Source organism: Cavia porcellus, unplaced genomic scaffold (assembly GCF_034190915.1).
Source record: "Cavia porcellus strain 051 isolate PalLab524CR breed Dunkin Hartley unplaced genomic scaffold, mCavPor4.1 scaffold_17, whole genome shotgun sequence".
NCBI classification, from domain to species: domain Eukaryota; kingdom Metazoa; phylum Chordata; class Mammalia; order Rodentia; family Caviidae; genus Cavia; species Cavia porcellus.
In genome coordinates, this window is record NW_026947500.1 from 50,841,792 (window position 1) to 50,979,730 (window position 137,939).

At 54.9% G+C, this 137,939-nt stretch overlaps 7 protein-coding genes across 13 annotated transcripts; 1 reads left to right on the forward strand and 6 right to left on the reverse strand.

Moving 5' to 3' along the window:
* Positions 1-2,871: 2,871 nt before the first annotated feature.
* Positions 2,872-5,956, reverse strand: Aplnr (apelin receptor). Its single transcript, XM_005001146.4, has one exon. The coding sequence runs from the start codon at positions 5,610-5,612 to the stop codon at positions 4,410-4,412; it is 1,203 nt and encodes a 400-aa protein (XP_005001203.1). The 5' UTR covers positions 5,613-5,956; the 3' UTR covers positions 2,872-4,409.
* Positions 5,957-49,638: 43,682 nt separating this feature from the next.
* Tnks1bp1 (tankyrase 1 binding protein 1) lies at positions 49,639-67,034 on the reverse strand. 6 transcript variants are annotated; one of them, XM_013146487.3, is made up of 12 exons: positions 66,910-67,034; positions 64,679-64,785; positions 63,385-63,952; positions 62,104-62,173; positions 58,925-60,100; positions 54,838-57,257; positions 51,429-51,789; positions 51,196-51,346; positions 50,933-51,069; positions 50,425-50,582; positions 50,170-50,239; positions 49,639-50,002 (listed from the first exon to the last, which is right to left on the reverse strand). In XM_013146487.3, exons 2-11 carry the CDS (start codon positions 64,770-64,772, stop codon positions 50,179-50,181), a joined length of 5,196 nt encoding a protein of 1,731 aa, XP_013001941.2. In that variant the 5' UTR covers positions 64,773-64,785; positions 66,910-67,034; the 3' UTR covers positions 49,639-50,002; positions 50,170-50,178. The 6 variants fall into 6 exon arrangements, with proteins under 6 accessions (XP_013001941.2, XP_013001940.2, XP_003464370.3 ...); XM_013146486.3 differs by having other exon boundaries at positions 51,429-51,786; positions 63,385-63,955; XM_003464322.5 differs by having other exon boundaries at positions 63,385-63,955.
* Positions 67,035-67,885: 851 nt separating this feature from the next.
* Positions 67,886-76,421, reverse strand: Ssrp1 (structure specific recognition protein 1). Its single transcript, XM_003464225.5, has 16 exons — positions 76,291-76,421; positions 75,656-75,841; positions 74,704-74,809; positions 74,266-74,456; positions 73,954-74,184; positions 73,733-73,836; positions 73,526-73,654; positions 73,219-73,440; positions 72,285-72,357; positions 71,777-71,915; positions 71,625-71,670; positions 70,445-70,574; positions 69,497-69,667; positions 69,325-69,413; positions 68,496-68,682; positions 67,886-68,315 (listed from the first exon to the last, which is right to left on the reverse strand). Exons 1-16 carry the CDS (start codon positions 76,342-76,344, stop codon positions 68,244-68,246), a joined length of 2,130 nt encoding a protein of 709 aa, XP_003464273.1. The 5' UTR covers positions 76,345-76,421; the 3' UTR covers positions 67,886-68,243.
* Positions 76,422-78,061: 1,640 nt separating this feature from the next.
* Positions 78,062-102,337, forward strand: P2rx3 (purinergic receptor P2X 3). Its single transcript, XM_063228127.1, has 12 exons — positions 78,062-78,770; positions 85,563-85,698; positions 85,955-86,026; positions 86,145-86,208; positions 86,557-86,650; positions 86,756-86,833; positions 87,043-87,184; positions 87,302-87,438; positions 100,631-100,724; positions 100,878-100,943; positions 101,372-101,449; positions 101,718-102,337. The coding sequence occupies exons 1-12, from the start codon at positions 78,652-78,654 to the stop codon at positions 101,811-101,813; spliced, it is 1,176 nt and encodes a 391-aa protein (XP_063084197.1). The 5' UTR covers positions 78,062-78,651; the 3' UTR covers positions 101,814-102,337.
* A 2,890-nt stretch (positions 102,338-105,227) lies between these two features.
* Prg3 (proteoglycan 3, pro eosinophil major basic protein 2) lies at positions 105,228-109,332 on the reverse strand. The gene is made up of 6 exons (XM_003464321.2): positions 109,240-109,332; positions 108,881-109,041; positions 108,292-108,548; positions 106,883-107,014; positions 105,854-105,965; positions 105,228-105,359 (listed from the first exon to the last, which is right to left on the reverse strand). The coding sequence occupies exons 2-6, from the start codon at positions 108,951-108,953 to the stop codon at positions 105,301-105,303; spliced, it is 633 nt and encodes a 210-aa protein (XP_003464369.2). The 5' UTR covers positions 108,954-109,041; positions 109,240-109,332; the 3' UTR covers positions 105,228-105,300.
* Positions 109,333-112,454: 3,122 nt separating this feature from the next.
* Large (like-glycosyltransferase) lies at positions 112,455-114,327 on the reverse strand. The gene is given in 6 exon segments (NM_001173067.1): positions 112,455-112,622; positions 112,741-112,858; positions 113,021-113,152; positions 113,370-113,704; positions 113,849-113,918; positions 114,266-114,327. Coding segments are annotated over 5 exon segments (702 nt in total). The 5' UTR covers positions 113,907-113,918; positions 114,266-114,327; the 3' UTR covers positions 112,455-112,563.
* Positions 114,328-117,131: 2,804 nt separating this feature from the next.
* Mbp2 (eosinophil granule major basic protein 2) lies at positions 117,132-118,987 on the reverse strand. 2 transcript variants are annotated; one of them, NM_001172879.1, is given in 6 exon segments: positions 117,132-117,296; positions 117,411-117,528; positions 117,662-117,793; positions 118,027-118,364; positions 118,509-118,578; positions 118,912-118,987. In NM_001172879.1, coding segments are annotated over 5 exon segments (705 nt in total). In that variant the 5' UTR covers positions 118,567-118,578; positions 118,912-118,987; the 3' UTR covers positions 117,132-117,237.
* Between the last annotated feature and the right edge of the window lie 18,952 nt (positions 118,988-137,939).

The window sequence follows — 137,939 nt, forward strand, 5'->3', positions numbered from 1 at the left end:
TACCAGCTGCCTTTCCAATGGGTGAGGCTCGGCAGCGCATCCACTGTATTTTTTCTTATCTCATCAAGACAGTCACGAAAGAAGACTCCAGAATGGCTGCAGGAAGAAGTCAGGGGCAGATGGACAGTATGGCTTGGCGGAGAGACAGCCTGACATCGGAGTGGGTGGATGCCTGCTTTCTGCCGGCGCACTCTTTGGTCTCGATCCCTCTGTGGGGTGGACCGGTGACCATGTGTGCCTCCCTTGCACCTTATACCCTTGCTGCAACAACCCTCAACGTACTTTCTTACTGACTGGTAAACTCCAGAGAAGCAGGAGTCACTGGTATGTGATTTATTCCTTCCCTCTCTGTCCTCATCAGCTAGCATGTGCCCACTACATGTTAACAAACAATATTTATTTTTTTTTAAAAAAATGCATTTGGCTTCTGGCAAGTGCAAGATCATGAGTTCAACTGCCAGTAACTAAAACAAATTTTTAAATGAAAAAAAAAATACAAAGGACAAAACACCCAACTGGAAGTTCTCAAAACCAGCAAGGTCATCAAACAGGGACTGAGAAGCTGCCAGGGTCATGAGAAGCCAAGAGATGGGAGGACCTGGGGTCATGTGGGATCTGGAACTGACAAAGAATGTGAAGTTTTAAAAAAAAAAACCCAAAGTAAAGAGACCTGGACACAGTGGGCACTGGCTGCCAGCAGTCTCCCATCTGGCTTATTAACGGCGACAGGAGGGCCACTCTGATGTAAGAAGCTAACTAGAAAGGTAGCTGGGTGTGGGACCTGGGGAACACTCCGTACTGCACAGCAGCTCTATAAAGCTAAAAGTTTTTGGAAATAAAGAGCATGAGAGAAAAGCACCCAGTGGCAGCACTCTGGTCCTCCCCGCTGTGGCCCAACCTAGACTGGGTTCCAACCACAACCTGTGGGTCTCAGTAAAGCCCTCACCGACCTCTGAGCGAACAAACGCTCTTGCCCCACAGCGAGAAACCTGAGTCCTCCTTCCACGATGCTGCCCACGCCGTGTTGCCACGTGTAAACTGTCTCTCTTCCCTCCGCGGGCCTCAGTTTACCCCTCTGGAGCTGAAGAGCTCCCCAAGTTGCTGCATGAAGACAGAGAAAGTATCTGGTAGTACTTCCAGCTCGTCAGTCAGCCCAGGCATGGAGCAGACTCCGAATCTCTGGGTTTGTTGAATGAATACACTATGCTACAGCTTGGATGTGTGTGGCCAGTGCAAGCCAACTCAGGTTAATTCCTCAACATGGCAGCCTCGAGAGGCAGAGCCCAGAGGGTGATCAGATCCTGGGATGCTTGTGACTGGGCTGATGGCTTTCTCAGGAGCCTGGGTGAAAGTCTGGTTGGAAGGAGTTAGGTCTCAGAAGACTGGGATTGCATGGAGCAGGTCATTATGGGGCAACGCCTCAGCCCCTCCCTTCTTCTCTCCCCTGGGAGCCTTTGCCACACTCAGCCCTCATGAGGCTCAGTGGGTGCTGGCACCGAGCTCATGGTCTCCAGACCTGTGAGCTACATAAAGCACTGGAAAATGCACTTAGACCACCAGAGAAGCAGTGCTCTGATGCTTTAACCGTAAGAGTTCCCCATCCCAAAATCTACTTTGAAGAGCTGTTTCCTCCAGGTCCTGTCCCGCAAACTGCCCACTCCCTGCAGCTGAGACCTCCATCCTGCCGTGCTGAGGGCCACCTTGGCTTCTGTGGGCTGGACACTGGATCTTCCAAGGGACTTGTGTGTCTCCTCACGGCATCTCCTGCCACTCAGCTCAGAGGGAGAGAGGGTCCAGAATGCCCACCTCCTGACTGGGGATCCCCTGGCAGAAGACTTAAAGGAAGACAGCTCCAGCTCAAGGGTGGCAGAAGCTGGAAGTCAGCAAAATCAAAACAACCCCCACCTCCACCCCACCCCCGCTCAGATATGGTGGCACATGCCTGCAACCACAGCTACTTGGGAAGCTGAGATAGGAGGATCCCAAGTTCAAGGCCAGCATGAGCAATTAGCCAGCTCCAGGCCCCAAATGACATTTAACCGGGCTGAGGGTGCAGCTCAGGGGTGCAGAGTTTGCCTGGCATGTGTGAGGCCCTGGGTCTAGTCTCCAGCACAGGGTGGTGGGGGGAGAGCATGGGGTGGCAGCTTCTGGGTGTCCGACCCACCAGACTTGTGGACTTTAGAGAGCATTTCAGCCCCTCATCCCCCAGGCAGACAACCCAAATCCAGCTCTCAGGCTCCACCTCCTTGGTCTTTGGCACCCACTTTATCCAGGCCTCACCCAGAAGCTATTTGGGACACCCAGATGGCCCTGATGACTGGGTGTCAGGGTGACACCCAGTGACCTGAACAGCTGTTCACTGCACAGCTGTTCACTGACCCCACCAGGACCAGTCCTCAGTCACCACCCCTGCACCCACCCAGCCTGCAGAAACTTCCGTGTGGCTCTGGCCTGATCTGTGTGGGACCCTCAAGTGAGAAGGACTGCAGGAAGGAGGGATCCCCAGGAGATGGCAAACTGATGGGCGATGGATGGATGGATGCATGGATGGACAGAAGGATGGACGGATGGACAGAAGGAAGGGTGGGCGGGCGTTCAGTCTGCCTCTGCGGGAGGCAGCACTGTAGTTTCTCCCCACCCGTCCTCTACCCTTGTGTGTCTCTGAGCTGAGCAGCCGCTGACTCTCAGCTTCCTTTCCCTCCCTATGCTTCCCTTCCCCGTGTCCACTTCCCCTGCTGCCCCCACTCTTCCTCTGCCGCCCACTCCCTCCTTGGGCTCCCACTGCCCCTGTCCCCTCCTCTGGAAGCTTCTGGAACTGAGCTTCAGGTTCTTCTCCTCCTCCTGGGACCTCCCCCGAGAAGAGGCTGTACACAGTGACACAACACACTTTATTGGATGAGACACAGGAACTGATGGGGTCGGGAAGCAGCAGGGACATCCTGAAGAGGTGAGGGGAGAAAGCCCAACTGCAGTCTCCTGGGTGCCCTGAGGGTGACCTGGTCACTGCGGGCATGGGGAAGGTTCTGGTCCCAAGGCAGGAGACCAAGTGAAGAGACCCTCCTGCCTCTGCTTCTGTAAGGGCTCCATCCCAGGTGGCCACACTGTCCTCGCTCATGGTGCCGGGGTCTTCCAGTTCCCACCACACTTGTCTTGTCCTCTGTTCCAGAGAGCTGGGACAAGTGCAGGATGTTCATGCCCTCCACCACTCTCCATGGCCCTGGCAGCACTGTCCTAAGGCCTCTCTGGTGGTGGGCACATCTCACCATCAGCCGTCACCGCTGTCCTGTCGTCACCACTGTCCTGTCACCGCTGCCCAGAGGCAGGAGGGGAACCCAGACCGCACCTCCTACCCCCTGACAAGCAGGGGATGGTGACCTTAGAAGCAGGAGTGGGGGAGGGGAACGCTCGCAAGGTCAGGGCTGGGGAGGGTGCTAAGCAGCACCCCCAGTAGGACCCAAGACTGGGGCTCCCTGCAGAGGACACAGCCTAACAGGGCACAGGCGCAGACCACGGACCAGCCGTCAGCCCCCACCCAATGGGGTGCGCTCACTGTGCCCTTCCTGCCCCCCCAACCCTTCTCTCCCAACCAACCGACTGGGAGGGAACTCATCCAAGCTCATTTCTGCTCGGCCTATGGTGCAGCTTTGCACAATTCCCAGGGTCCCAGCCCTGCTGGGCTCTGGCACCCAGAGCCCCCTGCCCCAGGAGGGGCGCTGAATAGGCGGACAGGAAGAGGCTCTTCCACCTGGCCTTGCTTCTCCCCGCCCAACCCCCACCCTACCCCTACCGCGGGGCAGCGGAACCGGGACGTCCAGCGGGCCGCAGCTTCCTCTGCTCCGGACGGCAGAGGCGGGAGGGGGCTGGGGCTGGGGCTGGGGCAGGGGAACTCCAGCCGAAAGCGCATCACCCCTGGGGTCCTCTGCCTCAGTGCCCTCAGCCAAGCTGGTCTCCAGAGCTCTGCGACTGCAGACACAGGGTCGGGGCTGATTCTCCGCTCACACAGCCCTGCCCCATCGCCGCCCCTCCAGCCATGCCCAGAGTCGCAGCAGACCCTCGGGAGCCCCGGGATCCTAGGCAAAGGTGGGGGGAGGGAGGGAGGGCCTGCGGGGTGCAGGGGCCAGGGAGAAGGGGCCAGCGCTGAGCGGCGCGAGGATCTCAGTGGGAAGCAAACACACCTGGCGGGGCAGGACTCACGCGTCCCCGAAGGAGGGGCTGCAGGACCCTCCCCCACTTCATACAAACGGGGAAACTGAGGCTCTGGAGGAGGAGGGGCGTTGCGAGATTTTGTACATAGGTGGGCTCTCGCCACTCAATCGCACACCTGTCCGCGGCCGCAGGGCGAGCCGGGGAGCCGGGACTGCTTGGCCGGACTAACCGGGTCCCAGGGGCCAGAGCCGGCCCCGGGCCACCTAGTCCACCACGAGGGTCTCCTGGCTGTAGGGGACAGACTTCTCCTGCATTGGCTCCCCGCCCTTGCCCGAGCCGGCGCCCAGGCCCTGGCTGTGCCCCGACGAGTAGCTGGCGGACCTGTCCCCGCTGCCGCTGCTGTGAGCGGGGACCCCGCACCTGTGGCGGCCCCAGCAGAGAACCGAGGCACAGGCCTGGCGGAAGCGCGGGTCGAAGAAGGCGTAGAGGAAGGGGTTGAGGCAGCTGTTGACATAGCTGATGCAGGTGCAGTAGGGGAAGATGTTCATGAGGAAGAGATCGAAGGCGCAGGGCCAGTGCAGCAGGCCGCCCAGCATGTAGAGCGTCTTGACCAGGTGGTAGGGCAGCCAGCAGAGCGCGAAGGTCACCACCAGCACCACGATGATGCTGAGCAGCCGGCGGCGCTTGCGCAGCCCCTCCACGCGCTCCTTGCGAAAGTGGCCGGCGATGGTCCGGGCGATGAAGAAGTAACAGGTGAGCATGACCGAGAAGGGCACCACGAAGCCCACGGCGGTGGACGAGATGCCCAGCCCCACCTCCCAGGCCCACTCAGACTCCACCGAGGTGGCCACCAAGGAGTAGTTCATGTAGCACTGCACGCTGGTGCCGTTGTCGGGGTTCCCGGTGGTGCGCAGCACCATGACCGGCACGGCCAGCAGCGCGGCCAGCACCCACAGCCCCACGGTGGTCACGGCCCCGCTGACCCGCAGCCGCATCCGGGCGCTGGCCACCGGCCTCACGATGGCCAGGTAGCGGTCGAAGCTGAGGCCAGTGAGGCAGAAGACGCTGGCGTACATGTTGACGAAGACCAGGTAGCTGCTGAGGCGGCAGGAGAAGGTCCCAAAGGGCCAGTCGTAGTCCCGGTACGTGTAGGTGGCCCACAGCGGCAGCGTCACCACGAAGGTCAGGTCGGCCACCGCCAGGCTGGCGATGAAGACGTCGGCCGAGCGCCGCTTCTCCCGGCCGCTCCGGAACACGGTCCACAGCACCAGGCCGTTGCCCGTGGTGCCCAGGAAAAAGACCAGCAGGTAGATGGCGGGGATGAGCTCGCCCGACGACTGCCAATCTGCGTACTCGCACTCCGACTGGTTGTCGGTCCCTAAGTAATAGTTGTCAAAATCGCCCTCTTCCTCCGAGCCGGGGACAGGCGTGGTGGCGGCCAGGGCTCCCGGGGTGGCCAGCGCCATGGCACCGGTGTCTCGGGCTGGCGGGTTGCAGCGGGAGCTTCAGGAGCTCGACGCCTTCCCGGCTCAGCTTGCAGGAGGAGCCCCGACGCCTTCCCGGCTCAGCTTGCAGGAGGAGCCCCGGGTGTCCCCGTCCCGCCGCTGTGCCTCACCCTCTCCGGGACGCGTCCTCGGCCCTCCAGAGTCCTCCCCGGCCACCTCCTCACGCCGAGCCACAGCCCGCTTTTTTGTTGTCCTCCGCCTTCTCCTGCCCACCGGACGAGGAGACCGCACTGACCCCCGCGGCGGGCGGGGTACAGAAGTTATCTGCGCCCAGAGCCCGCGACGGCTCCCGGCCCCGCCCCCTCCTCGGCCGCCACCTCCTTCTTCCGCCGGACCCCACCCCTCCTGCCTGCCCTTTGGGGAGCTCCCTACTCCTCCTCTCAGTCCCTCCCAGCCCCTTGCAAGGGGACAAATTATGCAGATTGAAATCCAGCCTGGCCTGCAGCAGTGGCGGGGGTAGGGGCAGGGGCAGGGGCGGGGCGGGGCAGGAAGGGTGTGAGATTCCGCAGCACCGGCGGGGCATCTGGCCGGCCCTCCTGGGGGCCCTGCTGGGGCCTCCTGCCCCCCCACCAGCCCAGACCGACTTCACACTAGGGCTCCCTTCCTGCCCCTCCTGGCCTCCTGTGTCCTTTTCCTCCCCTTGGCTTCGGCCTTCTGTCCTGGCTCACAGGCTGGAGAAGCGAACCGTCCCCATCCTCAGCTGCCCGCAGATGGCTGGGCCAGTTGGCAGTGACGCAGAAGCTTTCACAAGGTGGGGACCCAGTCACCAGAAGAGAGACTCTTGACAAATGATCCTTAGCAAAATCTCTGGGGAAACTGAGGCTCCACAAGGCAACTGTGGAGCCTTGCCTGAGCCAAGGAGGGGGTCTGCCATGGTGGGCTCTTTGGTTTTCTACTCTACCCCAAGCACACACGGACCTGGGTGCAGCTGGCGAGCACTGAATGATTGCTGAGTGAATAAACTGCTGGATGAATTGAGGAGGAAGGGTCAGGTCCACAGAGAGAGAAACTAGCTTGCTGATGACTGTGTGCTGGGAACAGGGACACATTTCAGTCTGGGGGCTTCTATGGTCTCTGTGGAACTGGAGAGGAGGGACAGGGCGTTGTGGCAGAGGAAGAGGCAGCCACTAGGTGGGTGCTGTGGTCCCCAGACTCACACTGCCACTCACCTCTGGGCAGGAAGGAGGGGAGGGAACCAGGGACAAGGTTCAAATAAGCGCCTCTCCAGCACCCAGCGGGGCAGGCAGCTAGAGTTAAACTGCACAGAAAAGAAGAGAAGAGATGGACAGAAGTGAGGACCCGAGAATGATATGGGGAGAGAAGCTCTCGGCCTACTAGATGTCCAGGGTGAGTTCATGTTCTCTAAAACTGAAGAATGAATTTTAGGAACAATGGCGGTTAAGAGCAGAAATATTTATTGAAAGAAAGAAAGCTTCTGTCTGAGATAGAGACAGAAGGGGTCCTGAGGACCTTACCTTTTTTAGGATTTTTATAGAGCAAAACCCCAAGGTGAGGCGGGTCTTGAAAGGATTTTGCCCCAGATGGGACACTGTAGCCAGTGGGAGGCTGGGAGGCGGAACCAAGGGGCTCTATCTTGAGGTCACCTTTCCCGCCCCTAGGCAATTTACCTGTGGTCCGAAATGAGTTCCAATGGGCTACCTGTGCCTCAGTAATGCCCCTTAGGCTCCACCCCAAACCTAAGCTACGCGGATGCCCCCACACCACATGTGGGGCGGAGAGATTGCCAGACCCCGGAGGGTCATGCAGTCTCTCTCCACATTCTTAAACTAAAGGCCACTTTTATTTCATACTTTTTATCCTTTTAGCTGCACTGAAAATTCTATCAGGTCCAAAGTGAGGAAAAATGGGAACTTGGAAAGAGGGCATGAGCTGGGATAGAACTGTGCTCAACCAATAAGATCGTGAGTATAATTGCACAGGTAAAATTGATTAAATCAGAAACAAATGGGGCAGCCAGTCATGTAGCAAGCGGGTATAAACATAGAACAGGGATCCTTCCACAGGAGATTGGGTTAGCAGCTCCTTCTGGCTTCCTCAAGGTGACAGAGACCTATTTAGAATATCAGTCCCTGATGTTTATCCTTAGGGTGTGTGTATTTGTTTTATCTTTTGTTTTGAGGTCTGGCTTCCCTCACAATTGCAGGGAATCTGGGCTTCTGCACTGGCTCCTTTGAGGATCCAGCCCTGTCTGACTGCCTGTGATATTTCCGTCTAACTCAGCTGCCTGTAACATTCCCCCCTCTGAAGAAACACCCTGCACTGCCGTGAGGGAGGAATGGGTGATGACTGATCTGGCTTCTTCGGACTGAAGAGGGTTGTAGGTCTCCTTTGGCAGGCAGGGATACTCTGCAGAAGGTCTATCGAAAGGCCCTCGATAGACACCAGACATTTTCATCTTGGGTAGGAACACAGCTTTAAGTTTGGAGGCGACAAAGGCAGAGAAACAACTAAGTATGCATGGGCCAAATAGTAGAAATAATAGGATAATTTTGAGTACAACTAACAAAGATTTCCACCAAGAGGAGCTAGTCATGGCTTCCTAGAAGGAGGATAAGGATAAGGGCCAAGCAATTTTAGAGTCTTACATGTCACTGATTTGTCATCTAATATCTTTAACAGCTACTGAGATATTAACAGAAGGATCAGGAATGTACACACAGCATTTAGTTTTTACAGTGGCACCAGTGCCCTCTGTGCAGCTGTTAGCATGTCTAATGGCTTCCAGTTTTGGAGGATGACTTGTCTGATTACTTTTACTTTTTTATTTAGGAGCGAGGCCAGCTGAGGTGTCATTTAGGACCCACTGAGTATAGTTCATTAAGGCCTCAGTATGTGTCGTATAACCTTTTATCGGGACAAGATCTGGTGGATCCCAGTAAAAGCATATTTGTTATTGGCTTTACTTTTATGGTTATTTAAGGTTTGGCATCTTCTACGCAAGAACAAATTTTCTGAAAAATTAGAGCATGTAAGATCAAAGCATGAGCAGTAGAGCTGATGAGTAAGTTTAGAACCTGTTTTTAAGGGATAGCAATTGTAATCCACTGGCTCTGAGGCCTCTTTATTGATGGGGTTTGCCACTTTGTCATAAATCCCTGGAGCCTTGGTAACAATTATCTCTAAATTTTTGATAACATATAAAAGCCAGAATAATGCATTATTTTGACCAATGAGAAACTATCTTGTTATTTTTTTACACAAATAATATGTGAAAAACCAGTCTCAGTATCACGTTGATTAGTTGGAAAGCTGGCTGTATGTTACAGTATTTAGTCAGGATAAAATCTCTCCAGGATGGGCTTTGAGGCATAGCTACAAGGAATGGGTGAAGAGAAAGTTACCCTGGTTACAGCCTAAGCAAGATGTTTTTTGGTGACTGTTTTTATTGAAGTACAATGCCTAGAAGGCTAGAGTTGGAGAAGGACAAAGAGATACTTGCCAGTGTCTAGTAATACACTGGTTTTTCCTCTAGTCTACATTACTCAAGGCTCCTCCATAGAGTTGCGGTCTGGCCAGAGGAAGGAGATGAGTGTCTCCCACCACTATCATGGGTGCCCCGAGGCCTTTCAGTCCTGCTGGACCACCTGGGAAGAAGAATCTGCACTCCAGGGCCTCTGCCTGAGTGCAGTTTTTAAGATAGCCTGGCTTCCTAGTGTAAGAAATGGTAAGAGTACCTAAGAGTTTATAGTAACTATGATTCCCCATTACATTGCTCTGAAGCTTTATAATGTCTGCATTCATTGGTTGGAATGGTTTTATCCTGGTTTGTTTGATTTTATCATCTGTGATAGCATAAGCAGCTATTTTAAAGAAAAAAAGCATTAGAATAGCCAGTGCTGATTTAGTTTCATCTTACTCTGAAGTCCTACTATGCTTTTGTTTTTTCTGTTTCCTTTGGTTCTATCTTGTTGTATCTTATTGGATATTATTATGTGTGATAGTATAAACAAATTTTCTATGGAAAGTGAGATAATATAGTAGCCATTATTCGTTCTCTGCTATTTGGTTCTGAAAGTCCTGTAATGCTTTCATTCTCTGGAATGCTTTTATACTGTTTTGTTATGTTTGATACTATTGTATATGAATACAACTATTTCAACTATGTCAAAGAAAGAGACACTATGGTGGTTACTGTTAATTATGGGTTGTCTTGTGGTAAAATGCTGTGTTACTTGCATTGCTCTGATGATCTGCTTTGTTATATCCTCTTTTAATCTTTTTAAAATTAAAAAAAGTCAAAAACAATAACAAAAAAAAGATGGCCTGGCTTTCCACAGTAGCAGCCGCTGGGTCTCAGCACTGAGCTCTTCTTGGAGCCCTGAGAATCAGACTTTAGATCTGTTTCTTTCAAGGCTGCTAACAGGGCAGCTACTTTTTGGTCTCTTTCCCAGTCTCGATTATAGAATACTAAGAACGCAGTTTTTACTAAAGTATGAAGTGAACTATCTGGAGCAAAAGTTACCTTTTGTAACTTTTTTTCTAATATCTGTGGTTGACGGGGTAATAAACATGTCTTTAAGCAAAATCTTTCCGATTATTGAATCAGGATCTAGGGAAGTATGTTTTACTAGTGCCTCTAGTAAATGATCTAAAAAGGCAGAGGGGTTTTTCTCTTGGAAAACAGATGACAATCTAAAATAATTAGAGGGCTTGGGTTGTGTTCTGCTTAGACCTTCAAGAATATGCACTTGAAAATGTCTGCTGCTCCAATCTCCTGTCTTGCTGTCAGGCCAGCACGGGTGTTGGTCAAGAACTGCTTGTGCCCCGGTGGGAGCTGGTGGTTCCCCTGCTGTCTATCTTCTGGCCTTCTAAAATTAGCGATACTTATCTCCAAATGTAATGGCAGCCTGTAATGCTGCCTGTCTCTCACTACAAGTCAATGTTTGGTTTAAGATTAATATTACATCTTTCCAGCCTAGCTTGGAGGGCTGAGTAAACCCTCTACAGACATTGATGTACTTATCAGGCTCATCTGAGAATTTTCCTAGTTCTCACTTGATTTGCTTTAAGTCACTGAGAGAAAGAGACCTATGAATGGCAGTAGGATCATACAGATTGCAATTATACCTTGAGCATAAATAAGAATTATTTCTTAATGTAAAAGAAGTTTGAACGTAAAGCAATTTTGACCATTCTTCCTCTTTCATCCAGTGTGACTTCAGTTATAAAAGAACATCATAATTAATACTTCCCTCTGTATTCCATTTTGGCTCTAGGGGATAGGTAGGCCATGCACTCGTGCAGAAAAATATTAAATGGCTCTTTTTCAACATGGAAGGGTTGACCATCTTTCAGTGCTTAAGAATGCATTCCAGAGAAGTGAAAGACTTTGACATTGAGCCACTTATCTATGCAAAAAGAAATAATTAGACATCCCTTTCTTATTTCTACTGGATAATGTCCTCAAGATGTCCTTAAGGTTGATTCCACTCCAAGGCAGGTGGATGCCATCTAGAGAGAAGAGAAGACAAAATTCAATCAGCCTATCCACATTCAAAATGGTGCGTAATTTTATCTTCCCTGGTAGCTCTTGAAATTTGTTTCCATTATAACATTTATGTTATTGTGACAGGTCTATTTAAAGAAGGAAGCATAACTTTGTTAGGTACCGGGGGTCGAACTCACAACTGCCTGCTTGCAAGGCAAGTGCTTATGCTGCTGAGCCAAATCCCCAGCCCTAAACTATTGCCTTTTGTTCATTGGAAGAGGGCAGACATAACAAGGTGAGTAGGAACTACTTAAGGCACTTCTCTGCATGTGCTACTAAGGAGATCCCCTCCGGAGATAGATAAAGCAACTCACTGGGGCATTCTATCCTGGGCCCTAGGGCAAAGAGGCCTCCAAGGCATTTATGTTATCTATCTAACTACCTAGGCGATCTTTCCCAGCAGCAGGACATGGCTATGCTTATTTAAATTTTTATATCTTTGAAGCTCACAGGTTAAACATGTTTATCATTTTACATGGTTAGTAAAGGCACATCAGTCTTCTATGCACACATAGAAGGAAAGGCTGACTAAAATCCCTTTCTCTCTTTTTTCTCTTGGTTAACATATGTAAAGCACAAATGCAAATCATTCCCTACTGGTCGCTATAAAATGTAAACAGTTGTTGCAAGCTGCCACAGCCTAATTTCTGAAGGGAGGGGTAGTCTAAGTGGTTTTAAAATTGCCTGAGGAGCTTAGGGTATGTTTTTAGTTTACTAAAAACAGAGCAATAAGCACAATAGATAAGTGGAGATTTTACTATGGTCGGGAGCCAATTTCCACTGAGGATCCTTTGGGTATTCGCCAGAGTAGCCCTGGCCATGACCCCTCAGTTGTTCTCAGTTTCTATTGGCCCACACAACCAGAGGTCAGTCTCCAGAAAGGAATCCAGCTGTCTGTCTGGTCAACATTCCATTCCACTCCATTCCAAGTGGACAACATTCTGTCCGTCTGACTTGAATGGGGATTCACCAAAGAGATGCTGGGGAAACCTGTGATCTGCTTTTAAGAGTGCAGCTGTTTTAGGTGCATTTAATTCGCTGGCAGAGTAACCACTGTGTGTCAGAGTTGTTTAGGGATAGTTAAAAGCCTGAGCAAGATCAGTACCTAGAGCTTTAGAAGTTTGCAATAAAGATTGTAAAGTCCAAAACTTATTATTGAAATATTTTATATACACATAAATGAAAGATTGGAGAGCCTCCCTCAGGCTAAATGTGTTTTGGTCCATAAGTGTGGTGCTTTTGGAAACAACTCTTTCTGGCTTCACCCAGAAGTCAGTTGTTTCCACTGTGTTTCAGACTCAGTCTCCCAAGGGCGACCTGCCAAGAACACTAAGCCAGAACATGACTTCTATGTGTATTCTCTTAGATGGGCACAATTCTGATACCTCTGACCCAGAGATGGAATATGTGTCCCTCAGCTAAGATGACTTCCTTGTCTTTGGTGTTAGCAAACACTCATCTCCTATGGGCCTATCTTAGTGGGAGGAAAATGTTGACACAGTCTAGAACTCTTTTCTTTCTGATTTTACATGTCTCTAAAAAGGAAAGTACAGAGTGGCAGGAGAAGGTTAGAAGGCCAGAGAAAGGAAACTGAAGCAGAACAGGCTTGACATGTCCTCTAGTGTAGGGGAAGATGAGAGCCAGTCTGCCCAGTGAAACCAGTCCTCTAAGGCTTAAAAACAGCCACGGACCTAGTGGCTCTTAACTGGTGGAAGGAGACCGTGTTTCATTAAAGACATACATTCTGAATCTGAGCTGATTTCATTTAAGGAGAGATGTTTTACAGAAATTTATACTAAATTTATACTAAATAGCATTCTCATGTTATTCTCTCTAGCATCACTGTCTAAATCAAGTCAAGCAAGGCGTACCAGTAAATTTAGTAACTAGTTCAAACACAACATGTACAAGAACAAAACAGGAATAAAAAGTCCCTTTGACGAAGTATCGTTACCTTATAGCCTTCCCATATTTTAATCAGATTTATCATCATTTTAACAAAACTATGTAAGAGTCAAAGCACAAGCAATTATAAGCAATGGGAAAAGATCAAACTTTGAAACACAAAAATGTGTTACCTAAATGAGTCTCAGTCCAGAGCCTATGAAACAAAGGCAAACTCTTACCTCCACCCAATGATCTCAGCAGAAGACCACCAAATGGTATACGGAAAAGAAACTCCCAACCTACCAGATGTCCAGCACAAGTCCATGTTCTCTAAAATGGAAGAATGAAGTTTAGGAACAATGGAGGTTAAGAGTAGAATGTATTTATTGAAAGAATGAAAACTTCTGTCTGAAAGAGAAACAGAAGGGGTCCCGAGTGGGTTGCCAAAGACTCCTGTCTTTTGTAGGAATTTTAACAGGGCAAAACCCCAACCAAGGTGAGGTGGGTACAAGGTGGGAGAAAATGGGAACTTGCAAGGTGGGCAGGAGGTGGGACAGAACTATGATCAACCAATAAGATTACAAGTATAATTGCTCGGGTAAAATTGATTAAATCAGGGACAAATGGGGAAGTGAGTCACATAACAAGCAGATATGCATTTAGAGCAGGGGCTTTCCTGTAGAGGGTTAGGTTAGTGGCTTCCTCAAGGTGATAGAGACCTATTTGGAATATCAATCCCTGATGTTTATTCTTAGGATGTGGGTGCATTTGTTTTATTGTTTATCTTATAGTCTGGCCCACAGCAGGAGGTGTCTGTCTCCCCTATAGTCACAGGTACATGGGCTTCTACACTGGTTCCTTTGAGAGTCCATCCCTGTCTGACTGCCTGTAATATTTCTATCTAACTCAGCTGTCTCTAACACCGTCTCACTCTGCCCCCCACCTCTAGACAAGAAGGAGAGGAGGGCACAGGGGATAATGTTAAAATATGCACCTCCCCACCACCCCACCAGGTGTATAAGAATAGGCAACTTAGGGAAACCCTGGCTATAAGAAAAAAATACCAAAAAAAAGAGGTCTCTTTAGCACAAGTCTTGTTGTCCACTAGAAATATGGACCCAGTGTTCCCATGCCTTAGTTTCTGTCAAGGTAACTGCTGATTCTGGATTTTTATGAGAAATTCCCAAAGTTATAGATTTAGGGAGTTAATTCCATATATTTTTACAAAGAGGAGGTATAGACAAGGAGGGAGGGACAGAAATACAAAGGAAGAGAAACGAAATCAAGCACATGTCACACATCAAAATCCACGTGCCAGCACCAGGGAGGCTGAAGCAGGAAGATCCCTGCAAGTTCAAGGTCAGCCTGCACAACATAGCAAGACTGTGTCTCAGAAAAACAGAAAAAGAGCCCAGGCCCCCATGCACACAAAGGCTGCCATCAGGACTCTCCCACAAGTAACCAGCATGGGCAGGGAGAGGCAGCCAGCCCAGCCCTCACATGCATGCAGGGCACCATGGGACTCTCCCAAAGGCAGACAGCCAGTTCTTCACGCCTTGGAGAACCCTGCCTCGCACCCCACAGCCTTCTGGGGAACCTGTAGGGAGAAACCCAGGCGCCTGACCTATTCCTCTACACTGTGGATGGGTAGCCAAGGTGGGAAGCTCCCAGAACCCCACAACCTACTCATCTGGAGGAACCCAGGAAAATGTCAAGACAAAGGAGCAAAAGGCAAGCTCTGGCCTCCAGCCTAAGCAGAACAAGCCCAGGAGACATGGACACGGATGAAAGCAGAAGTCACACAGCTGAAATTTCTGGGATGATGGCAACTGTAGTGAGAAACTTCTTCATGAGGCTACAAAAGAAATCAGATCAGAAACAATGTCTCAGGTAAAAGAAGAAGTGACAAACATAATATCACTGAGCGTATCTAAAGAAGACATAGATTTTTTAAAAAGGAGCATAAAGAAGAGGGAAACCTTGAATGAGTAATATAGAGAAGTGGAATGCATTAAATAGACTCAAAGAGATATCCAAGAAATTAAAAACTCCATTGAAAACTGGCAAAACCACTTGAAAGAAACTAAAGATACACTTTTAGGCCTTGAAGACAGGATCACAGTTAGTAATCACAAAAGAAAAGATCTCTTAAAAATAACAAGGAACCAGGAAATAACACTCAATGGCTGCAAGACACAAAGAAAAATAACTTACGACGGATAGGTGTCAGTGTAAAAGCAGGACTCAACACAAATGACACAAAGAGATTACTTACAGAAGTAATAGCAGAGGACTTTCCAAGCAGGGGGAAAGGACCTGACATACAGATAACTGAAGCATATAACACTCCAAATAGCCATAACCAAAATAAACCTCCACCCAGACATATAATAATCAAGATCCCAGAAATTCAGCACAAGAACAGAATATTAAAGGCTGTTAAGAGTAAAGAGACAGATCACTTACCATGGAAAACCCATCAGAATCACAGCAGACTTCTCAACACAAACCATCAAGTCAAGAAGAGGTTGGAGTGAAGTACTTCAAGTCCTGAAAGAAAACAATTTCCAACTCAGATTAATGTACCCTGCAAAACTGTCTTTCAGAACTGATGGAGAAGTAAGATACTTCCATGACAAAGGACAGCCCTACAAAGAGAACTGAAGGACATTCTAGATAGAAAGAAAAATGACCACAGGCCCAGGAACATCAGCAGAATGGGATCACACTCAGTGGGGAAGACAGTTGAACGGAGGGGAAAGTAGGCATCCAATGGCAGGAAACAAGCAAGGCAAAGATGAGCCAGTACATGTTGGCCATAACCATTAATGTAGATGGCCTCAATCCACCATAAAAAGAAACACAGGCAGAGTGGCTCGAGAAACAAGATCCATCAATATGTAGTAGGCTGGAGGTATAAGTGCCTGCCTGGCAGCATGAGGTCATTGGTTTGATCCCCAGTACCAAAACAAACAAACAAAAATATGCAGTATACAAGAAACACATTAACTCAAAAGGAAATTCATAGACTAAAAGTCAAAGGAGAGAAATAATGCTCCATGAACAGGGAAACGGAAAAAGCAGGGATAGCTGGCCCATCATCTACAGAATGGATAAGAAAGATACGGCACTTTTATACAATGGGAAGCTACTCAGCTGTAAAAAAGGCCAATCACAAGGCTCTCGTAGGTAAATGGATACAACTTGAGATCTTGCTTATGGATAAAATGGTTCAGACCCACATGGGTGAACATCAAGTGGTCTCTCTAGTATAAAAAATGGAAGGAGTTAGTGGGAACCAAAATGCACAATAGATATTGTGAAAGTGAAAGAGGAGGAAAGAGAAGGTGGTGGCCATTGTTAATTCCCTTTTTTTTTTTTTTTTTCCAGTGCCAGGGATCAAACTCACAACCTGTGTTTGCCAAGCAGGCACTTACGCCACTGAGCTAAACCCCTGACCCTTATTATTTTGTTTTAAAGTTCTGTATCAATTGTATTGTTTTGTCCTGACTGGCTTTATTCTGTTTTGTTTGGTTTGATTTTATTATGATGGCACGGGCAGCTGTTTCGAAGATAATAAGCTATACTATGATAGCCACTGTTGACTTCCTACTGTTCTGTTTTGAAGTCCTGTAATTGCTTTCACCGGTTTGTTTTGATTAGTTTTATTCTGTTTTATTTTGTTTGGTTTTATTCTCTTTTTTTTTTTTTTTTTTTTTTTTTTTTTTTTTTGTCTTTTTAGTTTTTTATCGGTACCAGGGATCGAACTCACGACTGCCTGCTTTCAAGGCAGGCGCTTATGCCGCTGAGCTAAATCCCCAGCCCCAGGTTTTATTCTCTTAAAAATAAAATTTAAGAAAGGACCATGCCCTGGTCACTTACTGTGTGAAGGGGAGAGATACCTGGAAGGTCAGGAAGGGTGGCTCACTGGGTCACCTAGAGCCAGTACCAAGAAGACCCCACAGGGGCTTTGCCACTGCCACCATGGGCAGACATCAAAATGCTGCATACCAGCACCCAGTGCTTAGTACTTGGTGCTCCGTGCTTGGGGTTCAATGCTCAGTGCTCTGTGCTCTGTTCTCTGTGCTTGGCATTCTGTGTTTGGTGCTTGGTGCTGGTCAGTGTTCCATGTGCTGTGCTCAGTCCTCCATACTTGGTGCTTGGTGCTGGGTGCTTAGTGTTCCATACTTAATGCTCAGTGCTCAATCCCCCATGATTGGTGGTGGGTGCTGGAATCTCAGTGCTCAGCCCACCTGCTCAGCTCCTCATCTTGCAGAGCTACTTCAAAGTCACTCTGAGTCTGGGAGGCTGCAACTGTGTCCCTAAGAGCTGGCATAAGGGGAGGGCATACACACACACACACATCACCCTCCTCAGCTTGTCTGACCACAAACAAATGGTCAGCTGCCCCGGGCAGATGACCACAGCCCACGCCCATTAGCATTTGGTGCCTTGGGGGCTAGCAAAGCCCAAAAAACCCTGGCCTGAATCCTGGGCCCCATCCTGGCTGCTCAGGGCCCACCCCACCGATCCCTATGGAGCAGCTGCTGTGGTCCAGCTCTGTGGAGGCCCCAGCACAGAGCAAAGCCCCACAGACCTCAACCCAGAGCCCCTGCCCTCTCCTGCTAGAGGTGAGGAGGAAATGAAACCCCCAGCACTCAGAGGAAGCTCACAGAGACCACAGGCAGAGGAGGTGTGGAAGCTGGTGCTTTGCAGAGAATGCTTGGGAATCCCTGACTTTCTGGCTAGTGTGTAAATGACTACCTTGCTTCAGGCCCCAACTGTGTCTGTCACTGCTGTCTGGGAAGCTACTTCCCCATCTGCCCAGGAGGACACCAGACTGGCAGGTCTCATGTCTGCATCCTGGGGTCACAGGGGTCACAGGACCCTGACAGCATGGGAGAACAGGCCAGGCCCCTGGGACTCCCACTCCCCTGGAAGACATGGTGGGCAGCAAAGTGGCACCTCCCAGACCTAGAGGAAGTGATGGGCCGAGTCCTCACCCCTCAGTGGCAGCTGGAACAGGGACACAGGGCACAGCTGCCCCCCGAGAGGCCACATGAGGAAGGGCTCTGTCCAGCTGTCCCTGGGCCACCCACCCATCCGCCTGTCCCCCAAGGTCTCCGCCCCATGCCTCCCTCATCCTCCCGCCGTGGCCTCTGACCAGCGACAATGTGGCCCAGGCAGGCAGGCCAGGAGGTAGCCAGGCCAGCTCACATGCAGAGCACATGATGCTGCCAAGACTCACCCGAACCCAAACGGTCAGGGCCTGGACAGCGATGGCCTGGACCACACGGCCATCCAGAGGCTCAGGGCCAGGGCAGCCTGGAGACCACCACTGCCACCAGCCAGCCCTTCCTGCAATGGGAGCAACCCAGACAGTGGGGGGCTGCAAAAAAAACTTCAAGCTGCCTCCTTGATCCAATTAGAGATCTCTGTTGCACTTGAGAGGCTAAGGAAAGAGGACCACTGCAAGCTCAAGGCCAGCCTGGGCTGCTTGATAAATTCAAGGCCAGCCAGAAATGTACATCAAGACTCTGTCTCAAAACCCTGTTGCTCCTTACTGAGCAAGTCCTCTGTCACAGACGGTCCCAAGGCAGGTCAGCGACAGAAGGAGTAAACTCTGGAGTTTACTCCAGAGTCAGAGGCCAATTTCAAGTCTTGGCTCTGCTGCCGGCCCTCTGCAAGCCTCAGTTTCTCCCCTAGGACGAGGGCAGGGCAGAGCTGACATTTAAGTTCCCTGGGGTAGAGACAGGCAGGAAGACGCTCGGGCGTGGCCTGGGCCTCTCTGCTGGGCCTCTTGGCGGGACTCAGTTGGCTGTGGGCCACTCCAGGTCTGCGTGCAGGTAGCGCTCTGTGTCTTCACCATTTTGTTGAGGTGTGGGGGACTGATCCCTGGCTCTCCACATGCAGCGCCATCCCCGGCCCTTGTGTCAAATGGATTTTTTGTTTCGAGACAGGGTCTCTCCAAGTCACCAGGTTGCCCAGGTTCAACTTGAAACTGTCCTGCCTCAGCCTCCCAGAGCGAGTGCAGAGTGGCGGCTGTCCCATGGTGTGCCCGAGGACCCCAGGACACATGCTGCTGCTTCAGTACCCCGGGCCTGAGCTGCTCTTGGTCTCCTGGGAGCTGAGGAGGCGGTGACTCCGGCTCCCGCCTGTGCCTGGACTGCGGGCTCCTACACCAACCTCACAGCCCAGGCTGGCAGGCTGAGTCCCAGGCAGTCAGCCCAGCTCTGCGCTCCTCTCCGTCGGAGAGGGGTGACACTGCACTGTCTCCCCGGGGACCGCGGCGGGGGCAGGAGCGGGCTGGGCTTGGCTTGGCTTTCTCCGCGGGTGATGCAGGGCGCGAGGCCGGAAGGGAGGCACCGGGCCGTCTCAGCAGCACCCGCGACACGCACCGCGGCGAGGGAGGCGCGAACAAGGACGCGCTGGAAACCCAGAGCCAACCACAACCAACCGCGCCAGCCACAACCGCACCGCCGGGCGCCTGCTGCCACCCGGCGGCCGCTTGCGGGACAGCGCCTGCCTGCGCCCCGCACTCCGGGACTCGGGCGGAACCCGGACCGGGAGGGGCGGAAGGTGAGGAGCGAGAGGTGGACAGTGCCGCGTGCAGACGCGGGGCCCAAAAGATGAGTGTGGTGGGGTAAACCGCGAGCGGTAGGGGAGAGGGACGATAGATAGATGGATAGTAGGTAGATGGTAGATAATAGGTAGTAGGTAATAGGTGATAGGTGACAAGTGACAGATAAATGAAAAATAATAGGTAATAAATGATAGGTGATAGTTGCTAGATTGATAGATGATTAATAGATAACAAATAGATGATAAGAAGATAGATAAATGGGTGATAGATGATAGATGATCGATGGTGACGATAGGTGATAGGTAGATGATTGGGTAGATGGACAGATTGATTTTGATTAACACAGGTCTTCTTTTCATTTAGTCTTAACTACCAAAGAAGCAGAGGGTAAGTTCCAGGACAGAACAATCAAATGACAATTTGGGGTGTGGCGTCGCTGATATCTGGATCCTCCCCCCCCCCCAGCCTCCTGTGCTCCTTGGTGGTATTTGGGTAGGTGACAGGATGATGGGCCGAAATACTCATCAGAAGGGGGAGGCAGATATTTGACTTTATTCTCTTCCAAAAAAAAAAAAAAAAGTAGTAAGAACTAAGGAGTAATAAAAACAAAATGTGTAAATTTTGTTGGGAAAAAGGAGAGGAAAAAAGTGCTCTAAAGTATACAACTGCAAGTGTGTTTAGGGGTGTTAAATAGAGGCCCATATTAATGTTTTTGGTTGGATCATTGAACACAACTGTTTGCAGTCTCACTGTTTGAATGTCCACTTTGTATGCTTTGATACTGTGACTTGAGCAACTGTTTCTAGGATGATAACTGTAATCTATTAACTGGTGATTTCTTACTGGGTTTTTTTTTTTTTTTGTAGTTCTGTATTAATTGTACCCTTACACTGCTTTGTTTTGTTTTGTTTTTTCTCTTTCTCCTTTTAAATAAAATTTTTTTTTTGTCTTTTTCATTTTTATCGGTACCAGGGATTGAACTCACGACTGCCTGCTTGAAGGCAGGCGCTTATGCCGCTGAGCTAAATCCCCAGCCTAAATAAAATTTTTTTTAAAAGGGGGGGGGAGGCAGAGCCGAGCAGAGGTGGATGGGGCGTGGCCCGGGAGGGCGTGGCCAAGGGGGGCGTGTCCCGGGGCGTGGCCCGGGAGGGGCCTCTCCCTCCTCCCTTGATCTCTCCGCTTCCTGCTGCCCAGCCCTGAGCTATTTCTCCTCCTTCACTGCCACACGGCCCTGCCCTGACTACAAACTGTGAGCCGAAGTAAACCTCCCTTCCCTGGAGCTGTAGGCATCAGACACTGACTCAGACGGAGCGATACTGCACTTCCTTTTGGGGGTGAAACTGCCAGACTCGAAGTTTAGCAAAGGGATGGGCGAGCTCCCCTCGGCCCTCTCCGTGGGGTGACCTCCAGTGTCCCCAGGCCCACGGCGGGAGGGACAGCAGAGGCCCTGGTGAAGTAGGGCGGCCCCTCAACAGATCATCACACACCCAACCACAGACGGGACAGCAGAGGGAGGAGGGGGCGGCCTCCGGGCTCCCCGAGACCTTCCGCCCAGTGTCCGGATTTCAGCGCAGAATCGCAGGCCGAAAAGCAGCAGGAAGTCGGGCGGCGCGAAGCAGACACTGCCCACGAGAGGGCGCTGGCCGCAGGGCCGCGCAGGGGCAGACAGGCAGGCCCTGCCGCATCGGCGTCCAAGCGAGGCAGCCCCAGAGAGACGCGGAATATTTTCTAAACGGCCAAGTGGAAATTCTGGAGATAAACGTGCGCAATCGATATGAAAATTCACCAAAGCGCTTCAAAAGCAGATGTGAGCCGACAGGAAAAAGAATTTTGTGGGTTTGAAGATGTCAGTCAACACAATACAGGGAAGAGAGAGAATCAGGGGTGCCAGTGCACACCTGCAACCCCAGCACTGGGAAGCTCTGAGCTCAAGGACAGCCTGAGCTACATAGACCCTGCTCAAAACACACACACACACACACACAAAAGTCGACCCAAGCAGCGGGTCCTGTCTGTCACAGCCCAAGCCATCCACTCTGTCGGAAGCTGAGATCTGTGGCCCCAACCAGAAGCATAATTTACCACTGAAAAGCACAGTCCAGCCCCCAGATTTTCAGGCTTATTGTGGCTTTTAGAGCTTCAGGAATTTTTTTAATGAACTTCCCGGAAGGGAAAAGGCTGCAGTAACTTCCGGATCCAGAAGGGCCTTTAAGTCCGATTTTAAAATCTCAATTTCCGTGTCTCCTTTTACCTGGCTCCATTTCTGCTGCCCCGCTAGCCCTCGGTGGGCGGTGATGCGACAGCGAGGGTACCGGAGTCCTGCCCTTCCCTCACGTGGCGCCCGGCCTCGCACAGCGCGGCTGCATGACTTTATGACATGAAACCCCCGCAGGGGGCAAAGCTGTGGACCCCATGCAGCCTGCAGGCTGCCCGGGGCGGAGGGGGTAAAAGTTGAGCAAGGCAGTGATGGCAAATGACCGTGTTTCAGGAGACTGGCTTTTGCTTGGGGGATTTTGTTTTGTTGTGTGAGCTGGCATTTTTTGTATGGTTTGGCTTTTTTACGGAATGAGATTATTATAGGCACAGTTGCAGCGTTCTGAGTATACTGAAGTCCACCATTGTTGCACAGTAGGTGAGTTATACAGCCAGGTGTGGTGGCGCAGGCCTGTTATCCTAACACTTGGGAGGCTGAAGCAGGAGGATCACCAGGAGTTTCAGGTCAGTCTGGGCTACATAGTGAGTTCCAGGGCAACCTGGCAAGGCCTTGTCTCAAAGCAAACAAACGGGGCAAAGTTGTATGATATATGACTTTGTGGTTTAAATAAAGCTGTCTTTTGTTTTATTTTTTAAGTCAAGGGAAAAAATGCAGTCAAAAGGAGTAAAAAAGATAAAGACAAAAAGAGATGTCAATAGGCCCTGTGGGCAGGGGAATAGTGGCCCTTGAAAGGCTTTTGGCCCAGGCCGGACACTGTAACCGGAAGCAGGAAGCCCCATCTCCCCTACCCCTAGGAATTTACCTGTGACACCATCTTCCTGCCCCTGGGAATTTATCTATGGCGCCAAACCTAGGACCAATGGGCTACCTGTGCATCCCTAATGCCCCTTAGGTTCCACCCCAAACTGAGGCTACTTATGTGCCTCACTCCACGTGTTCCACGGAGAGATCGCCGACCCAGGGTGGAGATACCATGCCCCGGGGGATCGGGATGTCTCTCCCCCCATTCTCAAAATAAAGGTCATTTATATTTCATACTTCTTATCTTTCAGCCACCGCCCGTCCTCCCCCACAGTTCTATCAGCCTTGGGTGCCAGGCGTGCAGGTGAAGGGAGCAGGGAGGTAACATTCTGGGCAGTGACATGTGACCCCTGCAGCTGTCCCATGCTCCTGCCCTGGGCCCATGCCCTGGGCCCATGCCCTGTGCTCCCTGGACGCAGGGCAGTGGCCAGGCCAGCTGAGTCCCTCACCCTTCCATGAGGGGCAAAGCCCTGGTGACTTGACTGCTGGGAGGAATTTACTGCCGGTTCCTGGGGAGGGGCTGCAGGGTATACATGCCGACACCTGCCGGCTGCCACCTGCCAGCGTGATTTGCCTTGGAAAGGAAATGAACACCTGGATTCCCAGTGGAGGCTGGGAGGGAGACCTGTTCACCGTGTCCAGGTTTATTTCCCTCTGGTTCAGGAGCAGAGATGCCCCGGGTGCAGGCCAGGCCCAGATCCTGCCAGCCGGGACCCAGTGGAGCATGACAAGGGATGGCTCCGGGGACCTCTAGGTAGGTAAGAGCATCCCTGGAGGTCACATGTTTAACCCAACCTGCATATCAGCCTCCTTCCCCAGGGCCACAAAAAGCCAAAATCTGCAAAGCAGTAGACCCCAGGACCCTTCTCCGGCCTCCCCAGCGGGACCTTGTATGTGAGCTGCACTTCCCAAGCCTGCAGCTGGGACTTCGGTTTCCTCCAGGCTGTGTGCAGACCCGTACCTGCCTCTCCACCACCTCCCCAGCACCTGCAAGTGGACTGCTTATTCAGGCCACCTGCCTTCTGTGTGTGTGTGTGTGTGTTGTGATGGTGATAGTGATGGTGGTTTTTTCACATGTTCTTGCTGTGTGGTCCAGGCTGGCTTCAATCAAACTTTCTGTATAACCTGAGATGCTGGCTTAAACTCTGAACCTTCCCTCCTCAGCCTTCACAAAATCCCAAGCCACTTTCTTTCTGTCTCTTTTTTTTTATTTATTTAAGAGGAAAAAGAGAAAAACACAAAACAAAACAAAGCAGTGTAAGGTTACACATAATACAGAACTACAAAAAAAAAACATAACAGTAAGAAATCACCTGTTAATAGATTACATATTATCATCTTGGAAATAGTTGCTCAAATCACAGTATCAAAGAATACAAAGTAGACATTCAAACAGAGAGACTGCAAACAGCTGTGTTCAATGTCCAAAAACATTAATATAGTCAGCTATTTAACAGCCCTATACACACTTGCTGTTATATCCGTTAGAGCTCTTTTTTTTTTTCCTCCCTCTCTTTTTTACAACAAAATTTACACATTTTGGATTTTATTACTCCTTAGTTCTTATTACTTTTTTGGTGGGGGGAGAGAATAAAGTCAAATATGGCAAAACAAACCTGTCAGTCAAAACCAAGGATAGACATAGCACATGATGTAGAACAGAGTACAAGGTTATCAACAATGGTTATCAACGTTGTCTCTTGTTTCCTTAAAAAGATTTGTCTATCTCATTAGATATTATAAAGTTGGACAAAACAGTAGAGAACAAGACCAATAAAACTTAGGCATTGTAAACATTACAGGACTTCCAAAGGAGACAATAGTCAAACCAGAATGGGCATCTTTGTGAATCTTATTGCCTTCAAAGTAGTTGCCTATACCCTCAGACTTGATACTATCGCACAGAATGGAACAGAGTCTAATCAGTCAAAACAAGATCGTGGGAGTATTACAGGACTTCAAAACAAGTTAATAGGAAATTGAAAAGAGTTACTATTATATATCCTAATTTTTAAAATTTTTCCCTTAATTAAAATAAACATAAGAAATAACTAAATAATTGTTTTAAAGAATAGTAGTTACCATAGTGTCTGTCTTTTTCCTTGAAATATTTGGATAAAACTTCATATACTATAGCTTCAAATATTTCCATATCAAGAAGCCCAGAATAAAGCCTTTCTAATTAATAAGTGAAAATTTTATAAGGCTTCAAGGCCACATAATGGGGAATCATGATTGCCACATATTTTTATATATTTGAATCATTACTTACATTAGGGAAACTATTCGGTATTCATACATGCGAGATTGATTTATTTCACTTATGAGTATGGTCTCAAGCTGCGCCCATTTATTGATAAATATCTCAATGTGATCCTTCTTTATAGCTGAATAATACTCCATCGTATAGAAATACCACAACTTTTTTATCCATTCCTCAGTTGATGGACACTTGGGTTGTTTCCAAGATCTGGCGATTACAAATTGTGCTGCTATAAACATAGGTGCACATAAATCACTGTGGTATGATGCTTTCAGTTCTTCTGGGAATATGCCTAGAAGTGGAATAGCTGGAATAAATGGGATTTCCAATCCCAACTTTTTGAGAAACCTCCAGACAGACCTCCACAAAGGCTGTACCAGTCTACACTCCCACCAACAGTGCAGGAGAGTTCCTTTTTCCCCACAGCCTCTCCAGCATTTGTTGTTGTTGGTTTTCTTGATCCTGGCCATTCTTTCAGGAGTGAGATGGTATCTCAGTGTGGTTTTAATTTGCATTTCTCTAATGACCAATGATGATGAGCATTTTTTCATGTATTTATTTGCCATTTGCATTTCTTCATCTGAGAATTGCGTATTCATCTCAGATGCCCATTTTTGGATTGGATCTTTGAATTTTGGAGGTCTGAGTTTTTTAAATTCTTTATATGTTTTAGACAAGAGTCCCTTGTCTGAGAGAGAGTTCACTAAAATCTTTTCCCAGTTTGTGGGTTTTCTTTTCACTATGCTGGAGATTTCTTTTGACGTGCAGAAACTTTTTAATAAGAAGTGGTCCCAGTTATTGATTCTGGGAAGTATTTCCCGTGCGGTTTGAGTCCTGTTCATGAATTCTCTACCTACTCCTATGTCTCCAAGGTTTCTACCCCAATTTGTCTTCCAATAGATTTAGTGTTTCTGTTTTAATATTCAGATCTTTGACCCATTTAGATTTTAATTTAGTACATGGTGATAGACATGGGTCTAGCTTTAGTTTTCGGCAAATGGAGAGCCAGTTTTTCCAGCACCATTTATTAAAGAGACTGTCGTTCTTCCAGTGAACCTGCTTGGCTCCTTTATCAAAGATAAGGTGTTTGAGTGTGTTTGTAGTTGTGGTTGTATCTTCTAATCTATTCCATTGATCTTCGCCTCTGTTTTGATTCCAATACCATGTTGATTTTACTACTGTTGCTTTGTAGTATAATTTCAAGTCAGGGATTGTGATGCCTCCTGCTTTGCCTTTGCTGCTTAGAATTGCCTTTGTGATTCTAGGTCTCTTCTGGTTCCAGATGAAATTTAGGAGTGATTTCTCTAGATCTATAAGGTATGTTGATGGTATTTCTATTGGGATTGCATTGAATCTGTATAAGAGTTTTGGGAGAATGGCCATCTTCACAATGTTTGTTCTTCCTATCCATGAGCAAGGGATGTCTTTCCATTTTCTGAGATCATCTTCAATTTCCTTTTTCAGTGTATTATAGTTTTCACTGTATAAGTCTTTCACTTCTTTCGTAAGAGTAATTCCTAAATATTTCATTTTTTTGGTTGCTAATATGAATAGTCCAGTTTCTCTTATTTCCCTCTCTGTGATTTTGTTGTTTGAGTATAGGAATGCTATTGATTTCTGAGTATTGATTTTGTATCCAGCCACATTACTGAATTTATTTATTGTATCTAAGAGTCTTTCAATGGAGCTTAGGGGGTCTTCTATGTAGAGTATCATGTCATCTGCAAACAATGATAACTTAACTTCTTCTTTTCCTATCTTTACCCCTTTTATTTCTCTTTCTTGCCTAATTGCTCTGGTTAGTACTTACAGTACTATATTAAATAGGAGTGGTGATAAAGGACATCCTTGTCTTGTGCCTGATTTTAAAGTAAAGGCTTTCAATTTTTGGCCATTTAGTATGATGCTGGCTGTTGGTTTGTCATAAATGGCCTTTATTATATTGAGGTAAAGACCATCTATTCCAATTTTCTGTAGAGTTTTTATCATGAATAAATGTTGGACCTTATCGAAGGCTTTTTCTGCATCTATAGAAATGATCATGTGATTCTTATTTTTGGCTTTATTGATATGGTGGATTACATTTATTGATTTGCGTATGTTGAACCATCCTTGCATTCCTGGGATGAATCCCACTTGGTCATGGTGTATAATCTTCTTGATGATTTGCTGGATCCTATTTGCCAATATTTTATTGAGGATTTTTGCATCTGTGTTCATTAGGGAGATTGGTCTATAGTTCTCTTTTTTAGTTGGGTCTTTCTCAGGTTTTGGTACTAGAGTAATATTTGCTTCCAGGAATGACTTAGGAAGGATTGCTTCCCTTTCAATTTCATTGAATAGTTTGAGGAGTGTCGGCATTAGGTCTTCTTTGTATTTCTTGTAGAATTCTGCAGTGAATCCATCTGGGCCTGGGCTCTTCTTGGTGGGTAAGGACTTAATTACATTTTCAATTTCAGTAACAGAGATTGGGTTATTCAACAGTTTTACATCCTCTTGATCTAGCTTTGGCACTTCATATGCTTCTAAGAATCTGTCTATTTCTTCTGTGTTATCAAACTTTTGAGAGTAGAGGTTTTCGAAATAGGTGTTGATGATCTTCTGTATTTCTATCGGGTCTGTAGTGATTTCTCCTTTTTCATTTCTTATTGCATGAATTTGAGCTTTTTCTTCCCTTTTTTAAAATAAGGTTGGCTAGGGGCTTATCGATTTTATTTATTCTTTCAAAGAACCAACTCTTTGATTTGTTGATTCTTTGGATTGGTTTCTTAGTCTCTATTGCATTGATTTCTGCTCTGATTTTTATAATTTCCTCTCTTCTTTTGGCTTTGGGCTTGACTTGCTCTTCTTTTTCTAGCTGTTTGAGGTGTAGCATCAAGTTATTTATTTGTATTCATTCTGTTTTCCTGATGTGGGAACTCAGTGCAATAAATTTTCCTCTCAGGACGGCTTTCATTGCATCCCACAGATTCCGGTAAGTTGTATCTGTATTTTCATTTTCTTTTAGGTATTGTTTGATTTCTTCTTTAATTTCTTCTGTGACCCACTGATTACTCAAGAGTGTGTTATTCAGTTTCCATGTGTTTGCGGGATTTTTGCAGTATCTTTTATCATTAATTTCTAATTTCAGAGCGCTATGATCTGATAACATGCAAGGGATGATTTCAGCTCTTTTGCACTTGTTTAAATATATTCTGTGAGCTAATATATGGTCTATTTTAGAAAATGATCCATGTACTGCTGAGAAGAATGTGTATTCTGATGTTGTTGGGTGGAACATTCTGTATATGTCTATCAAACCCATTTGTTCACATGTGTGATTCAGTTCTGTTATTTCTTTGCTCATTTTCTGTCTGGTTGATCTGTCCCTTGGTGTCAGTGGCATATTAAGGTTTCCAGTTACAATTGTGTTACTGATAATTTGAGTTTTCATTTCTGTTAATAATTGTTTTATATAACTGGGTGCTCTGGAGTTTGGTGCGTATATATTTAAGATAGTTATCTCTTCCTCTTGGAGTTTTCCCCTTACAAGTATGTAGTGACCTTCTTTGTCCTTTATGGTCATTGTTGGTTTAAAGTTCACGTTGTCTGCAAACAGAATGGCTACTCCTGCCTTTTTCTGGATTCCTGCTGCATGAAGAATTGTTTTCCATCCTTTGACTTTCAGTCTGTGAGTATCCTTCTGGGTTAGATGGGTTTCCTGTAAACAGCATATGGTTGGATTTTGTTTCTTGATCCATTCTGCTAGTCTGTTTCTTTTGATTGGTGCATTGAGACCATTTACATTAATGGTTATTACTGTTAAATGCTGGTTAATTGTAGGAATGTTATCTCTCTGCTGTTGCATCTTTATCTTTCTGTTCTGTTTAATTATTTGCTTTGCTTAGTGGTTTTTTCCTTTGTGTATCTAAACTGTCTTTCAATATTTTTGCAGGGTCGGTTTGGTGTTCATGAAGTTCTTCAGCTGTTCTTTGTCATGGAAGAATCGTATTGCACCATCTATTTTGAATGATAGTTTTGCAGGATATATCAGTCTTGGTTGGAAATCATTTTGCTTTAGGATCTGGAATACTTCACTCCATGCTCTTCTTGACTTTATCGTTTGTTCTGAGAAGTCTGCTGTGATTCTGATAGGTTTTCCTTTATAAGTGATCTATCTTTTCTCTCTGACAGCTTTTAATAATCTATTCTTATGTTGGATTTCTGGGATGGTGATTATTATATGTCTGGGTGTAGTTTTATTTTGGTTATGACTGTTTGGAGTTCTATATGCTTCACTGATCCTGATGTCAGTTTCTGATCTCATGCTTGGGAAATTTTCAGCTATTATTTCTCTAAATATCCTCTTGACATCCTTTATGTTGTCTCCCTCTCTTTCATTAATCCCTATCATTCTTATGTTATTCTTCTTTGCATCGTCTTGCAGTTGTTGAATTGTTGTTTCCTGATTCCTTGTTATTTTCAAAAGATCTTTCCTTTCCTGTTCACTAGCTGCAATCCTGTCTTCAAGGTCTGAAATTCTATCTTCACTTTCATTAAGGCAGTTTTTACAACTTTCAGTGGAGTTTTTTATTTCCTGTATATTTCTGTGCATCTGCATTATGTATTCTGTTTGTTTCTTATATTGCTCGTCTAGGGATTCTATCTTTTTGTTTAGTTCCTCCAATTTTTTATCTGTGTTTTCTTTAGATATATTTAGAATCTCTTTCATTTCTTTTATCATTTCTTCTTTTATCTGGGAGATTATTTCGAGTTTGAATTTCTTTAAAGCTTCCTGGAGTTGCTTGTCAACTTCAGTAGCTATTATGTCCGATATATGAGGTGGATGGGATATATTTTCTTCTATATACATCGCTCCTAGGGTTTCCTGAGATGGGCTGGAGGTTTGAGGTTGTAATTTGGTCTTTCGTTTTGTCATTTTCTATATTTCTGTGTTTCAAGTGTTATTTGAAAGCTTCCTCCGGATCTGTTGAAAATCCCCTTCTATGTTTGGAGCTACTGAGACTCTGGCACCTCGCTACCCCAAGCCATTGGGCCTACAGAACCAGTGGCCCTCCTCTGCCTGCTCAGAACTCCGCAGTTCCAGACAAGCTGGGCCTCAGGGACACTGTGCGCCCACCTGCCCCTTGGAAGATCCACAGCTCTTCAATCGCAGCCGGGTTAGGGTGCTCACCACAGGCCGCAGTACCTCAGGAGCCTGTGATCCCTCCCTGCTTGCAGAGATATCCACAGTCCTCCAGACAAAGGAAGGGACTTCTGCAGGCACTCCAGATCCGCCCAGCTCCTCCTCTGCACGCAGATGGCTAGGCTCAGCTGGGCTCGGGGGATAGTGTAGGCCCGCCCATCTGTCAGGAGTTCAGCAGACTTCCAAGTGTAGCCGGGAGGGATGGGGAGGCGGCTGTAGTGGCCTCTAACCCACTGCTCCACTTCACTGCACCCGGAAGCCTGGGGGGTCCGGAACAGTCTGAGATTTGGGCAGACTGTGCTGGGCACTCACCACAGGCTGAGGTGCCTCAGGAACCTGCGATCCCTCCCTGCTTGCAGAAATATTCAGTCCTTCAGACAAAGGAAGGGGCTTCTGCAGGCACTCCAGATCCGCCCAGCTCCTCAGTCTCTGATCTTAAAGTTAGAACAAGTAGCTGAGTCCTCCAGTGGGATTTGGGGCTCTGACAAGGATACCTTAATGGAGGGCTATGGACCCTGAGCTCCATCAGTCTTCAGCAGCAAGTCTGAGTAGATCAGTCAGTGATGAATGTGGTGGTAATAAGATCTCCTGTGTGGAGTGAAGAAGGTCGCTGTTGCATGTGGATCAGCAGCAGCAGGTAACAATCCTCTATCCAGTGATCTTCTCAATGGAAGACTTCCAAATGATATAGGGGAATGAAATGTCCAACCTACTATGTCCCTGAGTTCGTGTCCTCTAAAATTGAAGAATGAATTTTAGGAACAATGGAGGTTAATAGTAGAATATATTTATTGAGAGAAAGGGAACTTCTGTCTGAAGAGAGACAGAAGGGATCCCGATCTGGTTGCCAAGGACTCTGCCTTTTTCCAGGGACTTTTATAGAGTAAAACCACGGGTTCAAGGTTAGGAAAAACTTTCTTTCTGTCTCTTTTCTCTCTCTCTCTCTCTGTCTCTTTCTGTCTGTCTCTCTCTGTCTCTGTCTCTCTGTCTCTGTGTCTCTGTCTCTCTCTCCCCCTCCCTGTCTCTCTCTCTCTCTCTCTCTCTCTCTCTCTCTCTCTCTCTCTCTCTCTCTCTTTCTTTCTTTTTTCAAGACACAGAGAAGGTCTCACTAATTTACCAAACTGCCCAGGATGGGTTCAAACTTTGGATCCACCTGCCTCAGCCTCAAAGTGTGCTGAGATTACAGCCAGGCACTGCCATGCCTACTATTAACCATTCTTTATCCAGCATCAGGCACAGATTGTGCCAATGTGGAACTATTTTACAGCCAGGATCTGTTGCCCTGGTGAATCTCGAGCCTCACCTCTCTCAGTGTCCTCTCCGCAGCCACACCGTCCTGATCCCTGGTCCCACTGGACACTTAGGTGTTCACTCCAGCTCCTTCCGGTACTCACTGGCTTGGTTACTTTTCTCTCATTGATGAGACAAAATACCCAATACCCAGAATTAAGGAGGAAAGGTGTGTTTAGCTCACAGTGTGTGGAGGTTTCATTCTATCATCAGCTGGCTCCAAGCAGGGTGGCATGGCACAGGGGCAACACTTCAAGGCAGTAGGAGACAACAAAGTCAACAAGGGCAAAAATGCATTGTAAGCAGTCTGTCCACTCACACCCTCTGGGTGTCTCCTCTTGCCCAGGCCGAGGACATTACAAAGTAAGGACCCTGGCCCCCTCCTGAGGCAGGCTGTTAACCTTCTAAGCTTCTTAAGTTGACACTAAGGAACAACATCCTAGAGAGGTAAGGTCAGGTACACTAAGGTCTATACACTGGGATGTGTAACTTTGTTAAACTTCTAGATTTCTCACTGTGTGTGACACAGTGTATCAACCTTAACACTCATCCACCGTGCTGAGTGCCCTGGCAGAGGCCCGGCCTCCCAGCTCCTGGTGGATCCATTATTCCACGCGGCTGGCTTGCCAGTGAGGTGCCACAGCGCCTGCCGGCCTCTCTCTGCAGAAGTCTCAAGGGCTACTTAACCCTCATTACTAAAACATTGACTTCTAAGCCAGGTGAAGTGGTATCCGCCTGTCATCCCAGCACGTGGGAGGCTGGGGCAGAAGGATCATCTGGACTACTTAGTGTGACCATGACTCGAAAAATACCTTAATAAATACTGACTTTGCTCTTTAGTCATTAAATAGGCCCATCAAAGAAGCTTATTCCTGAATGCAAATTGAACCAGTTAATTAAAGGCAAACACACCAGCCTTGTTTATGTTACTCATCCCGTTTGCATTTGACCAAGTTGACCTAGGAAAATTGCCCCTTCTCATGCTCTCCCTCCACCCCCTGCCCATGCTTCTACTGTAGGGGAAACTCAGCTGCTGTGTTTGGGGCCATAAAAGTGAGTGTTTGCCAGGGACACAGTTCAGCGGCACAGCACCTGCCTGGCAAGCACCAAGTCATGAGCTCGATGACCAATGCCAAAAAAAAGTGAATGTTCTGTGTTTTCCATGAGGTGTGAGGCCTGTGCTCAGGGTCCCCCACAGCAAGGGTGAGGTTACTCTATCTGCACCATCCACAGGCCCTGAGTCCCTGCATTACTGCTGCCACCTGGATGCTGTGCTGGGCAGCCACGGCCCCCTCACTGATGGGCAGAGCCACTGGCAGGGCTGTTCTTTCCAGGCACTCCTCATGAGGCTGGTTCTGGGCGGTTGTCTCTGCTCATTACATTTGGAGCAGCAGCCAGCCTGGCTTCTAGCTCGGAGCCAAAGTGCAGCACTGGTCTGGGCTCAGGATGCCTGGGGCGCCTCCTCAGCCAGAGTGGGGGACTGGCTGGCCCTGTCTCTTCACATGAGAGGGTCCTCGAGCCTGCTTCCCTCAGGGACCAGGGCTAGGGTGCTGCCCAATGACAAAGTGTGTGTTTAGCATACTCAAAGCCTTGGGTTCAATGTCCCCCAGCACTAAAAGGAAAACAAAATTAAGTTTTAATTTATCAAAATTAAATTAGAGCCAAAGAGGTGACATATGTAGTACTGAGGCATAGTCCCAGCACTCTGGAAGGCTGAGGCAGGAGGATCACAGGGTTAATCTCAGCTAGGCAGTTCAGTGATTTAGTGGGGTTCTGTCTCAAAATAAAAAAATAAATGTAACTGTGTGTTCAGTCTGGGGCTGCACCAGGGACCCTGCCCTGCTGCCCCTCGTGGTTCCGGGCTCACTATGGGGACTGCAGGACCCTGCCCTCGAACAAAGGCGCCGCAACCCTCCCTGCAGCTCTAAGGTTGTCCTTGGGCACAGCCACAAAGTCCCCGGCCTCCTCCCCTTCCCCCTGGGGGACCGGAGGCTGCAGCTCCCTGGGCCCCAGAACCCTGGCTGGTGGCTCCCACCTCACTCCTCATGCAGGGCTCAGGTGTGGTACCAAATCTTGGCCTTGACCCTGACCTCCCGCTGTGCCCCTCCCCTCAAGGCAACATCTACCTGGGCTTCTCCCAGATGGGATTCTTTCCCAGTTCCTTTTAGAGAGACAGCAGGACCTTCAAAGGGCTTCTCTAGGAACCCTGACATTTCAGGCTCCTTCCTCCAGTGGCTAGAGACTCCACTTGGATTCAGAGAGCAATACCAATTTATTTTTAATTTGTTGGGTCAGTGGATGATAAATGGATGGACAGATGTGTGTGAAAATAGATGGATGGGGGCGGGGCAAAAAAAGAAAATGGATGGATGGGCAGATGGACACGTGGGTGCATGGATGGACAGATAGATGGATGTGTGGGTAAATGATGGGTGGATGGATGGATAGATGGGTCGGTGGGCAGATGGATGAATGGATGGACTGATGGATGAGCAGATGAGTGGGTGGATGAATGGATAGATGGATAAATGGATTGGTGAATAAATGGATGGATGGACTGATGGATGAACAGATGAACAGACAGGTAGGTGGGCGGGTGGGTGGATGGATGAGTAGATGGACAGGTGGGTAGATGGATGGGTGGGTAGATGGGCAGGTTAGTGGATGGATGGATGGATGGATGGATGGATGGATGGACAGGTGGATTGTTGGACAGATGGATGTATGAGTGGATGAATAGGTAGATGGATGTGTGGGTGGTGGATGGACAAATGGGTGGACAGATGGGTGAGCAGGTGGATGGATGGTGAGTGGATGGTGAGTGGATGGATGGATGGATGGATGGACAGGTGGATGGATGGGTGGCTGGGTGGATGGATGGGTGGGTAGATGGGCAGGTAGATGGGTGATGGACTGACAGGTACATGACTCAGCTCCCAGGGCCCTCAGGACACTCTGCCGCCTGGCCTTCTAATGGTGGCATGTAGGGATGCAGACCCAGGTCAGGATAGGAGCACCATCAGAGTCCAGAAGTCAGTGTCCACACCCTCCCTGGTCATCACCATGACAGGCATGTCACATAGCCAGCTCTCATCAGCCACCTCCTCTGTCTAAGACGCAGGGCTAAACGTGCACTCAGCCTCACAGCAGTGCACAGTCCCGGCGTTGTGACCACCGCGGGTTATAGCATAGGAACCAAGGTTTGGGGAGACCGAGACTTGCCCAGGGCACACAGTGGGCCAGCAGCAGAGGGGCTACATCACAGGCCCCATGACCACAACCTCAGCCCATTGCCCCAGTCATCCTCCTCCCACCTGAGTCCCGTGAACAGCATGAGAAGTACAAACCTCACCCACACACAGCCTTGATCTCCTGCGACCGCCACAGCGGTCCTCTGCCCCCAGACTGCAATCCCGCTGAGCAGCAGGGAAATTGAGAGAAGGAGCCTCTGGGGGCAGAAGTCACCCCAGCCTGTGCGCCCCAGTGCCTCTGCACCCACCTCTGCTTCGCAGCTCACCTGTCCTCAGGGCGAGGCCCGAGGTAAGAACACTGTGATAGTAAGTGCCCATTCTGCTCGGTCCAGGTGCTAGGGTGCCCAGGATGGAGAACACCTCCTGAGGCACAGGAGTGCAGATGGCCCGATTCGGCCCAGCCCTGCAAGGCTGGCTGGGGGACCCAGCCCACCATCCATTTGGGTCTCACATCTCCTTAGAGAGTCAGGAGCATATGGTCTCAGTACCAGACCCAGCTCAGTGCCAGAGCATCATAGACATGAACCACACTGCCAAAATCCATCATGGGGAACATTGTGTTGTCTCCTGAGCATGAGGGACAGAGGGTGTCAGTGGATCCAAAATGCAACATGGAGACTAGGAGGTGGGGAGTCTGAAAAGGGAGGAGACATTCACTGTTAATGTCCTATCCTCTTGTTTTGGAGTTCTGTATCACTTTCATTGTTTGATTTGGCTTGGTTTTATTTTGTCTTGCTATGTCTGATTTTATCATGTCTGATGGTCTGGGCAACAATTCTAAAGATAACAAGATATATTATGGTAGCCATTGTTTATTTCCTATTATCTTGTTTTGAAGCCATGTATCATTCTCATTGTTCTGTTTTGTTTAGTTTTATTCTGTTTTGTTTTGTTTTGTTTTTATTACATGGGTTGGTATGAGCAGCTATTTCAAAGATAACAAAATCTATTATGGTAACCATTGTTACTTTCCTACAATCTAGTTCAAAGACCTGCATTGCTTTCAGTGTTTTGTTTTGACTGATTTTATTCTTTTTTTTTTTATTTTAATTGGTCTGATGGTACGAGCAGCTACTCTGAAGACAACAAAAGGCATTTTGATAGCCACTGTTGATTTCCTATTGTCGAGTTAACTATTTTGTTTTGGTTGGCTCTATTGTGCTTTGTCATTTTATTTTACTCTCTTTGAAATAAAATAAAACAAAGATTTGTCCTCAGACGAAAGACAGCACTGTCCACAACACATACACACACACACACACACACACACACACACACACACACACTTGCTGGGTGCAGTCCTCACAGCCACGCATAACAACCTTGGCCAGGGAGCAGCCGCCCTGCAGCCCCCAGCCAGACCCCTGTACTGCCTGGGAGACCAACCCACGCATGCTCCTCTCTGGGCTGAGAAGCACACAAACACACACACACACACACACACACACACACACACACACACACACACCCCTCCACCCTTAGCCTGGGCCTTTGTTATGGTTTAAGAACTGGTGGTCAACTTAATGACAGCTGGATTACATCAGCATGCATTGAAAGAAAATGCTCCACCTGAGGAGGGTTGCCAGGATAAATAGGTGGAGAGGAGGGGAGGTGTTGAGAGGGTTGAGGTGTTAAGGAGGCATTGTGGGTTCTCCTACGAGTTGCTGTCTGAGCTGTTGGTTCTGGAGAAGCCTTGGTCCTCACATCGAGCATTGCTTCCTGGCTCCAGAGGGGAAGAGGTGTGCTGCTTGGTCTCCAGGATGAACTCGTCATGCTGCTTCCTGGCACGTACCCAACTGTGCTTGTCTTTGGAGGAGCTCGGGGCCTCCGTGCCACTGAGGACAGCTGTGGTGCCTTTCAGGACAGCCCCGCTCTTTGTTGTGAGTGTGACTTCTCGGCTCCAGTGTAGAACCCTCATCCCACTAGCACAGCTCCTTTATCCTGCTGGCATAGACTTTCTGGCTTCCACCGCTGACCCTTGGGTCTTCCCGGCACGAATCCGTAAAAGAGACTGGCGTGAGTCCTTCTTGTGGGCTCTGGACTTCCAGTTGGACTCATTGAAGGCACTGTCCTCAGCTCTGGGTTTTTATCTGGACTCATGTGGGACACTGCTGTGGGGTTTAGGCTCTTGACTAAATAATCTATGTCTTTGGTGTTGCGGATAGACTTCCTGCATTTTCCTGTGTTAATTTCTGGTGACCATTATAAAAATATAAACTCCATGTCCTGATCCTAGTTGTTCTCTGTGTACAACCCCCGACTACAACAGCCTTTCATTTAGTTTTGCTGCCACCCAGGGGCTGTGTCGTGCCACGCCAGGTTCCTTTCAAAAGTCTCCTTTGCTTTTGTTTTTTATTATTGTTGTTTTGGTTTGATTGTGTGTGTGTGTGTGTGTGTGTACACAACACTGAGGACTGAACCCAGGGCTACTGTGTTCAGCCATACCCCCAACCCTTTTGTGTTTTTACTTTGAGACAGAGTCTCACTAAGTCATTCAGTTGTCCAGGCTGGGCTAGAACCCACCATCCTCCTGCCTCAGCCTCCCAGGGTTCCAGGGTTGTAGATGTGTACCTCCACACCTGGAAAAAACTATTCCTCTTAGGAGAGAGGTTTGAAAAAGAAAGGGATGGGAGGAGGAGGAAAACATACCCCAATCTTGGGTAGGGGAGGCTGAGTCCCACAAGCCCTGCCAATGCACCCCTGCACTCAACCCACCCTAGAAGCCAGAGCAAAGGGAGGGAAAGAGAAGAGAGCCTGGGACCTGTTCCCACCAGCACCAGAATGTGGGGAGCCCTGTGGCGCCACGTGGAAGAGCTGATGCCCTGTTGCCAGTACAGTTCTCCAGCCAGTGAGCACGGGAAGCAGTCAGGAGTGAGCTTCCCCGAGACCCTGCAAAGTGCACCAACATGCAGGACCTGTTCGGACAATATTTAAAGAACCGCCCAGCTCCACATTCAGTGCTCAAGTCTGCAAAGGGCCCAAGAGCCTGTCTCTCCACAGCAGATATAGCACAGGCCGCCGAGCCAATGGGAAGGCAGTCAATGACATTGGCCACCAAGGCAATACAAAAACCCAGAAGCACGACCTCACACTGCACTTCAGACCAGCCCCAGCAAGGATGTGGGAAATCAGAGCCCCAGCACTCACTGGTGGGGTTGAGGACCAGATGCCACTGCTTGGAAAACAGGCTGGAGTCCCCCAAAGCTAGCCACCAGGTTGCCACGTAACACATCCCTTCTTTTCCTTGGTGTGCACCTCTTCCTGTAGAGAGGGAGCATGCATCGGCATAAGGAGGCACACAAATCTTTGTCACATCATGATTATTCACAACCAAAAAGCAGAAACAACCCAAGCACCCACTGTTATGATTTTGATCTAGACTGTCCCCCCAAAGTCTCGTGCCATCAGATGCTGGGGTGCCATATTGAATGTGTTAAATGCACTATTGGGAAGTGGGTCTGGCTGGAAGAGGTGTGTCATGGGCCATGCCTTCCGAGGGTCTAACTCCCTCCCTCCTGGCTCCTGCCTACAGTCTCTGCTTCATGGCAGAGATTGTGGGTAAGCAGCATTCCTCAGCAGCACCCTTCCGCCATAATGTTCCTGCCTTGGCACCAGGCAGCCATGGATTGAATCCTCTGAAGCTGTGAGCCACACTTGAACCTCTCCTCCTTTAGCTCATGGGTGTCAGGTACTGTGTCGCAGCACCAGGAAAGCTGAGTCACACACTCACACCAAATAAAACACGATGTCGTCACACAAAGGAACATCATTTGACAACAAAAATGAACAAAACCTTGACATATACTGTCACACGGATAAACCTAGAAATATGCTGATCACAAGAAGCCAGCACAGAGGACCACACACTGCATGGCTGATTCACACAGCACATCCAGAACTCTATAGAGCAGGGCACAGGGTGCACGGTGGGGAGAGGTTTAGGAGAGGGGACAGAGGTCTCCAGGACTAGTGTCCTGGGACTACACTGCATGCCCAGAAGTTACATATTTTATTTTATTTTAATTTTTACTTTTTTGGTGCCAAGGATGGAACTCATGACCTTGCGCTTGCCAGGCAGGCACTTATGCCACTGAGCTAAATCCCCAGCAAGTTGCATATTTTAAATGGGTGCTTTTATGATTGCTTCATTGTTTATGTCTCAATAAAGGCACTTTTTCAATAAAATAAATCTAAGTCTTCCCCACACATCTGCTTGAGGCAAGGGTGGTTTCCAGGGCCCCCTGCGTGAGTCACAGAAAAGACATCACAGGCATGGAGCTGCCCTAGAGCAGGTGGCATGGCGAGTCCACAGGACAAGGACAGGGTGGGGATGGGGATGGTGGTGGGGAGTCACATGTGGGCTCCATAACCATAGGCAGCTTCTCCAAAGACAGAGTGGAAGGAGCCCAGGCTCTGGCGAGACCAATTTTGTGATGGTTTACAGTGCGGATCAAGAGCCCGATACAGAGCCGGGCCTGAGTGCAGCCCGATGCCTTGGTGCCAAAGTCTTCCTCCCCAGGCCACTGAGAGGACACTGGGGCGAAGCACACTCTGGAAGCAGACCTCTCTCAAGTGAGGGCTGCCCAGGATCCAGGTACAGGCCCCGAGCTCCCCCGCTCTCTGAGAGGAGGCCAGGCCTGCAGAGGAGCTGCTCCCTCCCCTGGGACAGGACAGGGAGGTGACCAACCTGTCCAAATCTGATATGTGGAGCTCTAAGGAAAGCTGGACGAGACCAGAACAGGCTGGGACGCGGATCTCTGTGCTCCCTCCCAAGTGGCCTGGCCAAACTCCCTTCCAGGGCCAGCCACTCTCCAACTCTTGATCCATCACTGTGGCTTCCATTTCCCCAAAGCTGCACCTCGGAAAATAGCTACCATGCTCTGTGGCTGATTTTGTGATCAAGAACTTGGTCAGGATGAGAGCGTTACTCAGAGGACCGGGTGATGACATCTCTATTCTGCATCTATGGCCTCAGCGAGGGGCACAAGGAATGGACAGCAGCTGGGCTGGAGATACCAGGCCGGTTCAGGAGCACTTGGGGCCCTGGGGGATGAACCCGCAGGCAGTGTCCACGCAGTGTGGTCTCACAGAGCGCTGGCCAGGGTCCTGAGACTTCCCACGCACTGCGTCTGTCATTGCAGCTGAGTGTCAGAGTGGAGGTAAAAACAGCAGCTTCCTCAGCTGCAGGGCCAGGGGCTGGTGAGGCCGAGGCCACGGGCAGCATTGTGTGGCCTGAGGAAGCAGCTGTGTCCCTCGCCCTCTTCCTGCAAAGCCACCAGTGTCATTGAGGGCCCTTTGCTGTGACCCCTCCTGGTCCTGATTACCTCCTTGAGAGCCATCCACGTGGAAACTTGGGGTGAAGCTTCTAACACAGGAACTTAGGGGGACACTCTCCAACTGCAGCAGGGACCCAGCCAGTGAGGGAGAGGCCGGGACACTTCTCCTGGCCCAACCCATACACACCCCCAATGGTGGCTGGTCCACCACAAGGCCCCCCCGCCCCCCGGACCCAGAGCAGGGACACCCCGAGCCGAGGTCCATACAGGGCTTGGAAACCTCCACTCCTTTCCTCCAGAAAGAAACCAAGCTCAGAGGCACAGCGGAAACAAAATCTGCAAAAGATCCTCAGCTGGGTGCACACCTGTGATCGCAGCAATCAGGAAGGCTGAGGCAGGAGGAGCACAGTGAGTTCAAGGCCAGTCTGGGCTACAAAAGAAAGGACAGAAGGAAAGGAAGCGAGATCTTCCCAGATGTAGTCACTTGCTCCCTACAGAATCCGGCGGGCACCAGGAAAGCCCAAGAAGCCAGGTGTGGTGCAGCTCAGCAGCAGAACACCTGACCCATGTGCTCACAGCCCTGGCCTCCACCTGCTGCATCTAAAACACCAAAAGCCAGGCTGGGGTATTTAGCTCAGCGGCATAAGCACCTGCATTGCAAGTGTGTGGTTGTGAGTTCGATCCTTTCCCTGGTACCGATTAAAAAAAAAAAAAAAAAAAAAGAATTTGCTCTAAAACACCAAAAGCCAAACAGGAAAGGGTGCTGTGTGGGTCCTTGTATCCAGCACCCAGGAGGGGGCAGCAAGGAGGAGCTAGCTCTGCATCTTCATCTCTGTTTACACCCCTGAATTCCTGTGTAAACATAAGTCCAGCTCTGCAGCAACTACTCCGTGTATTTAATACCTGGATAAAAGCATTTAAAAGTGGGGTGTGATGCCACAGGCCTGCAATCCCAGCACACGGGGAGGCTGAGGCTGAGGCAGGAAGATTTCAAATCTGAGCCCATCCTGGGCAACTTAATGGTGTAGCAAGATCCTGCCTCAAAATAAAAAATTTTTTAAAAGTGCCTGAGAATGTGGTTCAGTGCAAACAGCCTGTGTTCAATCCCTAGTGCTTCAAAAATAAATAAAGGAAAAAGAAAGGAAAGTGTTTAAAGAGTTAACCAGCCGGAATGTTCCTCCTCATCCTGGCCCCAGCCAGCTGTCCAGCCCGAGGAAAGCACGTTCCCAGGCCTCTGGAATGTGGGGTGACTCTCCCTGGGGCCTGGGGGAGGTGGCTCCACCTCCTCTGTGCTCTCCCCCCAACTTCCGTCTCAGCTGTGAGCTAAAAGCACCAGAAGGGCCAGGCCTCACAGGGCTGCTCTGACCCTTGGCTCTCAGTTCATGGGGCAAAAGCAGGGAACAGAGCAGGGGAGGCCTCGCCGTGACCCTGGGAGGCCGCAGGAGCCTCTGAGCTCCTGATCCTAGTGGGGACGTGGGGACCTGGCTCCTGCACCCTCCCTGCCATCAGACTCATGGGCTGGGCTCTGCACGCCAGCTGGGTCTAAGCAAGGTTCTCACCCCACTTCCTGGGCTTTGGGGATCTCCAGAGCCCTGGCACGGGCCAAGGTGGATCCCTGAGAGAGGCCACTCCCAAACTGCCGGAGCACTGGAGAGGGGAAGACAGAGGCTCTCCTTTCCCATGAGTCAGGAAAGGGAGTCGTGCCTTTAGGGCCCCAAGTGTGAAGCCCAGTCCCTGTTGTCATCCCTGCCCATCCGCCCCTCTTCCAAGTGGTCTCTGCTTATGGGCTGCATTCTGTCCCCCCCAGTTAGAGCAACAGCTCTGAAGGGGCCGTGCTGCCCTTGCAAATGAGGCTGGATCTGAAGGATCCTACGGCAGCCCTGAATCCATCTGATGGTAGACAGAAAGACACCAAGGCACACGGCAGGGGCCATTCAAGGACTCAGTGGGGAGGTGGCCACCGGAAGTCCAGAGGCATTCCAGAACCATAAGAAAATTAACCTCCAGTAACTCTGGGGTGATCTGTTATAACAGCTGCAGCAACCTAAGAGAATGCCTGGTTCTGGGAGCCACACTGTTTACAAAGGTGATCAGCGCAGTGCAGGTTTGCAGTACACAACTCTACATTCATCTCAGGGAACAGGTCATGTACCTAGCATAGCTTAATTCTTTGAATTCCCCTTCCCCTCTCTCTCCTCCTTCCTTCCATCTCCAGACAGCCTTCCTGCTTGCAAAAACTCTACCTCCCTGATCTCCTTATAGCATATCTTTTATTTTACTCTAACAATCATTCAGGAAAATAATTATTCAGCCGAGTGTGGTGGGGCATGTCCTAATCCAAGCACTTGGGAGGCTGAGGCAGAAAGATTGCTAGAAGTTCAAGGCTAACCTGAACTACATAGTGAGACCCTGTCTCCAAAAAATAACAACACAAATTGTTTAACTTGGCTTTCTCACGTAACCCTAAATATCTTACACGATATTTAGGGTTGGGCAAAGGTTTCCCTTCCTGGCCTTTGGTCAGTTTAAGTACCCTGCTAAGCACCTCCCTCCCTTCTTCTTTGTCTGCTGCTGGTGAACTCTCCTGCCAGGACTTCCCAGCAGGCTGCTGGACAGTGCAGTGCTCCCCCTCTCTCACAGGGACCTGTGCCAGGACCCCCGAGGAGATTCAAGACTGCAAATGACACTGAGCCTTCCCCATGCACATTCACACTTAGCTCAGGGTTCTCTGTTCAGCCAGCAGCGTGGAGTACACATGGAAGGGCTGTGCCAAGGCGGCCTCCAGCTCTCGGGGTATCTTACAGCCCATGCCTGCCCTGGCCTGTGAGGACTGAAGGGAGCCTGTACTTCCTCTGCAGCCAGCCTAGGCATGGCTGGACACTGCCGGCCGGTACTCAGCTCCCTCGGGGTGACTTGAATGTGACCCACACAGTGCTGTGACAGGCACTCTAAAAGGAGAGAGGACAGGCATCTGTGAGGCACAGATGGGCATCGGAGGAGGAGGAGGATTCACATCTGGCCCAGGCAGGACAGGACAGGCACAAGGGTTCCCGCACCACTCAGACCAGGTGCAACTGAAAATTGCTTCTATTTCCCAACACCTGGAGCACAGGATCGGGGATAGCAGCCCCCGTGTCTCTGTGACCATCTCCCAGTCCCTGATGGGAATAAGAAGTGCCCGTAGAATACCCGTGGGGCTGCACTGAACCTGACAGGGTCACAGCACCTCGTGTCCACCTCACTCCCTGTACAAAAGCTAAAGGAGGCTTCAGGGTGAGAATGGGCACCACCTGGGAGGTGACTCTTTATGGAACAAAAGCCCCAGAAAGCTCAATGCAGAGCCAGGAAGAGGGGCTGCTGTTGGTGACACCCATGCAGGATGCCAGGGGCTGAAAGTTGGGGATGTAGGGAGGTCCTGCCCATCTCCCCAGCACCCCAAAGCTATGCCAAGGTCTTCTCACCAGCATGATCTGTCTGAATCTGCAGCTCTGTGTGTGTGTGTGTGTGTGTGTGTGTGTGTGTGTGTGTGTGTGTGTGCTGCATGGGTACTGGGGAGAGAGCTGAGCAGGGCAGAAGCCTGCGGCCCCCACATCCAGACAGACCTGCTCAGCAGCTTAGCTGGGCCAAGGCTCCATCCTGCCCTGCAGCACAGCAGCTCCCATGTCCAGGTCAGGCAGGCTGGGGTTAACACTGAAAGGCAGCTTCCCGAAAACAAAGGGCCACGGGTCAATAGATTTGCAGCAGCTATCGATCAACAGGGCAAGGCCTTGGGGAACCTGCCAGCCCTTCTCTGAAACCTCTCTGCGTGCTGGAAGCCAGGCCAAGCCTGAGGAACCATGGAGGCCAAGTCTCGGGTTCTCCGAGTCCCACTGAATCACGGAGCTGGGAAGGACCCCAGCACCCCGGTTCTGTCTTCTATATGAGGCTGAGAACCTAGTCGGCAGTGGATTGAGGAAGGGAAATGATGCACTGATCTCTGCCTGAAATGCACGATTTCTCCCTAGTCTGAGGCCAGAGCCTACAATCAGACCACTGATGCTGTCTTTCCAGGAGCAGGTCGGGTACGTTCTAGGCTGACACAGGAATTACAGAATCGTCAAAGCACTGTGCGCCATTATCACCTCAAAATGGCAAAGATTGGGCGGACCACAACAGTGTGTCCTTTAAGGCATAACAGCGTGTTGTTTTAGGCAATGCGTTACTGTATCACTAACTTCTTTCCTATTTCAGCATCATTAACTTTGTTAGCCTGTGTATCCTGTTTCATCAGCCTGCTGAAAGGGAGCATGGCACAAACAGAGGCCAAGAATTTCCCCACAATGTTGGGGTGGTGGAAGGTGGCAGGATTTCTTTAGCCAGAATTTGGGGGCTGTGATGTCCTGTGCTGACCAGTGCCCACACCAGGTCTCACACCTGTGAGGAGCCCCTGCACACCAGCCTGGGCTGCAACAGTCATTTGCCATCTTTGCTAAAAATTAATTTTCCTTTTATTTCAATTCCCATCGTAGATGGAGAAACTGAGGCTGGTGGATGGATGGATCCTGGATGGATGGATGGACAAATGAACAGATGGATGGACAGATGGATGGATGGGTAGATAGACAGATCGATGGGTAGACAGATGCACAGATGGACAGATGGATGGATGGTGCACATAAAATGAATGAATTAATGGATATAACACAAATGGAAAATGAACACAGCGATATTTATAACCCCGCTTGGCTGCTTGCCCTGAGCCAAGCTCTATTTTAGACAATTTAAGGCTGCTGCAGCCCTGGGAGGAAAGCAGTGTGAGTGCCCCATAGGGTAGGAAGGGAATTGAGGCACAGTGAAACGACTCCCTGAAGTTGCTCCTGTCTCTGAACCCCACTCTTTGGATGTCCAGGGCCAGTCTGGTCACACTTGGCCAGGGGTGAGTGACCTCTGGGCTCTTGAATTCCATCTCCAGCCACTTTCAGACTGCTAACCCCTGAATAAACTGTACTGCAAAGACAGCAGCACCCCTCCTGTTATGATTCATACCTGGGCGCCCCGCCTCCAGCCTCATGCACTCAGAAGTGGGGCTTTGGGAAGGTGATTGCATCATAGGGCTCATGGCTGACTTGCTGTTAGGGCTGGGGTCACCATGCGCGTGACCCGGAAGGACATCATCCCTTCTGGCTCCTCCCTGGATTCTACTTCCTGCCCATCACATTGCGAGCAGCTCACCCCCATCATGACCTTCTGCTCTGGCATTCTGCCTCAGAGATGCCCAACAAGGTAAAGGCTGAAACTTCTAAACCATGAGCCAAAATGAACCTCTCTTCCTCTAAATCATGGGTGTCAGGCCCGTATCCCAGCAACAAGGACTCGGCCAACTCCAATGGTGACAGCCCCAGGCAAGTGCCTGGCAAAGAGTCAGTGTAGCATGATTTTGTTTTTAATGAATAACGAAACCAAAGCGTAGACCAGTTTGGAGAGGTGCCCTGTGCCAACATGCAAACACTGCCAAAAACAAGGCAGGGAGAGCGGCCAGGTAGAGCCAGGCCGGGGGCTTGGTCCTTAAGGAACACCCAGATGAACCCATGCATTCTGGGACGGGGTGTGTGTGAGGAGTGTGTGTGTGTGTAGGGTTGGACTGGAAGCAAACTCGTGACACCTACAGCAGTCAGTGACTTCCTCCCCAAGAGAGCAGAGTGGCCTGGAGGACAGAACAGCCTCACCCTGGGGAAAGCAGCCAGCACTCACCCGTCTGACTGACCAGGTGAGAGTCAGTCAAGCCAGCCACGGAGATACCCTGTGCCCCAGCTGGGACAGATACAGTGGGCACACAGCTGCTGCCCTCACCTCCCAAGCGCCAGAGCCCTCTGCAGTGCCTCTGAACTGTCAAGGTCATTGGAAACAAGGAAAGCCTGAGACACTGCAGGTCAAGGGCCACCCACAGAGACATGATGGGAACACATCATGCGGGGTCCTAGGGAGAATCCTGGGGCAATCTTTAAAACAAAAATGTGGCCAGGTATGGTGATGCTCACTGGTAATCCCAACATTCAGGAAGCTGAGGCAGGAGGATCATTGCAAATTTGAGGCCACCTTGGGTTACAAAGTGAGCTCAAGGCCAACCTGAACTGCATAGCGAGACCCTGCCTCAAAAAAACAAAACAAAAAAGGACATTATTAGTTGGATAGTAGCACACTTGCCTGGCATGTGTGAGGCCCTGGCCAGGACCTCCCCTGAAAATAAGAAATAGCCGGGCGTGGTAGTGTATGCCTGTGATCTCAGCACTCAGGAGGCTAAGACAGGAGGATTGCTACAGGTTCAAGGCCAGCATGGACTACACTGTGAGACCCTGTTACAGAAAACCAAAAGAAAAATATAGAAGTTAAAGAAATTCAATAAACTATGCACTTTATTTAACAATAATCTATTGCTATTTTGTTTCCTTCATGAGACAAACATATGCACTGACCAGAAAACATTAACACTTGGGGGAATGGGAGTGAGGGGTGGGCACTATTTGACCATCTCAGCTCCTGTGCAAATCTAAATCTATCCTGAGTCCCCTTCTGAACAAAAGTCAGTGGTGGTGCCTCTGGAAGTGAGGCTCCAGACAGCTTCCCCCCCCCCCCATTCTGCTTTCTTTACTTTCCAAGTGCTCCACAATCAATCTGCTTGGCTTTTGTCATCAGACAAATATTCAATAAATGTTGCTTTTATAAAAAATAAATGAATGAATGAATGGGTGCTGGACCCTTGGAGGCAAAGTGCTATATAAATATAACACAATGAGAGTTGTTCCTTGGGCAGCGATTAAAATCCACTTTATCACTCACTCCTAGGCAGCTCTAGCCGCTGGCCTGGCACTGTCCCCAGGGGGGTGGGGAGCCCTGCAGGCTGCCAGTGGGTTTCCCAACCCCACTGTGAGGGGTACTTTAGGGGCAGGAGAAAAGGCCAAAGGGCGCCCCCAGGTGAGCTGGGGAGGGGCGGGTTGGCCCCAAGAAAATTGCGCCCACTGTGGTCCTCTGTCTGTGGGAATAGGATGCTAGGCCAGGCTGTGTCCCAGGGCATGGCATCTGGACCTCAGCAGCCCCTGGATCATAGCCTCATCGCAATCCACCTTCCATATCTGCCCCTCTCGAGGCTCAGGGAGGCTCCGATTAACGCTGGGGGCCCCTGGCCCTCTTAGACATACTGCCCCAGAGCAGGGCACAGGGCCACATTGGAGGGACAGGACACTGGGGAGAAGCACCTAACTGTGGTGGCACCTCTGAAGCCCTCCAGTGACACCCTGCCACCCTGCCTTACCCCACCCCACCCCACTGGACACTGAGGCCATGGCCAGTCACAGGCTGGTTCCTGCGCCCAGATGCCAACTCTGGCTCCTGGATCACTGGATGTGGACAGCATCAGGGCAACTTAGGCCCAGCACACAGTGACTTCCCTCGCCTAGTGTGCAGGTGGATCTCTGAGGGCTACATAGGTGCCCCAAGACGGAAGACAAAAGTCTGAGCCCAGCCTGCAAAGCTTAGTGAGACCCTGTCATAGAAAACTGAACAAGTGCTCAGTGTGATGGCCCCCGGTCCCATCCAGACACTGTAAAGGAGCAGGCACAGCAGAAGATACCACAGGCGCCGCTGACAGCCCCACCCTGTCCTGCAGGGAGAGGAATGGCAGGCAGTGAGGAAGTTGGCAAGCTGCTGCCTTCCGAGTGGCTCTCTGGGCTTGGCTGCCACCTACAGGAACAGACCAGCCTGCTAGGTAGTCCAGGGTCCTTCCATGCAAGCGTCCAGTAGCTTCCCAAAACCGGAGGCTGCTCCGGAGAAGCCTGAGCCCCACCCAAGCCAAGGGTTGCATTGGCCTTGATGGCCGATGACTGTGCGCGAATGTATACATGTATGTGTGTGCATGACAGTGTGTGTGTCACCCCTCTCTGCCTCAGACCCAAGACAAAAGCTCTAAATCACTCCCTGGATGAATGGGGCGAGGGTAGGAAGCCCGGCCCACAAGAGCCAGCCCAGCCTTCCTGAGCCACCGCCATCATCGTCATTAATGAGCCTGAGGTGTTTAGCTTGGGCCGTGGCCAGCCCAGTTCCTCGGGGAGGGGACAGGGCACAGCCCACATTGCAGGGCTTGGAGCCGAGCACAATCCCTGGCACCCACGCAGCCCATGCCTTCCTCCCCACCTAAGGGACCTCCCAGGATGCAAACTCCCAGCCTACCTCCCAGGCCGGGGCCTGCCGAGGTGCCACGCACTGTGAATAAGCACCCAGAAGGGTGCTTCCCCAGGGAAGATCACAGCCTCCAGGAACTGGATGACCAATTCCGGGCAGGCTTGGGAAACTGCATCTGTGCACCTGGCTGAGGCCCTTGGCTTGGATGAGATTCTCCAGTTAGACAGACAACCGCATACTCATATTTAAAACTCAAAAGGCAGACCAGGTTTGGTAGTGCACACTTATTATCCCAGCATCCAGGAGGCTGAGACAGGAGGATCACCACAAATTCAAGGCCAGCCTGGGCTACACAGTGAGACCTTATCTCGAACCAAACCAAAATAAAAGGCATAGATACGGGTAAATGAGATGCAAGGTCAGTAGAGACCGAGATTCTTAGGCTAAGGCGTGGTCCTGGCCCTGACACAGGATGGAGAGTCTGGGGAAACCACGACAGCAGAGCCCTAGGCTGGGAATAGGGGATGCCGCCTGCCCGGAGTGGGCATGGAGCAGACCAGAGCCAGGCGGACAGGAGCGGGCAAGGCTGAGGTGTCTGGGCAGAAGCACCTTTCCCAGTCTCCCTTTGCATCAGCATATAGGAGCCTGAACTGGGCATGCCAAGGATGGCGGCCTGCCCCCAGGGCACCTGTGTTGAAACCGTAGGCCTGCATACGTGCTGCCCAGTGCCACTGCCCCCTTGGTGCCACCCTGGGGGCCAGATGTGGACAGGGCTTCAGTGGCTGCCCCAGCCTGGGACACACAATGTCACCCTAGCTGGGGACCACATAGTGCCCATCTCGGCCAGAGAGCGAGGGTAGGGACCCCATGAATTCAGACAGGCAGCCTCCACCCACGTTCCCCTTACCTGAAAGGCCCATTTTCATCCCTGAGGGACGTCTGTCTTGTGCCTCTGCCCTGCACTCCCCATGCTGACTCGGGGTCACAGAGCTTTGGACAGGGAAGGCTACAGCCCAGGATCTGCATGCCATACACACTGAGGTCCCAGCCCCCACGCTGGTAGGGGGTGATGGGCTCACACCCTGGCCTCAGGGTGAGACCAGTGCCCTGGATGCAGCCCCAGACAGCCGTCCAGCCCTCTCCTCGGGACCTAGTGACAATGACCACCCACGAGCCAGCAAAGGCCCTGCCCAACTCAGAACCTGCCCAGCTCTGACCTGGGGCTTCCGGTCACAGGATGCCTTTGCTGTGGTCCAGGCACTGGACTGAAGTCCTGGCAGGGCAGCTTGAGAATGACATCCCACCCGACCCCACCTCCTCCTCTGCACCCCGCCCTGTTGACACTGCACCTGGAAGACAGCTGAGAAGATGGCTAGGTCTCCACAGGTTAGGAGCCTGGGTCCCCCATGACTGACCCACATGGGCTGTACCATGGTGCCGACCTTTCCAGGTCTGGCTGGAGAGAGGGGTGGGACCAAGGCACCCTCTGCAGGGACTCTGGATGGGACGGAGGGGTCACAGACAAGGTGGGTGCCAGTTGCACGTGTCTCCAAACATAGTGGTGGGCAGCACGGATTCCCAAAATGCTTTATTGAATGTTTCAAGTGGCAAAACGTCATTGGTCTCCCTAAGGCGCCTCGAGGGGCAGGGAAGCTTCACCCGTTACAAAAATTGAAGGCCTTTATAAAAACTAGAAATCGGTATCAAAAATCCCACGGGAGGCTGAGGCAGTGGCAGAGGGAGGAGGGGCCAGACCCTCGACCCCTGCGGCAGAGGCAGGGCCAGGTGGGAGGCGAGTGGGGTGGGGTCGAGGGAGGCGATACAAAGTGCATAAACCTGTCCCCAGCACTCCTCCGAGGCCAGGGAACAGAGGCTGCGGCGGGTTCCGGATCAGGGACCCCAGAGGAACTAGCCAGGCCCAAGACTCTGAGGGAGACCTGCAGGCAGAGAGACTGGAGTCGGGGGCAGCCGGGGCCTTGCTTCCTCAGCCCATAGCCCACCTTGCTGGGGCTCCTCCCACCCACCCCGAGAGTTGGATCTCTCCTCTGTGCCAGCCAGCCTGGAAGGAGGGTGTACAGCCTCCCAACCCCAGGCAGGGCCTCACCTGCGGCCCTCACACCTTCTTCTTCTTCAGCTTCAGGGCTTGCAGCCAGTTGGGCGAGGACCCTTCAGACCTGCGAGGCAGAGGGCCAGTCTGGGAGATGAACTCCAGGGACAGGGATGGGGTCTCCCCAGCGGAGAGGGGGCACTATGGCAGGCTGACCATAACCATGGTCTCAGTTTCCCTCTGCTGTGAAGCAGGGCTACCCCCCTAGGCTAACCCCAAGTCATCCCAGAAGCCCGGAGTCCCATCACCTACCCTGAGGACTTCTCTGGCTTGGGGGGCAATACGAGGGGCTTCCCCAGCCCTGGGACCTTGCAGGACTTGGAGCGCTGCACAGCAGACTCCTTCTGGCCGCCCTTGCCCTCTGCCGGGTCCGCCTCTTCAGCCGAGCGGTTCCGGGAGCGCAGCTTGGCCTGCGGGAGAAGCCGGGCAGGGACAATGAGCAGGGGTGCGGGGTCACAGGAGCACCAGGCCCCTGATAGACAGCGCATCCACAGCGGGCCTGACCACCACGGTGGTCACAGCCAAGCCTCAAACTCCCTTGGCCGCCAGGGCCGGACGCCTGCCAGCACCCTCCCTCCTGCCAGGCCCTGCCCAGGGACACCCACGTCCCCGAGGGTCTAGGACAGGAACACACAGGCCCTCGCTCGGGGCCCTCTGAGAACAGCGGGGTGATGGAGAAGAGGACAGGCTGGAGAGGCGCAGAGAGCAGATAGGCGGACACGGGAGCCCCGCCTGGTGGCTGCCGGGGACCACATGCTACCTTCAGGGCTGCGGGGCTCAGGCCCGGAAAGAGGTTGACTTTCAGCCCCTTGTGGCCCAAGGTCATCCGTGTGCGGCGGCTCTGCGGCTCCTCTACCACCTCCTCGTCCGAGGACGGCACCCGGGACGCCCGAGGCTCTGCAGGGGCGGGGAGGGCGGTCATGGTGCAGCAGACCCAGGGAAGCCCCAACCACCCCAAGGCCCGCGCCCCTGGACACAGACCCGGCGTCATGCGCACAGCGGTCACGCGCATGGCGATCTTACCTGATGAATCCTGGAAGAGGCGCGCGTCCGAGCCCGCGGCTTCCGCCAGTCCCAGGGTCCCCCCAGGGCGGATGGCCGGGGCCCGGTGCCCTCGCTTGCGGCCCAGGGAGGCACGGCTCCGGAACATGGCGCTGTCCAGGACCTCGGTGTCCTGGTGGGGACAAGAGCGACGCCCGTCACGCTCCTGCCCCTGCCTCCTGCCCGCCCCTGCCCAGGCGGGCCTCCACACTGACCTCGATGAAGGAAAAGTCCTGGCTGGGGCCGCTGGCTGGAGGCCCCTGGGGTGGCCGCCGGGGGCTCAGCGTCGGGCCCTGCTCCCCGAGCCCAGACTCTGCGAGGCCCCAGGTGCCATCCACTTCCTCCACACAGCTGGCTTTGCCATCTGGCTGGGACCTCCGGCTGGGCAGGGGTTCCCCACTCGGCTCTACGGACTCCCCCTGGTCATCACTTGCCACGGCTCCTGCCTGCTCCAGCAGGATGCTGGACCAGGAGGCTGACGATTCCCGGGAGGCCAGTGCCTTGGCACTATCGGTCACCAGCGGTCCCTCTGGCAGGCCCTGGGCATCAGGGGGTGGGGAGTAAGCTAGACACCTGCTGGGGGAAAGGGGACCGATCTGAGCGACTGCCAGGGGACCCATCCCTCACGGGCCAGGCATCCTCTCGTCCAGGTTGTCTCTCAAGAGTCAGCCACTGCCCTGCTCCGGGCCCCAGCTGCATGTCAGTCCTTGGGGAGCATCAAGGGCACCTGGGGGCCTCAGGTGCCCACCCCACCTATATCATGTTCAGCCCTTACCCCAATGCTGGGCCTCTCTGGTTTTTTGTTTTGTTTTGTTTTGTTTTTCATTTTTGAGACAGGGTCTCACTATGCAGTTGAGGCTGGCCTTGAACTCATGACAATTCTCCTGCCTCAGCCTCTCAAGTGCTGGGCAATGCGGTATTTTTCTCCCCTAGATTCACAGGACCATGGCCAGGGGAAGTGGGCCAAACACACTTGCCAGCCTTGCACAAGCTGGTGGGACCTGGGAAGCTCCCCAACACCCGGTCCCTCCTTGGACAGCATGGAGGCCCCACCCCAGCTCGGCTCTGGCGCTCCTGGTTCCCACTCCCCGTCCAGGTACCTAGCACAGTGAGGTCTGCTCACCCTCCACACAGCTTGCATGGCGTCTTGCCTGCTGCGACCTCACACCTAACACCTCACCCACCCGAACCCTCTCCTACATGCACTCAGGTGAGTCAATGCAACACACTCAGGGAGAGGGCCAGGAGGGCCAGCGTGGGGGGGAGGTCTTGTCTCCCCAGCTGCTGACCCAGGGAAACCAGTGCTGCAAGGAGGAGGGCGCAGGCTGGCAGGGGCCACAACCAGGTCACCCCAAAGCAGCAAGGAGGACAGAGGTTAGTAGAGGGGCATGACGTTGCACATCCCAGCACCCCGCCTGCTGGCTGAGTGGGGCCTCCTGGCAGGGAAAGAGGTGGAGAGTAAAGTCCAGCAGAGCCCTCCATGACCTCCCAGACAGGGGCCATTGGAGCCTGGGCACTGCAGGGGGACCTGCACCCTGTAAGGGGAACCACGAACCCCTCTCCTCAGTACCAGCTCCTCTTTGACCCTGGACACTGGGTGTTGGCCCTGCACTGCCCCACCCCCACCCCAGCTGCACAGAGATCTGCAGAGCTGTGGTTTCCTGTGACCAGGATGGAGGGGCAAGGCCTGGGCAAGGAGCAAGGGTGTGCAGGGTCCAAGCCTGGGAACTCACAAGTCACAGGGCCCCAGGCCTCAGTGCCCCACATGAAAGGAGTGTGGGGCACCCTGGGGAAATGCTTGTCACCTCTGCACCGTGGGGCCCAGGGCAGGTGCTGGAAGAACAGGAGACCAGCAGAGGAGGGGACCAGGCACTTCCGACCCACCCTCTGCTCCAGCCTGGGTTCAGCTGTGTCAGATGATGTTATCATCAAGCATTCTCTGTCCCACATGAGGGCAATAAGAAAAATATCCCCAAGGAGCCAGGCGTGGTGGCACATGCCTACAAACCCAGCACTGGGGAGGCTAAGGCAGGACTGCTATGAGCTCGAGGCCAGCCTGGGCTACACAGCAATATCCTGTCTGAAAAGAAAGAGAAAAAACAAAAGAAAAACTCCTGAGGGCCTCACTTAGGGACACCAGCACTGAACTCTAAAACAGACCCAAATAGGTGTGGCTAACACTTTTTCGGTGATGAACACAAGCCATAGAGATCTGCAGCTGTCACTTATAGGCATTCACCTTTAGTCTCCACCAAAAATGCCATGGGTACTAGGTGCAAAGTGCCCCTAACTTACAGCGAGGGCCTGGGAGGAGAAGGCACTTGCCTGAGGTCTCAGAGGCCGGGGCGCAGCTGGGCTGGAGCCAGACTGCCCCAAGCCAATCTCCAGCACTTCCTGCTGGGGGAGGCTGCCGGACCTCCCTTAGAGAGGAACTTTCCATGGTGTGGCTTCCCCTGCTTAGCTGCCCCACAGCTCCGTCCAGGAACCATGTGACCTGCACTGAAGACCCTGAGTCCCTGTGGAGTGGACAGGGCTGCTCCAGGTCACAGGGAAGGCAACCAAGAGCATGGGGTGCACCTGGGGCCTCACCACCTGCATCCTTACCAGGTAGGCCTTGACAGCACACAGGGTTACACCAATCCCCATGCCAGAGTCCACTGGCAGGCACAGCCACCTCGGAACCCTGTCCACACTTCCTGGGCCCTTACCCTCGGGCCCAGCCCACAGTGGGCAGACAAGCTGGGCCATTGACAGGCCCATGCCCTCAACTGGGGCGGAGTCCTCTCTCAGGACAGCTGGGGTGCAGTGAGGGGGGCAGGCCAACCAAGCTCCACAGACCAATGCTGTTTGCAAGCTCTGAAGCTTTGCCTTAGCCCTGTGCCCGACCTAACCAACCCAAGCTCTTGGAACAGCCTGGTCCCAGCGCTCTCGGTTTCCGCCCCGCAGTCCTGGCGCCCCAGCCTCCCCCCGGCCCCCTCCTACTCCCATGTGGCCTGTGCAGTGCAGCCCCTGCCACACCTGCCCTCCCCTCGGGCCAGGGTTTCCAGGGTTTGGGGCTTCTGCCAGCCTCCTACTCGCTGGAGGGGAACAGGCCTCTGGGGTGGAGACATTAGCAGAAGAGGTGCTGTCACAGCCTCTCCAGGAGGCCCAAAGCCACCATGGCAGCTGGTGCCAGCACCCATAAGGTAGGCTGAGATGTGGGGAGTGCTGCTGTGCGGCTGCTCTGCCACGCCCTCCCTCAGCTGGACCCCACTGCCCTGGGCTCTTGCACGGCTGCCCCAGGGGCTCAGGACTGCTGCCTCTTTAACCTTGGAAGAAAATGGAGGCCACCTTCATGGTCCTGAGGCAGGAGGGGCAGGGTCCTCGTGTAACTGTTGTATTAGGGGCACCTGTGGCTTCCCAGAGCAGAGCCCACTAGGCTCCACCTCACCCAGGAGGCCTGAGTGGTGCCTGGTGAGACGGTCCATGCCCCAAACATGCCTCATGCCTGTATGTGTCCCACCTCAACACCAAGTCTGAAAAGCAGAACCCTCACAGCCAGAAGGTTAGCGTCCACCCAACGTGAAAAGTCCAAAGGGAAAGACTACTGCAGCCTCCCCGTGCCCACCCCAAGATGCCCCTTACCTGGGTCCAAGGCCGGCCGCTCCACCTGGCTCTGCTCCAGAGTCCGCAGCCTGCATCTCTGAGGAAGGCGCCAGGCCATCTCCGCCCTGGCTCTCTGGCCCGCTGGTCTCGCCGACCCCTGATTCCCTTGCCTCCAAGCTGGGGGACGAGCTCCCACTGCTCCTGAAGCTGGGCTCTGGGCCAGGCCCTGCTGCCCCTACTCCCTGCTCTCTGGCTTCACTGGGGACCCCAGGGAACCTGTCAATCTGGAGCCCTCTATCGTGGGCCCAGTCTACCTGGCCCACTCCACAACTCCGGGAACCCCCCGACTCTGGGACACAGGACACCTCCAAATTCCTCAGACCCAGGTCATCCCGCCAGCTCCCCAGGCTCCCTACCAGCTCTCTGGGCTCCCCGGGGCTGCAGGCTACCCTGGGGTCCATGTCCCCAAGCCCCAGGTGGGGAGTCCAGTCTGCCTGTCCTACCCCACGCTCCCTGGACCTAAGAAACTCGCTGGCCTCCACACCCGACCAGTCCGTCTGCCCCACTCCACTTTCTCTGGCCAGGCTGCAGCCTCCAGGCTCCCTGACCCCAGCCAAACTCTGTACTCGATGGTCCACAGTCCAAGCCTGCTCATCTACACCAACCCCAACACACTCCCCAGACCCTTGCGCCTCTGAGCAGCTGGCCGGGCCACTATCTTGCATGCCCTGATGATCCGGCCAGCCTACCTGGCCCACAGCCACCTCTCTGGCCTCAGCCAAGCCCCCCGAGGCCCTGCAGCGGGACAGATCCAAGTTCCTGAGACCCAGCTGGTCAGCCCAGCCCACAGGACCAGCTACCATCTCCCCAGGGGACACAAGGTTGCCACCTCCTGCACTGATGGGGGGGCTCGGGCTGGCACTGCTCCCTCGGTCATCACCAATGATGCCGAACTGGGAGGTCCTCATGGTAGGCTCCTGGTGCGAGTCCTCCCTCCAATCACGAAGCCCTGGGCTCAAAGACGTCTCCAGCTGCGGAGTGACACCCAGGTTTAACTCACCAGCCCATCCTCGTTTCCCGGTGTCCCCATCCCCAGGGCCCACAGGCCCTGCCACCTGCTGGCTGCTGTCACCACTTAGCCCACCGCCCTGGTCTCCTTGCAGTCGGGGGGCACTGGGGCTGAGCTGCCCCCCGGTGCCCTGCTCCTCTGGCCGGTCCACAGCCCAAGTATCCTGGCCGCTCGAGGTTATCTCAAACTCCTGAGGCTGCCGGGCTCCCTGTGGGCTGAAGCCCCCATCCTGCACGCAGTCACTGTCACCGCACTGCATCCAGGAACTCGGCCCGAGCCCCTGGTCCCACTGCATTCCTGCCCGGCAGTCGAAGGCACTGTGCTGGGAGTCCCTCTTCTCAAACTCCCGGTCCTGCGCCTCGGTGTCCTGGCTGCTGTAGCTGCAGCGCTGCTCGTTCCCTGACTCAAGTGCCTGCGCCCCTGGGGCCTGGTGGGCACGGGCGCCCAGACAATCTCTCACCCCAAAGTCCCAGTCCCAAAGGCTGGGCTCATGGCTGGCACAGATGCCCAGAGAGTCCCTCTTCCCAAACTCCCGGTCCTGGGCGTCCTGGGACTCTGCGCAGAGACCTGAGAATGTGTTCCGGGGGTCCCTCTCCCCTCCTTCCTGGTCTTGGACTTCTGCATCCCAATGGGAAACCATGTCCTGGGTGTCCCTCTTCCCCAGTTCCTGATCTTGGGCTTCTGTCTCCCAATGGGAGACTATGTCCCCGGGGTCCCTCTTCCCTGGTTCTTGGTCCTGGATTTCTGCATCCCGGCTGGAGACTGTGTCCCAGGGGTCTCTCTTCCCTGGTTCCTGGTTCTGGATTTCTGCATCCCGGCTGGAGACTGTGTCCCAGGGGTCCCTCTTTCCTGGTTCCTGGTTCTGGATTTCTGCATCCCAGCTGGAGACCATGTCCCGGGGGTCCCTCTTCCCTGGTTCTTGGTCCTGGATTTCTGCATCCCGGCTGGAGACTGTGTCCCGGGGGTCCCTCTTCCCTGGTTCTTGGTCCTGGACTTCTGCATCCCGGCTAGAGACCGTGTCCCGGGGGTCCCTGTTCCCCAGTTCCTGGTCCTGGGCACTGGTCTCCCAGCTCTGGGTGCTCAGCAGGGCTGGCGTTCCAGCCACCCGGTCGTGGGCATCAAGCTGTTCTGGGGCGCACATGTCGCTCAGGGGTGGGCTGCTGCCAACATCAGCCCACTCCCTTTCACTCCCCTCCCTGGCTCCTGGACCACACACACCAGCCCAGGCCTGGCCCCCCAGGACCAAGTCTCCCCTGGGGTGGGCGCCCCCATGGCTGCAGTCCTGAGGAGCAATGTGGGACCAACCAGAAGGCCCCTTGTTGCTGGGGTAGGGGTCTGCTGCGATCCCAAATTCACTCCGTAGATCTTTCTGGGCCCAGCCAAGGAGTCCCTGGGAGCAACAAAAAGAAACACAAAGAAACAATGCTCAGAGGTAATCAGAGCAGGAATCCATGCAGGGCGAAGTCAGACTGCCTGTCCGCCTGGGCCCAGGGTTGGGTTCCAGCTGTGTGATGGTCAGCACATCGCCAAAGGCCCAACTACTCTGAGCCTCAGGGTCCTCGGCCTTCACCGGCTTCACTAGGAACAGGTCCCACAGCGCAAACGAGCTCCCCTGAGTGGCACGCCCACACAGGCCTGGCACCAACAGGCACTTCACTGTGGCCCCGGGGTCATGTTTACGGCCTTGGGCAACTCCTGGCTCCCTGCCCGGGGAGAGAGGTCTACCCCCAGGACCAATGACGCCCGGCCTCTCTGCAGCTCCCCAGAGCAGGCTGGGCTCTCAGCCCAACCCCAAGGCCGCTCCAGGACCCCTCTGCACTCTTGGCTCACAGGGCTGCCGTGGGCACTGGGCTGGCTGCCCCCACAGTTTCCCTCACTCACCCCTGACCGCAGTGGGCCGGTCCTCGGCTCGGGGCCTCGAAGCCTGCCTGCCTCATCCCGAAGGGCCGCATTGGCCAGGAGCCGCTGAAGGATGGACATGCTGGCCTCCCCGGGGTCCCCGGGCCCGGCCATGGCCTCCACCCACGGGCAGGCGACTGCCCTGGGCTGCTGGGTGCGGCTGCAGCAGTGGTGGTGGTAGTAGCGGCGGGTGGGACGAAGCTGGGCCGCTCCCTGCTCCCTAGTCAGGACCTGTCGGGCGACTGCTGGCTCCCCAATCCTTGCCCTGGCTCTGCTCCCTGAGCCCAGCAGCTGCAGCCCAGCAGCCCAGCCCCGCCCAGAGGCCACAGTTGAGTCACTGCCTGCCCAGGACAGACACACCTACTGCAGAGTCTTAACCCTTCCGGCTCTCCTGCCTCACCCCTGCCAGCCAGCTGTGCTGGGAAACCTCAAGCAGCCTACAGGAGAAAGGGGCCAGGCAGAGCACTCCTGGGAACGGCGGCCGCCTGGTCTCACAGATGGACACCATGGCCAAGGGTGACAATGTCACACGCACAAGGTCACACAGGCACACAGATGGCACAGCCAGGGTACAAACCCCAGCAGGCCCACTGGGGGCAGAGCCCAGCTCTAACCTTTGGCTTAATCTTCCTGGTACAATACTCTGACAACAGTGGACTGCACTGTCCCACACACCACCTGGCATCTTCTGCGTTGCAGAAGTGCAACACTGAGAGACAAATGCCACTCTTTTGAGGCAGAGTCTAGCTATGTAGTTCAAGCTGATCTTGAACTGTGTGGTCTTGGCAGGCCTCAAATTCACAGAGATCGCCCTGCCTCAGCCTCCCAAGTGCTGGGATTACCGAAGTGTACCAGCATGCCAGCATAAGAGCCCGAAGTGCCTTGGTGCAGGCCACTTGCCTAGCAGGCTCACAGCCCTGGAACACCCCCAGAACCCCCAGATGAAATGAAATATAGGCCCCTGAAACTTAAAAGGGTCTCTCCAAGCTCCTCAGCTCACCACTTAGGCCTCGGGCTTTGAACCTGCACCACAGCTAAACTCGGGCACCATCCCATGTAGTCACTGGTTCATGGCTGCCCTCAACCTCCCGTCACACCCTGTCCACACCAAAAGGACAAGGCACCCCCAGCCTGGTCTTCACACCCCAACATCCTCACCTCGGGCCGGGCACTTGGGGACGGCTCATCCTTCGGTAGCGGTGGGGAGGCCAAAAGCTCGTTTAGCCAGTGAGAGCTGCCACCAGGTCCCTCAGGCTCCAGGGATGCCGGATGCCAGTCCTGGGCCTCTGTTTCAGGCTGCGTGGTCTCGGCCTGGACTAAAGTTACCACCTCCTCCACAGGCAACGCCTGGCCAGGGCCAGGGCCATCAGTAAAGAGGACACAGGGCTGGTCCGAGGGTGCTGGCTGCCTCTGGCCCAGGATGGGCTCCAGCAGGGACAGGGCGGCCTCTGTGGTGACCGCAGGGAGAGGGGCCTCCTGCCCAAGTGACAGCTCCTGGGGCTCCGATCCTTCCTCAGCCTGCAGCAGGTGTGGGGCCTCTGACGTGGACAGGGGTTCAGGGGATGGGGAGGTCCCAGGGTCTTCCCCCTGAACCCCAGAAACAGGTCTCCCTGCGTCCCCCGGAGGGGCCCAGGCCACCTCCCTCTGCTGGGACATAGCACAGCTGCTGGCTTCAGCAGCCTCAGCAGCCTCGCTGGCTTCAGTAATGGGGGAGGGAGGCGGGGCGTCCAGGTGCCAAGTGCCCAGGCCAGAGGGCTGTGTGGGGAAGCTCCACTCGAAGGACTGTGACAGGCTCCAGCTGGACTCTGTCCCACTCCCAAAGGCAGGATCCAGGGCCAGTTGGCTCCCCAGGGCCTGGGGCAGGGCGGCCAGTGAGCCCCCCAACCTCTCCGGGTCCTTACTAGGCGGCTGGACGACCCCTTCTGAGAAGCGGCGCTGAGCCAGGCTGGCGGGACAGAGCTCGGAGTCACCCTTAGGGGCCACCTCCTTCCCAGATGGAAACGTCCTGAGCTCTGGCACCTCACATGCCTCCATCAGGGGCCGAGGTAGGCTGGCTAGGGGGTGCTCAGGACTGGGGTGTCCCGAGGCTGCTTCAGAGGGCAGCCCCCGGCTGGGGGACTGGCAGAGGCCCTCAGCAGCCACAGGCTGGGCAGTGCTCAGGGACTGGAGTGTCTCAGGACGGCAGGGAGAAGCTGCAGGGCTCTGGGCTCCAGGGAGCTGCCCATGCTGGGGAGAGCTCTCGGGGAGTGCAGGAGGCTGGGGTGAGTTTGGAACTGGGCCAGCAACATCTGCAGGGCAGCCCAGACTGGAGGGGGCCCAGGCCTTGACGGAAGCCTGCAAGACAGAGGTCCAAGATGTCAGTTGTGGCTCACCAGGCTGTGGCACCCCCAGCCCCAGACACCTCAAGCCACAACTGGGCCAAGAAACCAAAGCCTAGGCAGTTGGAGACCATCACGGGCAGGGTGGCAATACCCCACCTTCTAGGTCCTGAGACCTCCTGCAGGCGGGTAACAGGCCACTCTTTCCACCACAAGCCGAGCCAAAGCTCACCTATCCGAAGGTCACCCGGGAGGGAGGGGACTCTAAACCCAGGGTCCAGTGCCTTCCACAGCAGCAGAGGTAGGACGGTCCCTCTGCAGGGACCCCCGCTTCTCAGCCCCCACTTCCCCACCTGGACCTTGCAGCACCGCTGCTATTCTCTGCTGCTGGGCAGTGGGACCTGGGGGTGATCCCAAGGAGGAGGCAGAGGGCACCAGGCCCTGGCTCCCCTTGGCCTGCTCGTCTGCCACTGACCTGGAACAGGTGGCCCTGGTCACTCGGCCAAGGCAGCCCCCTTCGGGTCGGGTCAGGGCTCCAGGCCAGGTCCAGTTGGCCCCGAGGGCCTAGCCCTGGCTCTGCCCCCAGCTCTGTGACACTCTGTCTCCCCAGCCCATGCCCTTCAGTCTTGATCCCCTCAAGCCCAGCCACAGGCACCTCCTACAAATCCTTCATCCTGAAAACTGCAGCTCTGAGATTCCCTTCAACTAACGGCCCAGTGTTCTGACCCAAGACGGCCTCGGCAGCGAGCCACCTTTGCCCAAGGCCCCAGGCGTTCCTCGGGGAACAAAGGCAGTGCCCGGCTCCACTCAGGGTGGGCGCTGTCCCCTTCCGTCCACTCTTCCCCTTCCTCAGTGCCTCGCCCTGCAGGGCCCACCAACCCCACCCATCTCGTGGCTCCCCACTGCCCGCCCTCTTCCCGTGGTGACGCCCTCTCTTGAGGACAGTCACCTCCTGCACGTCCCTCCGGGGCCCTCCTGGCTCCTAGCCAGGCACCCATGCCCCAGGGACAGAGGCCATGTAGGGGACACTGCGCCCCGTGTCCTCCACAGACAGGCACTGTCCTTGCTGGGGGCAGCAGCACAGCCTCCACTCTCTCAAGTCACTGCCCCTCCCGCAGTTCCCTGACATCGCTGGCCAACTGCTCTTGTTTCTTCCATCTTCAAACCAAACCAAGGGCATCGATCTTCACCCCGAGGCTCCTGGCAGCGCTCGCCTGCTCCACAGGCTTCCAGCCCCCAGATGGACCTGCTCCTTCACCGAGACACCTGCTTGCTCCGTTCACGGTCGAAGTGACCTTCCTCAAGCTGAATCCATCCCATGCATGGCCAAGATAGATCCCACAGGTGCCAGGCATGGCCCTGCCCACCTATAATCCCAGTATTCAGGAGGCTGAGGCAGGAGGATACCCACCTCCACCTCCCTGCCTTGGCAGGAGGGTTTTTGAGGTTAAGGAGACCCCGTGTCTGCTGCATCCCTACACCTGCTTATGGCAAGCACTAAGCCAGTACGGGAGAGATGGACATGTGCAGAGTCAGCCTCCATCCCAGGGTGGCTGGGGTGGCCACTGGCCAGCAAGAACTTCCAAGCAACCAGAACCAGCCCGCTACGGTTTACTCTGGAAAACAGGTACAGAGGGGATGGAAGAGGAGCCCCAGAAAACAGGCTTTCCCACTCTGAACTCTGAGGAGGGGGCTCTTCTCCCAGCTTCCTCTTCCCTCCCATGGACCAACACAGTCTCTGCCAGGCGAGCAGTGGACCTTGCAGGTCACAGTGCCAACAGCATATCCCGCAGTCGAACTATACAGCATAACTGCCGTTCATGAATGCACTGCCTTGGGCCAGAACCGCACCTGCCCACTGCGGTGATCAGGAGCCCTGGGCTAGGAGCTGACAGACCTTGTGGCCAGCCCTGGGGCAGGTCCATGCGCCTCAGTTTCCCCTTCTGAACTACACAGACAGTGGGACCCCCACCACACTAAAGGCCCTGGTCAGCCTGGGGCAGGAATGACGGGACTCACGTCAGTAGGTGGCTTGGAGGTGGACAGCTGAGCCAGATCCCCATTGACAGCCAGGTCGGAGGAGAGGCTCCTGTGAGGGACGGAGGCAGGACGTGAAGAAAAAGAACAAAAGCAGAAGAGCAGAGAGGGTCTGTGGCACCCACCCAGCACCTCTCCCAGTGAGCCTGCTCACTGCACAAGGGTCGAAGCCTGGCTCTGGGACACGGCCAGCATGGCCCCAACCTGAGGAGCCAAAGCTCCCCAGCCCGGGGCAGCTGGTCCGCAGCTCCAGCAGCCCAGGCATGCCTGCAGGACTGCAGGGAGACAAGGAGGACATTGCACAATGCTGGGGCCCTCCTCAGAGCAGGGGAGCAGGGAAGCAGCGGGAAGGCGGGGCGGCGGCAGGGGCAGGGACGGGCCCCACCCCGGCCCAGGCAGAGCATGCCCTGTGTGACCAACTGTGTCTGCACTGCCGGGCGGTGGTGATAGCAAAGGCAACTCTGGGCAGGGCAGGGTCCTCTGTGTCCCCTCCAGGGGGGCAGCACTCCAGAGCACTCCAGCCCCTTGCCTGAAGCTGGCCCTCTTGCCCGATGCTGGCTCCTGTGGTGCCTCCCTACCCCACAAGATCTTACATCAACCACCCACCCAGCTGTGGCCCCCTAATCCTGGCCAGCTCTGCACCCAGGGGTGCAAGCCGTGGGGCTATGGGTGTTACAGCAGAAGAGCTGATCGGAGCTCAGACTGCCCTCCATCCCCCTCTCACCAACTGTGGAAGTCATCTTGAACCTCGGTTTTTCCATCTCCAGAATGGGTCTAAACATGGTCCCACCCAGCCCTGCAGTCAGTGAGGCAAGCTGGGCACCTGGTTCTCAGCATACGCAGATTAAAACTTCTGCACTCAGTACTTGGCACTTCAGCAGCAGAATTCTATTTTTTTTTTTTTTTTTTTTTTTATGTCCTAGGGATTGAACCTCTGAGCTTTGCACTGAGCTATGTCCCTAACTCTTTTTTACTTTAAACAGAGATTCAATTCCTTGTTAAGTTGCCCAGACTGGGCTCGAACCTGCAATCCTCCTGCGGCAGCCTCCCAGTCTTGGGATGACAGGCATGGGCTACACGCCCACAGAGAATTACATACAGTTCTTCAAAACGCAATGGACGCTGTGACACTGCCTGCTGCAGAAAGACGTTCTGCCCTTGGTGACCACAGTCTGCCTACATTCCCAGCACACAACAGCTAAGGGCAAATAAAGGTCCTGGCGGCAGGCAGAGGGGGCTACCCACGAGGTCCCTGGCCCTCACCTGGCCTCAGGGGCCTTGTTGCGCTCCTCCTGGCACTCTGTGGGTCCCTCCTGGGACCAGCCCCGGGTGAGAGCTGTGCGGGGGCCATAGCGCGAGCTGCCATCCTGGTTGAAGGACAGGCGGGAGCCCCAGAGCCGCTCAGGGCTGGGCGGGACCTCCCTCCTGGGCTGCTCCATCTTGGCAAGGATCTCCTCCACTGTGGTGGCTGCACAGCGCTCCGAGGCAGGGCGGAACGGGGCGGGAGCCTTCCGCACTCCCCCAGGGGCGGCACAGCGGGTGGGTGGTGTCGAGGGGGATGGCTCTTCCTTCCCAGGGTCCTGGGCTGCTTGTATATCGGATGCGGCCTCAGCCACAGGCCTTGGTGCAAAGGGCAGGGGACGCTTGCTACCCCCATAGGGCTGGGGCCCAGCCAGCATGTTCATCTTCCGGGCGGACGGCAGCTCAGCCAGGGGCCCCCGAGGCGGCCGAGGCCCCACGGGCACCAGCAGGCTAGGCTTGGCGGGCAGGGCAGGTTTGGCGGGCAGTGCCCGGGGCTTAGGCTTGACAGGCGGCTTGGCCCGAAGGTCACCTGCTGAAAAGAAGCATGAATGGCAGGGGGGCAGTTGTTAGAGGCTGCTGCACCCCTGAAGCCTACCCTGCAGTCCAGAAACATCAAATCCTAGACACAGGACAAAGCCACCTGCTCCCTGTGGCCAGCCTGGACTACTGAGCAGTCACACACTGTCCCTCTCCCCAGCTCCTCTGCCACGGGCCTGGCAGGAACCTGATGCATACTCGCCCATGGCTCACACCCCCCAAAACCCCGCCAAGTTGATGATGGACCAGTGAAGGAGTCCAGCAGGCCATGCGCCCAGTCCAGCTGTCCTGCTAAGGACTGCCAGCCCTCTCTCCTCCAAGCCCAGGTCTCCACCTGCTGGGCCACTATCCCTACCCCCACACCCTCCCAGCACCTTCCCACTGTCATCTGGTGTGTGACCAGGAATGCAAACTTAATATTGACCTAAGCCAAACAGAAGTAGATCAGCTACAAGGAAAAAAAATTCCCAGACCAGAACTGCCTTTTCTGCAGGTCTCTACCGGATCCCACCGAAACAGAACCCTGCCACCCACTCCTTCCGCTGTGCAGGGAGTGGGGAGGCCTTCCGTGCCTCGGTTTCCCCCACACAAAACACGAGGCTTCATCTAGATCCTCAGGGCCCACAACTGCCGTGGGCCAGCTGGTGACTGGGTCTGCACGGGCACCCTCCCCCTCCAACTGCTCCTCCAGCCCGACCCACCCCATGCCTGTGGGTACCTGGCTCAGAGCCATCAGGTCCTGGCTCCTCATCCATGTCCCGGTGCAGAGGGGAAGCCATGGCCGTGCCCTCAGAGAGCGCAGACACCTCCATGCTGCGGACCACGCTGCCAGGGAAGGGGTGGGAGGAGGGTGAGCTGGGGTCTGCGACCCCAGAGGGAAAGAGGATCCAGGCGGCCGGGTGTTGGCCGGGAAATCTCCCGTTCCCAGCACAGCCAGCTCGTGGGGCAGGAAGTGGTCACTTCAGGAGGGGACCGGGGAGGTCACCAAGGGTCCCCAGAGCCACATCCTTAACTCTACCCAGACCCTCTCAGCTCTGGTCGCTTTGACCGTCCCCAAGAAACGGGGTCCACGAGCTGCAGGGCACCGATCGCCCAGACTCACCGAAGGCGGGCCCACTCCAGGCAGGCAGGAAGGCAGGGCAGGAGGGCCAGCACTGGAGTCTCTGGGATCTGAATCACCTCCCGGGAGACGGGAAAAACCCGCTCCTCCCCAACCTGGGGCTCCGCCCCACCCTGCCCCATCCCCTCCCCCTCACACTGGGAGCGGCCCCCTCCCCCTCCCTCCGGCTGTCTCATCCAAACACGGAAAAATAAGGCATAAAAAGTAAACATCTGGAATACATTTTTTTCTTTAATTTCTCAATTGCTTTGGCTTCGGCTTGGAATTGGATGAGGTAAAGTCGGGGCCTAGTCCCGTTGCCATAGCAATGGCCTCCCACTGGATTTCCAGAGCTGGCCAGGAGGAAGGAGGAGCCGGCCAGAGCTGGGCCGGCTGAGGACGGGATGGGACTGCAGAACATCCGGCGGGTGGGGCAACTTAGGGACCCACTCCCCCGGGCTCCCCTTCCCGGGGCTCCCCGAGCCCAGATCCTCAGGAAGGGGCTGGCCTGGGGTTTTGAGAGAGCCGGTGGGAAATAAACCAGGTGACAGCCACGTGGTAGAAGCCAACAGAGTCTCCTCCTCTGGGCTTCAGGGGGAACTCCTACTAATTTCCAGCAGTATGCCTTCGCTAAACCTCAGTTTCTCTATCTGAAAAATGGGGCTAGCGATAGACCCTAGAGGTTTAAGTGAGATAATCCACAAAAACCTGGCCATTGTCATTGTGAGCAGAAATAACTTCCCGGTCTCTACCTTCTCCTCACCCCATACCCCAGGCCATTTCCCTCCAGGCCCACTCCTGTCCGTGGACCACTGGAGATCTGTGTTACCCCTTCCTCGGTCCATCACATACACCCGGGGCTGGACCCGAGGAGAGACGCCCTGCCCACCTGTTCAAAGACCAAGGAGCCGCTTCCTGACACCTGGTGGGTACTGGGCCCAGCCTTCTCCGCCCACCGGCCAGGGTTACAACCCTTGGGACACCTTCCAAAGGAGGCAGGGCCCAATCTCATCGGAACCCACCCCAGCCTCCATCTGCGATCGTGTCCCAGCGTGTCCAAGACAGCAGCGGGCACGTAAGCTGCGGAGAGCCCAGCCCTCCAAGCCCTGGGTCAGCCCACTCCCACGGAGGCCTGCCCACGGGCGTGTACGAGGTCCACGCCAGGCCGTGGGGCAAGGGAGCAGGGTTGTCTGTCTCTGAGAAAACAAACCCCAAGAGCCCACGACTGCTCCCTCGTCCTTGAACACCATCACGAGGGGCACGGCGCGGGTGGGCGGAAACGCGGGCCGGGGCTCAGTGCAGGGAGCCCTTCTCGCCGGGCACCTGCGGTGCGCCTCTGCGACGAGGGGGTTGCCGCCCCGAGGCCACCTGGAATCCCCAGCTGGGCAGCGTGGGGAGGCCCGCGTGACCGAGCCCACGGCCCGAGGCTGCAGGACCTCAGTGGATTGAGGCTCCCCCGCCCACCTGGCCCCGGGAGCACTCGAGCTGCACACCCGGGAGCGGCTGCAAACAGAGCAGCCGGGCGAGGGGCTGCGAGGATCCCGGGGACCCCAGGGGACCAAGCTCCGGACCCCGCGGAGCAGACTTACGCGGGGTGGGGAGGGTTGAAGGGGACGGGGAGGGGGGCGGAGCCGAGGCTGGGGAGGGGGGGAGGCCGGGGGGGGGGAGTCCCTGCTGAGTCCAGGCCCGCCCTCGCCCCTCCTCCGCCCTTCCCCCCTTTCTTCGGCCCCGACAGCACGAGCCCCAGACCGTGCGCCCCGGGCCCCACCAAACTTTCCGGTGACCCCACCCGCACCTCGGTCCCCACGCGAGCCCCACCGCCCGCCTGCCCGCCGGCCCCTCACACTCACTCACGCAGCCGGCCCCGCTCCACCCGGTGCGCTCCGGTCCCCTCCGCTGTCCCCCGCTGCCCCCGTCGCCGAGGGACCCGGGCGCCGCGAGCCCGACTCTGCCCTGCCCTCAGCTCCGCCCAGACCCCGCCCCCGCACGCCTCATGAATATGTATAACAGGCGGAAGCGGGCGTGGAAAAGCCCTTGCGGACCTCGCCTGCCTTGCATCGAAGGGGGCAGCCCTTGCTGAATTATTCATGAGCATGCAAATAAAGAGTTTGGGGTGGGAAAGACTGACGCAAGTCCCCCACGCCACCGAGACGGTGGCCTAGAGAGACTCAACCCGGCCCCTCCCAGCGGCCGGCAGTGATTGCAGCACCATAGAGGCGCGGCGGCAAGAAGGTAGGGGCTGGCTGATCCTAAACTTCCAGCTACTACCGGGAGGACGTGGCCATGTGGCCGCCCACGTGCATAAGCTCCGATCTGGAGCCACCGAAAGGCAGCGTCGCGCCTCTAGTTCCCCCTTTAGTGCTGTTATCTCATTTCAGGCATCCATTGCTGAAACAGGGTCATTCTAATGCCCAGATTTTATAACCCTGTTTTCATCCTAAAAACAAAATCTTCCCACACCCCATCACACTCGCACTCATCCTCCCAGGCTGCAGGCTCGGGTTTCCACTCCACGGTCTGCGGGAAGCGTCGATCCTAATTGTATTATCTCAGCCCCAAAAGATCCTTGACTCACTAAGTGAGAAGAGGGCTCAGCGTGCGTCGCAGGGGTAATGGAGTGTTGCCTGGATGAGATCCTTGCTAATCACATCAGCACTCATAAGCGCTGCTCTCAGGAGGCAGAAACTGATGCTGGCCCGGCAGGAGCAAAGCAGGACATAACTGGAGACCGGCTGCCAGGATGCCCCACAGGGGGGGTGCTACCCACAGCATTCAAAGTGGATGACAAATTGTGACTGGCCTGGAAAGGAGGCACACACACATGGCTTCCAAAGTCAGATTCCTTTATTAAATGTTGATTTCATAGACCAGAAATACAAAATAAAAGTAGAAATAGGCCCCAAAGTAGCCACTGGCCTGCCCCCGTCCTGACCCTGCCAAACCAACAACACAGGACCAGCAGCTGCCAGGGGCAGACCAGGGCTAGGATGCTGCGCTGCTTGGCCTACTGTCCACTCTCTCCCAATCACAAGGAGCGGCCCCTGGCCCCGTGACATGCATGCCACCCGTGAAGCGCGCTCAGAGGGCATGTGATCCAAAGACCGCGCATCGTGGGAGGACAGACTGATGCCAGGATGTGGGTGGGAGCCTGGTGCTGTGATGGCAGGTGCAGGGTCCTCCATCTCTATTCGTCAGATCCTGATGCCGAGTCCTCTGAGCTGGGAGGGGTGCTGGCCAGTTCCTCATCTTCAGAGTCCTGAAAACCAGAATTCTCTCTTTTAGTAGGAGAGAATTTTTTTAGTAGGAAGGGCAGAATCCTAGAGAAAGGCCTGGAACCCCTGCCTCCAACTCAGCACCCATCCAGTCACCTCAACTCAAATTCATCCCTCAACACCTGCCCAGACACCTCCAACTCGTGAGGCCCCCATCCCCGCACCTCACTGCGCCGCCTCTTCTTCTTGGTTTTGTTCTCGCCTGAAGAGCTCTCGTCACTGGACACAAATTCCTTGCTCTTGAAGCTCTCACTTAGCTGTCTGGATGATGATTTGGACGAAGAACCCCGAGAGGGTGTAGATTTCTTATCCATCTTTGCTTTCACTTTCTTCTTTTTCTTCGACTTGTCCCTAGAGCAGCGAGAGGGGGACGGAGCTGGACCTCAGGTTTCTTCCACGTGCCCTGCACCCTCTCCTGAGCCCAGCCACACTCTTCCTGCTCTGGCAAGGCAGAGTCCCATATGCGTGTGCCAGGAGAAATGGACTGTGGTTGACCCTGGTGCTGGTGCAAAAGTGCTGCTTTATCTTTTAAAATTCCCATGGACTTTCCATTAGGCTCCACAGTACTTCCCGCCAACCTGGGATTGAACCCAGGGTCCTCACACATCCTTAGCCCTTTTTTCAGACACGGTTCTCACCAACTTGCCCAAGGCTGACCTCAAACCTGCAGGCTTCTGGCCTCAGCATCCCAGAGTGCTTGGATTACAGGTGTTAGCCACCACACCTAGTTTAAAATAATTTTTTTCTAAATTTCCCCAAAGCTTCAAATACAACCAGCTCTTTAGGAAAACTAGAGACTATCCAGTGAGCTAAATTTCCTATTTATCACCCACCCTTGCACTGTTTGAGACAGGTTCAGGTTTGAAAAGTGCGGCTCTATAACACTCAGAAATGCCTAGGATCTTTAACTCCCACCTCTTACAACATCTGCCCTGCAAAGATAAATCTGCCCAAAGCACCTGCAGAGCTGCTGAGTTCACAGCTGCCACTCACCTCTTGGAAGACTCACCACGGCCTCCCTCATACTCTTTCATGGCTTTCTCGTACTCCCTCCTGGCGTCCTCAGCCTTGCGGTCCCACTCCTGCAAAGCAGACACACGCCATGCTCAGTGTGGTACAGGAGAAAGCCAGGCCACAACTCCTCACATAGCCCGCCACCCCTCACCTCCTTCTTCTCCTTGGACATCCCTTTCCAGATCTCGCCGGCCTTCTTGGAGAGGTCCGTGATGCTGATGCCGGGGTGGTCTGACTTGATCTTTTCCCGACTGGCGTTGAGCCACAGCATGTACGCAGACATCGGCCTCTTGGGGGCATTAGGGTCTTTGCCCTTCTTCGCCTAAGTGAGAACCCAGATACCATGAGTCCCCTACTGCCTGGACACCCATCATGTCCTCAAAGCGGCTACCTCGAATACCTCTGGGGGTGACTGGGTCACCGGGACGCCAACTGTGTCAGAGGTCACCATGCAACAGCATCAATGGGTGGTGGTGGAAATGGGGGCCAATTCAAGAGCCTGGACCAGGGAGCTTGACCTGGACTGAACCTGCCCCCAGCCCCTTCTTCTCTAGCTCTTCCTGCTTCCTGACTGCCATGTCGTGACGGCTTCCCTGTCTGATGCCCCATCACCACAGTGTTCCTGCCTCTCATAAGGCCAGCATCAGAACTAGCAGCCACATTAGGAAACTCTGAGCCAAAATACTTCCTTCTCCAGCCGGGGAATTAGCTCAACGGCATAAGCACCTGCCTGGCAAGCACCAGGTCGTGAGTTCAATCCTCAGTACTGCAAAAAAAAAAAAAAAAAAAACTTCCTTCTCTGAGTGACTCTCTCAGGCATTTGTCACAGTGACCTCAAGTGGCATCCTCTCCCTACAGCTCGGGAGGGTCCCCAGGACAGACCAGCCCCATCTCCCATCTCCCCATTCAGTTCTTCCAGAAGCAAATGAGCTCAAAACATCTCCACAATCCTAAGGCCAGAATCACCAGCTATAAAAAGCAGCCCAAGGCTGGACCAAAGCTGCTAGTGGTGGACCGGTCAGGAGGACAGATAGCCCATGTGTGCATGCATGCACAGGCACGCGCGCACACACACTCCCCAGTCCAGAGGAGTCCTCACCTCCACAGTCTTCTTTCGGCTCTTGCGATCCTTGGTCATCTTGGCCCTTTTGAGCTGTTTCCGCTTCTTCTCCTCCCGGTCGCTGTCACCCTCATTACTAGACGAGCTGGCCGAGGCGTTGCTGTCAAACCTATGGTGGGTGGGGGGAGGGTCTGACTTGGGGAGCGAGACAGCCCCAGGGGCCTTGGCATGAGGACTCAGGAAAGGAAACCAGAGGACACTGATGCTGCCAGTACCCGGAGGCTGCCCACCTGTCCCCTGGTCCGTCACAGCTGCCACACCGGTTCCAAGAGTGAACCAGGGGGCCAAGGTGATCCCACCAGAGTGGACCCTGGTCCCGCTCTATTCCCACTAAGCACAGAGACAGCGTCTGCATGGGCTGGGGCATGCTGTACCTGCTTCCCCTATCTCCTTGTGAGTCACCCTCCCTTTTACCCAGTCCTCCCCGAGAAACAGAGAGCTGACACCCAGAGGACAGTGTCCCTGGGGCCCTGGGACTGCTAGGCAGCTGATCCCTGCCCAGTGTCGTGGCCACACATGGCAGCTGCTCGGAAAATGGACCCACAGTTCCGGGCACCCACACCAGCAGCAGCCCCAGCACCACTAAGAGAGCTGTGCACAGCTGGGCCCAAGGGACGCCTGGGCAACTTCTGGGTTGGTTTTGCTCACAGTGCTCATTTCCAGATGAAGCCCTCATTCCGTGCCCTGGCTCACCCCAAACATGGCCTGGTGGGTACGGGTACAGCCTTGTACACCCCAGACCTCCAAAGGGCCAGGTGACTGCGCGGCTGCTCTGCTGACCGTAGGAAGCAGCCTGTGGGGTTAATGCCTGCCCAGCCTTTGTGAGGGTCACCTGGCTCTGTCTGTGTAGGGGCTGATGCCAACCCAACCCCAGGGCTGTCTGGCTGTCCAAGCTCAGAGACCCCCCTATACCCCCTACATGCTGTCAGCCTGGTATGCAAAACCAAAGCCCTGGCTCCTCGATCACCAAGGTGCTACTGGTGCACACAGCTGGAGAAACTGAGTCTCTGCACTCCAGGCCCTCCCCACTACTCTGGCCCTTGGTGCCGCAGAGGACACCTTCCTGGTTGACTCCGTGCTGTCACTTTGCCCCTGGGTCAGAGCTAATATTGGGACAGGAAAATGCACGGCACCACCCTGGGATGCTCCCCACACTCACTCTTCAGCCACGTCCTCCTCCTCCTCCCCAGGGTTGAAGGACTCATCTGGAAAAGACCACAGAGCAAGCATCAGCCCAGCCCAGAGCAATACCACCCACACCCAGCCCCGGCCCCCAGCTCCAGGGTCTAGCACACAGCACAGCCGGCCCACCCGTCTCCTCGCCCGAGTCGTCGCTGCTGTCGTTGGCATTCTCCTCCCGGATCTTGCCCTCCTCCTTCATGCGCTCCAGGTAGGCATCGTGCTGGTCCTCGTCAGAATCCGCATACTCGTCATAGCTTGGGTTCATGCCCTGCAGTGGAGGCCGGAGGTGGCGGGGTGAGGGTAGCATCCCCAGCCTGCCCCTGGCACGCGCAGAAGCACCCAGCCATGCCTGGGAACTCAGCAGCGGCGCCCGGAGGACCAGCACCCTGGTCCTCACGGCCACACTGGGTCAGCCCAAGCCCCTCCCGCTCCCGGCCCTGCGGGGCTCAGAGGGCTGCAGAGCCCGATCTAAGGTCATGCAGAGAAAACCTGCACCGGGAAGGGACAGACAGGGTCACACGCGCCTCTTTTTTCTATAAGGGTAAGAAGAGAGAAGAGAGTGGGAAAAAGCCGGGTGCCTCAGGCCCCCTCTCCCTGGCAGAAGGGTCAGGAACAGCTCGAGGGCCCAGCCTGGTACCTCTTTCAGTCCTCGGTTCTTGATGTTGAGCTTTTTCGCATTGACAAAATCGAAGAGCTTTCCGTACTCCTCCCTGGGGGGTGAAGGGGCAGTGTCAGCTGGGTTCTGGGTACACACCCAGCCCTTGAGCTCAAGGGACCCCGGTGGATGGCACTGAGGGTCAGGCGAGGGTCCTGAGGAGGACCTGCCCACCCCAGAGTCGGCGACAGGAAGTGAAGGCCACCTACTTCCCAACATGGCACAGAACACAGCGTGCTGGGGAGGGGTGCCCTGCAAAGTCATAGATCTGTGATTCACACTTGGAGGGGTGAAGTTTAACACAAAGACGTCTGTAAAATGCTCAGCCTGCAAGAACGCTCAGTAAGATTACCCTCAGTTCCCAGGTAGAGCTCAAGCCAGGAAAGGAAGAGATCCTGTTTCCTCTGGGGAGAGTGGAAAAGAAAAACGGCTCACTCTACACACTCTTGTGATGCAGAAAATAACTTTCCTGGCACTCTGGAAAGCTGAGGCTGGATCACAAGCCTCCCGGGGACTTACAAGACCTTGTCTCGAAACACAGAGTGCAGACGAGATACAGCTCAGTTGGAAGGCCCTGGTCCAATCCCCAGTACCACAAAACAGAAAAGAACAGGCCAGAGGGGTTGGCACATGCCTGTAATTCCAGCACTCAGGAGGCCGAGGCAGGAGCACTGTTGTACATTTGGGGTCAGCCTGGGCTACAAAATTCAGTTGAAGCCTGAACTACATGGTGAGACTCTTGTCTCTCAAAAACAAAAGTCAAGAGAAAAGAACTTCCCTAACCACACCACACTGAAGCCATAGGAAGTTTCTGCAAAGCTGCAGCCCCAGGCCTGAACAGGCCCCGGCCATACCAGGCTCCAGTGCAGGGGTCAGGATGGAGAACCGGGGGGCACAAGGGAGGCTCGTGCCTCACCTCTCGATGCTGCTGAAGGTATACTGCGTGCCCTGCTTGGTCTCGATCTCGAAGTCAAAGGAGCGGGTGGTGGTGGTGCCGCGGGCAAAATTGACGAAGGAGATCTCGTCGAAGCGGATGTGCACAGGTGGCTTGTGCACGTAGATGAAGCCCCGCTCCAGCGGGTACAGCAGCCCTGAGCTGGCCTTGTAGGAGCAGGTGATGCACTGGGCCCCCGAGTGCCTGGGGTGTGCAGGGAGCCGATCAGTGCCCACATAGCCAAGCCACGGGACCCAGCAGGCACCGGGATACCAGCCCCACGCCTCACCCTTGGAAGTTGCCGGGGACCGTGATCTTGCGGTTCACGAGCGCCTTCATAACCCGGCTGACCATCTCGTAGAGAGACCCAGACATGTTCTTGGTGAGCCGCCCCTCAAAGCGCTTCTCCACCTCCTCCCTGAGGACAGGGCCGGGAGGTTGCAGGCACCGCCCTCCCCCACCACACCCCACTCCAGCAGCCCCCCAAATCACTCACTCGCTCATGTTGAGGGTCAAGGAGATGTCCTCATCCTTGGAGAAGAGCAGGATGAGGAAGTGGTAGCGGGTCTGGCCCTGCTTTATCGGGGGGTCCAGGCTGATCTGGTGAGGAAGCGGGGACCTATATTAAAGCAACTGATGCTTCACAGGAGCCTGGCACCTGGGACCCGACGCACTCAGCCAAGCCTTACTCATCCACACTCAGGGGTCCCTGCTCACCACGAAGAACATCTGGCGCTGATCCTTGTGGGGCAGCAGGAAGAGGCGCAGCACCGTGGTGTAGGGGATCTTGTAGTCGAAGGTCTTGCCGTGCAGGTGCAGAAAGGTGGGATAGATGCGGATGTCGTAGCGACCACGTGGGGTCAGGCACTGCAGCTCCCGGAAGATGCAGATGGCATCTCCAGTGGCCTGGATGACGTCTGCCTTCGACAGCACGTTCTGGGCAAAGGCCTGCAAGGCATATCCGGTCACCCAGCCAGCCAGAACCCACTTTACCATGCCTGTTCCCACAGTAACCAGCAAAGCACTTACTTCGACGGGGTCCACGCCATCCTCCTGGGTGGGAGGGACATAGAAGCGCACCTCCATGAGGGACACCTCTGCATCATCATTCTGGTGGAACTCCAGCGTCACCTCATTCTTGCCCGTGGTGCACTGGGACACGTTGCTGAGGGGTATCTCGAAGACAGGCTGGTCCCCGATGTCAAAGGAGAGCAGCTGCCCTGCGAGGGAAGGGCCTGTCAAGCCCCGAGCTCCTCCCACCACACTCCAGGCTTCCCAAGAACCACAGACCACAGCTATTTTGTCTCCTCTGCACCCCTAAAACCAGGCACACTGCAGGTACTCAAGAAATACATGGAAAACACACAAGCTGGAAGTCAGACAGCAGCAGAGAGAAGACAGCAAGGTGAGTTAATGAAGGAAATCTTCCTCCACCTCTCCCCTCAAGCTGTCTGCCCCAGGGCTCACCCCCAAACTTCACTGTCCCCCAGTTCCAGCCTTTCACACAGAGGTCCTTCTCCATGAGCTCCAGGCGGTAATGGGTTTTGAAGAAATCAGAAAGTTTCTCAAACTCCTGCAGGTGAAGGAGAGAAAAGCAGAGTACCAGTAACTCGCAGCCTCATCACCTCCCAGAGTAGGGCCACCAATCCACACTGACAGCTCTTAAGTTGCTTAAAAGGTTACAAAGAGAGGTTCCCTCTAGGAAACAGGCTCTAGGCTAGGGGAGGGGCACAGCAAGGTCCTGGATACAGGTCTCACTATGTTAGCTGACTTTTTAAACTGTGTTAAGTACTGCAACAATGAAAATTACAACAAGTACAGGATAACTCAAGCTCAAAACCCAAACCAGAACTCTGAGCTAAGATTCTCTTTTCTGTGTTTCCATATTCTTCAGTACTGGGGATTGAACCCAGAGTCTTTGCACTGAATGACATTCCCAGCACTTCTTTTAAATTTTGAGACAGGATCTTGCTAAAGATCCCAATTTGTCCAGGCTGGCCTCACATTTGCCATCTTCCTGTCACTTGTGCCCCCCTGCCTATTTTAAGGTTTTAAACCTAGCTACAAGTAGCAGGTATTATCCATCTTAAGACAGTAGAAAGCCTTCAGTTAGAACATGAAGGGCCAGGCGTTCTGGCCTACATCTGTCATCACTTGAGAGGCTAAGGCAGGAGGATTGCTGTGGGGTTGAGGTCAGCCTGAGCTACATAGAGAGTCTCAAAAAAACCTCAAGCCCCCCCCAAATGAGTAAGTCACAAGATTTCGATCCCCAAAGCAGAACAGGCTTGGTGCAATGGCCTCAACAGCCCTATTTCATGGAGTCCAAACCCACAGGAAGGTGGCTATCAGAAGGGAGCTAGAAAGCTTAGAAATAACCAAACCAGCTGGCAGGACATGGGCTCTTGCAGCTGGGTCTCACCGATTCTCGGAAGCCGTCATACTTGTAGACATGGCCGTTCTTGGTGAGCAGTTTCAGTCCGTGGCCCAGAGCTACCCGTCGCCAGACGCCCTCAGTCAGCTCCCCAGCCTGGACATTGTCCACTTTGCCCGTCTTGCTGTTCTTGAATATGATGCCCTGGCGGCTCAACCTTAAGCGGCCATCGTTCTGCCAGGAGAATAGGCCCAATGCAGGAGCACAGCACAAGGTGGGACCGGGCCCAGTTCTACCCCACAGCCTTCCTGCCTCCTGGGGGCTGGGCAGGTCCCCAGAGCAGGACAGCAACAGCTCAGCTGGTGAGGACCAGTAAAGATCGCCAAGTGCCCAGGAAACAGGGGCTCTGCCGCTCTTGCCTCTGGAGCCCTTACAGACCCGCAGTTTCCCTAAGAGTGGCACGGATTGGACTTGAACAGAAAGCACAAGCTTTGACCCTGTAGGTCCTGTAACTCTTGGAACTCTGCTGTCACTGCCGTCCTCTGTAGGTAGAAACAGCAGACACACAGTATCCCAAGCCTTCAGAAGTTGCAGCATCATTGAAGTCAAGCTTCTGCTTGGAGGACTCCCGGCTCTCCTCCCCCCTTACCCCCACCACCCGCCCTAACCCTGCAGCTGCTCACCATGGAGCCTTTCACCTCCTGGTAGATGTCGTTGAATTCCAGCGTTTCTGCCATTCTGCCCTGCCTGGGGTGGCCGGGAACCGGACCCCAACTTCTGGATGGGGATGCAGGAATTCAGAGGGCCGGAGGATCTGGGTTCAGAAGAGAAAAGACGGAGCTGCAAGGCGCCGCCTCGCTGGGATCGCGGCCGGGCCGGGTACCAAGCACAGCTGCGTGGGGCAGGGAGGTCCCAGGCCCGCTCTGCCGGAAGTCTGCAGGCCGGTGACACCCCAACCCGACACCCTGGGGTGCACCGTGGGGACCCGACCAGGAGCAGCCGCACCCCGCACCTCAGATCTGCGCGGCGTGCAGAACCCCTTCCCCAGGTGCTCCGGGATGGGGACCCGCGCTGTCCCCCTCTGGCCGGAATGGTCTCGCCCGCCGCCCGCAGGTTTAAACGCGGAGTGGTCCACTGGGAGCATCCAGCAGGGGAGCGGGGCCCTGGGGACCAGGGGCTGCGACCTCTCACCTCTTTCTGCGGCGGCCTCGGGACGACCCCCGGCGGGCGGTGGGCGCGCTGGGGACGCGAAGGAGGGGCGGGGGCCGCCAGAGGAGTTTTTCCCGCGTGCGCGCCCCGCGTCCCGCCACCGGAAGTCACGCCGGGCCATCGAGCGGAAGAGCTGGCTAGAGGGGCGCGAAGCAGGCAGGCCAACGAGACTTGCAGATAGAGCGTCGGTAACGCTGGATGACTTGAGGACGTTGTGGCCGTGTTGAAGCCCTGCCAGGGTGCAAACTGACTCGCACCTGGGAGTGTGCAAACCTGTGTAGTAGTACACAGGCTAGCGCTTGTGTAAGGGAAGACTAGAGTCTAAGGGGAAGTCGTGTGACTTTCTGCAGGGTTGGGTGTGTGTTGGCAGGATGCACGTGCGCCTCTCCTGCAACATAGTTTCTGCGGTGTGTCAGGGATCTATCTGGCTGGCAAAGTGTCCATCGGCTGTGCAAGGATTCAGCCGCCGCCCCTGGGGGGAAGAGCGCTGGAGCCAGTGGCTCGCAGGTGGCTCGGACCCCTGCTGCAGGGCGCCGTCTGCACCCAGCCCCAACCGCGGCACAGATCCAGTGCCGGCAAGCTGCTGGCACCGTGCTGCGGAGTGCAAATGCGGGTGTCAGATTTACCTCGGAGCCAGAACTGAGCTGAAACGCTTCAGTTAGTCCCAGGGCACAGAAGCCAGCTTCGCCTCCTGAGGTCCATGGTGTACCTTGCAGCCGCAAGGCAGTCCAGGCCTAGAAGAGAGGTTGAACACCCCCCCCCACACACACACACACACCATCTCTTTGTGTGGATGGGGAAACAGGCCGGAAAAGAAGTTTCCCAGAGCCTCAGGGAAAAGCCAGAGACTGGAACCCAGATCTCCTAAAACTCCTCCAGTTCTCTTCCAATATAATTGCAGCGCCTCTGCGCTCAGGGTGATTGATCGTATGTGTGCTGAATAAAGATGGAATATTTAAAGCCAGCATTCCCCTCACAATCATGATACCAGACAACAGGAGTGCCTGGCGAGCCTGGTTAAAGAGTCCCATGGCCAGCTCTGCCTGGCATTATAAATTCAATTAGCTTTAATGCATGTGTACTGCAGGCTCATCACGAATCCAGCAGGCTTCGAGGCTTTGAGGAAGTAAAAATGTACAATATGAACCGCCTTAGCCTCCCAAAACACACAGTCTGACTGGAGGTTTGGATAAGTAGCCTGCCGGTAAGAAAGGAAGCTGCCGTGCCAGGGCCCAGCCTTTGCCAGCTGGGGTGAGGGATCTCGGACTCTCTACTTCTCCTTTTTCCGGGCACCAGAGAAATATTCGAAAGGACCCGGCACAGCCTCTCTCTTTCTTGGAGGCACCTCGGGAAGCTTAGTAGTAGAGGACGCTCAGCTCAGCTCAGCTTAGAGGGGCTGCTGGTGATTGGGGATGGGGTGTCTCGAGGGGCTTCCAGGAGACCCTGAGGCAGCTGGCTAGCCAGGACGAGGCTGCAGCCAAAGAGCACAGAGCAGCAACAGTACACAGAGTGCAGATAAAGCAGGAGTCCCAGAGGGCCCTCGCCAGCTGCAGGCAGGCAATCAGGAGCCCAGCGCTGGAGACCCCACCCCGGCTGTGACATCATTGAGGAGTGGGGTGGAGACAATAAAAAGGGGGTCCCCCGCCCTGGCCTCGCACTCCTGGCTGACTGAGTGGCAAGAGCAGGGAGAGCAAGGGCACTGGGCTGGGGTGCCTGGCGTGAAGGAATCCCAAGCCCAAGCTGCCCCCTCGACTCACATCTGTGCCCCCTTCCTCCAGAGCACCTCTCCCAAGGCTGTCACTAGGTCCCTCCGGTGCGCCCAGTGCTGTGGCAGCATGAACTGCATCTCAGACTTCTTCACCTACGAGACTACCAAGTCAGTGGTGGTGAAGAGCTGGACCATCGGGATCATCAACCGAGCGGTCCAGCTTCTGATCATCTCCTACTTCGTGGGGTGAGTGCATGCGTGGCCTCTGGGGTTCAAGATGGGCAGCTGCCTGGTGTCCTGTCCTCCTCAGCTGCCTGGGCTCTGCTCTGGCGGGAAGCACTTCTTCCTGGAGACCTGTGTCCTAAGGACTGGCCTTGTACACCCTTGCCAAGGGCCTGGTCCTCAGGTGGACCTTTGGCTCCCTGATCCTCCAGAGTTGCAGGATGGCTTCCAGAACAGCAAAGTGGGGTCCTCACTCTGGCTCTGCCCCCATCAACCAGAAAAGCAGCCTTTTCCTTCCCTGTAGCTTTCACTGCCCTGGATCAGCTCTCGTGGGTCTCAGAAAAACCAGAGTGGCCCAGAGATGCTGGCGCAGGGTGACAGGGCTGAATTGGGGGCAGGAAGGCTGGCCAGGGCAGGGTTAGATTGAGTAGTGGGTGAGCTCAGCGAGACCAAGCTCTCGCTCACTCTCTCTCTCTCTCTCTCTCTCTTTCTCTTGGAGGGAGACAAAGGGCATGATTGCTCCTTGAGGTAGGGAGAGAGAAAGCCATAGATGACGCTCCGCGGGGAAAAGTAGCTTTCAGGAACACAGTGTGGGTCCCTGCAGGAGAGCCCAGAAATGCTATTCCCCTCTTTACCTTCCTTCCATGCCAGGAAACACACCCTGGCAGCCGCTTCAGGGCCGGCCAGGTCCCAGCACCCCTCCTGCACACACTCCTACACTTGGCCACACAAAGGCATGGAGCAGACGATGGCTGGAGGGGTGCGGGCTCTGTCCTGCCATGGTCAGGGCCACACACCAGTGCGAACCAGGAGATGTAGGCAGGTCTTAGGGTCGTTCCTCCCCGACCTGGGTGTCCTGTTCTCCGCTGTTCTCTGAGACAATGGCTCTGTGTGTGTGATACAGCAAGCCACTGACCCAGCCGTGCATCGTCCATGCAATCGAAGGTGACCTATAGGGAGCCAGGTTGGTGGCCAGAAAGGTCGCACAGAGGATTGTGTGAGGGCGGGGATGAGCTGTGGGCAGGTATCTGTGTGTCAACCATCCTGACTTCTGTGTTTGGAAAGCCTGGGCCTCCTACAGGGCCTCATGTGGGGCTGGAGCTGTAGGGTTCCATCGCATGGCTTAGAAGCTCCCTCCTCCCCACGGAGGTTGGTGAGAGGAGACTTGTGGCTGTTCCGTGTCCACTGCTGCAGAGCATGGGTGAGAGCGTTCCTCACAAGTCCATGCCTGGTGTCCATTCAGTGCCTCGACGGTCTATGGGCACCAGCTGGTCTGTCGGCTTGGGTGGCTGCAAGCACTGGCTGGGTGCATTCCCAGCTTTCCCTGGCTCCGCGGGCTGCAGACAGGAGGTGATAGGAGCCTGGAGCCAGCTGGCTCCTGGACCAGGCCCTCGACCCCTCCCCAGCCGGCTCAGATGGCCTCCTCCAGGGCGGGGGCTGGGCTTGGCCGCCTTGGCGTCCAGCTCTCTGGCCCAGCCCGATCCGTCTCAGCGTGACAGCTCCCAGCAGATCAGCGCCACACGAGCCCTGCCCGCAACCCCTGCAGGAATCTGGAGATCCACTGTCCTTGACCGTGCATGCATTCGAGGATGAAGCTGGTGTCTCTCCACCATGTCTGCTGTGAGGGGCTTAAGGACACAAGCTTCAGAGACAGAAGCTGGCAGGGTGCTTCCACACTGAGCCTCAGACAGGCAAAGAGGTGGATGTTGATTGGGGGGTCCCCAGTGGGCTGACAGAGATCTCAGCTGTAGCCAGGAGCTGCACAGGACCAGGACAACTGCTGCCAGGCAGGGATTGAAACCACATCTGGGGACAAGGTGGGCAGGAGGGGCCAGGTGGAGACACAGATGCCCGCTGCAGGGGGAAAGAGTGGACCTCAGAGGAGCAGAGGAAGAGCTTGAAAGACCACAGCAGGGAGCAGAGGGCAATGGTAAGAGGCTGAGGATGCAGAGGCCAGGCCTCGCACATCCTGGGGGAGCTTTATTTTCTTAGGAGCACAGTGAACCATGTGTCTGTGTGCACATGCAATGTGTGTCCAGACCGAGACAGGTGTGCTGAGCTTGAGCTGGGAAGGTCACCCTGGCCAAAGTGTCAGGGATTGCAGCAGGCAAGAGCAGATGCAGGAGGCCAGGAGAGGAGACACAGACAGCAAGAGGCACAGACTGTTGAAGGTAAAAGGGTTTTTAGTGCAGCTGTGTCAACCTGAACTTCATTCTTGGGCCAGACGTGGCTGGCATAGCTGTAATCCCAACACACGGGGAGGCTGAGGCAGTAGGATTGCAAATGTGGGCCCAATCTGGGCAATTTAGGAATGAAGCCAGATCCTGCCTCAAGATAAAAAATGGAAGGCAGTGGAGCACGTAGCTCAGCACCAAGGTGATGCAAGTTCACTCCCCAGTACCACAGAGTAAGTTCAAAATGGCCTTTTCCCCAGTGTCCCCACTGGGAGGGAGGCTGCCTGGCCTCACCTAGACAGTGTGACCCTCTGGCCTTGTCTGGCCACACCCTCTCCTCCTGCCCTCAGCTGCTAGCCCTTGGTGGACACTCCTTGTGGACAATCCTTCCCTCACCCCAGGTACAGGGGATAGTAGCCCAGAGGCGTCTGACACTTCTCCTGGCCTCTGGGTCAAGTGTAACCCCCAGGTGGTGGGACTTCCTGGCATCCACTCCCTTTCTGCATTCTGCAGGCAGCTGGAAGGGTGGAGAGGACCTTCCTGGTGTGTGTGGTATCCTGGGACAGGTCTGGGATCCCAGCATTCTGGGAGGCTGAAGCAGGAGGATTACAGGTTCAAGTGCCTGGTGCCCATTCCTGAGGACCAGAGATGGCCAGTGGGACCTCCAATCCCCTTTCCTGGCCTCCCAGTCTGGTCCTACCCAAACTCAGTGTCACTCCCAGCAACCTTTCAGGCCAGAAGTCCCAGTCCCTGAATCCAGAAAATGGGTTTAGGACGATGACATGTGTCTGGTTCCTGGAGGTGACTCTATGGGACTCAGCTCAGAGAGGATGACCCTGGGCTGCCTCTTCTGCCTGGCCTGCTCACCGCAATCCTGGACACCCACAGCTCGCACCCCGCACCCACCCCCGGGATGCTTCCCACACCTCCCGCCCTCCCCAGTGCTGCCACCCCCTTCCGCTCTATAAATAATAAACCAGGAGTGAGGAAAAAAGAAGTCAGAGCGGCAGGCAGCATGGATGCCAAGAATCAGCTCCATGGTCCGGCTTAGCCCAGTTGTCCTGACTGAGCAGTCCCTCTCTCCAGCTGGCGCTGAGGGACGCCCCCAGGGCGCTGCACCATTTCCTGGTCATTTAACTGGAAGAGAGGGAGACAGAATTCCCGGTGGGCCGGCAGGCACAGAGAGAGCCATGGAGGAGGAGGCACTGTTCACTTCCCAGGGCACCGTCCCGTCCTTCATCCTTGTCCCCAGCTGGCAGGGAGAGGCCCCCGGCCTCACAGCAGAGACCAGCACTGGCCCGCTCCTGAGACAGGACCCAGCCTGAGGCCCTTCGCCATGCTGGCCAGGAATCCACTCAGAAGCATCACAGCACTGGGCAGGTGGGCCCACCCCTCTGTGCCTCAGTTTCCCCATATGTGACGTGGAGGTGGCATGACAAAGCTCTGTGGTCAGCAGGGATACATGGAAGCTGAGTGTCAAGTGTGGGCTGCACCCTGGTGATAACCTCTTGTACAGCTCAAGCTCCAGGACCCCAGGGCAGGGCGGCCTCGGGAGCTCCCTAAGGACACAGGGTGACTTCTGTCCTCTGCAGTGTGACTCCTCTGCACTTGGCTAGGAAGGATGAGGCTGTGATAAAACTCCCCCCCTCTCCACAGAGAAAAAGCACGGGGGAGGCAGCACCCAGAACTCCACAGAGGCCAGGCCTCCGGAGAGCGCTTTACAAGCGGGGAGTAACTCCTAATGGTGCATTAATCCCTCGCAGTGATAACACAGGTAGCAGGCGTGGAGCCATCTCCCACCCAAGGAGGCCCCACTATGGGAAGCAGGCTAAGTAGCTGATAATAGGAGAGAGAGATGATGGAGATGTTAAGAGCTTGATAGATTCATCCGTCTGTGAAACAACGTGCCATTATTGCTGGCCAGCTACAAGTACTAGAATTTGCTAGGCATGGTGGCACATACCAATAATCCCAGCACTCTGGGAGGCTGAGGCAGGAGGGTCACATGTCTGAGCCCAGCCTGGGTGATTTAAGTACTTAGTGAGACCCTGTCTCAAAATTTAAAAATAAAAAAAGGACTGGGAATGTAGCTCAGTGTGAAGATCCTGGACTCAGTCCCTATTATAATCCAAATATTGTAACCCAAATATTATAATTCCATCTCCAGTCCTCCTCACAATCCAAAAAGCTATATTTGTAATCCCACTGAGACATTATTGGAGTCCCAGCAAGTTAATTCCAATCTACACTTCTGATGCAACCCACAGCCAGCGTAAAGACACCAAGACATATTCTGAATGAAGGGCAGCCAAGGGGTCCTAAGCCTGATCCCAGGGAGGATATGAGGACAAAGGCCCTGACCCAAGGCCTTGCCCGGAATTTAATATCTCGTGAAGAAGGGGGGTGGCTCGAGGGTGAGTGACAGTGAGGATGGCGGGACTATGGGAGCAAGCTGAGCTGGCTGGCAGCTCTGCAGTGTGCAGGGAGAGAGACGCAGTGGGGCCAGTCTGCAAGACTCCCCTGGGATGGCAGAGGAATGAATGAGGAGGCCGCTGCTTCTGTTTCTGACATGTAAACTTTTGCATCCTGGGAAGTCATAGCCTCGTATTTTGAGGCTCCTTGCTGGAATCTTCCGTGTGAAGATTACACATCAGTGGCTGGGGATTTAGCTCAGTGGCATAAATGCCTGCCTCACAAGCATGCAGTCGTGAGTCTGATCCCCAGTACCAATAAAAAAACAAAAAAAAAGATTACACATCAGCCCCTCAGCCGGTCTTGTTTGCACAGCTCAGAGTCGGGTAAGGGAGAAGCAGATAGCACAGCTGGCTCTGGGCATAGTGGTACCTGGAGCTGGGGCCTGGTTTAAATAACTCGGAAATAACAGTTCTGCATTCAAGCCATCTGCAAGTCTTCTACAAGTCCCCAGTGATACAAGAGTAATAATTTGAAAATTAAATGTTTCTTTCTTTCTTTCTTTTTTTTTTTTTTTTTGTACCAGAGATCAAACCCACAACCTCGTACTTGCCAGGCAGGCGCTTGTGCCGTTGAGCTAAACCCCTAGCCCCTTGCTTTGTGTTTTTGAGACAGGGTCTTTCAGGCTGGCTTTGAACTCACTGTGTAGCCCAGGCTGACCTCCATCTTGCAGCAGTCTTCCTGCCTCAGCCTCTCGAGTGCTTGGGAGCACAGGTGTGTGCCATCCCACCTGGCTGCAAATTAAATTTTAGAAAGAAAAAAGAGTTCGAGTATGGGAAGCCTCATTCTAGGGGTCACACGGAAAGAAGCTGCACAACACACATAACAGGCGACTGTGACCCTCAGGGTGTTCTGGGAGCTACTTCCCCCTGGCATCCCGGGCTGGGGGGACCCAAGGGTCACACTGCCGGGTCCCTGTGCACTTCTGGGGTGGAGAAAGGCGAGGTTAGGGAATGCAGCCATGCAGCTGCTTGTTCCAAGTGGCCTTGGTAGCTTCTGACCTCTCTGGAGTTGAAACAGGGACAGCACTTACCTCAGGTCCTACCCGGGACTCTGGTCTCCCCAGTCTTACCCCCGCTCCTAGCAGGGCTTCAGGCTGCAGGGGAGCTGTCCAGGTAAATGGCCACTAGATGGCAGCACAATCCCAGCGATGACCTCGGGACCTTCCCAGTTGCACCCGTTCTTGCACCTGCCCAGTGGGGGCCAGCGTTGCCTCCCTCCTCTGACCCCTGCCCCCCGGACAGGTGAAGGTGACTGAGTCCCCCAGGTAGAGGGAGCTGCTACCCCCCACGCCTTCTAGGAGCAGGGACATGGAGCCACCGGTGTCCACAGCCCAGGCCCCAGGGGCGGAACCGCGGGCCTCTGCAGGGAAGAAGGAAGGCTTTGCTTGGGCTCTGAGTGTCCACGCTCAATGACCATTGCACACATGCAGTCAGGAGCCCCCTCGCGCTTCCCCACACTTCACACGTGCACATCCACCCTTCCTGCCTCTTCCTGAAGCAGCTCGTGGGGAGTCCTCCTTAGGAGATGGGATCAAAAACACAGTGAATGCTGCTGGCGAAGGCATCTGGGAGACCAGTGACCTTGTGCCCTGATGCTCATTCACGGGACCGCCCCTGCGAGACCTCCAGCTCTTCCCTGAGATCACAGTGACCTTTTCAAAGCAATCTTGGAAAGTCAACGTTTTGAGTCAATCCAGGACACTGAGGCAGGGAGAGACTCTCAGGAAAGAAGACTCCAGAGCATCTGCAGAGATCGGAGCTTGGGAGGCGGGGCTGGACATGTGTGCTCAAAGGAAAATCAGGGTTTCCAGGGGCTTTGCAGCACTGTGTGTCGCCCTGCAGTAAGTTTCTAAGAGTGCCGGCGTTCCCCGAGCCTTTGATCATATCTCATGTAAGGCGTGGGTACGTGTGGGACCCAAACAGCTGCCCATACTATTACAGCTCTGTGGGGAGGGGCAATTAGGCAGAAAGTCTGAAAGGGCTCTTTGAGTGGCCAGTGACAGGGGAGGCAGTGGAGCACCCTAAGTCAGCTCCAGGTGTAGCCCGGCCCAGCCTACAGTACCAGGCAGGTGCCCGAATTCCTGGGTACACGAGAAGGAGCAGCTCCCAGTTGGGTAGGCTGAGTTGGCACCTTCTCCTCCGTGTCTCTCCCCGTCACCGCGGTGCAGCTGGGTTTTCCTGCACGAGAAGGCGTACCAAGTGCGCGACACGGCCATCGAGTCCTCGGTGGTGACCAAGGTGAAGGGCTTCGGACGCTATGCCAACCGAGTCATGGATGTGTCCGACTATGTCACCCCGCCCCAGGTACGGCATCCCCATACCTGGGAGGGTGGGAGCAGGGGGTTGGGGGGAAATGAGCTTCCCACCCCGGAGCCAGGTCCGGGTGTGGACAAGACGTTGGGTCCTCCCCACCTGCCACCGCCAGCCCCAGCCTCGGGATGCACAGACGGCACCTCTGTCCTCTGTTCCTCTGTCGTCCCAGCCACCCTGCTTGGCCATCCCATGCATGGAGGGGGTGTTTTCCTCTCAAGGCACTGGGCCTCCCTTCTTCTCCCCCAAGGGCACCTCTGTCTTCGTCATCATCACCAAGATGATTGTCACCGAGAACCAGATGCAGGGCTTCTGCCCAGAGGTGTGTCAGGGAGGGGTGGGCGCTGGCTAGTGGGCGCCCGACCCCTCCCAGCCTCTATCCTGAGGCTGCACTGTGGAAAAGCATGGGGCTGAGGGTCCCCTGTGCCTTGTTACCACAGACTGAGGAGAAGTTCCACTGCGTGGATGACAGCCAGTGCGGGCGGGGGCGCTTCGCAGGCGGGGGTGAGCGCAGCCCCAGAACAGTGGGCCCCTGCCCTGTGTAGTTCTGCCCACATCTACAAAAGGCAGGCCCAGCAGCTGCCAAGGTGTCCCCACACAGCGCAGTCAAGGGTAGGGGGCCTGGTCCCCACACAGCGCAGTCAAGGGTAGGGGCTGCAGGTGGCACCCAGGACAGAGCCTGCTCCCTGGGGGGTGGTCCGACAGCTTCCAGAGGCCCTGGAGACCAGGACTTGGCGGACAGAGAGGGGTCAGCATGGGGCCCTGGGGTGGGACAGCCCCCGAGAAGCAGGGGGAGGTGGCAGCAGGGGACAGTGGCCACCCAGGCGTGGTCCCCTTGTGTCTCCTCCCCAGGCATCCTCACCGGCCGCTGTGTGAACGCCAGCTCCAAGCTGCGTACCTGTGAGGTCCAGGGTTGGTGTCCTACGGAGGTGGACACAGTGGAGAGGTGCGGCCCCAGCCTTGCGCCCCATGTCCCAAACATCTGCGGCTGTGTCGGGGCTCCCTGCACCCTATCCCTCACCCAGTGCTAAGTCCCCGCTCCGGCCCACAGGCCCATCATGAGGGAGGCTGAGAACTTCACCATCTTCATCAAGAACAGCATCCGCTTTCCGCTCTTCAACTTCGAGAAGTGAGTCTTGGCCTGGACGGCGACCCTCCCAGGCTGTGGGCCGCTGGGGACATGACTCGGACAGGAGTATGGGTTTGTGGAGAAAGACACACGGCCAGAGGGTGGGTGGATGACCAGTGTCCCCATGAGCCACCGCCTCCTGAGGCCCGAGAGGGTCACTGCGTGTGTGACGGTTCCCACCCCACTGCCTGTGCCCCTCCTCCTTACAGGGGAAACCTCCTGCCCAACCTGACGACCAACGACATGAAGACCTGCCGCTTCCACCCCGAAAGGGCCCCGTTCTGCCCCATCCTGCGTGTGGGGGACGTGGTCCGGTTTGCAGGGCAGGACTTCACCAAGCTGGCCGGCACGGTGAGCCTGCCAGCCCAGCTCTGCCTCCCACCTCCTGCCTTGACGGGGGACAGATCCACAAGCCAGTGACACCCCAGAAAGCGCCCTGGCTCACACCCGACCCCTGGCTTCCCCCAGGGTGGAGTCCTGGGCATCAAGATTGGCTGGGTGTGTGACCTGGATAAGGCGTGGGACCAGTGTATCCCCAAATACTCCTTCACGCGGCTCGATGGCGTCTCGGAGAAGAGCAGTGTCTCGCCTGGCTACAACTTCAGGTAAACAGCAGCAGGGGAATCTTTCCCCACTCGCTGGGGGTCAGGAAGAAGCCTGCGGGCTGGGGGAGGCAGGCACTCACGGTGCCCAGGTCCCCTGAGCGAGGCTGCTGTGCCCCTGTATGCCTGATCTCAGTGCTGGTCCCTCACGACCTGCACCCACTACTGAGATGGCAACCTCACCCCTTCCAGCTCCCCAAGGTGAAGGCTGTGGCGGGGATTGTGGTACAAGCCACAGTTTCAGGTTTCTGTCCAAAACCAGAGAACATCATGGGTCACCAGGAACAGCGACAGTGACAGTGATCACTTCTTTTTCTTTGATGCCTTTCCAAAGAGGAATGAAAACAGGCCTCCAGATACCACCCAATTCATCTTCCCAATGAGCTTGGGGCTTCAAGGATTCTTCTAGGCTTGTTCTTTTTCCCATTTGTTAGCAAAGGAGAGCAGGGAACACGGGACAAATGATTAGAATAGGCGGAGGCATTGGGCAAACCCTCAGCTGCGAGGTCCCAGCGCCCCTGTCCTGGGAGGTAAAGATAACACCACCCTGACCTTGAGACTGCCAAGGTCTCAGGCAGGACCCTGACTATGGCACAGTGTCACACACTCGAGAGACTCATTTTCTAACTAGGTCAATCCTGGCCTGAAAAAATGCCTGTAGGAGTATGTCTGTGGCACACTCAAAGAATCACTGACTTGAATTTCCTGTCAGCCAGGCGTGGTGATCCACACCTGTTAGCCCAGCATTTAGGAGGCCGAGGCAGGAGGATCATTGCAAGCTTGAGACCAGCCTGGGCTACCTAGTGAGTTCAAGGCCAGCCTGGACTACACATCGAGACCCTGCCTCAAAACACAAACAGAAGAAAATCAAATTTCCTTTGTAGTAGTAATCTCCAATGTAATGGCATACATATGCCAAAAACCAAAACCACACTCTTTTTAATCTTAATTTATAAGCTTAAAATTACAGTCATCCCCTCCATCAAACTCTGTATTTAATAGTTAAATATATATATATATTCATTCTTTGGAAAGAAGAATTTTAAAAAATTGAAATTGCTTTCATAATCAACTCCAGAGTTTTAAAAACCATAGGAAACAACACATATTTTAAAGTAGGTTAAAAATACCATTCGGCTCGCTGGCAGAAATCGGCATATTTCTTCAGTCAGTACATCTCGCTGAGATCAATACAAAGGATGTTTGTATGGAGGCTGAGAATAGCGACGTATTAATCAATCCCCATAATCCGAAGCAGAAGCTCGGGCCCCCGATACTTCCCGGCCATCAGGAATCATCCTGTCCTCCGAGTCGTTCATAGCAGGAGCGCTGCTGGGAACCAGACTTGTCCCAGAATCTGCGGCTCTCAGCACAATGGCTGTTGGTGGGAGAAGACCTGCCCCTCCAAGTTATTTCTCATGCCTGGCCGCCCTCCCGCACTTGGGTCCAGCAGGGCAGGACACACGGACCGCCCTAAGTAGCCCCTGTGGGCACAGGGATCTCTGAAGATGAGACAGCATGACTCCGGGCCATCTGGGAGGAGCAGGACCCCTTAGCACTCCGAGTGACTGCCTCCTCCCTGTCCAAGCCTCCAACAGCCAAGCCTCCAGACAGCACACAAAGGGACCCAGTTGGCCAAACAACTCAACACATTTCCAGAGAGCCTGAGGGGTCACACAGCCAGGGGCATCTGAGGTCCATGCCACACAGGGATGCCAAACAAGCTCCCCCAAATATCTGCTCATCGTCCACCTTTGTGTTGCCTCTCATGTACCAAGGCTAGGCTCAGATAGAAGAAAAGGAGCCCGGCTTGAAAGTGTGTGCTAATGATCCCAACGCTCCAGAGGCTGAAGCAGGAAGATCTCCACCAGTTCCAGGCCAGCCTGAGAGCCTGTCTCAAAGACAAAAAAGAGAGAGAAAAGGGGCCCACAAAGCCAGACACAGCACACAGTGTGCTATCTGTGCTACAGTGATCTCACGATGCTCTTAGAGCCTCGAGAAGCTGCGGGTTCCTCTCCTGCCCACCAGTGTAGGCATCAGCCCCCACCTTAGGATGACGCACGGCAGTGCATGAAGGTGAATCAGCTCCGCTGGGTCCCAGACCCATAAACCGGAAGACAGGAACAGCTATATTTCCTTGGATGGTACCCTCCCTGGCCGAGAAGGCTAGGGATGAAAACCCACACTTGGTCACTCAGGAAAACAGGGCCGTGTGCGTGACCGTCCTGCCTTGCTGACCATCACAGTGTGACTTCCAGGGAATCCGGTGGACTAGCTGGTGCTGGAGGTCCAGCCCTGGTCTGGCCTGGCTCCTTCAGATATTCACGTTCACCACCCTCTGGAGCCCGGTCTGCAGCCTTCTCTGCGGAGGGTGGGATTCCCCAGCCAAGACTCAGCCTGCTTTAAGCTGCAGACTGGATATACAGAGTGGGGAGAGATTCTCATTTCCATGCTAATCACTCTGTGGCTCCTCCAGACGCCCCTCCTGCACTCGGAGCTCATCTCCCAGAGTGTACAGAGTGAGACGCTGAGGCTGCTCTGTCAGGCTTGGGGACGCCCTGTTGAGCGGGAAGCAGTCGATTTGCAAGGGGACTTGCCTGTGCCTGCAGGTTAGCGAGGTCCTGGAAGTCACTCGGCCCCAGCTCCACATCTGCCCCTCTGTGCCCCAAGCCCGGACCAGGGGCTGCTCCACAGGGGGCCTGTTCATCAGCAGAAGGATCTGGGTATGGGCAAGGTGACCTCGCAGTGACCAAAATGCATCTGTCTTCGGTTCTCCTTGAGGTCCTCACCATCTCCTAAAGGCCTCTGCTCTTCCCTACCTGAAATTTTGTGGAAACCCTTTAACTTTACAACTAGGTCTGTTGTGCATGGCTCATGATTCCAGGGAACACTGCTTTTGAGTGGGTTTTGTTTGTTTTTTGAGACAAGATCTTGCATGTAACTCAGGCTGGCCTTAAACTCAGTATGTAGTCCTGGCTGGCTCTGAACTTTCGGGAATCCTCCTGCCTCAGCCTCCAGGGTACTGGATGACAGACAGGTGTGAGCCACTGCACCCAGCTAACTTACTGTTTTTTGCACACCTCTTCCTGAGCACAGAGATCACAGTTGGTGGGATCACGGGTTTTGCAGTGGACACGTGTAGCATTTCTGAAAATCAGTACCGGTGTGAGCTGCCAGGGAAGTGGGGCAGGGCAAAGGTTCCCTGAGGCTGAAGTGCTGCCCAAATTGTGGACCAGAGACTCCCAGCCAGGCACCAGCTCCTGCAGCCCGGGGGTCCTCAGCTCATGGGAGCAGACTCCTAAGTAGCACACTACCGCCTCCAACGCCAGGGACGACTCGAGGCGTGGGTGTGAGTGTGCACGCACGTGTGGGCACGAGGGGCATGTCCGCGCCAAGGGAATGTGTAAGGCCGGTGACCATGTTGGTGAGGGGGTGTGCAGGGCCAACACTGCAGAGACAGAGTCCTCCCGTGTCATGCTATCAGCAGGAAGGAGACGCCCTGCCTCAGTCGGGGAACCAAGAGGGGAGGTTCACACAGGCTGCTGCCCGACTGCAGGGTGACCATGCAGAGGAAGGACGGTGACCGGATGGGACCACTGCACAGGTCTGCAGGGACGCTGAAGTCTCCACCCCTCCCTCCCAGCCTGATAGCGACAGCATGCGCCATGGCCCTGGGAAACTCGGTTAACAGACCAAGTGAGCGGTACTGACCGAAGCAGTGGAACAACAAGAGGTTATTTCCCCTGCAGGAAGTCACCAGGCTGGACCAGGGAGCAGCTTGGGGACTCTATTGCCTTTGTGGGGCTGAGGTTTACACAGCACCATATTCCATGATCCCAGGACCTCTGAGAGTCCTGCACTGGTGTTCAGATGGGGAGGCCCTGGGTAAATCTGAACATCTCTTCCGTGTGTGTGTGTGTGTGTGTGTGTGTGTGTGTGTGTGTGTGTGTTTGAGACAGTCTCACTATGTAGTCTGAGCTGGCCTTGAACTCACTATGGAGCCCAGGCTGGCCTAGAATCCTCCTGATTCAACCTCCTGGTTGCCAAGATGACAGGTGTGTGCCCTGCGCCCTACTCTGCACGTGTTTGCACCCGGATTGTGGCCCCCCCATGCCGTCCCACTGCCCAGGTGGGTGAGAAGAACTTGGAAATGCAGCGGAGATGGCGCGGCCCAGCGAGGAGGCGCACACAGGCCGGTCTGGATTCACTGTGGTTTGGGCACCTGCCTCCCGACTTGGCTCAGGAGGCGAGGGTCAGAGGTGGCTCTGAGGAGCAGACCCAGTGCAGGAGGGCGGAAGCAAGCGAACCCCCACACGCCTGCTGCCCCCCACCCAAAAGGCTCCCAGGCTTTGGATTTCCTCTCCCAGTGTCTGCGACGGCAGAAAAACACTTGGCTCAGCTGCTCCCTGCTCCTCGCAGCCAGGGCTGCCAGAGGCTGTTCTGGGAGATGCACCCAAGGCAGCTTCTCCTATGCTGAGATTTGGAACCGTTCCACTTCCACGAGGAATCGCATTCTGGCCTCCCTCATCCTTCTGTGGCCTGGCTGTCCTCGTCCGTCAGCCACAGGCTGGGGTTAAATCAGTGCCCCTTCCACAGGCAGGCGTGGGTGTCCGTGCAGCACAAGGAGGGTACTGACCGAGCCCTGGTTGAGCACTGGCAAGCTGGGCACCGAAGTGTCTGCAGCACTGCAGGGCGGGGGGTGCTCCGGGGCTCACTGAATCAAACCCTGGCAGCATAGCCTCTTTTGCACCCCAAGTAAGCTGATGGGACCGCCATTTCAGACCAAAGTCACGCCCCCAAAGCAAGCAGCTAACTGCGTGGCTCTCAGATACCACTTGCTTCTGTATGCTGCTCGTTGATTAAGGATACATTAGTAGGAACAAAATCAACAACATGCCAGGTGAGGTGGCACACACCTACAATCCCAGTATTTGGGAAGCTGAGGCAGGAGGATCACCATGGATTCAAGGCCAGCCTGAGCTACATAGCAAAACACTGTCTCAAAAACTAAAGAAAGAAAATGCACAACAGTTCCTTCTATGTCTACGTTTGCAATCCATGAGGTCCCTGGGCTGCGTGAATACCCCTGGCTCCGTCCCTTCTCTGGGGAGGAGTCCCAGCTGCTCAGAAGCAGGGCCCCACCCCAGGCTCCAGTCTGCCAGGAGGTATTTTCCTATCAGTACGAATCAACTGTGAAAGTGTATCTCAGCTGGCAAAATACTTCCTCCAGGCACAGCTCCACCGAGAACCGCACCTCCTTCCTGCGCCGAGAAACCCAAACTCCAGGCCCAAGTTTTCCTCACCAGTCAGGCCCGCGTCCGGGAGTGTGTTGCTGTTTTTCCTGCTGTTGTCACAGTTACACGGCCCGCTCTGGGCAGGAGTTTCCACCGCTCCACGGGAGGACGGATGGTTTTTAAACAGATGTCTGCGAGCTTCCAAGGGGCTGGCGCGCCGTAGTAAAAACCTTCTCCGCTCTGCAAACAGCGTCTAGTGATGGCGGCCCATGTCAGCCCTGCATGGGGACTGAAGGCTGAAGCTCCCCAGAGCCCACGGGGTTCCCCAGATACCTCATAGTGAGGAGGCTCTGGCACCAGGGATACCACTTCCCACTTCATCAGAGCCAGGCTGGTGGCTGATGCAGAGTGAGCCAGGCCAGTTCCTCGGGCCAAGGGAGCTAGATTCTAGTGCAAGTGACAAACAGGAGCCCAGACTGTTCATTCTCAAGCAGGCACCTTGCCTCTGTGCATGGGCTCCACATCCAGCGATTCAACTGAACACGTCGGGAAGTGTTTGGGGGAATAACTGCGTCCTGAACACATGTGGAATGTTCTTCTCATTCCCCTGTCATGTTTCACTATGGCTGTAGGCATAGTGCTGATGCTGTGTTGTAACCAACCAGAGTGATTTAAAGTACACAGCAGGAGCCAGGCATGGTGGCAGGTGCCTGTGATCCCAGCACTTGGGAGGCTGAGGCAGGAGGATCACTACGAGCCCAAGGCCAGCCTGGACTGCATAGTGAGACCCTGTCTCAACAAACCAAAAAGAAGAAGAAGAAGAAAGAGAAGGAGAGGGTGAGGGAGGAGAAGAGGAAGGGGAAGAAGGAGAAGGAAAAGAAGAAGGAGGAGGAGGCAGAAGAGGAGGAGGAGAAAAGGGGGTGTAGGGGGAAAGAAACAGAAAATTTGAGAGTTTGAGACCAGCCTTGACTGCACTGAGTTCAAGGCCAGCCTGGACTACACATCAAGATCTTATCTCCAAAAAAAAAGTCTTCAGGAGGATATGCAAATCCCATGCCATCACACATGGACACTTGGGCATCCTTGGAGTTTACTGTCGGCAGAGACTAATGGAGCCAGTCCTCCCAGATCCCGAGACCTGACAGTGTTTGTGCTAGAATAAGCCAAGAATGCTCATGAAAAGCAGAGAGAGCCCAGGCTGTGGACCAGAGACCTGTGCGCCACAATTCCAACCCTGACCATGGATGCACGCAGTGATTTTGAGCAGCTTTATTTCATGGACCTCAGTTTCCTCCTCTGCAAAATGAGCTGGTTAAATGTGACCAGCATTGGGGCTGGGGATTTAGCTCAATGGCATAAGTGCCTGTCTGGCAGATGCAAGATCATGAGTTCAATCCCCAGTACCAAAAAAATTTTAAAATGTGACCAGTGTCAAGGCCCTCAGGCTCCATCAGCCTGAAGAGCTGAGGCTCGGGCCTGGAGGGAGAGAGGGCCGCTCGAGTGAGCACACTCTTACCGATGGCCTCTCTACCTACCTGCTGGTGCTGCGCCCAGAAACTCACCCATCCCCACAGATGATTTACGACTGTGTCGCCCTCAGGCCGCACTCATCTCTACGCAGGAGCACCGGGCTCGCCGTGTAGAGTGGGAACAGGTGTGTGTGGTGGGAAGGTCCTCCGAAAAGTGCTCCTCGGGGGCTCAGGGAGGGGGTCACAGGACAGGGGGCATTGGGGCACAGCAGGAGGAGCAGAATGGCTGTCACCATCCGCATCCGCAGCTGCAGCCGGAGCCTGGCCTGGAGCTGGGGTCCATGACAGAAGCAGCCGTCTGTCTGTCCATCCATCACACAAAGACACAGTCGCAGCCGAAACCAGGGCCGAGCAAGAATAACAGGCAGGGGAGCAGAGCAAGCGCCCCTTTCTCCTTCCTGTGACCTCCTGTGCAACTAGGGGAAGCCCCAGAAACATAGGTGGCCTCCTGTAGCCCTGGGCAGGGCCCTGCTTCCGGCCAGAGCCTGAGCCTCCCTCCTCCTGCCCCAGCACACTCTCGGGGCTGCTGGGCCGCCTGGGGCTGGGCAGAGTGGACGGGGCTGTGTTCAGACTCGGGCCGTCCCCACACTTTTCCCCAGCGGGACAGCGCTGCCGACGTGGTGATGAACTGGAGGCCAAGTGTGGAGCCCCCTCCCCACCCCACCGCATCACTCCGGCTGTCCCCACACTTTTCCCCAGCGGGACAGCGCTGCCGACGTGGTGATGAACTGGAGGCCAAGTGTGGAGCCCCCACCCCGCCCCACCGCATCACTGGCTTCACCTCGGTGCTGCTCAGAAGGGGCAGAGGAAGACTCGGGAGGTTCAGACCGTGAGCCGGAGCCACAGCCACGCACGTGGAAAGGGTGGAAAGGGTGACAGCTGACGCCAGAGTTTGACGAGCACCAAGCGATAAGCACTTCAGCCTTGGCTCCCACGAACCTTGGGGCAGCAGAGGCCCATCGTCCAGGTCATTGGCCATGGTGTGAAGTGGTGGCCCCACAGACTTGAGGCTCAGTGCGCATCGGAGGGGCTGAGGGGACGTCAGGCCTCAGCCACACTGGCAAACATCATGCTTGTGGCATCGTGGCACAAACGCTCCCTGCGACCAGTTCCAAGGCACTGTCTTTCCAACCCCACTCTGTCTCTCACTCTAGCTACTTGCAGCTAGCGTTTCTGTCCCTCTCATGAAAGCAGCAGTGCCTAGCAATGTATCTCTTGAATGTTGGAAGAAGGAGGGTCCAAGTGAGCTGGGCATTGATGGATGAATAGGAGTTGGACAAGTAGCAAGAGGGAGGAGAAAAGCACCCTGTGGGCAAAAACCTAGGCATGTGCGTCCAGTATGTTCATCGAGTTCAGGAAGGGGGATGCGACACGGCTCGGATTCCAGCCTAGCATGTTGGTTTTGGGAAATCAACCCAATTTCCCAGGAAAAAAAAAAAAAAAAACCCAGGCCAGAGAGGGGAGGCATGAGGAGAAATCAGGGCTGGCACGGCAGCTCCACCCTTTCCATTTGCAGACGTGGAGGCTGTGGGGCGCACACGGCAGGCCTTTCTCTGCAACTGTTCTGCCTCACTCCCAGCCGATGTTCTGGGTATACAGATCTCCCTATCAAATATAAATGCTCCCCCCAGCTGGAGAATGGGAAGAAATTGGATAGGAATTAGGCAGCAAAGAGAACCAGGTGCTGGGTGTCTCCCTTGTAACAGCGGCTTATCCGCAGACAGCAGGAGTCGCAACACAGAGCTTCATCAGGCCACAGACTCAGACCCGGCACAGGGAGCGCTCATGTGTGTTGATGGCTTCCTGTCAGCCCAGGGGACAGCAGTGGAGGTCACAGTTCAGAGAGGTCAGGTGACCTTCCAGGGAGAAGAGGTCAGCTCCTGAGCCCAGATCACAGGGCCTCCGTGGGTGGCTAGGAGTACAGCATCCAGGACTTCACCTTGCTGTCCAGCGGTCCCCAACTTAACTCCTCTGCCCGCTGGCAAAGTAGTGCTCCCTGAGCCCCGGTCTGCGGAGCTGCAGAGCTGGGGGTTTGTGGCAGTCAGCATCAGCCCCACTGATGTAACAAACAGCCCCTCACGGTGGCGAGGGATCCAGAGCACCACCTTCTCAGGCTGCAGGGCACTGTGGGTGGGGTAGAAGTCCACTCCTGGCCGCTTGCCTCGTTCTCCCTGCCAGCCTCAATGTCCTCCCCTGGCTCCCAGGTGAGGGCCAGCAGGATGAAGGAAGCAGGCTGTCCAGACACCTCAGCCTGGAGCAGGGCTCACTTCCACCCAGCAGCCATGGGCCGGAACCAGCCCTGGGGCTCGGGTGGAGAAAATCGGCCAGCAGACCCCATCCCGGTAGGTGCCAAGAGAGACAGAGACAGAGAGACACAAAGACAGAGACAGAGAACGACCGGACTGGGTGATCACTCTGCCATGTGGTTGGCCAGGTCTGCGGGACCCTGCCGGTCTGCGCGGGCCTCCGAGCCCCTTGCTCCTCCCTGGGCGGCGGCAGTACAGGGAGGGGGAGACCCATCCCTGCCAAACCGGGGAGGGTGGGCGGCGGGTGAGAGAATGATGTACCATGCTCTTGCCTCTTGGAAGGCAGGCGCTGGAGGAGAACCAAGCCCGCTGTGATTTCTCTCCTGTTCCTTCACACGCATTCCCGGTATAAATTTAGACAGCGCCCGCTCCCTGCTCAGTGCCCAGCACGCTGACGGGGCGCTCCAGTCCGTGTGGCAGCAGCGTGCATTCATCGATGCGGCAGCCTAGGCAGCGGGTGTGGAGGCATCAGGACCCCCCCCATCCCGACCCCTTCCCCTGGCTGTCTGGCCCCATGTACAGACAAGGGCGGAGGTTGCAGAGCCTCTGGGCTTGGAGACCTGATCCTGTCCCTGATTAATAGTCACCAGCGCTGAAGGCAGGACAGCTCAGGGTCCCTGGCACAGGCTCAGAGCCTGCAGTACGGCTGGGGTCCTGGCTCAGGCAAGCTCCCCTCTCATCTGTGGACAGGCCCCTTCTTCCAGGACTGACCTAGGCTCGGGTTCCTGTGTGATTCCAGTGTGACACTCCCGGCAGGCGTGGAGGGGCACTGGTCTTTCCTGGCCTCGGTTCACCCAAAGGCTGCAGCGGAGGTGTCCTGACTTCCTGATCACCCGCTTTGCACCTTTCCAGACCTCCCAAGAGACGACCTGGCAGGATCAGGATCTTGAACTTCATTGTCATTTTTTCCTTTTCCTTGCAGTCCTGGGGCTGGAACCCAGGGCTTCACGCATGCTAGGCAAATGCTTTACTGTGGAACTACCTTCCCAGCCTTTCTTCTGTTTTACCTTTAAGACAGTCTCGCTAAATTGCTCAGGCTGGCCTTGAACTTGCAATATTCCTGCCTCGGTCTCCTAAGTAGGGTGGGAATCTCCTGCTGTGACTCCAAGTGTGAGCCCGCACACCCCGCTGGAACTCTGCTATTGTGATAGGCGTAAGACCAACCCTTCTTGGGGGCTGTGCTCTCATCCCCCTGCTGCTGCAGCCGGAAGCCCTGCTCAGCCTGTATCTGAGCAGCTCTCTCCTGCCACCAGCACACATCACTATGGGAGTGAAGTGTTCCACCCTCTCCCTCTCCCTGACTCCACACCCTTCCCACTTGTGGAGGGAAGCACCTACCTGTGCCTGGCTCCCCAGGAGCCCTCTCCTCCCTGGTGGCTGGCACCCTTACCTGGCAATAGATGGTTCTCTCAGGCACACAGCTCAACCAGGCGTAGCAGGGACCCTCTTGCACCCTTCCCACCCAATGAAGCTTTCCAGGCCTGGGCTCCGGCCCCTCTTGTGTGCAGAGATGGTGGTTAGGGCGATGTGTCCCAAGGCAACTAGATGTGGACACCATTTACAGAGATAGATGCCCAGCCATGGAGGAAACCAGCCAGGCTAGGGGAGGACCCCAAATTACCCCAGGCTGGTAACTCAAGGACACCACTACCAAGTGGCTGGCAGGGGCAGGGCAGGGGAAAAACTTCCATATCTGGAGACAGCTGAGGTGGCAAGACAAGGCTGCCCCACAGGCTATGGCTCCAGGTGGGGAACTAAGCCATGGCAGAAGCTCAGCAGCCTGAACACCCTGGCCTCCCTGTGCTCCTGCCCAATGACTTCATGGTGGCACTTCCTGTTGTTGGTGGTACTTCCTGTTGGTGGCATTACTTCCTGTTATTGGCGGTATTTCCTGTTTGTGGCAGTACTTCCTGTTGTTGGCGGTACTTCCTGTTGCTGGTGGTACTTCCTGTTGGTGGTGGTACTTCCTGTTGTGGCAATACTTCCTGTTGGTGGCAGTTTTTCCTGTTGTTAGCAGTACTTCCTGCTGGTGGTGGTAATTCCTGTTGGTGGCAGTACTTCCTGTTGCTGGCGGTACTTCCTGTTGGTGGCAGTTCTTCCTATTGGTGGCAGTTCTTCCTGTTGTTGGCGGTACTTCCTGCTGGTGGTGGTAATTCCTGTTGGTGGCAGTACTTCCTGTTGGTGGCAGTTCTTCCTATTGGTGGCAGTTCTTCCTGTTGTTGGCGGTATTTCCTGTTTGTGGCAGTACTTCCTGTTGTTGGCAGTACTTCCTGTTGGTGGTGGTACTTCCTGTTATTGGAGGTACTTCCTGTTGGTGACAGTACTTCCTGTTGGTGGTGGTACTTCCTGTTGTGGCAATACTTCCTGTTGGTGGCAGTTCTTCCTGTTGTTAGCGGTACTTCCTGCTGGTGGTGGTAATTCCTGTTGGTGGCAGTACTTCCTGTTGCTGGCAGTACTTCCTGTTGCTGGCGGTACTTCCTGTTGGTGGCAGTTCTTCCTATTGGTGGCAGTTCTTCCTGTTGTTGGTAGTACTTCCTGTTGGTGGTGGTACTTCCTGTTATTGGAGGTACTTCCTGTTGGTGGCAGTTCTTCCTGTTGGTGGCAGTACTTCCTGTTGGTGGCAGTACTTCCTGTTATTGGAGGTACTTCCTGTTGGTGGTGGTACTTCCTGTTGTGGCAATACTTCCTGTTGGTGGCAGTTCTCCCTGTTGTTAGCGGTACTTCCTGCTGGTGGTGGTAATTCCTGTTGGTGGCAGTACTTCATGTTGGTGGCAGTTCTTCCTATTGGTGGCAGTTCTTCCTGTTGTTGGCGGTACGTCCTATTGATGGAACACCTCCCCACCTTGACTCCAGGTTTGGTAGCTCCCTAAGTCACTTTCCATCCCTGGGACAAAACACTTGACACCTTTAACGCCAACGAGGATGAATCTATTTCAGCCCATAATTTCAGAAGATTCAGTCCATGTTTGCTTGGCTCCAAGAAAGAAAAGTCGTGGGACAGAAAGATGATCCAGGACAGCCCAGAAACATCTCGAGACCATGCCCCCAGGGACTCCCTGCAGCCAGGCCCCGCTGAGCAGTGGCCAGTGTGTGACCATCCCCTTCTCAGTGACCTTCCTGCCACTGCCTGTTCCTCAGGCCCCGAGCCGCTTGGATTGGCAGTTTTGGGGAAGGAGTTTTCAGCCCCCTTCCCTGCTGGGAGGGGTCAGGGGACAGGGATGCAGATGGCCTGTCCTGCAGGAGAGCTGGGCTGTCCCTACCCTCATAGAGGGTTTTCCTACCATCTTGTTTAACCCTTCCCCAACCTTCTGAAGATGCTGGTCCTGGGAACCCTGCTACCAGCTGCAGAGCAGAAGCCAAAGAAGTGACACTGGGCATGTGTGAGTCACAGTGGACCACAAGGCCAAGTGCGCTGGCTTTAAGAGCCCCACAATTTCAGCTCTGCCCCAAATCCAGTGCCCACTGATGACAAAAGTACAGGCAAGACCCCTGCAAGGCATCTGTAGAAGGGAGGTGTGGACGCCCTCCCTGTGCTCGACACCCAGCTCTGTCTGGTGACAGTCAGTGCATCCGTGATCACAAGCTCCCCACAGTTTATGGTGGCCAGTGGCCAGGACAGAGGACGAAGGCTTGGGTTTGGATAAACCTGGTGCCAAGTCGGTAGGGTGACTGCCAACTGGTTATTTACCCCCTCTGTAAGAATACAAGTGCCACTTCGTGCTGCACCTAGGGTGGTGGCCAGGTGACCTGACCATCCAGAGGAGCCATCTAAAACCACTGCTTGTCCCTGATCTGCAAATGTCAACCCATTTCTTCAACAAATACCAACAGCCAGCATCCGCTGACAATTCCCAAGCAGTTCCCGGGTCCTGGGCCTGTCCCGACCCCTGACTCTGAGGGGTCCCCCAGCCCTGGGAGGCCACGCCGATGGCCACCGGTGGGGATGGAGCCAGGTGGGTGCCTGGGGACTTGTCTCCCTAACAGGTTCCCAAGGCGATGCCTGTCTGGGGGTCCGATGGCCCCAGAGAGGACTCATGTGGGCGGCTCCCTAACGATCAGAAAGTGGGGATCTGTGGGGGTTCAGCCAGGAGCCGCCAGGGGCCCCACTGCCCACTCTGGCTCCCAGGTTCGCCAAGTACTACAAGATGGAGAATGGCAGTGAGTACCGCACGCTCATGAAGGCCTTCGGCATCCGCTTCGACGTGCTGGTGTACGGGAACGTGAGTGTGGGGGCGGGGGGAGGGGTGAGGTCCTCCCTCCCCGGTGGGGGATCCTGCTACTCCTCCGGAGCCCCCCCCCCACGTGGGCTCAGCCCCAGGCTCTCCTGGCCTCCCTGCAGCCGGCCCGCCCAGCCACTGTCTCTGTGTCTGCAGGCGGGCAAGTTCAACATCATCCCCACCATCATCAGCTCCGTGGCCGCCTTCACCTCCGTGGGAGTGGTGAGTCCCCCCACCCCGCTCAGCCTCCCTGCCCCGCTGCCCCATAATCTTGGGGCCAGTGCCCCGGAGCTCGGGGCCTCCTGAGACTACCTGCCTCATGTCAGGGCCTTTGAGGTGATGAAGTCCCCGAGTCTCCATAGGACACGGAAGGGACAGCAGGATTTCTGCAGCTGGAGCTGCTCTTACCTGGACAGGGCACCCAGGAAGGGGTCCTGCTGCTCCTCCACTGAGCTGTCCGTGTGGGTCCTGGACCCCCAGCAGCTGGCAAGGAGGCTGTGAAGCTCTCTGGTCCTGGGCACAGCTCTGTGAGGAAGCCTCCCTTGGCCTCCAGGAGGGACAGCTGTGGGTCCCCGCTTCCCGTCCCTGTCCTGTCCTTTGTGACCTTGCCCCCCACCCCACAGCCCCTCTGAGTCCCGGCTCTTCTGCAGGGGACTGTGCTCTGTGATATCATCCTGCTCAACTTCCTCAAAGGTGCGGACCAGTACAAAGCCAAGAAGTTTGAGGAGGTGAGGGGGGCTGGAGGGCTGGGTGGGGAGCCCCAGAGGCTCAGCCTGAGGCTTTGGTGAAGACCTAAGGCCCCCCACTCATTAAGGGATTCAGGGTCCCAGGATCATTGCATCAACATCCCCATTCACATGCGGTCCTCACTCCGTTTCTGGGCCACAGGAAGCCTCAGGTTTCTGTGTTCTGCAGAACCTTGGAAGAATGTGGGGTCCCCTGAGGAGCAGGTGGGTCACACAGGCTCAGACCACCATGCCAGCTTTCTACCTGCAGGTGAACGAGTCCATGCTGAAGGTCCCCAACCCCCTGGACCAGGCCACCGCAGAGAAGCAGTCCACGGACTCAGGCGCCTACTCCATCGGCCACTAAGGAGGGGCCCCGGGAGGGGACCCCACAGGACAGGGGGCTTGGGGAGGTTTCTGCTGCTCACCCCAAAGGCCACGCGGGGACCTGGGTGTCCAGGTGCCCCAGCAGCAGCAGCGATTCCTGCTACAACCCCAACTCTGTATCACCCACTCCCCGCATGCGCCCCTCTGCTTCTAGGACCCCCAGGGGCAGTGGCACCTGCACTGTCCCATCCCAAAGAACAGAGATAATGATCCAGGGAGGAACACCCACGGGGGTCTCCCAAGTGCCGGGCAGGCCCGTCACACCCAGCCACCTGTGATCCTCAGAATAACCTGTGGGTGGACAGACACTCCCTTCCCTGCACTGAAGAGGAGCATTCTCCCAGTAACAGGCACAATTGCACAGTCAGGAAGTGAGGGGGTCTGGATTCGAACGGGTCTCACTCACCCCTTACCCGTGCCTGAGAGAAGAGTGAACCCCATCACACTCAGGCCACTGCCTTTCCTGACCTTGGTCAGGTTAATAAAGAGCAAGCTTTCCCAGGAGCACAGGTCCCACTTCCAGAGGACCTGGCAGACAAGTGTGAGTCTCACCCCTGACCTCTGGGGCACTTGAGTTCTCAGGGGACTGGGAAACAGAACTCTCGGGGAGTTTCCCTTCCCTGCCCTCCCTGGTGGGGTTTGCCCCAGGCCTGGCATCCCAGCACTGCCAGGAGGTCCAGCAGGTTCTTATTTCAAACACTGGTGAAGGGACTCTGGCCACCTTTGCCCTGGATGGGGGGCGGTCCCAGCACAGCCAACCAGCCCTGTTCCCCAGGACCCTTACCAGGGTCCTCTTGGAAGGACCTGCTAAGGGTCCTCTTGGTCAGTCTTGGAAGGTGAGAAGCTGTGGGGCTCTTAGTTACTTCTCTCTCTCTCCTTGCTGGGACACAAATACCCAACACCCACAGGTAAGGGAGGAAAGGTTTATTTGGCTCACAGTTTGTGGAGGTTTCAGTCTGTCATCAGCTGGCTCCAAGGCAGGGTGGCATGGTACAGGGTAACGGGCAAAAGTGGGGAGAGCAAGCCTCTCGTCCTCCCTTATATGATAAGCCAGCTCCTGCCTTGGGCTGGGTGTAGCCCCCCACACCATCTGCATGCCCTCCTCTTGCACAGGCTGAGGATGTTTACAAAGTGAGGACCCTGGCCCCTTGCTGAGTCACTTAAGTAAACTGACCCTCTCAAATTGACACAGTGAATAACATGGAGAGCACTAAGGGCCAAGTACTGCACTGGCAAGATGTGGCACTGCAGTTAGTTAAACCCGAGACTTTGCGAGCTGAAACAATGTATCAACCATTATGGGGCCGGAGCCTCTCCTCCAGCCTTCTGCCCAGCCCTGTGCTCTGTCAGACCCGAGCCACTGTCCTCAGTGCAGACAGCAGCTCACTTGTCCCTGCGGCACCACAGCCCCCAGCCCAGTCACTGTCTCAGTCATGCACATCCTCATGCCAGCCCTGCAAGGGTGCTGCAGGGTTGTTATTAATCTTGTCCAACCCAAAACCAAATCGACAGTGCACCACCCAGTGTGGTGGCATACCTGCAACCCCAGCACTCGGGAGGCTGAGGCAAGAGGATCGTTAGAGGTTTGAGACTAGCTTGGGCTACAAAGTGAGCTCAAGGCCAGCTTGAGCTGCATAACAAGACTCTGTCTCAAAAAGAAAAGGGAAAAAAACCCAAAAACTTGGCATAAAAGCTCACTTTTGGTGATTCCCCTTTGGCAAGCAGCACCTAAATGTGTGGCAGGCAGTGCCTAATCCTCCCTTCGCATTGCAGAAGAAACAGGCTTGTGCTTATCAGGACAAAGAATGGACACAGGACAGCCTGGACTTAAACCCAGAGCTTTATGTCTCTGGAGCTTGGCTTGTGGACCTGTGTCCTGTATGTCTGGGAGGAATCAGGACCTTTGTTTGTTTGTTTGTTTGTTTGTTTTCTTTTTCAAGGCAGGGTCTCGCTACAGCCCAGGCTGGTCCTGAGCTCACCACGTAGCCCAGGCTGGCCCCAGACTCTCGGGATCTTCCTTCCTGAGTTTGGGGATGACAGGCCAGCCCCACCATGCCCAGAACCTTCTTTCCCTTATGCCAGAGCCCTGCAGGCTTTGCTGCAGGAAGGAGTAAACACTCAAGGATTTTGTGGATTGTTGTGCAGACACATACAGCTGGAGGCTTAGGGGGTCCTTTAGCTGGGCCGTGAGGGACCGCTTCACTTCAAACCACCTCTCCTTAGCAGGCTTCAGGGCCCCCAGCTGTCTAGGGAGCTAGACACAGGGTCTTCTTGAGTCTCCGGGACGCAGATGGCTTCTCTGCCTCCTTTCAGCAGCTTCCCCTCCCCTCCACCAGACCCGCTCCACAGGGAGAGCTACACACACACTGGGCCTCGCAAAGCCTGGCACCTAGCTAGCTGCCAGCCGCCTCCCAGGTGTATTCATGGACAGCCCTGTGGGGTTTCCTGCTCTCAGGAGCATTTGCTTTGTAATCCAGAGCTTCTCCAGAACATAGGTCTTAAGCAGCCAGAGATATGAATAGGCGAGGGTGGAGGTAGAGCCCATTACCCAGCAGCACAGGGACTTGGGGAGCATCAGGGCCCTGCCCCAGTCTGGAGGCACTGGGGCCCCTGCTCTATGTGGAGAGGAGGAGCTCAGCACCGGGGGCGGGAGGGGGGGCTGGCAATGCCAGGCTCGTTCCCCAGCCCATGCAGGGCTCTCCTCTCCACTTTCCTGCCCCCTCGAGGTCCCAGGGATGCCCCCCCCCCATCCCTGGCCTGGTCCCCCTGTTCCCACACCCTCAGCACACAGGGAACCTGGGAAAATGGGCTTTTTCACTCTTGCAGCTGTGTGCCGGTGGTGCACACCCGATTAGCATGCACACGGGCAAAAGCGGACCTGACACTCGGACACACACTGGCCATCTGCCACCCAGGGGTGCACACACCTGCACACGCACCTGATAACCAGCCACAGCCCAGTGGCTAGTCACAGCACCGACACACGCACTGCCCTGAATATCCAGGTATAAACATGCACACACCTGCACACGTGCACATGTGTACACAGCCTCCCCCGGCCAGAGGCAAATGTGGCAAGTCTAGGGAGGAAGCCTGTCCCCTTTCAGGGTCCCCAGGCTCCAAGCACCACCCAGATATTCCACACCAGCTCTGGAATCTCCAGCTGCCCCACCCAGCACCCCACTCTGAACCCAAGCAAAGCCAGGTAGAGTGCCCCCCATGCACCTCTACAGATGTGGGCCCCTAGGTCCACTGAGACTTTGCAGAGACCTCGCTTGCCCCTGTAGTGCTGCCTCTCAGTCTCCCCACATGTGACCTGCACAACCTCCTGGCTGGGTGGAGTCCTCCCCATAGTGGCCCCCCAAGCTCAGAAGAAAGAAGACTCCAAACTCCAGGCCTGCTGTGGGAAGCTTGGTTTATGGCACAAGCCAGGAGGCTGAGGCAGGAAGCTCTCTTCCAGGCAGGGTCTAGTAGGAGCAGATGAAGGGCAGGCGATTGTAGCACCGGGCACGTCGCCAGTGGCCCCCTAGAGGAGAGAGAGCAGAGGACATCAGCACCCCCAAAGAGCCCTGTGGGAACAGTCATGCTGTGTCCTCACTGTGACTCCAGGGCACACCTGTCCTCATCTACGTGTCACAGGAAAGGAGCCTGAGGCTTCCCGGAGACCTCACTTGCCCTGTCTCTGCTGCCAACTGGTCCTGCTGGCTGTCACAGCTGTCTCCTTGGGTGTCCCCACATCTGCAGCCCGAAGCTGGCATCTCCTCATGCAGCCATTTCTAATTCCTACTCTCCCTCCTCACTCATTCGCACCTGGTGCTCACATCTGCTGCTCTTACAAACCACATCTGTCACTCGCATGGGCCTCCCTCTGTCACAGGAGCCAGCGGACACAGCTGCGCCCCTTCCCGTGCTTCCTGGCTGCGTGGGTCTCAAGTCTGGGGTTCGCAATGGAGGAGGCTCTTTGACCCAGGGCAGCATTTAGATGTCACTCTGCTGCCTTCGCTGTTCCCGTCCCCTCACCTTTGGTACACAGGGCCACGCAGGAGCCTTTCCCATTCCCAGGCTGCCCTGGGGCCCAGTATCCAAAATTCCAGCTGCTGCCATCTGTCCAGCGAAACTTTTTCCACAGGAACTACAGCCAAAATGAGAAGGGGGTTAGGTCACAGCCAGGTGGCCCAGGAGGGAAGGGAGATCCAGGGCCGCTCCTCAATGCCCTCTGCTGGGAGCTGGGTGCCCTCAATGGCAGCAGGAGAGCAGCTATGTGTGGTCCCAGCCACCACCTCCCACCTCCCCAGCCTCTTGCTATCACGCAGGCGTTGATTCAGGATGCCCAGGATGTGGTCAAGATTCTCTGCATTTCTACCAAGTTGCCAGGTGATGCTGGAACATGGACCACACTCTGAGTGTCAAATATGGTGTCATCTATTCTCACGCAATCCCAGAGCCAGCCAGAGATAAGATCCCCGAGTTAGTGATGAAGAAACGGGCCTGGGGAGGGGTCACTCAGGCACTGAGCTGAGTCTGGTGTCTGCCTGCTAGAATCATTCTCCTGACCCCAGCGCTGGGCTGGCAAATGTTTAGAAAGGCAGTCCTGGGGGAGGATGAGGAGATGGGAAGGAGGAGGCAGTGCTGACTTGGGCCATGTCGTAGGTGGGCTCTGAACTACCCCAACAGCCCATGTGTTTAAGGCCTGGTTCCTAGCCAATGGGGCAATTGGTAGATGGTGGGCCCTTTAAGAGGTGGAGCCTAGTGGGAGGCAGGTCACTGGGGATGTGGCGTTGGGGGATATTGGGCTCTTTCTTGTCTGCTCAGCTCTGCAGCCCACACGCTGGGGACAGGCCTTCTGTCCAGGTGTGCCACACTGCCACAAGCTAAGAGTGACATCCCAGCCCACCTGGGCAGGGTGTCCCCTAGGACAGCAATAATGAACCTTCTAGAGCTTTCAATGATACCAGCAGCCTGCTGCAGCACACATAGTACAGGTTCACCTCCACTGCCCTGAGACGACTGGAAAGAACTTCCTGGCCCCGGACGGTGCTCACAGCTTACCCAGCCTTTGAGGAAGCCTCCAATCCAGACCTGGGCCTGGTTGATCTTGCTGGCATGCAGGAGGATGTGATGGTTGGCCCTGTAGTTGTGGATGGAGACCAGGTTGCCCCCATAGCATCTCTTGCAGATGTTCTGCAGAGGAAAGGCACAGGGTAGGGACTCTGCCCTTCTGTCACACTCTTCCATCCCCAGGAAGGACCTTGGCAACTGTCTTCAGGTTATAACTAAGGCTTATTTCCCTTCCTCATGCTTTTTGTCCAGAATCAGCGCTCAGAACATCTTTGCCAAGAGTAATAATGATCATTACCATCCTTTACTGACCAGTCCCGTGATTATTCCAAACTCCCTATCACAGTTCTAAGAGATTCCTACGCATCACACAGTCAGCCCTTTACCCACATCAGCTCCCCATCGTGGATTCAACCAACCAGCCAGCAAAAACAGCTTTTAAAATTCTGTCTTTCGAGGCATAGAATGTCTGTAATCTCAGCACTCAAGAGGCTGAGGCAAGAAGGTGGTGAGTTTAAGTCCAGCTGGGCTGCATACTAAATTTGAAACCAGCCTGAAGCATATGGTAAGCCTGTGTGTCAGAAAAAAAAACTTTTTTAACCCTCTTCCAAAACGCATCCAGGCCCTCTACACCGGGAGCAGGCCTGGCACATAGAGTAGGCACAGTATTTCTTTAATTCATCCCTTAAAGGATAAACTAGAAATCTTTGTCGTCCTCCAATAGGCAGGTCCTGTGCAGACATTTTGCCCTTATTACTATCCTCCAATGTACAGCCTGATGACAATTTGTATAGTATTTCCATTACACTGGGTTTTCATTGTTGTACCAGGAATGGAACCCAAGACCTTCGCACTGAGCTACATCTCCAGCCCTTTTTATCTTGAGACAGAATCTTGCTAAGTTGCCCAGACAGTATTTGAACTTGTGATCCTCTTGCCTCAGCTTCCCAAGTGTCAGGCATGTGTCCCAGTGTCTGGTCATACTGGGGATTAGATGTCACCTAGAAAGGATATGAAGGAAGCCAGCAGTGCTGCAGAGGTTGTAGGCAAGTGCTGTGCCACTTTTGTACAAAGAACTGGAGCCTCAGCAAGGTGTGCTTTCCCCAGGCCTGAGGGCAGGATGCCATCGTGGAAGGTGGAGTCAGAACCCACCCAGGTGTCTCTGGTACCAAGGCCTCGCATCGGAACTAGCGGCTCCCAAAGTGCAGGTAATGTCACCAGGAGTCTTGAACGCCCCCCTCCCATCCTATGTGAGAAACTGAGGTGGAGCCTAAGTCTGCATTTTAACAAAACGCCCAGGGGGTTCTGAAGCCAGGCTGAGAACCACCCATCCACACAGGCACAAGGTAGGGGCAAAATGCATTCCCTTCCCGCCCTCCCAAGCAGCACCTGCAGCTCACCTTAGCTTGATTAAACACCTTAGGGGTCCGCACCAGCAGGTAGTGGTGGATTGGGCACCTTGGGCCCCCCTGGATCAGAACAGTGTCCTCCTCCCTAGGGCATAGCGAATCCTCTTGATCTTGCAGAGCCTTGGCCTCGTTTCTCATTGTAGGAATCGCCTCCTGGCCCAGGGCCGATGCTCCCTCCTGCCTCCAAGTGCCACCTGGGCCCGAGCACAGCCCTGCCTCTGGGCTCTGCAGATGGGGCACGTCGTCCTCTAGGAAGAAGTGTTCGCAGTGCTGTCATGCGGGAGCTCCGGCAAGCCAGGACCATGGACAGCTCAAGCCATCAGGGCTTCCTATGAGGGTTAGGGGTGGGGTCCCCTGGGTCCACTGCCAAGCGGAATATTAGGATATTTGGGGGCTGAGAGGATGCATGCATGAGAAGCCTGGTTATCACCAGTCTCTCATCTTACAGTTTGGACCCAAGAAATTTTACCAGAGTGAGTTGGGGTCAGCTGAGGAGGAGGGACTCAGCCCCAGGAGAGCACAACTAGAAAGGAGGAGCTCAGAAAAGTGAGAGGGATGGGCAAGACCAGGGCAGACATACCCATCTGGAGAGCAGAGACTGCCTGGATCAGGGCCAGGGCCAGGGCCAGGGCCAGGTGAGGGAGCCCTGGCATTGTCTGCTCAGCCTCCAAGTGGCTCCTGGGTTGCGTCCTCCTGGGCTGTCAGCCTCTGGGGTGGCCCCAGCATAGACAAGCAGGGACTCTGACAAGAGACAGGTGGGGCAGTGAGGCTCACAAGCCTTTACCTGAGCCCTCTCTCCCCTCTGAAAAGCTCTGGCCCAGACCCCCGAGGATGCAGGGGGCAGGGGCACTGCGGACCTAGGAGCAGGTGTCCAAGCATCTCCACAGCCCCACAACCTCTGGGTCTGGACCCCATCCCAAGCGCCAGGGACTTGCCCACCTCCTGAGAGCTAGGGGCCTCCGCACAGTGCCCTGGCCCCTGCGCCCCACACACGCCCTTATACTGGGCTTTAGGGAAGTGAGGAAGGCGGAGGGTGCCCCAAGCTGGAGATGGGGTCACCAAGCTGATAAAGCTTGCCCCCACCCCCACCTTGCTTCCCTAAATGGGAGCCACCCAGGCTGCATGCATGTGGGGGCCCCAAACGCCACACCCTTCCAACTGGGGTCAGCACCATGAGTGTCTCTCAGGCCCAAGCAGGCTCTGGGCTCAGTCCCCACTGTCCCCAGCTCTTCTGCACACAGATGCTTTGCCTGGGGCCAGCATCATCTGATCTCCACTTTTATCCACCCCAGTGGGAGTGCAGGGCCATCCCCGACACACAGGGGTGACTGGGCATCCAGAGGAAGAAGGTGGCTCTCCAAGGCCACACAAGAAGCCAGGGAGCTAGAGTGTCTTGGCCTTTCTGCCCCAGAACTCTTTCTCCTCTCCCTTCCTCTTTCCCTGCTCCTCCTCCTCCCTCTTTCTCTCCCTCTCCCTCCTGTTTTTAATATGTCAAAGCTTCGGCTGCTTCTCCCGTACTGTGGACAGAGATTTCCCAACTTTTGCCCGTTCACATTTGGGGCCCAACAGTATCAGGGGCAAATGGCCCTGTGTATTGCAGAGAGCCCAAGACGCCCCTATCTCGACCCGATAGACATCAGCAGTTAGGACCATCAGCAATGTCTCCACACCTTTTGTAACAACCTCAGAACATCTGGGGGTGCAGATGTAGAAAGCACCTTGCAGAGACAGTGGCTGGGTTGAGGAGCTCCATGCAGAGTCCCCCAGCCCCCTGCAGAGCACCCTGCTCCCAACCTGTACCCCCCATCTGCCACCACTCTGGGTCACTGCCAGAGTCAGGACTAGAATGAGGCAATGGAAGCAGACACAAAGCCTAGAGATGCACTGAAAGGTCAGGCAAGCCACAGGGGCATTATCTGAAAATCAAAATTAATTCAAAATGCCCATGATGAACTTGATGTCAAAGATTGAGTCAGGCTTCAGTTGGATTCACTGCGGCTGCAGCCTCTGTCTACCCAGAGCTAGGGGTCTGTTGGGGTGGGGGCTCAACCCTGAGACACCTACAGGGCAGGGCATCCCGGCACCCATCCCCAGCCCAGCCGCCCAGGCCTGGCTTTGTCCCTCTTCCACACCCCCAAGAGCCCTGGAAATGAAGAAGTGGCCTCTGGGCCAGATTGCAGAGTAACAGCTCAGCCCTTATCTACTAGCCCTTATCTACTAGGACGGAGCCTCAGCTTATCAACCTGATGGGAGGATTGGCCAAGCCTAGGGCCCCAAACCTGGACTGTTGGATTCCAAGTTGGGGGCCTCCCAGCAGTGGGGAGAACAACAGGAAGACTCCCCTTTTCCCCTTCATGCTGCGGCCTGGGTGCCGTTTGGCTTCGTGGTGGAGTGGCTGATGTCACTGGCTTTCCTCACAAGCCAGATCCGGGGTTAGTGCTGCAAGTGATGTCTCAGGTCACAGAGGAGGAAGTGGCATCTCAGGGGCTTCAAATGAGCGCCTGACATCACACAGCTGTTCTGAGGGTAGCCTGAAGCCAGTCTCTGACCCCATCAGCCTGCAGCTGGCTTTCTCCAACCTGCTTGGGGCTTCCCTCCCAATCCAGCCCCCAGGGTCCCTCCTGTACCCTGGTCAAAGGCCACCAAATGACTCCAGTGACATTGTCAGTGGCCACACTGATCTTGTTGGGTTTGAGACCAAGACTGATTTCAGATCCATCTCAGCCTAGACACTGGGCTCCATCATGGTTTATCCTTCCCTCTGTTCCCCGCCTCACCCTATGCAAGACTGGATTTGCCGTGTGCTGTCTGTGCGTTCACCTGTGAAGCCTCGACAAAGTCACAGGGCCTGTCCATTCCTCCTCGATGAGGGACAGCTGATGTGTGGACCTCGTGTGTCTGATTTCAGCCCTTGTTGCATGTGGCCAAGTGCGGTACGATGCAGCCAGTGGTGCCAGCATCCCTGGGGCACCCGAGGCTCTGGCCTACCATTCTCAGCTACATCCACTGGGGATTAAACTCTGCCTCCTTCCCCCAAAGCCAACCCAGTCCACCTTCCTGAGGGTGGTGTCACTGTCTTGGCAAGCAGGCGTGGGGATGTAGGGGATCCCAAGTCCCAGCGACAGCCCCGAAGCAGCTCAGCTGCCAACAGAGGGCAGCAGCAGGGCCTGCTGCTCAGGATCGGGCTGGAGGAGCTCTCAGGATGGTGCCGGCAGAGCTGCGGCCCCTACAATGAGTGAGAAGTGCCCTGGGGAGGGACCCAGGAACCCCATTCGGTAGCAGGTGTGGGGCTCATGCCTAGGAGCACGGGGGTGGGAAGGATGCATGGGTACACACAGCCCATCTGTAGGGACATGAGGCCACTCTGCTTGTGCCGTGGTGCTTGCTTTAAAAATGGAAACTTTCAGGGCTGGGGATTTAGCTCAGCAGCATAAGCGCCTGCCTTGCAAGTAGGCTGTCGTGAGTTCAATCCCTGGTACCGATAAAAACGAAAAAGACAAAAAAAAAAAAAAAAAAAAAAAAGGAAACTTTCTGTGGATGGACTATGAGCTTCCAGTACAGCAGCCTGCAGACTGGGCACTGCAGGAGGCTGCCAGGAAGTGGACGTGGAGCAGCAGACACAGCCTGACCTGGACCTGAAGCCCCTTCTGCCCTCTCTGAGACTGTCCAGCAGGACCATGACACAGTCCTTGACTCAGGCACTGTGTGCGTGAAACCAATCACCTACTGACTGAGAGGCGGTGTCCAGGACATGGCAGGTCCTCGCTGTCTTAGGGGTCAGGAACCAGGCACCCCCATCCCTCTCCTGCTTGGGGTGCACTGTCCCCAGGGACCTCTTGATTTCCTTGCACAGTTAAGCACAGTTCTGGGATGGGGTGGGGTGGTGAGTGACCAGAGACCCTTGAATGGGGTCCAGCATGGGCTCCTGGGCATCCTCTGAAGCCCTACAGGCCCTGGAGATGTAGGTGGGTTTCTGACAACACCTGTGACAGGTGTCCAGGACCAGGATGGAAGACTTCCCTCTGAGCCCATTCTGCTGTCCCCAGGGTCGCCACCCAGCTCGCCACCCAGCTCGCCACCCTCTCTCTGATCCCTCTGGGACACCCGGAAGAGGTTTCACTGCAAGGAACAATGACCACATGATCCAGGGAATTCACTTCAGGAAAGCGATTTTATTGTAGGGCAGTGGAGGGAGGGTGTGGCAGGGGAGGGGTGCAGGCAGGGGTGGGGCAGCAGAGAGGAGCTCCAGGCCTCAATGTACACTCAGTAGGTGCAGACAAAGGGGCGTCTCTTGCCACAGTGAGATCGGCGCCAGTGACCTCCTGTGCAGACAGAACGGGGAGGGGGGGACATGGAGACTCGCGGTGGACTCCCTGGGGATCAGGCTCCCGTCTCAAACATCCCAGCCCTCAGCCCCTGAATCCTCCCCACCCAGCTCACCTCGGGCACACAGGGTCACGCATCTGCCACGTTGACGACCTCCCCAGGGCTGCCCACGTGCCCAATACGCAAAATTCCATACGGTTCTGTCCACCCAAACAAAGCGTCTGCAGCGACCCTGGGGGAGGGAGAGGGAGGAGTGGGCTGTAGAGGGGCTGCAGGGGGTGGATGGAGCTGGCACTGTCCCTTCACCGTCTCTGCAGCTGCTGCTGTTGCTGCCTGCAGGACACTTGGCCCTGATGGACACAGCCTTGGTTAGAGGCACCCAGCACACTCTTACCTTGCCCCTGAGTTGGCCTCCAATCCAGACCTGGGCCACATTGAGTCCAGCGGAAGTGCACTGGACTTGGTAATTAAAGGCAAAACTGTGGATGGATGCAAGGTTGCCCCTGTAGCATCTCTGGCACACCCACTGCAGGAGGGGGGAAAGGCAGAGATCAGTGTCCACAATGGGATCCCCAGTGACCACAGAGGGGGTCTCAGTCTGCATCCTCCATGCCCTCCCTCCTGACCACAGATCCATGGCAATGGGAGACCAGCCTCCTCCCTCTCAGTCCAGCATCTGCAGAGACCTCAGACCCTCAGTGGGGACAGTGACCAAGACAAGGACACTAGGACACACTCCTCACCTGAGCTTCATTAAATGTCCTGGCAGACCCCACCATAACATAACCACGGGTTTTGTATCCAGGTCTGCTGAAGAATTTTACTGTGTCCTCTTCCTTAGGACACTGGATATCCTCGGGGCTCACATCCAGCTCTGAGCTGAACTCCACTTCCTCCTCCTCCTCCTCCTCCTCTTCAGGGTCATCTTCACTTCCAGAGGCTCCTTCCATCTCCTCCTCCTCAGGCAGTGGCATCAGTGCCCCTGCAGTGGCCTCCCTTGTGGCCCCTTCTGCAGTCTCCCCATCCTGGGCCAAGCTCTCCTCTCCCCGCAGGCTCTGCAAGCTGGACGTGTCCACCTCTGGCAAGAGGAAGAACAAGTGTCCCCTCATGGAGTCCCCGTGCCTTCAGGACCACGAACAGCTCCCTCTTTGCCCTGGGCGGTCACCCCAGACCCCACCAGAGGAAGAGGACACAGGCACAGGACACTGAGACCAAGACTCACTGAGATGCCGGGTGGACACCGCCCCCAGAAGGAGAGCCAGGAGGAGCAGGAGTTTCATCTCGACCTTGTCCTGCAAGGGAGAAAAAGTGTCACACAGGCACACAGACACACCTGCACACACGCACACATGCGCGCGTGCGCACACACACACACACACACACACATACACACAGGCCAAGCTATCAGGAGCTGAGTGGAAGCCAGAGGAGAAGTGAGAACACAGGACTCCTACCCAATGGGAGGGGAAGCAGGAGGGTCTCAAGTTCAAGCCCAGCCCTCAGACTGGTGTCCCTCGGGGGAAGAATACAAAGAGGGCCAAGACACCATCACCTCAGACCCAGGGAGCCAGGAAGGAACCAGGGACCCCCTTAATCCCCACTGCCCCGCAGGAAGCCAAGGCTGAGCCCCGCAAGTCACCAGAGCCAGCTGCACCAAGGACAGTGAGCACTAAAGGCCCCCACGCAGGTCGTTGGGTCCTCAGGAATCTCCTCTCCCAGAAGCCCTGTGCAGACTGGGCCTCTTATAGAGCTTTGGGGGGAAGTGGCACCGGGCACAGGGCCCTCGAGTGATAAGAGCCCTTTCTTCACTTCCCCGCGCCGGCCAACTGCTCCCTAACGGCTGCTTCTGTCCCAATGCCCCTGCGGCTCCACTGTCCTGTTCTCATCAGAGTCCTGGCCACAGCCCTGGGGGCCATGGGTCCCAGGACACTCGGAGAAGGGAGCTGAGCGCCCATTCTGAGTGGGTGAGGAAGGTTGGCGCTGTCCCGCCCCACAGTCCCACTCTGCCGTGCACAAGGGCAAACTGGTGGTCTGCATGGGAATGGGCCACACCACGTGAGCCCCAGGGCTTCTCTGCTATGAGAGACGGGAGACCCAAAGCAGTTACAGGCAGAATAAGGGCTGGAAGGAGACAAGAGGTAGATCTTTTGCAAATGATAAAGGACCCGTAGATGTCGGGAGGGAAAAGTAAAAAGAATTAGGAGATATCCAGAGTGCCTGTCAGCTCCCCACAGAGAGAGCAATGGCTGTATCTTTATACCTAGGCTAACAAATAAATAAACCCACATCCATTTCAATCTAAAGTGGACATCTGGTCGACCTCAGTCCTGGGGCCTGCGGCCTCAGCAGAAGCAGTGCTAACCACACAGAGAAACTTTCCAAAACTGTGCATTGTAGGACCTCAAGCCAAGAGCACCTGGACACCAGCAGTGTCCCTGTCCTGTGGGGGATGTGGCTGACTAGCACGCAGGCTGGGCCCAAGCTGCTGCCCTGGGCATGCGCTGTTCTGGGAGGGGAGTAGAGGGGCTCCGTGGAGAAGCAGGGCAAGGACTCCGCACGGGAGGAAGCCGGCTTCGTGTGCTGCAAAGCTGCACTCAGGGAATTTGGTGGGATTTTTGGACCAGGAATCAAACTCACACCTTGTGCTTGCCAGGCGAGTGCTGTGCTGCTAAGCTACATCCCAGGAACTCATAGAAATTTGTGAAATTAAAAGATAAACAATGCGCTCTATGTAACATGAATGAATGAGTGAGTGAAATAAAAAGAACACAAAATGAAAGAAGAAAGAAAGAGAGAGGAAGGAAAGGAGGGAAGGAGGAAAGGAGCTTCCTCCCGAGGCCACCTAGGGACCCACAGCAGCCTGCTGACCTTGGTGGCCTCAGCATGGGGACAACAGGGAAAGCAAAGAGAGAGATGGACTTTTCCTTTTAAAAAAAAATAAACTTCATTTCCCTAATGGTTATTATTGACATGCACTAAATCTACAGTTTTGGGAGAGGCATTGTTAACGTTCCATTTTATTTTTTACAGATTTTTAACCCACCCCCCAAACTCTAGAAGTCTTGTGGGTGCTGTCTGTGTGTGGCCAGCTGTGCACCTCTGTCAGGGCCCGGGGTGAGGGACACAGGTAGCCCAGGTGACTCTGCCTTAGGTGCCCATGCCCGGAAGTCATCCCTGGGAATGCTCCCTGTGGGCCTCCCATGGCCCTGCATGTCGGTGCCATTCATCACCCTTTCAAAGCCCTGCTGCACTGGGAGGCTGCTGGCACTGTCCTCTGGGTCGGGAATGCGGGCTCAGCGTGACTCCCTCAGCCAGGGGAGAGAGGAACACTCAGTAGATGTGTACTTGGAAGGTTTCCTGTGGTACGAGAAACACAGCTCTGCCTCCCTCCCACTATGTTTGGTGCCAATTTCTGAAAAAATTCTGGAATTCTCTTTCTGAGGGGCTTTACAAGTTGTGATCAAAAATACGTGGGAGGCATGGTTGTGCATGCCTGTGAACCCAGAGCTTGGGAGGCCCAGGCAGGAGACTCACCATGAGGATCACTACATACTGAGTCTGAGCCCCACCTGGACCGCACAGGGACACACTGATTCAAAAAACTTTTTTAATTTTAAATATGGTAAATACTGCTGCCAACTACCATCCAAAAGAAGGGAAGGCTGCTAAAACATGACCCTGGGTCCTCCTCCACTTTTCCCACTGCACCCAGCACCATGAGACTCCTGGATCTTCCCCAAAGTCAAAATGAGCAGGAAGCACTTTGAGTGGATTCAGGACAGCGTGATGCAACTGAAGACCCCCAGGAAAGAGGACTCCAGAGCTGCTGTGGAAAGAGGCAGGGACAATGGGATGAGTACACTGGAGGTGAAGAGAAAACTCTAGAGAGGCTAACAGTGATGTGTCCTTGGCCAGGACAATGCTTTTCGCTTCAGCACCCACTATGTCTGTGTGACCACTATATCTGTGCAATGTCTGAATGAGCAGCTCAGGAGTGGACAGAACCAAACCCCAGCGCAGGTGCATGGCACCCAAAGCCTCACTGAGTCACTCCAGCTGCCCTCAGAGCAGAGCCAGGGCCTGCAAAAGGGACAGTGACTCCACTCACTGGCATCCATCTGTGCCCAGTGGGTACTGCCCCTCAGCCTGGGTCTCTGCGCTTACAATATCGACCACCACCTGTGCTGCAGTGACGAGGAGCTGCTGCGAGCTGCCTCGGCCTCAGTCTCCCCAGACACGGGTCTGAGACTCAGGCTTGAGCAGAGTAATTTTAATGGTGCAGAGAGAGGAACAGAGGCTTCATTGAGGGAAGGGCAGGCAGCCAATAAACTGTGTGACAAGGCTGCTTGGGTGACTGAGAGATGGCGTCCAGGACATGGCTGGTCCTGGCCATTGGAGGTGTCAGGAACAAGGCACCCGCACAACCCTCCTGCTCGGGGTGCACCATCACCAGGGACTCCTGATTTCTCAATGCAAGGAGCAATGACCACAGGACACAGGGAATTCATTCCAGGAGAGAGATTTTATTGCAGGGCAGAGGAGGGAGGAGTGCAGGCAGGAGAGGAGAGGCAGCTGCTAGTGAGGGCAGCAGAGAGGAGCTCCAAGCTGCTCTCAGTAGGAACAGGAGAAAGCACGTCTAACACCACAGTGAGATCGGCGCCAGTGACCTCCTGTGCAGACAGAATGGGGGGACATGGAGTCTCAGGGTGGCCTCCCTCAGGAGCAGGCTCCCGTCCCGCACACCCCTATCCCTCAGCCCCCAAATCCTCCCCAGCCCACCTCACCTCGGGCACACAGGGTCACGCATCTGCCACTGTTGTTGCCTCTCCAGGGCTGCCCAGCTGCCCAGTACCAAAAATTCCAGAGGGTTCCATCCACCCAATGAAAGTGTTTGTGGTGACCCTAGAGAAAGGAATGTGAAGAAAGGGCTGCATGGGGGCCGACACTGTCCCTTCACTGTCTCTGCAGCTGCTGCCCACAGGACACCTGGTCTGGTGAATGAGACCTTGGTCAGAGGCACCCAGCACGCTCTTACCTTGCCCCTGAGTTGGCCTCCAATCCAGACCTGGGCCACATTGAGGATCCTGGAACTTCTCTGCACCTGGAGGTTGATGTTGTAGCTGTGGATGGACGCCAGGTTTCCCCGGAAGCATCTCTGGCACACCGACTGCAGCAGGGGAAGATCAGAGAGCAGTGTCCACGACAGGAGCCCCAGTGACCACAGCAGGGGTCTCGAGTCTGCACCCTCCACATCTTCCTTCCTATCCACAGTTCCATGGTGATGGGAGACTAAGCTCAGTGGGAAACCAGCCTCCTCCCTCTCAGCCCAGCATCTGCAGAGACCCCAGGCCCTCAGTGGGGACAGTGACCAAGACAAGAACACTAGGACACACTACTCACCTGGGCTTGTTTAAATGTCTTGGGGACACTCAGCACAACGTATCGGCAGATTTTGCATCCAGGGCTGCCCTCAAATTTTACTATGTCCTCTTCCTTAGGACACTGGACATCCTCAGGGCCCATATCCAGCTCTGAGCTGGACTCCATCTCCTTCTCCTCCTCCTCCTCCTCGGGGTCATCTTCACTCCCAGAGCCTCCTTCCATTTCCTCCTCCACCTCTTCACGCAGCGGCATCAGCACCCCTGAGGCAGCCTCCCTGGTGGCCCCTTCTGCAGTCTCCCCATCCTGGGCCAAGCTCTCCTCTCCCTGCAGGCTCTGCAAGCTGGACGTGTCCACCTCTGGCAAGAGGAAGAACAAGCATTCCTTCATGGAGTCCCGTGCCTTCAGAACCACGGATAGCTCCCTCCCTGTCCTGGATGGTCACCCCGGATCCCACCAGAGGAAGAGGACACGGGCACCAGGACACTGAGACCAAGACTCACTGAGATGCCGGGTGGACACCGCCCCCACGAGGAGAGCCAGGAGGAGCAGGAGTTTCATCTCGACCTTGTCCTGCAAGGGAAAAAAAGGGTCTCACACACACATGCGCACGCGCGTGTGTGCGCACGTGCACACACACACACACACACACACACACACACACAGGCCAGGCCATCAGAAGCTGGGTGGAAGCCAGGAAAAGTGAGAACACAACTCCTACCCAATGGGAGGGGAAGGCAGGAGGGTCACAAGTTCAAGCCCAGCCCTCAGTTTGGTGTCCCTCAGGTGAAGAGTACAAGGAGAGCCAAGACACCAGCGCCTCAGACCCAGAGAGCCAGGAAGGAACCAGGGCCCCCTCAGTCCCCACTTCCTCACAAGAAGCCAAGGCTGAGCCCCACCAATCACCAGAAACAGCTGCACTGCAGGACAGAGAGCACCGAGGGCCCCGTCCTCTCCCAGAAGCCCCGTGTAGACCCCAGGCATCTTATAGGCCCCTGGGGAGAAGTGGCACTGAGCACAGGGCCCTTGGGTGATAAGAGCTCTTTCTTCACTTCCCTGCCCTGGCCAGCTGCTCCCTAACGGCTGCTTCTGTCCCAATGCCCCTTCAGCCCCGCTGTCCTGTTTTCATCAGAGTCCCGGCCACAGAGGTCCTTGCCCTGGCAGCTGTGAGTCCCAGGACACTGGGAGCAGAGAGTTGAGTGCCCTCTTCTAGTGGGTAAGGGAGGCTGGCGCTGCTCTGCCCTGCAGTGCCACTCTGCCGGGCACAAGGGCAAACTAAATGAATGCACACCAGGTACAAGTCAAAGTGGACACCTGGTTGACCTCAGTCCTGGGCCCTGGATCCTTCAGCAGAAGCAGTGCTAACACACAGGGAAACTTTCCAAGGCTGCACATTGTGAGACCCTCAAGCCAAGAGCATCCTGGACACCAGCAGTGTCCAGGTGGGCGAAGTGTGTCCATGTCCTTCGGGAGATGTGGTGTGGAGAGGAAGCGCACTGGGCCCGGGCTCTGCCCTGGGCATACACTGCTCCAGGGGAGCGGGGAGAAGCAGGGCTCCGTGGAGGCGCAGGGTGAAGAGTCCACATGGGAGGAAGCCAGCTTCATGTGCTGCATATTGGTCAGATGCACAAGGCACCCTCCTACCTGCTCACGAGCAACCTCCAAGGAAATAAACTCATCAGAAGTTTGCATCTTTTTCTTTTGAAACAAGGTCTCACAGCATAGGTCAGGCTGGTGTAGGACTCACTACATGAACTCACAGTGATTCTCCTGCCTCGGCCTCCTGAGTTCTGGGATGACAAGTGTGCACCACCCCACCTGGCAAACCCAGCTTTTATGCAGCATGAAATGAACAAACATATATCTTGTCTTTCAGTGAAGAGTTTTTGTAGGAAGGAAACATAGGTTTCAGTGTTCAGACCCCTAACACAAGTTGAGGGAAAGACTGTATCTGTTTATCCTCGCTACAAGTACATATTTCAGACAAATCCATTTAGGAAGATTTGCAAACTCAGAGAAAAGCAGAGACCACCACTGGCAGGAACAGCACAGAGAAGCATCTGGAGGGATGACCTGGAGAAGCCCACGACAGCACAGGCAGAGCAGACAAGAGGACCCTCTTTCTTGGACCCCGGGAGCGTGAGCCCCAAGCCTGCTCCAGGACCCCACGCGGGAGAAGCGAGGGCTGCAGGGCCTGGGCTCAGAGCCAGCTAACTGTCCTCTCCAGCAGATAAGAGGTGGTGAAACAGCCACCACGGTGTCCAGTTAAGCCATTTCTCTGTGAAATTGCTGGGCAGCTCCTGCACTTCCTCGCCAGCTGCCCAGTGTCTGCAGGAACCAGGAGGGGCCCGGTGCACAGGCTCACTGTGGACAGAGCTGCCGCCCAGCTCTGCACTTTCCCTGATGCTGCCCATGGTGACAGACACCTCGGTGGTCTTCCTCATTGTCCAGAGTTCTGCCCAGTCACAGAAGTTTATCAGTGATGTATTGGATCCATTAATCAGTCAACTATTACCTAATTACAAGCAGGAAAAAGCCCAGCCTGTGTAGATCAGGGTAAAAGTATTTTCAGAACCTAGGTTTCCCTGGCTGCTTGACCTTGGCCAGGCTCTGGGCTTTGGCTCATTCATGCAACCATCAGCGTTGGTCTGGGAGGTTTAACCTCGCAGGGGGCCAGGACACACAGAGCAAGCTGTTGCCCAAGACTCTCTGTGTCCCCAGCACTGGGAAGCAGAGGACCCTTGACCCTCCAAGAGGCTCAAGGGCTGGCAAGTGTGGGCAGCTCTTAGCCGGGCCCTCTGACCGATGCATAGACGGGACAGACAGACAGAGGGAGACGGAAGCTGCATAGAGAGCAAGCAGGGGCACCTCTGGGGTGCACGGCTCTGAGTGAAGAGTGGGGTCCCTCTGCACCAGTCCATGACCCTCTGCAAGGGCTGCACCCTGTGGCTGTGCACCCGCAGCCCCAGAACCACAGCCTTGCCCTCTGGCCTCTGCCCTGCTCCCTGAACTCCCCCACAGTGGCCATTGCCCCAGCACCCTGACCCCCGCCTGACCCTCGTGTCCAGGCCTCAGGAGGTCACACGTGGGCACTGCAGTTCCCAAGTCCTCTCCTAGGACTGCCTGCAGCCCCTGCGCCCTGGCCAAGCCCTCAGCGTCCACTGATCACCCCAAATCTTCACTCCAACCCGAGTCTGCTCCCGGTTTGCAGACTCACAGTGATCTTCACCCACAAGTGTCCCCTCCTGGCTTTCAGTCCTAGGTGCCCACACCTGAAGCCAAATTCAGCACATGCATGCACGTGTGCGCACACATGCACACACACACACACATTGCAGTCACACATACAGGCTGCTGCTTTTTCCCCACAATGCACCTGGTTCCTTCCTCTTGCACCTGCCCAGCGTCCCCTCCCCTCCCACTGTGCTGGTCTCTTCTTGGTGTCTGAGCCTCTGCCTAGGGTCACCTCCTCCAGGAAGCCCATCTAGGCTTTCCAGTTTCTCTCGAAGTCAGCCCCTGTCCCTACCCTCCTGTGTCCTGCCCCTTCCCCAGCCAACCTGGACCTCACTTCATCCCGTGTTCTGGGCTCCAGCTGAGCTCCACCAGCACCCCTGGGACCTGATTTCTGCCCACCGATCGGTGACCAAAGGCTGGGAAGAGTTCAAGTTCTGAGCAGGTAGGGCTGGGCAGCTGCTCCCCCTCATGAGACCATGAAGCAGCTCCAGGACAATGTGCAGCCAGGAGTGGAATCCAGAGCCTGTGCTCAACTCCATGGCTGTGAAGATCACAGGGCAATCACATTTGTCCATCCTTGAGGGGCCTCGTGGACTCCCTGTGGTTATGGGGGTGGCTGTGGTGGACGAGGATGGACCCTCGGGTCTGGAAAGAGCCAGGCAGCCCCTCTGTCTGTCTGGAGTTAGGATGAACACTCAGGGGCCAGGTAGGGGAACAAAGTGGCAGGGTGTTAACCCACTGGAAGCTCCCAAGCACAGCACTCAGAATCCATGTCCTAGGCAGGGGCGGCCGAATCTCCAGTAGGGCTCTCTACGCTGCTGACAAAGGCACAGGTCTGCTACAGAGGAACTAAGTTATGAGCATCAGGATTGTCACTCTGCTCTCTACAGCTGCAGGCTCAGCTCAGGGCTCTGGTTGGAGTCTATTTCTGTCTGTCTGTCTCTCTCAGTCTCTGTCTCTGTCTGCCTCTGTCTGTTTCTCTTTATCTCTTTCTGTCTGTCTGTCTCTGTCTGTCTCTCTCTGCTTCTCTCTTTCTGCCTCAGTCTCTGTGTCATTTCTCTGTCTCTGTCTCTGTCTCTGAATCTCTCTGTTTCTGTCTCTGTCTCTCTGTCTCTGTTTTTGTCTGTCTGTCTGTCTGTGTTTCTCTCTGTCTCTGTCTCTCTCCACAGTGAACAACAGAAGATGCAGCTGCAGTGTGTGTGCAGATCCAAACCAATGGAGATACTCAGAGACACTGTAAGAACAGAGGACAGATGCTCTGGCCTCAACCGTCCTTGTGGAGAGCGTGATTTGTACTTTCTTCCAAGGGTCAGGGATTGAAAGGGTTCCTGTAGACTTTCACCCCCTCCCTAGGGCTCACGAGTGCCGCATGGGTGACCAAAGCAGGACTGAGCTCTGGCTGGGCAATCCCATAGGAAGTCAGTCTCAACGTTTGCAAAGTTTGCAAAGCAAGCCAGGTGAACCCTGGATTATGAAACCAGCTCATCCCTTTCCAAGCAGAAGCCACCAAGATGAGCGATTTGCAGGGATATTTGGTTATCAAGCCTTGCCCCGGTCTGCAGCTGCCACCCTGAGCCTGTGTCACCATGGGCTCCAGCAGGGCCCCCATGAAACAGGCAGAATCGTCCCTCCAGGAACAAGGACTCCCTGGGTCCCTGTCGACAACCAGATCTCAGACAGTGACCAGCCAGCCTCCAGCCAGCCCACTTTAGCAGATCTGTAACTCTGATTTCCTTCTCTCCTCTCTCCTCTCCTCTCCTCTCCTCTCCTCTCCTCTCCTCTCCTTTCTTCTCTCTCTCTCTCTCCCTCTCTCTCTCTCTCTGACACGGTCTCTATGTAGCCCAGGCTGACCTTGAACTCACAGCAATCCTCCTGCTTCAGCCTCTTGAGTTCTGGGATTACAGATGTGCACCACTGCTCCTGACATGTGCCAGGCCAATGCCTTTCCTGGTCACTCACGTCTCTCTGTGCCCAAGCGAGGACATAGGACTCGGTGAGGAGCTGTGGCTCCTCAAGGGTGGGTGTGGGAAGGAGCTGGGAGCCATCCCCGCCCCTCACCCCAAGGCACTTCTGGGTGCATGGCTTCCTGCATCCACCACTGGGAAAACAGCCAGAGCTCTAATACACTGTGGTTTCCCTTCCCTGAGGCTTAGGGCTCCAGGTCCTCAGCAAGACACTTATTTGCCAAGTGGCCATGGATAGGTGTTGCCTGCAGCCTTTGTGCTCTGACCAAGCCCGTGGAGCTGTGGCCCAGGAGTGATGCTGCCCGGCCCTCTCTGAGCTGTCCCCGGTTGGTGTCCAGCTGGCCCCACACACCTGTCCCTGCCAGGTGGCTTCGGTGGATCACGTGCTCTGGGCCAGGTCCTTCGAGGAGTGTGAGGCTCTCAAGTCACAATCCTTACGGCTCCACAACCCACTCCTATGTTACCCACTCTGCAGACCCACAGGCAAGATCAGTGCAAATTCCAGTCCCCAAGCCAGGGCAGGGGGACTCTGGAGGTGGCGTTGGCTGTCCCACCAGGAGTCTGAGCGCTCTCCCTCCAGTTCAAAAACTTTCTCTCCAGCCCTGCAGTGAGGGCTCTGGGCCCAGGGAGGTGACTGAGGGCTTCTAGGGACCCAAGGCTGCAGCCCAGCACTGGACAACCGCAGAGAGCAGGGTTCGAGGCTGGAAGATAAGACACCAAACCACCCAGGGCAGCGCCCTGGCTGCAGGGAGTGGGGAAGTCAGCAGAGGTCAGCAGGTCCCCCAAAGAGTCCACAGAACTGCCTCTTGGGACTCTGGCTTGAGCTCCGGGTCTGCAAGAAATCATCAGTAACGCCACCCCCAGGACAGCAGTGCCTGAGGCTGGAGCGTGATGCAAGGGTTTGTCCCCAGCCAGGAACCCCCATGGTGACTCCAGGTGACTCATAACAGCGTCTCACCACCACCCCCCCCAGGAGCCACCCTGCACAGGCAGCAGAGGAGACAGAAGAGGGAGGATGACAGCACTCCATGGGTGGATGGAAGGGACCACAGATGCCCAGTTGGTGAAGGTGGGTGGGAGGGGAACACCACCATGCAAGAAGTGGGTGAACGCTATTTAAAATTACATCCCAGTGACTGTTTGATGATAGAAAGAAAAAAGTTTATGGGGTTTTTGTTTGTTTGTTTGTTTGTTTTCTTTTGAGACAAGTTCTTGCTATGTAGCCTAAGCTGGCCTCAAACTCAAGGCAATCCTCCTGCTTCAGCCTCCTGAGTGCTGCGATGAACAGACTTGTACTACCATGCCTCGGTCCAAAATCAATTTTAGCAAATCATCTCCCCCAGAAGAAACCCCTTACTGGTCCACCATTCCTACCAGTCCCCCCCTCAGCCCTTGCGCATCCCCATCCTGCTCCCTCACTCAGATGTGCCTGTTCTAAACATTCCATGTAGAAACGGGATTCTGCTACGCAGTCTCTTTCATTTGGCCTGAGGTCATCAGTTTCCCTCCCTATTGTAATGTGTTTCTGTACTTCATTTATTTACCGCCGAGTAATATTGCATTGGCTCACCTATCCTATTTCTCCATTTGCCTGTCAGTAGCCTCGTACATCCACCTGGCTTTGGTCTGAGGTCAACAGTGCCAACTGTGTCCTGTTCTCCACCAACCCTGTGCCAAGCATGGGACCCAAGCCTGGTGAGTGGCCAGGGGGGGTTAGAGAAGGGTGCTCTGCACTGCAGAGCTGAGGAGGGCTTCCAGCAGACAGGGCACCAGGTGCAGGCTGGCCAGCAGGCTTCCCGCAGAGGCAGCACAGGCTGCCCACACAGAGGGGTCAGTGCTGAGACCCAAGGAGCCTCCAGTACCAAGGCAGCTCTGTCTCCCTCGGGCAGGGACCTCACTGCTACAGAGGCTGCAGCACCACCCTGGACCTGGGGGCCAGCTTGGGGCAGTGAGGGGGTTGAGGTCAGACCCGAGGAGCATGGTCCCCTTCGGGGTCGGGCCTTAGGTCCCTGGAGGAGCTGCGCATCAGACCTCGAGCACCCCACGTCAGCCCCAGGACAGCACCTGCCACCCTGTAGCACTCTGGGCACCTGTGTCAAGTGACTGAATGGTGAACAGGTGAGCAGATGAATGACCAAGGGGATGGATGAGGAGCTGAACCGATGAGAGGCCCCAGGAGCGAGTGGGTGACAAATGAGTGGATGGGTGGATGAAGGGATGAATGAATGAGGCACTGACGGAGGAGCTGGAGGAATGAGGGGCAGACTAAAGGAGGGAATGAACAAATGAGGGCCGGGGATTTGGGTGAGGTGGTGAGTTCCACCCCTGGAACAAGAGAGAAAAAGAGAGAAAGAAGAGAAGACAAGAAAAGTCAAGTCCTGGGGAGGGTAAAAAGCCTTCAGAATCATTATGAGTAAGCTTCTAGGTGATCATGTATATTTCTTGCTGGGCATAGTGGCTCATGCCTGTAATCCCAGCACTCGGGAGGCTGAGGCAGGAGGGTCATTGCGAGTTTGAGACCAGCCTGGGCTACAAAGTGAGCTCAAGGTCAGCCTGAACTGCATAGCGAGACCCTGTCTGTAAAAGAAAAAAAAGATGAATGTACAAATGATTGCATGAATGAAGGAATGAAGGTCTAAAAGAATGAGCAAATGACTGTGACCAAATGAGGGAATGAAGGAGGGACTCAGGGCATGGAGGGAAGGAGGGAGGGAGGGAGGGAGGAAAGACCTGCTGGGCCCTGCCCTGCACCCCCTCCTCTCCTGCCTGGTGGAGTCCAAGGTGGGTGTGCTCCAGCTTCTCCCATCCCCCAGCTGCCCCTGCTGGCTACCTCCTGCCCTGGGAATGAGGAAGTGAAGGACGCTGGGCCCCTCCGAGCTCCCACTATGCTGGGCAGCAGCCTCCATCCCAGGGCCAGGGACAGACCATGTGCTGCATCCCGTGGGTGGAGGCTGTGCCACTGTGTGTGCTGCAGCCAGACAAGGGCACACAGCAGGGTCCCCGGGGTGCTGGGGTGTGGGGAGAAGGGCATGGAGACCCGAGCTTGACCCAGGAACACACATGCACATGGGCACAGACTGACACACATGGACACACGTGTGCAGGACCTTGTGAGCCCACACAAGCACACAGAACACACCATTCATGCTCACGCTCACACACACACACACCTGCCCAAACCAGAGAGGTGGAGACAGTATTTGAAGCCATGGTTTCCCCACAGGTTTCTTCTCGGGGGCCTGAGGGGAGCAGCACCCCTTCCTCAGGATGAAAGCCACACCTGAGACTCATATACTACCAGCCAGCCCATGGTGGTCTTGAAGTGGTCGAAGATGCAGTGGATGGGGAAGATGAGCCAAAGCCTCTTGTCCTGGGCGCTGCAGCCTGGGGACAGGAAAGCACTTGAGAGCCGGGCACACGCTACCAGCCTGCCACCCGGCTACCCCCGCCACCCCCATCACAAGGAGGAGGGCAGTTTGGCCACTGCCCCTAAGGTCCCCGCGGTGTCCTCTCTGCCTGAATCCCCCCCATAGTCCCAGAAAGGCCACTACCCCCTCACCACCTGCATGGTGATGTTGGCTGGGGGCCTGTGTCCAGCACACACAGCTCCTTAAAGTAGTGCTCGCTCTTGAGGATGAACACCAGCAAGGTCCAGCCGAAGAGGCCGGTGAAACCCAAGCACTCCAACAGCCTGGTCAGCAGTGTGGCCAGGCGCAGGGCCTGGGCCCATCTGGCCCTGGCATAGCAGAGCCGACCCAGGAATCATACTGGGTCCCCTGCAGCCTCGGGGGCTGCGGGCCTGGGAAACCCCTCAGGGATTTCTCCTGGGGAGCTTGGACTCCAGCTGTTTCAGGGCTGGCCAAAAGCTGTAGGCAGTGGGTGACTCCTGGCAGCCCAGGGCTGGAAGCCGGGGAAAGGGGGGACGGCTTCCTTGCTGGGTGGTGAGAAGGCTGGGGTGGTCAAGGCCCATTTAGGGCAGAGCCACTCCCAACATCTGCTGACCTGGCACGAACCCCGCCCTGGGCCCAGCTCCCATGTGTTCTCACCATGGAGAACACTTTGACGTTTTTGTGCATCGAGTCACCCATCAGATGTTATTTGGGGGGAGATCTGTTTTTTTAAATCTGTTTTGAGATAGGGTCTTGCCACGTAGCCCAGGCTGGCCTCAGCCTCAGTCTCCTGAGTCCTGGGATGACAGGCGTGTACCACCACACCTGGCTCATGCATCAGGTTTGAGGGACAAGTAGGGTGTCGGATGGAGTGGGCAGGAGTCCCAGGGGAGAGAAGTGCTTCCTACCTCCTGGGCTCAGAGTGCAAATCCAGAGCCTCTAAAGAGCAGCCCCTCATCAGGACAGGGCGGGGTCCAGCCAACAGCTCACAACGTGGTGGTCCCCCCTCTCCCTAACCTATCACAAGGGAACCGGTGCTGCAGGAGGTATAAAGTGGCCCAAGAACAAACCTGATCTGGTGTCTACCTCCCTGCTCAGCCCTGGCACAGGGGCTGCTATCACCCCAGCCTCCACGCACCCCAGGAGATCCTACCTCCTCTCCAGGGCCCCTTGAGCCCCTATGTTGCTCCTGGCCACTCTGCCTGCCTCTCACATGGCCACGCAACTGCCCAGAAGGGGCTGAGCGGGCCCTGGAGCCCACGACTTCCTCCTTCTCCCCTCCAGGACCTGGTGTCATCCACGCCCTGTGGCCCACACAGCCCACAACCTCTGGAGCTCCCAGAGCAGCTGGGAGATTGGGCCACAGAACCAGGGGCCTCCCTAGCCTGGGTTCCAGGAGCCTTCCCGACAGAGCACTGATGAACTACTGATCCTTCACCCATTCGTTATTCATCAAAGCCCCCGCTAATCACCTCGAAGCCTGGGCCCCAGCAGGAGCTGCTTCCCAGCTGGGCGGCTGCCTCCCTCACTGGCAGGGGCACTTCGTGCCAGGAAGAGTGTCCATAGTCCGTGTGCCCATGGGCCAGAAGCTTGAGCTCTTCCAAGCCCGAGCCTCTCTTTACAGGGAAAATACTGGTTTTCAGGGGAAGGTCGGGATCAGGAAGGGAACCAGCAAACCACAAGGGTAAATAAAGCTGGGCCCACCCCAGTGACGTGTCCAGTGTGCTGAGCAGGCTCTGCCAGACGAGGGTCGAGACACTCCGGCTGCGGTGCTGTCCAGGAGGAGGCAGAGGACAGCTCCCCAAGGAGGAGCAGCTTCCCGGGGCCATGCTATCAAGGGCTGAGATGGCCCAGTGCCCAGACCTGCTCCCAGCTCTCCAGGCTTCACTTCATTTGCTGGGGAATTACAGAAAATATGTGTTTCCTTTCTTTCTTTTATTTCCTTTTTTTTTTTTTTTTAATTGACACAGAGCCTCACTATGCAGTTCAGGCTGGCCTTGAGCTCACTCTGTAGCCCAGGCTGATCTCAAACTCACAGCAACCCTCCTGCCTCAGCCTCCCAAGTGCTGGGATTACAAGCGTGTGCCACCATGCCCTGCTAAAATACATGTTTTTTGTTTGTTTGTTTGTTTGTTTGTTTGTTTGTTTGTTTTTATTGGTACTGGGGATTGAACACATGACCGCCTGCTTGCAAGGCAGGTGCTTATGCCACTGAGCTAAATCCCCAGCCCCAATACATGTTTATTACAAAAAGAAAAAACTGATCACACACATATACCCCAGAGGCATAGACAGCAGCCCAGGACCCACAGCACTTAAAATGCAAGATTCTCTGTTGGGCTCCCTGACACAGGCTGAAATTAATTCAAGTGCTAGCTTTATGCTGGCTTAGGGTTGGCTCTCCTGGGTGCAGGGATGAGACTGTGGAAGTGGCCGGGGAAGAACAGAAAAAGCCAAGGTGGAAAAATGAGGTGGAGTACAAATAGCCCGAGCCACCAATGTCCCACTCCACACAGGCCTGAGAGCCAGACACCGGCAGCTTCCCCTGCCTTTGCCTTGGCCCATCCACATCCACAGCTGAAACCACAGGAGGAAATGTTCCTCCAGCCCCCTGAGGCAGGGTAAAAGAAATAAAGACAGGTGAAAGGAGACCAGAAGAATCCTGATATTATGACTGTACTTTTAATAAACACAATAGCTCTGGGCACCAACCCAGCTGAACACTCACAGACTCAGAGGCCCTGGCTGTGCCCAAGAGGGTTCCACAGGTATCCATTGCCATGGCAGGTAGCTGTCCCTCAAACAGGCCATGTCCTGTTCCCCTACTCGACAGACAGCCACAGCTTCTCACCTGAAACTGAACCCCTCCTCTGCAGGTTTACAGACGCCACAGATCTCCACCACCATCCTGGTAAAGACCCTCTCAGGCCCCGATGCAGGGCTGGCCCAGATTCAGAGATGCTTCAGGGACCTTCATGAGCACTGGACGGGCCCACCGGGCACCAGCAGCTGGCACTCAGAGCCCCAGAGAAGATTGGTTCTCCAGAGGCCTGCGGGTCCCCATCCCCTCACCCTCATCATCTTCACCTACCCCTGTGTGGTTTGGGCCAAGGCTAGGGGAGAAGGGGGCATCTGTCCTCAAGAAGCTCACCTGAGACTCCTGGGGCGGGGCCTGAACTCCTGGCCAAGGCCAGGCAGCACCTTCAGGGCTGGCATCCTGGGAGCGGGAACCTTCGGGACAGAGGGGGCACACAGTGGCTGGCACATCAACTAGGGAAAGGACAGAGTGGCTGTCACTGGGTGGGGATCTGGGGCTTCTTTCCAGGTCCTTGTTGTCTGAACCAAGATTCGCATCAGACTCAGGGAAGGTGGCAAGTGTAGAGTTCAGTGGAAGGTGGACGTGGAGCGCAGGCCACAGGGTGGAGGGCCATGGTGGCCCAGGACAGGAGGAAGGGGACTTCAGCACACAAAGCCCGCAACTGGTCTTCACCTCTTGCCAACATGGCCCTGAGACTTGGTCCTGTCGGAAACTCACCTGGCCCCAGGCCAGAAGTAACTTTCCTTGGCCGGTTGCCAGACCTCAGTGAAGGCTCAGACTGTTTCTTGATGGGCTTGCCAGTCCACATGCAAATGAAGGATTGAGAACAGAGCCTTCTGATTGGCCCTGCAAACAGGGTCATTTAAATGAAGGATTGAGAACAGCACCTTCTGATTGGCCCTGCAAAGAGAACCTGATGCAAATGAAGAATTGTGAATACCTGTATCATTCTCTGACTAATTTTGCTCTCTGCAGTGAAGGGCCGGAGTTCCTTTAGGTCTCACATTGTCCGTGTGTTTTCTGATTTTGGGAAACAGCTTTCACAGCCCGTGAGGCAAGTGGGGCTTCGGGACTCTGACACAGTCAGCCAGCTAGTCACCTGACTTGCCCTGCCCTCATCTCCCACAGTGCAGGCTCTGGAGACTTTGTACTCTGCCCCTTGGCACAAGTGACAGCGTGTCCTCCACCAATGCCACCTTCCCGTGCAGCTCACCTGCTGGTGTGATCGCCCCCAGGCCTCCCCTACCGCCTTGGACGGCTCTTGCTTCCCCGATGCCCCTCTTCGGGCAGGGTTCCAGGGTTTTCCATGCCCCAGCCCTTCCCTGAGGTTTACGGTGAATATGCCACGGGTGTTCATGCGCAGGGGCTTTGATCTCTGGCACGCCAAGACACAAACAGTCCAGCAAACACAGCCTCTTTCCGTTCAAACCTGGGTGGCTGCAAAATCTATGCTCGGTTTTCCCACATGCAGTCATAAGAGCCTGCTTTGGAATAATTCAAAAGGCAAAAGGCAAAAACAAACATGTTCCTTTTCATTGCAACTGGAGGAGAAAAACTCCAAAATTGTTGAGGCCATACCAAAAACAGACCAAAAAAACCAGAATACTTTGGAGGCTGAGGCAGGAGAATCACCACAGGTCCAAGGCCAGCCTGGGCTACAGAGTGAGCTCAAGGCCAGCCTGAACCACATAGTAAGACCTTGTCTCAAAAAGACAAAAAAAATTTTCTCAGAAGATCCAGGCATATTGGTGACCACTTGCTACTTTACATCCTGGGAGTCTAGGAGGCTGAGACAGAAGGTTGCCCACCCTGAACAATTTAGTGTCTCTGGCTCCTGTCTCCTCTTCCACCACACTGGAGCTGGGTTGTCCTGTGGAGTAAAAATAATGTGTGACAGTTGTCCAGTTGGCACATGGGCTGATTACTGAGTTGCAGCTATTGTTGTTAAGGACAATATCTCATTAGCAGAAATCAAGAGGCACTGAAGCTGTATTTGAGAAGGACTACAAAGTGCTGCTAACTTGAAAAAGAGACCAAGAGTCCCCGTGCAGGAAGCATCTCAGGGAGCTGGCCCCTGTGTGTTCCCCGGATCCAGGGCCACTCGACCCTAGTGACAGCTATGGGATCCAGGAGGGCCGCACCCAGGGCAGGAGCCACAGAGTTGGCCTGGCTGGGTTTCCCCACAGGGTCAGGCTGGCCTAGGAGGGCGAGAAGGGGCCTCAGTGCCCAGGGTGGCTGGACAGACTCAGGCAGAGGCCCCAGAGCGCACTCCTGGCTCAGCCTCTGCTGCTGACCAGGTGTACCTGGGCGGCTCCCGGGGCTGCCATGCCTGGTCAGGTCTCCTGTTGTCTGCCTCCCTCCCCCAGGGTTCCTCCATTTTCTCAGGCCACTGTTTATGTGTGACCCAGTTTCCATTAGACTCTGGGGAAATGAAATGCCCTGCACAGAGCACGCCAGCCTGCACCTATAATCCAGATATTCAGGAGGCTGAGGCAGGGAGATTGCAAGTTTAAGACCAGCCTGATCGGCCAGGTGTGAGGCCACACCTGTCATCCCAACACTTGTGAGGCTGAGGCAGGAGGATCACTGTGAGTTTGAGGCCAGCCTGAACTGCATAACGCAACTCTGCCTCAAATGAAACAAAACCAAAAAAAAACAAAACAGAACAAAACACTGAGCAACTTAGTGAGATGCTGTCTTGGAAGTTTTTGAAGACTTTGAAAGGGGCTGGGGTTGCCGCTCCATGATAGGGCGCTGAAGGAAGAAACTGAGCCGGGCACCTATCACCCGTCAGAGAACCTTCTAGAGCTCCTGCTGGCACAAACATGCCATGGCACTGCCACCCCAGGCCATGTCTACACAGCTGCATCCGCTGCTGGTGCCCAGCCTGACCAACTGCCTCAGGATGTCCAAGGATGGATGGGGACAGAAAGGAAGTTAAAGGGGAAGGATGGTTGCAAAAGGGGCTTCTGGTGAGCAGGAGGGGCCCAGGGCCAGGCTGCCCAAGGGAAGTGGGGTGAGGACTGATTCAGTGTCTTGGGACCACTGTCACAGGCATCCCGGGTTTATAATGAGCACCTGGAAGTGAAGCTCTCTATACCAGGTCCTCAGCACCCTAAGTTTAAAGGAAAGCAAATTTAAAAGAAAGCCGGTTATTGTGCATGTTTAAATTCCTGGAAACTCAGCCCCGCGTGTAGGGAGGGAGTGCCTCCCTCCTTCAGGGTTTCACTACACGACCCGTCAACTTGCAGCGATCCTCCTGCCTCGGCCTTCCAAGCACTAAGGTCATAGTGGTTTGGGTGTGAATGTCCCTGGCTGAGGGCCTGGGCCCCAGTGACAATGGAGAGGACTGTGGGACCCCAGCACCTCCCTTTGCTCTGCTTCTGGGCCTGAGGCGAGCAGCTTGCTGCCCTATACTCTGCCATCTGTCATCACCCAGAGAGGAGTGAAAACAGCACACCCGCCTCGTCATGGACTGCAGCCTCTACAACCGTGAGCCTGCACAAAGTTGCGGTGCACATCTGTGACCCTAGCAGTCAGGAGGCTGAGGCAGGAGGATCTCAGCTGCAAGCTCAGCTTGGGCTACATAGCAAGACAAAAACAGATAGGTAGGTAGATAGGTAGACAGACAAACAGACAGAAAAGAAAACAAGAGTTGCGTATCTCCCAACCCTGCTCACACAGCCACTCATGGCCACCCACCTGCGCTGTCTCCTTCATAGAAACGGCAGAAGCAGCTCCTCAAGATACAGGGAACACGAAGCAAATAGGAAGTGGTTGGGGGCCTGTGGGGTGTGCTATTTGTGTTCAGCCTCTGAAGTGCTGAGATTACAGACGAGCAACACTACACCCGGCTGTGTTCAGGAAATGGAGGCTAAAGAGAGGCTGAAGCGTTTCCCTGGGTCAAGTTTCTTTTGGGGGCCTTGGGAAAGGAGACCCTACACATCCGTGGTGCTGCCCTTGCTTCCTCCCCTCCAGAGTCCACAGTGATGGCAGAGGCTCCTTGGGGGGGTGTCCTGAGCCCCATCCTCCCACCCAAGCCCCCATGCATGACCCTGGGCCTCCAGCTGAGGTCCCTGGGCCGCCCGTCCCCAGTGACCGTGCTGGGGCCTCTGCTTGGCAGCTGATGATGGGCCGTGACTCAGGACCCGTGAGGTTCCTGGGCGGATGGACTCTTATAGATCGCACACCGCCTCACGGGCTGCAAAACCACAGGGCACTGGCCAGCTACCTCGCAGGAGCCGGGCCTCGGAGAGCAGCTGCCCTTCAGGTCCTTCAGTCTTTTTCTTTCTGGGCCTGGGGATGGAACCCCGGTCCTCTGCACTGAGCTGTGTCCCCTTCTCATTTTTGATTCAGAGACAAGTCTTACTACCTTGCTGAGTTGCACAGGGCAGGCTTGAAGTTGCAATCCTCCTGCCTCAGCCTCCAGGGGATAGTGGGTGACAGGGGTACCCACCTCACTCACTGCCTTTCAAGTCCTAAAGCAAAAAGACTCAGCTCTTACTCCCTGGAGAAAATATTGCATCCGGGGCACGAGCGTGCAGCAGGCACTCTGCTCTCCCACTAGGGCACCGCTGGAGGAAGCCAAGCTTGGCCTTTGCAGTGGTGACAGCATGAACAGCCACTGAGTGAGAGCTGCTGGTGGGGCGCACCCAGTGCCAAGGGCTGTGTAGACAGTGGACCATCTGCTCAGACTCCAGCAGCTGCAGATCCCAAGCGGGGAAGACCATTTGTCCCATTCTTGTTCCTAAATGGTGCAGTGCGGAACTGTCTACACCATGCTGCTGTTCTACAGGGATGGCATGGAATCTAGCAACCTAAAAATCTATGAGAAGCTAGGTGCAGAGGCGCATACCTGTCAGCCCAGCACTCGGGAGGCTGAGACAGAAAGATTGCTGTGAGTTCAAGGTAGCTTGGGCTATGTAATGAGACCCTGTCTCAAAAGAAAGGAGAGAGAGAGAGAGACAGAGAGAGAGAGAGAGAGAGAGAGAGAGAGAGAGAGAGAGAGAGAGGAAGAAACAAACAAACAAAGAAATTGAGGCCCTCAATTCTGTCACCCAGCCAGAGAGGAGACGCAAACCCACCAGATGGACTGGGTAGCCTCTAGCTGCAGCACTCTCTTCCGGCGCCAATGCCACCCGCTGCAGGAAGCCTTCCTGGAAGCCCCTCTCCTGCACCGATGTCCTCTCTGGTCTCACAGCACTTGGTTCATGCCCTCCTCGGATACCTGGCCTAGGTGACAGTGGTGTCCCCCAGCCCCACGGCCCCAGGGAGTTTTATCACTGTGATCAGATGGAGAGGAAATGATTCACACTGAACAGTCTCACAGCACACTGACCGATGAACCCCAAGTGCATTAATTTACGGGGAGACCTGAAACCACCCAGCAGACAGGAACCCTGAGGTTGACCGGTCAGCACAATCTCTCTCAGGAAGGACAGACTTTCGGGAAAGGGGATCGATAGCAGAAGGTTCTCACTTGGTGCAGAAGCAGTGTGAGGGCCCAACAGGCTGACAGGAGGTGAAAACAGATCTAGCTTTGTGTCCTCGTCCCCTGCAGGGCACCCATGGGTGTCCCCACCCCACCCCTGGCTCTGCATGGTTCCGGATCCCATGGTGACCAGGGCCCCTCTCCTTCCCCCCAGCCTGTGGGCAACAACCGGACAAAGACAGGGGCCACACGCTGCACAGGGTGTGGGCCTCAGGGGCGATCAATACTTGTTAGCGATGATGAATAATTCACTCAAGGATGAAAATCTGAAGCTCAGAGAGAGAAAAGTCAACTCAGCCCAGCCAGCAGCCAGTGAGGAACAAAAGACCAAGCTCAGAATCAGACCAGCTTCCTCTAGACCATGGCTTTTCTCTCCCCCCAGTGGTTTCTGTGCTCACAGAGAATAGTTGTTCTCGGTAACGGCATTCAGGTGGTATTTCCTGACTGCTTTGTTTTTTGAAACAGGGTGTCGCTATGGATCCCAGACTGGCCTCAGACTCATGGTGATCCTCCTGCCTCAGCCTCACAAGGGCTGGGATTACAAGTGTGCACCACCATGGCTGGTTCAAACCAGATTTTTAATCCTTTAGTTGAAATAAGAAGCTGAAGGAGAGTTTGTTTGCAAACACAAGGCACATGCCCATCATCCCAGCAGTCTGGGAGGCTGCAGCAGGAGGATCACAAAGCCCAGGCCACCTCCTCACAGAGCGTCCACCTATGACCTGCTTGATGGATTTCACACAGGTGAGAATGGCACTCCCATGACCCAATCACTTTTGCTTCATCTAGGAAAGCCTGAGCCTGGTGAGAGTTGTAGATCTAAATTGTCACACTCCACCCGGGGACCCCAAATGCATTTGGTCCAGCTCTGAGTGTCACCAAAGACTTAATGTTTCCAGCACTGCTCAATATCCAAGTCCGAAGTCTCTTCTTACACTCAACGCAAACTCTTAGCTGTGACCCTCTGTGATAAGGAAAAAGGAAAAAAAACTCACCCAGTATACAGTAGCACAGGACAGACACTCACATTGCACAAAGGAGGAACGGGGGATAGGAGGTTGGACCACTCTGAGGCTTGGCTGCTGTGATGGGCAGCTCTGATGTGTAGGCAGCGCCATGCCTGTGGTTCCCCGTTGCAGCTCGGGGCCTCTCTCGGCCTGCAGCTTTCCCTGGCCCGCTCTCCACATTCCCAATTCCTCTGGTTTTCTATGGTCTCCACTGCACTCTCAGTTTCACCCCCACCACTTCACACATTGTCCTCTCCGGGGCACACTGCCGCACCTCCAAGCCTTGCTTGGAAATCGGGGTGGCTCACAAATTGCGCTTGCCACAGGCCACGCGAATGGCAACACAGTTGCCTGGTGGCTGGAGCAGCAACCTGGCCCCTTGGAACGTGGCTGTCACGGCCTCTGAGAGCCTCAGTGGCTGAACTCAGGGAAGACACTTTCCGAGGTGGCCCTGAGTGAGCGGGACGCCCTGGCACTCTCTTCTCAAGGCAAACTCTTCTAAAAAAAGTTATCCTTTGGGGCTGGGGATTTAGCTCAGTGGCATAAGCGCCTGCCTTGCAAGCAGGCAGTCGTGAGTTCAATCCCTGGTACCGGTAAAAAAAAAAAAAAAAGTTATCCTTTTCCACCCTTGATCCTCTAATGGGTGAACTCTGGCCAATTCCTGAGATACCCTTGAAGCAGCTTTCCTGTTGTCCCAAAGCAAAAATTCTGACTTCCTTTTAAAGATACTGCTCTTGGGCTGTGAGCATGACCAGCTCCAGCAGCCCAGGATGGGCGCCACTAGCGTTTACTGGGACCAGAGCCATGCCGGGAAAACAAGCAACCCCTCCTCTCCCTGGTGAGCGGCTGTGAGCCTGCCAGCATGCAGGCTGAGAATCAAACGTCACATCTTCTCCCCCGTTAGCAAGTGGGAGCCAGTGATCTGGACATCCCTTGAGAAGATGACCATAGGCAATGTAGCAAATAGGGGGGATTTCCTCCTACCATCTCTTTGAAGGCAAATACTTTTATTTCTTGTTTGCTTTTCTCTAATTAATGATGTTATTTTAGCCTGTTTTGTTTTGTTGAACTTCAATATACATGAAAGTATGGACGCTATTTTGAACAAGAGACTCTAGGACAGCCATTATGACTTCTCTACTGTCTGGTTTTGCAGACCTAAAACACCTTTCTCATTCTGTTTGGATCAGTTTTATACTACATTGTTTTCTATGAATTCTCTGTATGTGAAGACATGGACAACTATTTGGAAGAAAACAAGAGACAAGATGATAGATAGTGAAGATCTCAGGTCATCTAGCTTTGAAATTTATATGTCTTACATTGCTTTCTTGTGTCCTATTTTGTTCTGTTTTGTTGTGTTTACTTTTTTTAAAAAAGACACTGATGTTTTCAGCAATCACACTGTCCTCAGCCCCAACTCTACAGGTGCTGCCTTTGTGTCTAAGCTGCATACTTTTCACACTTTCTGGCTCTGCTTTTTAATCCCAATTCCTATAATAATTTTGGGTAAAAGGAGTGAGACCCTATGCCACACCATGAATGTCAGGCTGCTTTGAAATTTCCTCCACCAGGTTAATCAGTCCATCGCCTTAATTCAGCATCACACAGGGTCTTAGGACAGCTGCAGATATTACTCAGTAGCCCAGTGCCTGCCTGGCACGCACGAGGTCATGAGTGCAATTCCTGGAACCAAAAAAAAAAAAAAAAACCACCTTAGGACAAGGTCTAAATGTAGAGAAGTTCTTTGCCAAAATACAGCATGTGTGACCTCTAGTCAAGTTTCCACATAGTCATCATTTCCATCTGAAAATTCATGAGCCTGGTCTTTTACTGTTAACTTTCTTATCAGCATTCTGGTCTTCTAAGCTCTAGTCAGAACTGTCCTCCAAGCTTTGCATACAACCTCATAAGCTTTCTGTAACTTGATTCTCCGACACATTTCCAAATTCCTCTTACAAATCAGTTCCAACAGCCTCTGAATCATGGTCAGGTATAGTTACAGCAACAACAACCCCACTCCTGGTACAA

What these genes read in the sequence shown, in the direction of transcription:
- Aplnr (XM_005001146.4), bottom strand. Translation starts at nt 5,612, where the DNA reads ATGGCGCTGGCCACCCCGGGAGCCCTGGCCGCCACCACGCCTGTCCCC.
- Tnks1bp1 (XM_003464322.5), bottom strand. Translation starts at nt 64,772, where the DNA reads ATGGAGGTGTCTGCGCTCTCTGAGGGCACGGCCATGGCTTCCCCTCTG. An exon ending in ACCTGATGGCTCTGAGCCAG is followed by an intron (nt 63,956 to 64,678) that starts GTACCCACAGGC and finishes GCTTCTTTTCAG; the next exon opens with CAGGTGACCTTCGGGCCAAG. An exon ending in AGGACTTTTCCTTCATCGAG is followed by an intron (nt 51,347 to 51,428) that starts GTCAGTGTGGAG and finishes TGTCCCCACCAG; the next exon opens with GACACCGAGGTCCTGGACAG.
- Ssrp1 (XM_003464225.5), bottom strand. Translation starts at nt 76,344, where the DNA reads ATGGCAGAAACGCTGGAATTCAACGACATCTACCAGGAGGTGAAAGGC. An exon ending in AGGAGGTGAAAGGCTCCATG is followed by an intron (nt 75,842 to 76,290) that starts GTGAGCAGCTGC and finishes TTCTCCTGGCAG; the next exon opens with AACGATGGCCGCTTAAGGTT. An exon ending in AGAAGAGGCGGCGCAGTGAG is followed by an intron (nt 68,316 to 68,495) that starts GTGCGGGGATGG and finishes TCTGGTTTTCAG; the next exon opens with GACTCTGAAGATGAGGAACT.
- P2rx3 (XM_063228127.1), top strand. Translation starts at nt 78,652, where the DNA reads ATGAACTGCATCTCAGACTTCTTCACCTACGAGACTACCAAGTCAGTG. An exon ending in GAGGTGGACACAGTGGAGAG is followed by an intron (nt 86,651 to 86,755) that starts GTGCGGCCCCAG and finishes TCCGGCCCACAG; the next exon opens with GCCCATCATGAGGGAGGCTG. An exon ending in CCGCTCTTCAACTTCGAGAA is followed by an intron (nt 86,834 to 87,042) that starts GTGAGTCTTGGC and finishes TCCTCCTTACAG; the next exon opens with GGGAAACCTCCTGCCCAACC.
- Prg3 (XM_003464321.2), bottom strand. Translation starts at nt 108,953, where the DNA reads ATGCCAGGGCTCCCTCACCTGGCCCTGGCCCTGGCCCTGGCCCTGATC. An exon ending in GAGGCTTCCTCAAAGGCTGG is followed by an intron (nt 105,966 to 106,882) that starts GTAAGCTGTGAG and finishes TTTTGGCTGTAG; the next exon opens with TTCCTGTGGAAAAAGTTTCG. An exon ending in CGTGGCCCTGTGTACCAAAG is followed by an intron (nt 105,360 to 105,853) that starts GTGAGGGGACGG and finishes TCTCTCCTCTAG; the next exon opens with GGGGCCACTGGCGACGTGCC.
- Mbp2 (XM_063227111.1), bottom strand. Translation starts at nt 118,566, where the DNA reads ATGAAACTCCTGCTCCTCCTGGCTCTCCTCGTGGGGGCGGTGTCCACC. An exon ending in GAGGCCAACTCAGGGGCAAG is followed by an intron (nt 117,529 to 117,661) that starts GTAAGAGCGTGC and finishes TCCTTTCTCTAG; the next exon opens with GGTCACCACAAACACTTTCA. An exon ending in CGTGACCCTGTGTGCCCGAG is followed by an intron (nt 117,297 to 117,410) that starts GTGAGGTGGGCT and finishes CTGTCTGCACAG; the next exon opens with GAGGTCACTGGCGCCGATCT.